Here is a 144179-nt window from a genome sequence, read left to right as displayed (position 1 = left end):
CCCTGCTGGAGGGTCTGCTCCATGGGGCTGGGCCCTTCTCCACCTTGGTCACCTCGTATCCATGGCCCAGTGCAAAGTAGGTGCTCAGTTAGCAAATACTGCATGAATCAACGGGTGCATGCACGGATATTACCTGTGAGAATCCAATCTGCTTAATTTTCAGACCCTAGCTTTCACAGACAAGGGGCGTGCTTGTACGTGTGTGTGTGTGTGTGTGTGTGTGTGTGTTCCTCATTTCTTCTCTTTCTTTAAAAGGTTAATGCCCAAAATAATTGAAAACAGAAGTTCAAACAAAAACTTGTACATGATTCTCACGGCAGCACTGTTCATGATAACCAAAGGTGGGAAGAACCCAAACGTTCGTGAATGGATGAATGGATAATCAAAATGTGGTCTATCCACACAATGGAATACTATTCAGCCATAAAAATGATACATACTACAATGTGGGTGAACCTCAACAACACCACTTTAAGTGAAAGAAGCCAGTCAAAAAAGACCACATATTGTATGATTCCACTTGTATGAAAGGGCCAGAATAGGCAAATCTATAGAGACAGACAGTAAATTAGTGTTGGAGGGTATGGGAGGATAGGGGGGTGATAGCTAAAGATACAGAATTTCTCTTTGTAATGATGAAAATATTCTAAAAGTGGCTATGTTGATGGTTGCACAACTCTATGTATCTAGTAAGAACCATTGAATTGTTCTCCCGTGATGTTCGGCTCTATCTCCTGTTGGAAGAACTTCAAACCAATAAAAACTAAAAAAAAAGGTAAGAAACCTTACACAGGCAAGAAGGCTGTGAAACTGGTGCTCTAATACACTGTGGTTAGCGTTACAAATCAGCAAACTATTTCTTCCAGAAAGTAAGGTGGCAACATATCCCAATTCTATGGTCATATCCGCCCATGTCAGCACAGCAACCCTTCGACCTGCAGCCCTGCATCGACCTTATGGAGTGGCCAGTGAGCCTGCAGCTCCTCCCTCCACACCCCTCCACCATCCGCGTGACCCTGGTCAGCTCCTCACCCTGCTGGCCTCAGGCCACTCCATCACTTAAATGGGGAAACTGACCACGCCTGTTTGACAGTTCTGTGACCCGTTAGATGATTCGAACCTGGAACGCGCCTGCCACAGGGCCTGGCTTGAATCAAATTACTAATTATGTCTGTAACTGTAACTGTTATTCTCACATTTGGCGGCATGTCCAAGTGTCACTTACAAGAGCTAAAAGTTAGCAGCAACCTAAGTGTCCAATATTTGAGGATCTGACTTAGTCTCCCCCTCCTGTTGATGGTCAGGCTAACCCCCCTGGACTCCTGGCCCCGCTGGACGAGGAGTGCTGGTTCCCAAAGGCCACAGACAAGTAGCACAGCAACCCTTATCCAAGGGGGTTTATTCTGAGGAGAAAAATATAACAGAAGTCCAAAGCCAGAGCAGTGCTGTCCAAAGGAAATATAATGCCAACCACATGTCCAGTTTTAAAGTTTCTAATAGTTACATTAAAAACAATAAAAATAAACAGGTCAGATTAATTTCAATAATATTTTCTTTAATTAATATTTTCTTTAACCCAATGTCTCCAAAGGGGTATCATTTCAATATGTCATCGTAGGGGAGGGAGACAATTCCCCTACCCTCTGGGTCCTTCTGGCTGGTCTAAGAATTAAATTGACATGAGACGGAATAACAGGAGAAAAATCAAACTTTAGTAACATGTACACATGAGAGAAACCCAGGAAAACTGCATAACTCAGCCAGAATGGCAAAAGCCACCACCTTAAATACCGTTTTCAGCTAAAGACAAAGGAGGATGTTGGGGGAGTGGTTTGGGGCTTCAAAGGGGAGGAAGACAATTGACACGGAGATGGAAAAGTGAATGTTTGGTAGACAGAACTTTGATAAGAATGGGCTTAGCAAGGACTCTCCCAGTCTACCCATACCCAGAGTTATCTACAGTGATGGCCTGTCCTGGGGACAGACCTTCTATCTTAAACTCTTTTAGGCAGTTAGGGGGAAGGTCAAAGTTTTTTTCAGAGTCTCCTATCCTTAACCAAAGAGACACATTTTGGGGTGGCCAATTCTGATCCCCCACATCATCCATATTAAAGATATAACTGGTATATTTTACATTAGTTTTGTCATCATAAATCTTTGAAATCTAGTGTGCACTTTGTACTTAGAGTTGAGCTTATCGATTCTGATAAGCCACATTTCTGGTGCTCAAGAACCACGGGTGACCCATGGCCGCCATATTGGATAGCGCCCATGCAGAGCATTTTTACTGATAGCAATGCACTGGAAATATGTTAAGTGTCCAAAGTCAGAGGAACCTCTACTCTGTAGTGTAGGCGAGGGAAAAATCTCTTCCTCTATCCATCTTAGCTTTTCTAGCTGGGTCCTATAAATGAGACTGACCAAAGGCAGGTTCCCAAGAGAAAAACGAACCAGAGTTTATGAGCTGTGCCTCCTGCATGTACACATGGATGAACCAAGCGATGGATGAGTAACCCAGAGGAATGGTGAGAGCTTGGGTTTAAATACCAACCAAGGGAAAGGGGTTTGGGGCTTCCGGGCAGGGGAAGCAAGTCCTGGGAAAGTGACCCGGAAAAGTCAGGCAAACAAGGGTCATTCAGTAAGATTCGTTATGCAGATTGAGGTCCATGCCTTCTCCATTAATAAGAGTTAGTAAGATATGGGAGAGGAAGACATCTCTACGAATGTAAATTTCCTTTACAAAAGGAGAACTTGTGCCCTGACTCGAGAGTTTTTCCTGCATCTGCTGGTTCTCAGCGACTTGAGCTCAAAACAATCCACAGAGGCATATTTTGGGGTGGCAGATTCTGGCACCTCTCCATAGCCACTCAGCCGTTGTATTGATTATATCCCATACCTACATGGTAGTCCTATAATCAATATTTTTTAAGTGAAGAAATTAATCAAGAATTAAAAAATGGAAACATGTTTATGAGATATTATTAAGCAAAACTAAAATTAAAACAAGCTGAAGCAACCCAGCAAAACACTCAATTTTCTGCCTGCATAATGCAAACCAGAGTCTGCATTATATTTTACCATATTTCAGCTATGTAACCAGGTAAGTCACTTCACGCCTCAGGACCTTACCTTCTTCCTCTCTCAAAGATGATAAAATCTGCCTCTAGTGTTTTCTTGGGAGGGATAAATAAAAGACCGCCTGTTAGCGGTTAGCCCCGGGCCAGGCTGGTGATAATCTTTCAGTAAACCTCAGCAGTTACTGCAACTCTGTAAAGATACAAGTTAAAAACCGGAAGGAAGATTTAAAATGGAAAACTTTTACGCTGAGCTGATAGTGATTAATTTCAAAAAAAAATGCTTATTATTTTTGATTGATAGAAAATTAGGTGTAAGAGATGAAAGCAAAGAGAATAAAATTGACCAGAAAATGAGGCTGTGCGTGATTCTACAGAAAGGGGGAAGAAACGCAAAACATTTTCGTGCTGTTGCATCAGGGGTGGCTGTGGACGAGTCAGGGACACGCCACAGTTTGTAGAGATCTCCATTTCATTGTTCTGTTACAAGAAGCACGCTTTATTGTGAATTTTTAAAAAAAGTTAAGAATACATGTGTTTACACATAGAGCCAACTGGCTTTGAATAAAAAAGACTGAGCTAATTCCTTCTGGTGTTTTCTCCACAAATTCGTTTGGAATTTGTTAGTACAGTTCACAGGGGGCCCCATGGCACTAACAGGGGGCGTCTCAAAATTTCTTCCTGTATTCCTAATACCAAAAAGAGGTCCTGAAATATTCGAATAAAAGCTGAAAACTCACAGGGATCTGCACCGTTAGAGGTCCTCAACACAGAAACACAACTGCAGTTGTCAGGTGGTTTTCTATTTATCAGATTTTTTTTTTTTTAAGATTTTATTTATTTATTTTTCCCCCCAAAGCCCCAGTAGATAGTTGTATGTCACAGCTGCACATCCTTCTAGTTGCTGTACGTGGGACGCGGCCTCAGCATGGCCGGAGAAGCGGCGCATCGGTGCACGCCCGGGATCCGAACCCCGGCCGCCAGCAGGGGAGGGCGCGCACTTAACCGCTAAGCCACGGGGCCGGCCCTATTTATCAGATTTTAAGAATAAATAATCAAATTTTACCGAGTCCAGTGTATTAGCTGTCTTTTCTGTGTTCATCCACCTGAAAAATTGGGGACCAAGACTAAACGTCTCCCTATCAAAGAATAAAATCAAATTCTGTTTAGAAAGTTCTTAACTTTTGTGATCGAAACCAGAAGAAACAAAAGAAGATGCTTTTTGTTTTGTGGAACACACGAAGGTATATAAATTAACTTGAGAACCGCTGAAGTAGCCCATGAGTAAATAAAAACAAATACAGGTTTCTGTTTTTTGTTTTTGTTTTTTTTTGTGAGGAGATCAGCCCTGAGCTAACATCCGCCAATCCTCCTCTTTTTTTTTGCTGAGGAAGACGGCCCTGGGCTAACATCCGTGCCCATCTTCCTCCACTTTATATGGGACGCCGCCACAGCATGGCCCACCAAGCAGTGCGTCGGTGCGCACCCGGGATCCGAACCAGCGAACCCCGGGCCACCGCAGCGGAGCGCGCGCACTTAACCGCTTGCGCCACCGGGCCGGCCCCTACAGGTTTCTGTTTTTTAAAGAAAGAAAAGATATGCTTGTCAGAACATGAAAATTACAAAGAAAAAAATGGAAAAAAAAGTTTCCATGGGTTGGTTGTGCAAATGGCTGGAGTATGTAAGTCTGTTTGGTGCAGGCAGAGGAGGACTGCTGAGTGCTGGGCACGGAGGGCTGTGTATTCAAGAACATCATTCCTTTGCCTGACTTCAGTGGAATGTGTATATTGCTGGAACGGAAGCTTGCTTGTAGCCTGGGGCAAGATTCCATGGCAGAGCTAGTGCTGAGACAGCATCTGGCAACGAGACCTTTTTTTTTTTTTTAATCTAAATACCCTCTTTCCATGCCCATCAGCTTCTTTCCAAACAACTTTAATTCAAATCCCGTTTCCGTTCCTTATAAGCCATGGGAATTTCTTTCCTTACTTTTTTCTTTATTTCACACATAAAGAAGAACGTATAAGAAGAATGTCTGAACGTTTTAAAGACAATTATAAAACCAACACCAAGATACGGGACATGTAGTTTTTAGACATTACCAGCTCTAAGTCAATTCACTGAAAAGCAGTTCTCCAAATGACCATTTTTGCTGCATGGTAAATTCCCTAAATGGCCAAATTTACAGGATTCATCCACTTAAAAACAACAATAAAAAGCGTGTTTCTTCTAATGCTTTCTGACAGTTACAGCAATCCCATTTGGAAGAGAACTTCTGGAGGCATCTGTGAGGTTTGAATGATTCTGTTTGAGGTTTTAGTTTCGTTTTAGTTCAGATTTACGTTGGCTGCAGTTGTTTCGTCATGGCCAAGCTGAAGTTTAGTGTGTTCTGACGATTTTTGTATCTTAAAATGAGAATTTCTGGTTGTTTCAACCAAGAGTATTCTGTGAGTCTGGAATGTCAAGGATGTTATAAACGATCCAACAAGTTTCTATCATCTGATCTATTTTCGTGACTGTCTTTTGCCTTTTGAAATTCTCTTAACATGCACATATATTACCGGGCATGATCACATAACTGTTTTCGTCGTGTCTGAAACATCTGAGAGATGTACCATGCCTAAAATGAGAACTACACCCGAAGCTGATGTGTAATTGAGCTGGATCTGCAAATCAGGCTGCAAAGAAGAGAGAACCCTGCCGATGTGAAACCAAAACTACAGCAAAACCAAAATTAGTTTCACCTGAAACGAAACTGAAACATCAAAGTAAAAAAAATACCCTTGAAGTCCATTAACACCATCCCATGTAGCGTGACTTGGTGTCACGTTCATAAGTATTTAATAGAAATCAGTTTACAATGAATCCATAATTTGCCAAATTGTCCATTTGGCAAATTCACTTTCCAGCTCCTCCCCCGTCACATGAATGTCCCATCTGTCACTTGTCTCCTGCTCAGGGACATTGCTTTGACACTTCTCTCTCCTGAATCAAGCGTCCCGTTCCTTCCTCTGTACTGGCTCCTTCCTGCCAACCTGCAGACTGCAGTGATAGCTCCCACCTGAAAAACAGCGCTTTCTAGCCCTGAGTCCCTCCAGCTGCTGCGCCACCTCTCTGCCCCTTTATAGGCAAAACACACCCAAAGCCTCTTTCCATTCCTACCCCCGGTTTGTCCCATCCATTCTCTCCTGGACCCACTGGTGTTGGGCTTCTGTCCCCAACCCACACCGACCCACTCTTGTCAAGTTCACCAGGACCCTCCATTCTGCCAAAACCAATGTTGGCTCTCAGTCTTCATTTGATCTAATCTCCTGACAGCACGTGAGAGCTTGGACACGTCCTCCTCCCTGAAGCCTTTTCTTCACTTGCTTTATGTGCCCTACGTCTCCAGATTTTTCTCCTGCATCAGTGAGCCCCTCTGCTCCGGCTTCTTTGCCGTATCCATCCTCTTTTCATCACCTCAAGCCATCGGGGGGGCGTGGAACTCACTCTCAGCCCTTTTCTCAGCCTACACTCACTCATTGGGTGGTCTCTCCAGTCCAATCATTTTTAGTATTATGTCTATACCAGTTACTCACTGTACTGGGTTAAATATCGGCCCCTGAAACTCATGTCCACGTAGGACTTCAGAACATGAACTTGTTTGGAAATGAGGTCTCTGCAGATGTAATTTGTTAAGATGAGGTCATACCAGATTAGGGTGGGCCCTAAATCCAATAACGGATGGCCTTATAAAAAAAGGAAAGGACACTCAGAGACACACAGAGACGAATGCCTTGTGATGACCATGGCAGAGATCCGGAGTGATGCAGCCACAAGCCAAGGAATGCCAGGGAACCCGGGAGCCAAGGAACGGGGAGCCGAGGAATGCAAACCCCAGAGGCTAGGAGAGAGGCATGAGGCAGAGCCTCCAGAAGGAACCAACACCTTGATTTTGGACTTCTGACCTCCAGAACTATGAGAAAATTAATTTCTGTTGTTTTAAGCCATCAAGTTTGTGGTAATTTGTCATGGCAGCCCCAGGACACTAACCAGCATCTTTACCCCAACTCTCCGCTGAGCTCCAAACTCACATGACCTACTGATCATACCTGACGATGTCCAGTTGGGCATCTCATAGACACCTCGAAATTGATATAAGCAAAACAGGACTCTTGACTTCCTCCCAGCCCCGTGTTACGGACTGAATATTTGTGTCCCCCTCAAATTCCTATGTTGAAGCCCTAACCCCCAATGTGATGGTATTGGGAGGTGGGACCTTGGGGAGGTGATTAGGTTTGGATGAGGTCGTGAAGGTGGGGCCCCCCGTGATGGGATTAGTGCCCTTAAAAGAAAAAGAAGAAAGCCCAGGGCTCACTCTCTCTCTCTGCTGTGTGAGGACACAGCCAGAGGTGGTCGTCTGCAAGCCAGGAGCTGAATCTGCTGGCACCCTGATATTGGACTTCCAGCCTCTAGAACTGTGAGAAATAATTGTCTGTTGTTTAAGCCCCCCAGTTAATAGTATTTTGTTATAGCAGCCTGAAATGACTGATATACCCTGCTCATCCCCCAATCTTTCCCAATGTAGAAAATAGCAACCCCATTCAGCCAGTTGTTGGGTCTCCTGCTCAGAAGTCATCATTGAGTTCTCTTCTTTCCCTCACACCCTGAAATGCAATCAATAGCCAATTTTTTTGACTTTTCCCTTTAAATATCCAGGTTCCAACCAGTGCTCACCTCCTCCAAAGAGGAGATGCCATCCCAGTCCGAGTGCCACCATCTCTCACCCAGGCCACCACAGAAGCCTCACAACTGCTGTTCCCACTTCCATTCTTCCCCCTGCAAGTGATTCTCCACACTGCAACCAGAGTCACCTCTTCAACACGCAAGTGAGATGTCACCACGCTGAGTAAAACCATTCAAGGGCTTCTCCTTGTGCTCAGAACAAGATCCAAATACGTCAGTCTCAGAATAAAATCCAGACTCCTCACGTGTGCCTACAAGGTCCCATGTATCCATTGCTGCTCTCCCATCTGCTCTGACCTCCCGCATACTGTCTGCTTCACTCCCTCCATTCCCACCACACCAAACTCCCTTCTGTTTCTTGAACATACTATGAGTCTTTACATAGAGACTTTGCACTTGCTGTTCCCTCTGCTCTTCCCCCATATGTTGCCTCAGAAGAACTGATCACACCCTTCGGGTCTCAGCTCAGTTGTCACCTACTAGAGAACACTTCCTGACCGTGGGCAGGAACAGTTCTCCTCCCCTCGCTCTACCCCTCAACCTGCTTTACTCCTCTCACTATCTAACACATGACGTTACATTGTTATATTATTATATACTATGTTATTACACATTACGTTGTATCATATTATATTATTATATTACATAGATCCTATTGTATCATCTTATATACGTTATTATGTGTTATTCTATTACATATAACAGTATATTACATCACATCATATTACTATCTTACATATTATATATTATATTATTATATACTATATTATTACATATTACATTATATTATATTATGTTACATATTATATCATATTACATTATATCTATTATTATATACTATATTATTACATATTACTTTATATTATATTATATTACATATGTTATGTTATGTTATACTATTGATTGTCTGCTTTTTCTCACTACCTCACACTACGTGTTTTTAGGACTACTAATGGAGGACCTACACTACTAATGTGGTATGTGTTTATGTGTGTTTTTCTTGCCTGTCCCTTCCACTTGGCTGGAAGCTCCATAAGGATGAGAACTCACTTACCCACTATTTTAATCTCAATACCAGAACTGCACCTGGTATATAGTAAATGCCCCCAAATATTTTTGAATTAGTGAATTTGATTAATTTCTTCATCACTTAAATAAGTGAAATTGATTCAAATAAATGAAGCGTTTCAAATTGATTTTCTAAGAAAAACCTTCGGATAAAACAGTAAATTGGGAAGTTTTAAACATTCAAATATTTGGAGAATTGGCTTTCAGCAAATAGGCATTCAGTAAGTTCATTTGGGGAGGCACTGGTTCCCCCCAAAGAAATGTTAAATGAAAAGTTTTGGTTGGGGCACTGAGTTAAAATAGACATCAGATGCCAATGTGGCTTGTGATCCAATCCACCCTGTAGAAATTTCCAAGTGGGTGATTGAGGACAGAATTGATTCAGTGGTCAGGACCGACACTCAGGGGATGCAATCTTCCAGAAATTTAGGAAGCACCGGCCTGGAGAGTAGTAGGCATGTAATAAAAATTGACTGATGGCAGAAATGAAGGAGGTTGATTGACATCGGCTCGTGGTGCCCTATGAAACGACACAGGCTGATAAAACCATGTGTGCCCTGACTGCAACCGGGCAGGGATCAGCAAGGAGAGTGCAAGATGAAAAACAGGGAGGTCAGGTAGAGAGGATTAGGAGCAGTTTTAAGTAAATAATTAGAAAAAACACATCAGGGCATGAGGCAGCCCTAGAAGCAGAAAGAAAGGTGTAGAAGAACACCCGACAAGTCTTGTAACATCAATTTGGAACATCAAAGGGAAATTAACTTTCTTTATAAAAAATATCTAATACTTTAATAATCAAAAATAAGAACAATCGGGGCCGGCCCGGTGGCGCAAGCGGTTAAGTGCGCGTGCTCTGCTGCGGCAGCCCAGGGTTCGCCGGTTCAGATCCCAGTCGCACACAGACGCACCGCTTGTCAGGCCGTGCTGTGGCGGCGTCCCATGTAAAGTGGAGGAAGATGGGCATGGATGTTAGCCCAGGGCAAGTCTTGGTCAGCAAAAAGAGGAGGATTGGCAGATGTTAGCACAGGGCTGATCTTCCTCACAAAAAAAATAAATAAATAAGAACAATCAAAGAGAAAGGTTTTTTAAAAATCAACTTTTCAAGTTTTATAACGCTGCTTTGACTGGATCTCAAGACTGAGCCTAATTTGTCTCATCCTCGTTCGGAACCTGTTAGCACACACCCAAGAGTTCACAGCACGAACAAGAAGAGGCTCCCCAAGACCCCCTATTTTCTCCCCTAGAGCGTCAAATGGTGATCAACTACAAACGCCAACAACAGATACTGTAACATACGACTCTCCCATAAGAATTTGCCCAAAGGGATTTTCTGATGTTCTAAGAGGAAACATAAATGGACTTATCCAGAGTTAACAGAATTTTAAGAGTCCATTATCACATCTTACCCACCTCCTGCATATCAAGTTCATTTTCCATGTCTATCTATCCAAAAAACAAAAGGTGACCCTCCACCGGTAAAGGACAAAATCAAACACCATTTCATAAGTTCTTATTCATTGTGACTGATGACAAACAACCAGAAAAAAGGTTTGCTTTTTACTCTTATGGAACAAATGAAGGTATATAACCTAACTCAAAATCATCAAACCTGGCACATGAAAAAATAAGAGCAAATACTGGTTTATGTCATTTTAAAAAAAGGAAAGAGAAAGAAAACAAGGTTGTCAGAACCTGAAAATTAGAGAGAGAAACTGACCAAAAATGGGTCCAGGGAGGTAACTACAAAACAGATGGTGTGTTTAAATGTGTTTACCATCGGGAAGTGGATGTCTCCCAAACACTGACCACATGGCGCTGTGGTTCCAAGAACACCATTCCCTTGCTTAATTGCACTGCAATGTATATATTTCTTGGAATCAAATCTGGCTTTTCAGCCTAGAGGAAAATCCCACGGTAGGTTGATGAGCTGAATTTGCCTCTGGAAACGGGGCCATGTGTTAAAAATCAAACTGCTCTGTCTTGATTTGCACCAACTTTCCAATCTGCTCATCCTTAGCTCAAATCCGTGTTCCTCTCCTCAGGAGTCACGTGATATTGAGGTGGCGATGCCTTGTTCTCAGAGCTGTGGTCTCCTCCTTGATGAGATGGGGAAACAGTCCATGCAAGGGCAATGAGAGATGTTTGACATAAACCACCTAATAACCTTGGCCCGGCAGTGCATTCACAATACCAAAGGCTGCCATTTGGGGACCAAGCAAACTGGGCCCCATTTTCAGCACTGCAATTTACCAGCCGTGAGGCTGGTCCCTGCAACCACCCAGCTCTGAGCCAGGCGCTGTTCTAGATGCTGGGGTACCACAGGGAGTAGAGCCAGGCACAGCCCATGTCCTCCTAGAGTCTCCATTCAAACGGAGGGATGTATAATGAACAGCTGATCACTCAAGCAAATTTAAATACCAACAGTCCCCAGAAAAGAAACACGAATGGCTCTTATGCCCAAGAAATGATGGTCAACCCCAGCCGTGGTAAAAGAAACCCAAAGTAAACCCAAAGTAAACCCTCAGCATACCACTTCCCGCCCCACAGTCAGGCAAAGAAAAAAACTTGGTCCTGCGAAAGTGTGGGGAGTCAGCCGCTCTCGCACGTGGTTGCGTTGGGGAGGGGCGCCTGTAATTGGTTCAAGCTGGGAAGAGCAATTTGGTGATACCTATTAAAATTACAAATTCATATAGGCTTTGACGCGATGATTCCTCTGAGTTTTTATGTTGCAGACACACTCTGGCAAAAGGACTCACGTACATGGTTTTTCACCACAGCGTTGTTTGTAATAGCAAGAGATTGGAAAGTCCCCAGTGCCCACTAATTGGGACTGGTCCAGTCAACTTTTGTAAATCCACTCAGCGGAATCTTTTCTAGTCATTAAAAAAATGAGGCAGCACTACAGGTAGCAGCAGAGGATGTGGCAGCGGTCGTGATCACGCACTTCTCAGATCCCCCACTACGGGGAGCACCACTGTCAACTGCCCCAGTTGGTGCACTCTGAAATCCATGCCACAATGGCGCCGAGGCCATATTCCCCCCAGGCTGCGCCCAGCCAATGAGTACAGAGAGGACACTAATGCAGATCCGTTCCTGGGAGACTCAGGGCTCCTCTGGAGGTGACTTGAGCTGGAGGACTCCCCAACGGCCTTGCTGAACCTTCTTACAACTGCACTGCGGGCTGGGACATTTCCACCCAAACTTCCTTAATCCACTCTCTTCTTTACTGAGGGTAAGACATCAGAATTCAACGGCTCTCCGACTCCCCAAGCTCCTTTCTCAATTTCCCTTCACTGGTCTTTGCCCTAATAAATCTCTTGTATATCTAATACTGTTTTGGCGTCTACTTCTTGGAGGACCCAAACTAACAGAGGACAGTCACCAAGATATATTATTGGGTTTAAAAATCAACATGCAGGGGTCAGCCCGGTGGTGCGTAGTGGTTAAGTGTGCGCGCTCCGCTGCTGGCGGCCTGGGTTCGGATCCCAGCACGCACCGAGGCACCACTTGTCAGGCCATGCTGTGGCCACGTCCCAAGTAAAGTGGAGGAAGATGGGCACAGATGTTAGCCCAGGGCCAGTCTTCCTCAGCAAAAAGAGGAGGATTGGCATGGATGTCAGCTCAGGGCTGATCTTCCTCACAAAAACAAAAAACAAAAAAACATGCAGAATAGTGTCTATAATGGGGATACATGTATGTGGTGGGAGGGGGAAGGAATAAATATTTAGAAAGAGATAGATAAGCTGGTACATGCTCAGAACATCTCTGGAGACAGAATCAAATACAGTGGATTCTCCTCATTGGTGGTAGTTATGTTCTATAAAGTCACTGTGGAGAGAAGGGAACTCTCATACATTGCTGGTGGGAGTGCAAACTGGTGCAGCCACTATGGAAAACAGTATGGAGATTCCTCAAAAAATCAAGGATAGAGCTACCATATGATCCAGCTATTCCACTGTTGGGTATTTATCCAAAGAACTTGAAAACACCAATTTGTAAAGGTACATGCACCCCTGTGTTCATTGCAGTGTTATTCACAATAGCCAAGACTTGGAAGCAACCTAAGTGCCCATCAAGGGACGAATGCATAAAGAAGCTGTGGTATATATACACAATGGAATACTACTCAGCCATAAGAAACGACGAAATCCAGCCATTTGTGACAACATGGATGGACATTGAGGGTATAATGCAAAGTGAAATAAGTCAGAGGGAGAAGGTCAAATACCGTATGATTTCCTTCATTAAGTAGTAGATAATAACAACAATAAACAAACACATAGGGACAGAGATTGGATTGGTGGTTACCAGAGGGGAAGGGGAGAGGGAGGAGGGTGAAAGGGATAATTCGGTACATGTGTGTGGTGATGGGTTGTAATTAGTATTTTGGTGGTGAACATGATGTAATCTATGCAGAAATAGAAGTACAATGATGTACACCTGAAACTTCTACAATGTCATAAACCAATGTTACTGCAATAAACAAAAAATCAAAAAAATAAATAAATAAAAAAATAAAGTCACTGTGAACAGTGAATTACCCAACACCGAACCACAACATTTTCATCAACCGATTCACACATAAGCTTGTTTTAAGTCCATTTCTGTTTAAAAGCAGCTTATTTAATATATATAATTGATTCGTAAACATTGACCTCACAGCCAACAGCGCTACAACTCGTGCCGGAATGAAGCTCATCTAAAACACATATTTTTTCCATAAGGCACATCACAGCCCTCTCGTGCTTGAGAGCACTAGCCGGCGCTTCTCCAACATGCTTGGAGGCCATTTTAAACAAGCAAATGACCAACAAAAATGAGAAAAAATGTGGCGCTAAATAGACTACTAAAAGGATAATTTTTTACGGCATGAGAGCTGAAACAGGAAGGCAGAGCGTCGTCATCTTGTTCCACCTCAGCTGGGAACGTCCAAATTTTTCACCACTCTACATATGTCCATGAATGACAGTGAAAACTCAGTGAGTATTGATGTGGGGGTTCAAAATACATTTTTGTGAGTAGGCAAACTCACAAATATGGCATCTGCCAACCATGAAGATGGACTGTACTTGTTAATGGTGATTGTCTCTGGGGAGATGAACTAGGTAGGTGAGACACAGGGACGGGAATGGAAATTCACTCTTCAATGGACATTAGTTTCTACTTTTTTGATCTTTGTAGCAAGTATGTTTACTATATATTCAAAGAAATAAATGAAAGATTTCCAGAAATTGCAACAGTGACAAGAGTTAGTTAACTCCTGTAAGATGTCATTCTGCCATCTGTAACAAGAGGATGATAATGTCGTTATCAGTGGATGGTGGTGAGGGTTCCAGGAGACCAGTCAGGAGAAAGGCTGGGCACAGTGTCTGGCCCATAATAGGCATTTGATAAAGAAGAGAGGTGTTTAAATTCCCTTCTCCCCTGTCTTCCAGACCTTGACTCCTACGGTGAAAGCGTCTTCAGCTCTCCTTCTAGAGACCCTCCTGGCTTCTGTGACCCTTTTCATAACCCATTCTTTCCTAAATTCTCCTGCCACTTCATCACTGACTGTGCCAGGCACTCTTGTTGGCTACTCAATATCCATTCTACTTCCTTTTAAAAAAGTAATAACAAACTCTGATATTGGTCAGTGTGGCAATGTGCTCAATTAAAAATATCCATCTCCCCAGAAATCCTTTGCAGCCACATGAGTGGGGCAGGTGAGCCAGTTCTGGCCAATGAGACATGGGCAAAAATTGTTTTGGCATCCATTCTTGAATAAAAAGCAAAGCTTCACGAGGAGAAGGCATTTGGCCTTTCCCTCTTCTTTCTGCCTAGAATGTGGATGTGGTGCCTGGGAGTGCAGCAGCCATCTTGTGACCATGAGGAAGAGAGCCTTACACTATGAAAAGTGAGGAAGAAAGAGAAAGGGAGCCTGGGTCTTTGATCAAGTCACTGAGCCATAACAATCCACCCTCAGTTATGGAAGAAAAATAAAGCCCTTACTCATTTAGGTCACCATTATAGGTTTTTCTCATGTGCACAGTTGAGATCAGCCTGAACTGGTATTGCTTCCAGTAGAACCCAGGCATTCCACAAAGGGCGTGGAGGGTCCTCATCCATCTTCCTCACTAACCTTTCCTCAGAGATAACTCAGCTAAGGCCACAGCCCAGCCACCACCAGTGTGTTCCAACTCTAGCCCAGCTCTCTCTCCTCAAACCCAGTCCCCAAATACCCCTGACTGAGGCTCTCAGATCTCTTCCACTCAGGTCACTGCCTCCATCCCTCCACCCACAAATGGGCTTCTCCTCTTGTTTCCTATTTTGGGTCCTGGTTACCGTCCACTCCGTAAAACAAAGCCAACATCATGTCCAACCTTGTTCTGTCCTGAACGGCTCTGTGCTTCAAGTCCTTCATCTGTAAACTGAAATGATTAGGGAACTTGTTTCACATGGGGTGTGGTGAGGATTTCATAACATCATTAGGCTTCTAGCTGCTTTCCTGGGAAGAGAATGTGCTGACCAAGTAATGCATAGATCCAGGGGGCTTAGCAGTTAATCATGTCCTTGGATGCAGCTGCCTGGATACGCATGTGCGCACATGATCTTGGCAGCCGTTGGTTGTTCTTAGTGCAAAACTGCCAGCAGGGGCTATGGGCTGTGGTGTAGCAAGAGGAAGCTGGGGTTTAGATTTATTCTATTACATACTATTTGAATGCCTGCTACGTGCCAGGCACTGTTCTAAGTATTGGGGATAAAACAGCGAACAAGCAGTCAAAATCCCTACCTTGTGTTGCTGATAATTTAGTTGGGGAAATAGGAAATGAATGAACAAGTTGATATCCAGTGTCAGGTGGTGAGAAGTGGCATGAAGCAGATGAGGCTGGATAATGTGCTAGAGAATGTGTAGGGGCTGCTATTTAAGCGCAGGGTGGGGGTGGAGTCAGTGAAGAACTCTCTGGGGAGATGACATTTGAGCAGAGACCTCAAAGAAGTGAGAGAGGGACAGAATTGCCAGATTTAGCAAATAAAAATACAGGACACCCAGTCAAATTTGAATTTCAGATAAACAATAAATGCATGTACTCTTTGGGATACATTTATACTAAAAAATTATTTGGTACATTGCCACCCAAGCTAAATCAGGGTCCCATGAACCATAATGAAGGACATAAAGATACACATACTGTATGAGCCAGCCATTCCATTTGCAGGTATCTACCCAAGAGAAAAGGCAACCTATGTCCACACAAAGACTTGTACACAAATCCTCATAGCAGCTTTATTTGTAATAGCCAGAAACTAGCAACAACCCATATGTCCATCAACAGCAGAATGGATAAACAAATTGTGGTGTGTGCAACGGAATACTATACAGCAACAAAAATGAACAAATGATTGATACTTGCAGCGACATTTCATTATCTCAAAATAATTAAACTGAGTTTAAAAAGCCAGACAATAAATGAGTACATACTATATGCTTTTGTGTATATAAAACTCTGAAAAAGCAAACTAAACATACTGGCACAAAGCAGACTGGTGGTTTCTTGGAGAGGAGGGGTGGGGAGGCACAAGGGGAGATTGCAAAGGGGCAAAAAGAAACTTTGAGGGTGATAGGTGTGTTTACTATCTTGATTTTAGTGAAGGTTTTGTTGAAGGTTTTGTTATGGGAGACAATCAAATAACTCCCAACATCCACTCATGGCCAGACCTCCTTCCTCAACTTTATTTTTTAATTTTAATTGTGGGAAAATACACATAACACAAAATTTACTGTCTTGACCATGTTTAAGTGTACAGTTCAGTGGCATTAAGTACATTGACATCGGTCTGCAACCATCACCACCATCCATCCAAGGAACTCTTTTCATCTTGCAAAACTGAAACTCCATACCCATTAAACAATAATGGCCCATCCCGCTCCTTCCAGCCCCTAGGAACCACCATTCTCCTTTTCTGTCTCTGAGAATTTGACTACTTTAGACCTCTCATATAAAAGGAATCCTCTGGTATTAGTTTTATGTGACAGGCCGACTTCATTAGCGTAACATCCTCAAGGTTCATCCATGTTGTAACGTGTGTCAGACTTCCTTTCTTTTTCAGGCTGAATAATATTCCACTGTGTGGATGGGCCACGCTTTGTTTATCTATTCCCCTGACAATAGATATTTGGGTGCCTTCCACCTTTTGCCTATTGCAAATAATGCTGCCATAAACATGGGTGCACTTCGTCTCTCTTTCCTTCTTTCCATTATTTTGGGTATAGACCCAGAAGTGGAATTTTTGGATCACATGGTAATTCTATGTTTGACTTTTTGAGGAAGCACCATACTGTTTCTTTCACAACTCTCAGCCTAGTTGCCCTTGCACTCCACAAACTCCAGACCAACCTCAGCCCTCCCTCCCTTCACCCCAACCCACAGCAGCCTCTCGGATGTTTCTATCTGCATCGCCTCAATCACAGGCTCATCCTTGGTCCCTTCCTCTCCTCCTCCTCCCTCATCCAGGGGGCAGCCAAATCCCCTTGCTTCTGGCTTGAAATGTCTCTCACTGCTGCCCCCTTCATCTCCTCCTGTTCAGAGCTGTGCCCTCACTCGGAGTCTGAATCTCTCTCAGATCTACCCATGTGTCCCCATCCCCATCTCCCCCTCCTCACTGCTCTCAGTTCAGGCTGAACCACAGCCCCTGACATGTGGGTAACTGTAGCAGCCAGTAGCCTCCCAAAGCCTTCCCGAACCTCCAGTGACCCCCATCACCAACCCACTCTCCTCTCTGGTACCCAAGGAGGCCCATTACACAGTGTCTGGACACAATGAGCCTTCAAAAATATGAACATGTTTAACATTTTATATATTTATATCTATAGCTAGTTATATCTACCTACCTGTCTATTTATCTATCTATAAAATATTATACATGTATGTGTATATATACCTGTCTTATATATATAAATATATGTAACATAGGTGTATAAAACCTAAGGGAGTGTGTGTGTGTGTATATATATATTCATATATATCCATTCACTCATCATGAAGAGAGAGATACATATATATGAAGAGAGAGAATCATAGAAAATTGCTAAAAATACTTTGTTAGAGTGGTATGATTATGATAGTTTCTTAAAGGTTTTTGTAAAATTGAAAAAATAGTATGAAATCTTTGAGAAACTCCAAATTATAAGAAATGTAGAAAGTAGAAAAGGGGAAATCCTTCCCAGTTCCACAGAGCCAATCACTATTAATGTTTTCTTGTTTTTTACTTCTCAAAATTTTTTGTATAAAAGAAGTATGTATGCGTGTTCACGTTGTAGGGGAGGAAGACTATCCTCTACCCTTTCTGGGTCCATCTGGCTGTGCTATGAATTAAAATGACATGAGACAGAATAACAGCAGAAAATCAAACAAAGCTTGATAATGTGTATACATCGGAGAAACCCAGGGAAAACTGGGCAACTTAGCCAGGGTGGCCGAGGTGCCAGGTTAAGTAGCACCTTCAGCTAAAGACAAAGGAGGGTGTTGGGGGTAGTGGTTTGGGATTTCAAAGGGGAGGAAGGCAATTCACTTGGAGATGGAAAAGCAAATATTTGTTAGACAACTGTTTAGTGGGCCACCTATAGAGAATGTGCCCCGAGAGACAGAATTTCAATAAAATGGGCTTGTTGCTGCCTTTCTTATCATCCTTATTTTACATTCTACTACAGTTATCTCGTGGTATTACTCCTTCCTGGAACAGGCCTTCTGTCTTAAATTCTTTTAGGCAGTTAGGGGGAAGGCCAAAGTTTCTTTCAGAGTCTTTTGTTCTTTTTCATTTTATTTAGTTATTTATTTTTTCCCCCAAAGCCCCAGTAGATAGTTGTATGTCATAGCTGCACATCCTTCTAGTTGCTGTATGTGGGATGTGGCCTCAGCATGGCCGGAGAAGCGGTGCGTTGGTGCGCGCCCGGGATCTGAACCCGGGCCGCCAGCAGCGGAGCGCGCGCACTTAACTGCTAAGCCACGGGGCCGGCCCCCAGAGTCTTTTGTTCTTAAAAATAATTAAGCCAACGCCAAGAACCACATTTTGGGGTGGCCAACTCTGATCTCCCATAGCGTGTGTGTGGGTGTGTGCGTGTGCGTGCCCACATACACACACAGTTTCTTTCTTATAGGAATTAAATATTCTGCACATCATATGACAACTTGCCCTTTTCTGTTTTTTGAACCAACAGTCTATCCTGCACAACTTTTATCCCACAGTGCTAACTACTATTAATATTTTATTTTTCCTTCTAGAAATTTTCTTTGTGTGTACAAAAACATAAGTAAATAGAGAGAAATAAACACATACACATATTTTTTAAGAAATCAAGTTCGTACTCTACATGTTGTTCACCAACCTGACTTTTTTCTCTCTTTATGACCCAACAGCATGTCCAGGCACCTTTCTACGCCCAAATGCACAACTCTGCATCAAACTTTTGGGCAGCCGCTTAGGATCCCACAGGATGGATGCAACATCCTTTGTTTTACCATTCCTACATCGATGGACAGACAGGGTATCTCCAATATTTTGCAATTCCTGACTAAAATGTGCGCTTCTGTGAGTACTTCTGTAGGATTAGTTACTGGAAATACGTCTTCTGGGTCAAGGTTGTGCATCTTCAAAATATTGATTAAGTCCTACAGAATCACCCTCCAAGAGGTCATGCCCTTAAAACCCTCGCTCACCTCACCGTGTGAGAGTGCGCACTTACTCCGCCCTGGCCAGCCCTGGCCTTTATGGATATTTTAATTTTTTCACTAGTCTGAAAGTTAAGTCTGGCATCGTGTTATCTGGATTTGCATTCCCTTGTCACCCAAGAAGTTAAACCTCTATTCCCAAGTTTCCTGGCCTTTTCTCCTTCTTCTCTCATTTGCCCATTTATCATTTTGCTCCCATGTCTTCTTCATCCTAACACTCAGGTGCTGTCCCTACTGTGTCTCAATTTCCCTCCAGTCTTCTCTGCAATTTCCCACTCCACACAAACCAACCTGTAAAGGATACAAATTTATATCGGAAACATCAGAAACAGAAAGTGACAAAATGGCCGCACTGGAGAATCAGTGCGGGCTGAAGCTGGATCTCAGGAGCGAAATGTGCCAAACAGACGCGAAGCTGGGGATTAAAGTCTTTCTTCCATCTGGAACCTGGCGTCCATGAAACAGTGACCGCATTGTGAGCCTTCCCAGAAAAAGCACCGTGTTGCCTGGCTACCAGGCAATGTATATATGACTTGGCAGCTGGCCTGGCTTTGTAGCTCAGAGGAAAATTCCAGGGTGGGATGTAAGCTGAGGTCCCAAAGACAAATGGGCTGAAAGGTTTAACCCTTTCTCCTCAGGGAGCTTCAGCTGAGGGGTATTCCCTCTCAGGTAACCCCGGCCAGGTGACTGGACTTCCAGGGGTTTGGTTTTCTTCTTTGCAAAATGGGCTCAGCAGGACCCCACTTGGCGGTAGGCTGTGTAGAATCCATGAGATTCATACCCCAGAGCTGGCGCTTCTGAGACCCAGCATTGGGAAGAGGGTCTTCCTATTCACACATACCCTGGCTCAGATGCTCATTCTTTTGTGGCTTTGGGATGCTGGTTTAACTCCTCTGGGCGCAGATTTTTTGTCACTAAACTGAGAGCAACAATACAAGTCCTGGTTGGGTTGCCTTGAACATTCAACTTATGGAAACGGCCTCAACAGAGTGGGACCGTCAGGCAGAAATGTTCTGCCTCTCTTCCCTCCTTCCCTTCTCTTCAGCACACTTACAACTGGTCTGCCCTCCTTCTGGTCATCTCAGAGCTTCCATGACACCATACCCTACCAGTGCTGCTTACGACTTTGCTGTGGCTTCCTGTGCTAGCATTCAGTGAGGAATTCACCAGCCCACAGGGTCCTGCCTCCCAGCTCCCTGTCTCTCACCACACTCTGGCCTCATTGGTTTTCATTTTGTTCTTTGATCATACCAAGGTAGTTCCCACCTCCACGCCAGCTTCCCCTCAGATCAGGGCTGGCTCATTCTCATCCTGTGGGGCTCAGGTTAAATATCATCTCCTCAAAGAGGCTTTCTCCCTGCTCCACCTAAAATAGCAGCGAAATACAGCCTCCAGACCCTGCTCCCAACCCCAGACCCTCAATGTCATGGGGCTCCCTGAAGATGCACACCCCCAACACACACACATTCTGTAGATCCCAAAATAAATCCCCCTTAACCCCTGTTACTCAGAAAATTATCTCATACTCATTAAGGTGGATACCTGTTGGCTTGCCCACCCACCATCCATTCCCCTTTATTCTGGTCATGTGTTTTCTATTTCATGTGGGCAGCCAGGCCAGCCCCTCTCTCAGCCCTTGCAGTGTGAGAGAAGGTGACATCACCTCCAGATCCAGAAAGGACACATGTCCTAGGTCTGGTCAATCAGCATGTCAAGGATTAACTCATGGATGGGCCTGGAGCTTTAGTGGAACTTTTGGGATAGAGGCACTGTTTCCACTGAGGTTGGAAGCTGGTGGTGCCCATGCCTGGTGCTGTCTATACTACCTTGAGGGGAGAGTTTATGGCACAATGAAGCCAGATCAGAGGAAAGTGGGTCCCAGAGGCTGAGATAAAGATCACATCTTGAGGACATCATTTGAAATGCTAGATCCAACCGTACCTGAAGCACTTTGAAGTTTACAGTTGTTGAGCCAATACATTTCCGCTCATTGTGTTTTAGCCAATTTGGGTTTATTTTTCTGTCACTTACATGTGAAATATGTGTGACAAATAACACCATTCTCCTAAGCCCTGGTCACCTCTCAGTTTCAAAACATGAAAGTCATCACTGCTTCTTCTCTCTTCTCCATTCCCATATCCAAAGAGTTGCCACGTCTTGTGGAGTCTACCCCATAAATGTGTCTCCCATCTCTCTCATATTTTCCATACTTATGCACACATTTACCATCTCTCACGCTATCACATCTCCCAGGGAACAGAACTCTAGACTGCCCCACCATTAATTCTCCACACTTGCTCTCTCCATACTATTTTCCAATCTCAGGAAGGAGATCCTTTGGAAACACATGTCTAACTCTGTCCTTCTCCTGCTTAGAAACATTCCTTCAGTGACAAGAGACAGAAATACTAATTGATAAAGCAAAAACAAACAAACAAAGAAAAATAAAAGTTGTTTACTGAATTAGATCACTGAAAAGCCCAGGGGTAGTTGGCTTCAGGCATAGATGGATCCACGTCCTCAAAAGCTTTCATCAGAGATCCCTCTCTCTCCATGTCTAGGTTCTGATTTCTCTAGCAGAAATAATCCCCAATGCTTCCAGTAAAACTCCTAGAGCTGTCCCTCAATGGCCCAGGTTGAGTCATCTGTCCCTCCTGGAGCCAATTACGGTGGCTTCTATTAACCAAGTAGAGGTCACAGGAGCAGAGGAGAGAGGCCAGCCCCACATAAGCCCCATACACTGAGAGGGTTGGAGAGGGGATTCTCCAAAAGGAAAAGGGGGTTTTGTAACAGAATGAGTACTGGTTATGTCCACTACACCCATCCAAAACATAACAGTGTCTTTGAGATCAAGTTCAGGCTCTGTGAGGCTCCCTGTGGTCTTCTCTGCAGCCACTCTTCACTTTCTGCCACCAGAACTGCCTCTACGTACTAGTGAGAATAAAACACTTCTGGTTGCCTCAACTCTCTCACCCCTAGACTTTTGCACATGCCCACCCTCAACCCAAATGCTCCTTCCTCCCATTCTCTTCTTTGCAACAAGTTCCTGCTCAGTTTTGAAGCCGCATCACACAGATTACTTCCACCAGGAAGGAGGTCCTGAGACCCCACAAACGAGATTCGGTGCCCAAGGTGGATATTCATGGTTTGATCTATGTTTCTTTGGGGATACTAACCTTGCCCCTTATTTTGGGGGCTGCTTCTCTTCTTCCCATATTCCACCAAAGGTGGCCTATCATAGTATTCTGTGTGCCCTGACCACGGGGTGAGCATATGGGCCAAGCCAGGGCAGTTAAGAATCTTCTTCTAAGGACTAGGGAAGCAAGACTCCTCCTCGCAGATGGATAATCTAGGAATAGCAGCATTCTGACCTCATGGGGAAGCCTTGCGTGACAGCACACTGCCAGCATGCAGACTCAAGTGGTAGAAAGACAGCTGCTGGCTGCAGTCCAGCACCCTGGGGACAGCTACACCCCTTCCCTCTCTGTGATGTTGTTACCGGAGCCAAGAATTCCCCCTCTTTGCCTGAACTAGTCTGAGTTGTTTCTGTCATTCGCAAACTTCAGACCAGCTGCGCCCCTGTCATTCTACTGAGTGGCCACGTGTGCCAATTGAAAACCCAAATTCGTGGTGGGAGAGCTTAAGGTGAACTAAATTGGGCTCCCTTCCCTTGCACCAGGAGAGTCCTAGAGGACCCCCAGAAGGAACCACCCTCCAGTGATGCACCTCCATACATACTTGACAAATTGATCTTAATGGATGAACTGCTGCTCTTTGAGGGAACTATCTGTAAAGGGACACTTCTGCCCAGTATGCCATGCTGGGTGAAAATTCTGTTCAAAATGAATGGAATTCCAGAGACACAGCTTAACATACGGTGGTTAAGGGATGGGATCTGGAGTTACACCACCTCAACTCCAATTCTGGCCCTGTAAATTACTTGCTGTGTGCCTGTAAACAAGTTACTTAACTTCTCTGTACTTTAGATTCTTCATCTGTGAAGCAGAAGTGAGGGTAAAAAAAAAAAAAAAAAAAGTATGACCTCATAGGATTGCTCAGAGGATGCAGTAAGAAACTCTATGCAAAATACACAAAACCGTGCCCCACGTCTAGTCAGCCCCAGATGAGTGTAAACTATGAAGAGCCTCCGCTTGCTGAATGACGAATAGAAAGAAGCGAGAGAAACATTTGCTCTTCCACTAGAAATGTATGAGTGAAGAGGGAAAACACGAATGTGGATCGGAATTAGGCTGACGTGTATTTCACCATCTGAACACACTGCGATCTTTGCTTTTCTCATAAAAGCCACCATGTCTCCAGCCCCTTATGTTGTCTTTGCCTGCCAAGCATTCACAACAACTCTTCTGGGCCAACCCTTTCTCTCACTCTTGTTTCCTATGGTTCAGGGGGTACTGATCCCCACCCCTCAGACTCCAGGGGTGGGCACAGGACCCAGGTCTGGCCAAGGAGAGCAGCATATCCTCTTGGCTTCGGTGATTGGTTCAGGGATGGGCACATCATCCAAGTAAGGCCACAAGGGAATGAATTCCAGGCAGTGAGGATGATTGGGGGCCATCCTGGAAGCTGGCTACTACGGTGTGGTCACCGAGGTGGAGGAAAGTCAGAAGAGAGCACTGTCACGGAGGTCTGGTGAAGCCAATTCAGTGTTGCATCTTGACTCAACTAAGGAGGGGTTGATAAACTGTCAAGTACTTCTGAGACCTGAAACTCAACTATTGGATTTGTCAACGTGGAGGTTATTGGGGGCCTTTCAGTAGGGCAGTGTGGATGGAAGCTTGATTGGAATGGGGTTTAGAGAGAAAGAGTGACATGGAAGTAGAGAGAGGGACTGTAGGGTTAGCTCTAAGGGCGAGAAGACAGATGGCGCAGTACCAAATAGAGATAAGGGGCTGAGGTGTACTTTTTAGGATGGGATGTATTACGGCATGCCTGTGGACTGACTGGAATATTCCAGTGGAGGAGGAAATTCTGGTGATGCAAGAGAAGGGGAGGATGTGAGAATGATGCTCTTGAACAGGAGGAGAATAGGATCCAAGTGGAGAGGGTGTCCTTAGAGAGGAGCAGAGCAGTTTACACACAGCAACAGGAGAAGGAAGGCTGCCAGGGCCCAGGTGCGGGATGAAGGCAGTGTCAGAAGAATGTGGCAGCTCATTTTTGACTTAAACAGTATGTGGCACCAAGTGGAGCCCCAAATTGCCCTACCTTGAACACTGATCTTCAACTGGCGCAACTCTTCAGCATGGAGGCCATGCTGTGCTGTGGTTGAGAACCAGGACTATCCCTCCCAAACCACCTGGCTTCAAATCTTTGCTCTGCTGTGTGCCAGCTATTGCACAAATTACCTCGCCCCTTCGTGACTCAGTTTCCCTACATGAAAAAAAAGGACCTCTGAAAGTATCTGACCAAAGGGTTATTGTGAGAACACACTGAGAGAACACTTAGCTCACCTACTTATCCTTGATGCACGTTACTTATTGCTAGACTGAGACAGTCTTCAATTGTTACTTATTGCTAGAACAAGACAGTATTTAATTGTTACTTATTGCTAGAATGAGACAGTATTCAATTGTTACTTATTGCTAGAATGAGTCAATATTCCACGAAATTCAGAAGAAAGTTATCAGGAAAGTGCAGGGTTTACAAAAGGAACATGTCCCTCACTTATTGTAGATTATTATTACATTATAATAATTTATGTAAAACATATATAATAACCTTATACATAATTATATATGAATATAATAATCTTATATAAAATTATATAATAATAAATACTAATAATATATAATAATCTGTGTGTGTGTGTGTGTGTGTGTGTGTGTGTGTGGGATTAGCCCTGAGCTAACATCTGTCGCCAATCCTCCTCTTTTTTGCTGAGGAAGACTGGCCCTGGGCTAACATCTGTGCCCATCTTCCTCTACTTTATATGGGACACCACCACAGCATGGCTTGACAAGCGCTGCGTCAGTGCATGCCCAGGATCCGAACCCTGGGCTGCCGCAGTGGAGCACGCGCACTTAACCGCTATGCCGCCGGGCCAGCTCCATAATATATAATAATCTTATGGTAGATTTTCCATCACTTATTGTAGGATCTACAACATGGTCCCCATTTCAGTTGACTCTATGAACTAATACTTTGTAGGAATAAACTGACAGAGACACGATCAACAGTGAATTGAATATTTATTGAATATCGAAGATGGAGCTACAATACGCAATCATCCTTCAGCAAAAGCTAATGAAAGCCTTTCTCCTACATGTCCAGATGAATGTCCTGGAAAACAGAAGACACTGCATTATTTTCGATATATTCCTTTTACTTGACGCATTAACCTTGATCTGTCGGAAGCAAATTCCAGCATTTGCGCTCCCTTCTGCTTTAAACAGTATTTCTAATTGTCTCTAGGTTTGGGATCCTGAGGGTTTTCTTGAGCCCCAGGACAATGCCCCGTAAGATTAGGGGCTGGGGGAGAGGCATGCTCTTCATTTGTGAAGTCTCCCGTGAAAGGAGACCCCAGGGCGCCTCTCTGGGAAATTGCTTCTCTCAAACAATCTGCCTTTCTTCCCGCCTTGAAGGGCCTGCATGCCTCCAAGGTTCCAAGTAAGCTCATTTGAAGGCCGCAGCTCTAATGACCTTCAGGCCTCCAACTGATCTGGGAGCCTCCAGGCCTCCAGCCCACTCAGTCTCTCCTGGGACTCTCCCCGGCAGCCACACCAGACTGAGGGGCGCCAGGAGCCTCCTCTCCTTAATCCCTCCAGCTGGGGCTGGAGGCCCTTGCAAGAGCCGGGAAGAAACCTTGTCACCCAGACCCCTGGTCTCCCGCCTCAGCAAAGGGGGCTGTCTGAGCCCCCTGCCCAACACCCAAGTGACAGAATTTCTGCGCCAGTGAGGTCTAGGGAATGCAGCCTGGCTAGGAAGGGAAAGAAAGTGTTACTGTTTCCATATCCAGGAAGGGGGGAGGCCTTGACCCTATTAATGTTTTCATATTCAAGAAGTGGGTGGGCACAGACCTTGTAGATATTTCCATACCCAGGAATGGGGTACACAGAGACTCTGCCTCCACTTCCATCTCCTTCTAGGGGAGGAGACCCAATGAGGCTTGTCTCCAGCTTCAGTGAGGATTCCGGCTAGACCCGGGACTTGCTGCATCCTCCCCACCAGCCTCACTCAGCCTCAGCCTTCCCTAAGCCCCCAGAAGGCCTCAGCTTCCTGCATTCCAGAGGAGGGGAGCCAGGAGAGAGGCGCAGAAGGCTCGCACCCCGTTCGCCCTGCATATCAACGAGCAAGATGGCTCCCAGGTCCCAGCCTGGTGCAGAGCCCTCTGGGGCACCAGGAGCTATAGATTGTCCCTTAGATGCCATACTACAGGACAGTGACGGGGGGACCTATCTGGAAGCCCCTATTCTCCCTCTGTTGTGCTGATCAGAGGAATTCAGAGACCCTGCCTGGGACAGTCAGGTGCACACTATAAATAAAGTTCTATCAGACACCAACAATGGAGCATTCACTCATTTAACAAGTGTTTTCCGTGCCTGTGTCACAGGCACCACGCTAAATTCTGGGGAGTCAGGGGAGCTCATGATGATACCTTCTTTTGCTCCTGGAGGGGGTGAGGTAGGGAGTGGGGACTCTGGCAAATAAAGTCAAGATAATTTTTCGAATGAATGGAGACAGGCAGTGATTTCTTGGATGTGACACCAAACATTCAGGCAACAGGGGCAAAAAGAGACAAGTGGGACTCCAACTTCCTTAAAAATGTTTGTGCATCAAAGGAAACCACCAACAATGTGAAAGGGTGACCTACGGAATGAGAGAAAGTACTTGCAAATGATATCACTGATAAGTGGTTAATATCCACCATGTGTAAAGGACTCCTAAACTCAACAAAAAGTAAATAAATAAATCCAATTAAAAAATGGGCAAAGGGGGCAGGGCTGGTGGCGTGAGCGGTTAAGTGTGTGCTCTCCGCTGTGGCGGCCCGGGGTTCGCTGGTTCGGATCCCGGGCACGCACCCACGCACTGCTTGGCAAGCCATGCTGTGGTGGTGTCCCATATAAAGTGGAGGAAGATGGGCATGGATGTCAGCCCAGGGCCAGTCTTCCTTGGCAAAAAAAGAGGAGGACTGACAGATGCTAGCACAGGGCTGAGCTCCTCACAAAAAAAAAAAAAAAAAAAGGGCAAAGGACTTCAATAGACATTTCTCCAAAGATGATGGACAACAAGTACATGAAAAGATGTTCAACATTATAATCATCAGAGAATGCAAATCAAAACTACAATGAGATATCACTTCATCCATTAGGATGGTTATTATTGAAAAAAGAAAGAAAGGGGCCTGCCTGGTGGTGTAGTGGTTAAGTTTGCGTGCTCTGCTTCGGCGGCCCAGGGTTCGCAGGTTCAGATCCTGGGCGTGGACATATGCATCACTTATCAAGCCATGCTGTGGCAGCATCCCACATATACAGTAGAGGAGGGTGGGCATGGATGCTAGCCCAGGGCCAATCTTCCCTTGCAAAAAGAGGAGGATTGGCAACAGATGTTAGCTCAGGGTTAATCCTCCTCACCAAAAAAAAAAAAAAAAAAAAGAAAGAAAGAAAATAACAAATGTTGCCAAGGATGTGGAGAAATTGGAACCCTTGTGCACCACTGGTGGGATTATAAAACGATGCAGCTGCTATGGAAAACAGTAGGGAGACTCCTCAAAAAAATAAAAATAGAACTACCTTATGACCAAGCAATCCCACTCCTGGGTGTATATCCAAAAGAAATGAAAGCAGGGTCTCAAAGAGATATTTGCACATCTGTTGCCACACAAAGGGCATGATCTGTTTGCCATAAGACAAAAGCCAGTCCGTCAAGAGGCAAGACGGTGGTAGAGAAAGGACTTCTATTACATGAAAAGCCGGCTAATCGGAAGACGGTGGACTCGTGTCCTAAAGAACTGTCTTAAAGAGAATACAGAATCTTGAAGCAGTTGTATAGGGCTAGTGGGCTATAGAGGAGGCATCCAGAATGTTGACCATCTGGCGCTGCAGACTGGGGGTCACCACACCATCTGGCACTGTACACTGGGGGGGTGCCACACCAGACCTTTCAGCTGTCATTGATGATATATGCCAGCACAGAATCTCTCTCCAGGGGTCATTGGAGGAGAGAGTCAAGAAGGTTGTCCATCTGGCTCCATAGACTGGGGGTCGTTACATTTTTAAGAAACTCAAAAGAACAAAGTTACTGTTTTATAGCAGCTGGGAGGTATAAAGCTAAGTAGGGGGTCATAAGTCAAAATGCATGCAGTTTTCTTTATGTTTCCGTTATTTATTACCTAGCCTACACGCAAGCCAGAGTATGTCCACCTGGGTTAATTATTTAGAGGTTATACGTAGTTACAATATGGCCCCCTTTCTGCAAAAATGGCTTTTTTATGTCAAGTTCGTGTTGAGCCGGTATCACATCCATGTTCACAGCAGCACTATTCACAGTAACTAAGAGGCGGAAGCAACTCAAGTGTCTATTAATGGACACAGGGATAAGCAAACGTGGTCTGTCCATACAATGGAATATTATTCAGCCTTGAAAGGGAAGGAAGTCTTGTCTCATGCTACAACATGGATGAACCTTAAGGACATTACGCTAAGTGAAAGAAGCCAGTCACTAAAAGACAAATATTGTATGACTCCACTTCTATGAGACACCTAGAGTATTCAAATTAATAGAAATAGAAAGTAGAATGGTGGCTACCAGGAGCTGGAGGGAGGGGAGAAATGGAGAGTTGTTTTTTTTTTTTTTGTGAGGAAGATCAGCACTGAGCTAACATCCAATGCCAATCCTCCTCTTTTTACTGAGGAAGACTGGCCCTGGGCTAACATCCGTGCCCATCTTCCTCCACTTTATATGGGATGCCGCCACAGCATGGCTCTACAAGCAGTGCGTCGGTGCACACCCGGGATCCGAACCAGTGAACCCTGGGCCGCCGCAGCAGAGGGCGCGCACCTAACCACTTGCGCCACCGGGCCAGTCCCAGGAGTTGTTTTTAAATGGTACAGCATTTCAGATTTGTAAGATGAAAAACGTCTGGAGATCTGTTTCCCAACAGTGTGAATATACACACTACTACTGAATTGGATACTTAAAAATGGTTAAGATGGTAAATTTTATGTTTTTTACTACAATTAAAAATCTTAATAAAGATAATAAAACAGGTAACCTGCCGATTCCTCTGAAATTTCTACACAGGAGAGGCTTCAGAAGGATGGGGAGGAGGGATCTTGAAGCTGGTTTGTATATCACTTTACACATAACCTAGAGAAGATGTCAGTTATCCACATAAAAGAATGGTTGTTAGTTATGGAGATGGGGCCACTGATGGAGTGACAGACATTGTTGGAGGGTGTAAGGGGCTATTCTAGCTACAGTTCTCAGAAAAGGACCCTCTAAAGAGGTGACATTTAAGCCAAAGCCTAGATGAGAAGCCAGGTGAAGGTCTGGGAAGAACATACCACGAAGAGGGAGAGTGAGTGTGAAGACCCTGGAGAGAACAACATTGGATGGAAAGGAACCCAGTGTGGCTGGAGCATTGCACGTGAAGTGGAAGGTGGGAGAAGGTTACCCTGGGTGGGGTAAGTGTTCTGTAAGAGCAAAAGGCTAAAGGAATATTGCAATCCACAATAGCAGCTATAACCATTATTTCCACCGTTATTATCATGTTGTCAATTTCCAGAAAGGCAGACTGAAGTTATGGTAGCCATCAACAGGATGAATTGTTTAACCAGAAAATATCCCCTAGGAAGCAGGGTAAAGCAGGTCCCTTCACGCCCTGGTTCCACCACTCACCAGCTGCATCCCTCGCCTCTGTCTTAGCGAAGTTTATAGTCTAACAGGGATGAGAGACATTGCAACAGCATATGAATGAGCTAGTGGTTATCATCAGAGGAGGATATGATGCTTGAGCAGCAGAGGAAACCACACAGTGGTGGGCTGGGAAATGCTTAACAACTGGCTCTCCAGGGAAACAAAACCATAATTTGCAGTGTTTGCCAATTTCCATGGTGTAAATACTCCCGCTGTGGCTGATTTCAAGCTCACAATGTGATGTTACCGAATGTGGAGTTGGGAAGAGATGAACACAAGTGGCTCTTGTGAGCCTGTGAAAGCCAGCACAAGCCCACCACTTCCCTTATTCTGGGAAGGGTCAGAAAAGGCTTCCTGGAGGAAGTGTCCTGAAAAGGTAGAAGAATAAGGAAGGAGGGGCAATGGGAAGGGAGGTCTTTCAGGCCAAGGGATCCACAGCTCCAAGACTGGCCCTTGAGAGTGTGGCCTCCAAGAAGTGCGTGTGACAAGTATGGAAAGCAGAGACTCTGTCTGTTTTGTTTTGTTTATTGTGGTGAAATGCACGTAATATAAAATTTGCCTTCTTAGGGCCGGCCCCGTGGCTTAGTGGTTAAGTGCGCGCACTCCGCTGCTGGCGGCCCGGGTTCGGATCCGGGCGTGCACCGATGCACCACTTCTCCGGCCATGCTGAGGCCGCGTCCCACATACAGCAACTAGAAGGATGTGCAACTATGACATACAACTATCTACTGGGGCTTTGGGGAAAAAAAAAAAAAAAGGAGGAGGGTTGGCAATGGATGTTAGTTCAGAGCTGGTCTTCCTCAGTAAAAAGAGGAGGATTACCATGGATGTTAGCTCAGGGCTGATCTTCCTCACAAAAAAAAAAAAAATTTGCCTTCTTAATCACTTTTAAGTGTACAGTTCAGTAGTGTTAAGTATATTCACATTGTTGTGCAAACAGGACCACCATTCATCTCCAGAAGCCTTTTCACCTCACAAAACTGAAACTCTATACCCATTAAAAAACAATTCCCCATTCTGCCCTACCCCAGCCTCTGGCAACCCCCATTCTACTTTCTCTCTACGAATTTGACTACTCTGGGGACCTCACAGAAGTGGAATCATACAATATTTGTCTTTTTATGACTGGCTTATTTCACTTAGCATAATGTCTTCAAAGTCCATTCATATTGTAGCATGTGTCAGAATTTCCTTCCTTTTGAAGGCTGAATAATGTTTCATTGTATGGATATACCACACGTTGTTTATTCATTCATTCATCAATGGATACTCGAGTTGCTTCTGCCTCTTGGCTACTGTGAATAACGTTGCTAAGAACATGGGTGTACAAATATCTCTTTGAGAGCCTGCTTTCAATTCTCTTGGGTATACACCCAGAAGTGGAATTGCTGGATAGAGACCCAGTCTACTTTGCACATTACTGTTGCCCCAGCATAGTGTCTGGCACTCAGGAGGGTCCTGGGAGATACTGAACTGTGCCTAGAAAATGGTCTTGGGAAGAATCCTACTTTCTTGGGACCCACTATGTACCGAGCATCTGCTAAGAACTCTATATGTGTTATCTCATTTAAGGTAGAAACTATAATGATATCCATTCATAAGGGCTCAGAGAGGCTCATATCATAAGATACCCACTCCACAAGGGCTCAGAGAGGTGAAACTCCTTGAGTAGGAGGAGCTACAAGAGAGCAAGATTGGTGGGCAGAGGCTGGGTTGATTGGAACCTCCAATAAATGCCAAGGAGAGTGGTCTTCACCCTAAGGGGCATTGACTGGTGTGTAGCAGAGAGAGTGATGTGGTGAGATTTTTCTCTTAAGAAGATCCCTCTGGCTGCAAGCACAGAGTGCATCAGAAGCCAGAATGGGACGGGGGAAGACAGGTTAGGAGATCATTGCAAAATCCAGGGAGACAAGGAGTGACCTGGACCAAAGGTATGTCATGGAGACAGGGAGAAGAGAAATGGTTTAAAAGACATCTAGAGGGACAGTTGGGCATGACTTAATGTGCAAGATGTGGGGCTGGTGAAGTCATGGAGTGCTCCCAGGTTCCCGCCTTGTAAGCATGTGGCTGAAGAAGAGCTCCCTTCCCCCAAAGTGGGACTGCATTTGAATAGAGATGGCTAGAGTTGCTAGGCAGGGATCTCCTCGAGGGTTGGCCAGCCACATGTTTCTCCATTTGCTGAGCCTGCAGATGTGTCCTTGGATCAGATGACGGCTGTGGGGGTGGAGAGGGCTAGAGGCAGGAAGAACTGAGATAACAGAGCCCAGACTCAATCTGCCACAGTTGTTCTGGCTCTGAAAGGAATACGTCATCCCAGCTGGCCTATCCTCTAGTTCACTCTTTTAAACAAGATTTTTTTATTCTTCTTAGGCTAAAAGAAGTATATGCTCATTGTGGCTACTTTAGAAATTAAAGAGGGGAGAAGTCAAGATGGCGGCATAAGCAGACTCTGAACTCACCTCTTCCCGCAGACACAGCCAATTTACAACTACTCGTGGAAAAATTACCCCTGAGACAGAACTGAAAACTGGATAAGAGGAACTCCTGCAACAAAGGACAATCCTAATTGAAGTGGAAGAGGCAGAAACTCCCTTCTGGAGGGAGAAAAAATGCCGCCTTCACAAGCCGCCAGCTTCACGGCCGCCCGGGAGCAGCCCAAATGTACACAGCCCTCCCTGGAGGAGCGGGACCCTGAGCCGGGAGTGCCCCCACTGTAGGCATTTTGTGGACCCAGCACAATCGAGACGAGTGGCATAATATCTGACTTTTCCTGCTACTAAAACATTGGGGAGTAGCCCCAGAAAACCTGGCTCACAAAGAAATTAAAACCGGCTCTTAAAGTGCCCACATGCAAACTCACCCGTTTCAGAAAGCATCCTAAAATCACCAGAAAGAAAGGTGCACAGTGCTTTGGTGAAAAGAGACTCACCTGATAGGCCCTGAGTGCATCTCGGTGAGAGGCGAGACCTCTCCAGGGACTGGGACATTGGCGGCGGCCATTTTTGTGGCCTGGTGTGGGCGTGCTGACACAGATACCATTGGAGTTCTCCCTGGGGCCTGCTAGCCCAGAGTGTGCCCCACCCGCTAGAGCACCGATTTAATCCAGCTCAGCCAGGGCAGGCAGCCCACCCTAGAGACTGGCCCCACCCAACAACAAGCCCTCAGGCAACTTGTGGGCCTGCATAGATTGGTGACTGGATTCTCTGCAGCCTGGCAACTGAGCCAACTTCAGCAGGGCAGGGTGTGCACAAGGAGCGGGTGGAGAGTGTGGGGCGGTGGTGGAGTGTGTGGGGCTCCTACCGTGGAGAGACTGGGTCCACTTCGGGAGTTCGCGGCGCGCGCACGGGGCAGGACTGTGTTGACTGTGTGTGTGGACCTGTGGGTGGCAGGGCTTGTCAGCTGCAGAAGACTTGTGCTTCTCAAAGACCCACATAGGGGGTTTGCCCCACCTTCCAAAGTCTGAAACAATTGGGTGCTCCTGTGCCTGAGGCCAGCCCCACACAGCTGCAATCCTCAGAGAGCTGACAAGAGACCTAAAGGCTGGAGGCTTATAGCAATTGTAAGGCCCTGAGCCTAACAACCTGCCACGCTGGGGGCCTACTCACTTAAAAGAAATACTGCAACACAAATGTGGTATTAGAACTTGCAGCCAACTGTGCTAGGGCTCCCCACACCTGATAAAGAGACTGAAGGGCCCACAACAACTACAAGCAGCTGAGCATTTCAACAGCTGGCCAGGAGCATAACTCAGCCTACCTGGGCACATACAGGGAGAGCAAACAGGCTACAACAGAAGGACACACGTAGCCAACATAGGGGTCACCCCTGGAACACTGAGAACTGAGGGAAGTGTACTGCAGGCCTCCTAAGGCATCACTTGTATAAGGTCACCTATCCAAGAGCAGGAGACATAGCTGACCTACCTCATACGTAGACACAAGCACAGGGAAAGAGGCAAAATGAGGAGGCAAAGGAATACATTCCAAGTAAGGAAACAGGACAAAACCCCAGAAAAGGAACTAAGTGAAACAGAAATGAGCAACCTACCTGACAGAGAGTTCAAACTAAGAGTGTTAAGGATGCTCACTGATGTGGGGAGAAGAATAGATGAACTCAGTGAGAATGTCAACAAAGAAATGGAAGATATAAAAAAGAACCAATCAGAAATGAAGAATACGATACTGGAAATGAAAAATTCGCTAGAGGGACTCAAAAGCAGAGTAGAAGATACAGAAGAACGGATCTGCGAGCTAGACGAAAGACTAGAAGAAATTACCCAAGCTGAACAGGTAAAAGAGAAAAGAATTAAAAAGAGTGAGGACAGTCTAAAGGACCTCTGGGACAACATCAAGCACACTAACATCCATGTTATAGGTGTCCCAGAAGGAGAAGAGTGAGATAAAGGGGCAGAGAATCTATTTCAAGAAATAATAGTTGAAAACTTCCCTAACCTAAGGAAGGAAGCAGACATCCAGGTACAGGAAGCACAGAAAGCCCCAAACAAGATAAATCCAAAGAGGCCCACACCAAGACACATCATAATCAAAATGTCTAGAATTAAAGATAAAGAGAGAATCCTAAAAGCCGCCAGAGAAAGACAAGTTACGTACAAAGGAAACCCCATAAGGCTATCAGCTGACTTCTCAGCAGAAACCTTACAGGCTAAAAGAGAGTGGCAGGATATATTTAAAGTGCTAAAAGGAAAAAACTTACATCCAAGAATACTCTACCCAGCAAGAATTTCATTCAAAATGGAAGGAGACATCAAAAATTTCCCAGACAAGCAAAAATTAAAGGAGTTTGTCACCAAGAAACCAGTGCGACAAGAAATGTTAAAGGGACTGATTTAAGGGGAAAAGAGAAGATCACAAATAGGAAAAATTATCTATTTCCATGATAAGAGGGCAATGGATACAAATGCACAAAAATGAGGTTAGATATGATATCAAAAACATAAAATGAGGGAGGAGGGGAGTTAAAGAGTAGAGCTTTCAGACAGAGGTCAAACTAAAGAGACCATCAATTCTGTATAGAAGAAGAAGGAACAGAGAAGGACTACTAAAAAATTGAGGAAAAAAAGTTAAAAAATGGCAGTAATTACATACTTATCAATAGCTGCTTTAAACGTCAATGGACTAAATGCTGCAATTAAAAGGCATAGGGTGGCTGATTGGATAAAACACCAAGACCCATATATATGCTGCATACAAGAGACACACTTCAGACCTAAAGACACTCACAAACTGAAAGTGAAGGGATGGAAAAAGATACTCCACGCAAATGGCAACGAAAAGAAAGCTGGGGTAGCAGTACTCATATCAGACAAAATAGACTTTAAAACAAAAACTGTAAAAAGAGACAAAGAAGGGCATTACATAATGATCAAGGGAACAATCCAACAAGAGGATATAACACTTGTAAATATCTACGCACCCAGTGTAGGTGCACCTAAATATATAAAGCAATTATTAACAGACATAAAAACAGAAATAGACAGTAACACAATAATAGTAGGGGACTTTAACACTCACTTACACCAACGGATAGATCATCCAAACAGAAGATCAATAAGAAACATTGGCCTTAAACGACACACTAGAACAGATGGACCTAGTAGATATATACAGAGCATTCCATCCAAAAACCGAAGAATACACGTTCTTTTCAAATGCACATGGAACATTCTCCAGGATTGATCACATATTAGGCCTCAAAACAAGTCTCCATAAATTTAAGAAGATTGATATAATACCAAGCACCTTTTCTGACCACAACGGTATGAAACTGGAAATCAACTATAGGAAGAAAATCAGAAAAGCCACAAATATGTGGAGATTAAACAAAATGCTACTGAACAACGACTGGGTCAATGAGGAAATCAAAGAAGAAATCAAAAAATACCTGGAGACAAATGAAAATGAAAATATGACATGCCAGAATTTATGGGATACAGCAAAAGCAGTTCTAAGAGGGAAGTTTATAGCAATACAGGCCTATCTCAACAAACAAGAAAAAGCTCAAATAAACAATCTAACAATGCACCTAAAGGAACTGGAAAAAGAAGAACAAACAAAGCCCAAAATCAGTAGAAGAAGGGAAATAATAAAAATCAGGGCAGAAATAAATGAAATAGAGACTAAAAAAAAATAGAAAAAATTAATAAAACCAAGAGCTGATTCTTTGAAAAGATCAACAAAATTGACAAACCTTTAGCTAGACTCATCAAGAAAAAAAGAGAGAAGGTACATATAAGTAAAATCAGAAATGAAAGAGGAGAAATTACAACAGATACCTCAGAAATACAAAAGATTATAAGAGAATACTATGAAAAGCTATATGCCAACCAATTCGACAATCTGGAAGAAACGGATAAATTCTTAGAATCATACAACCTTCCAAAACTGGATCAAGAAGAAGTAGAGAATTTGAATAGACCAATCACCAGTAAGGAGATCAAAACAGTAATCACAAAACTCCCCAAAAATAAAAGTCCAGGACCAGAAGGCTTCCATGGTGAATTCTACCAAACATTCAAAGAAGACTTAATACCTATCCTTCTCAAACTCTTCCAAATTTGAGGAGAGGGGGAAGCTCCCTAACTCATTCTACGAAGCCGACATTACCCTGATACCAAAACCAAACAAGGACAACACACAAAAAAAAGAAAATTACAGGCCAATATCACTGATGAACATCGATGCAAAAATCCTCAACAAAATACTAGCAAATCGCATACAACAATACGTTAAAAAGATTATACACCATGATCAAGTGGGATTTATTCCAGGTATGCAGGGATGGTTCAACATTTGCAAATCAATCAACGTAATACACCACATTAATAAAATGAAGAATGAAAATCACATGATTATCTCAGTAGATGCAGAGAAAGCATTTGACAAGATACAGCATCCATTTATGCTAAAAATTCTGAATAAAATGGGGATAGAAGGAAAGTACCTCAACATAATAAAGGCCATATATGACAAACCCACAGCTAATATCATCCTCAATGGTGAAAAACTGAAAGCTATCCCTCTAAGAACAGGAACCAGACAAGGATGCCCACTGACACCAGTCCTATTTAACATAGTACTGGAAGTCCTAGCCAGAGCAATCAGGCAAGAAAAAAAAATAAAAGGGATCCAAATTGGAAAGGAAAAGTGAAACTGTCACTATTTGCACATGACATGATTTTATATATAGAAAACCCTAAAGAATCCACCAGAAAACTTTTAGAAGTAATAAACGAATATGGTAAAGTTGCAGGATACAAAATCAACATACAAAAATCAGTTGCATTTCTGTACACTAACAACGAAGTAGCAGAAAGAGAAATTAAGAATATAATCCCATTTACAATTGCAACAAAAAGAATAAAATACCTAGGAATAAACTTAACCAAAGAGGTGAAAGATCTGTACACCGAAAACTATAAAACATTTCTGAAAGAAATTGAAGAAGACACAAAGAAATGGAAAGATATTCCGTGCTCTCAGTTTGGAAGAATTAACATAGTTAAGATGTCCGTACTTCCTAAAGCCATCTATAGATTCGATGCAATCCCTATCAAAATTCCAACAACATTTTTTACAGAAATAGAACAAAGAATCCTAAAATTTATATGGAACAACAAAACACCCCGAATAGCTAAAGGAATCCTGAGAAAAAAGAACAAAAGCTGGAGGTATCACACTCCCTGATTTCAAAATATACTACAAAGCTATAGTAACCAAAACAGCATGGTACTGGCACAAAAACACACACAGATCAATGGAATAGAATCGAAAGCCCAGAAATAAACCCACACGTCTATGGACAGCTAATCTTTGACAAAGAAGCCAAGAACATACAATGGAGAAAAGAAAGTCTCTTCAACAAATGGTGTTGGGAAAACTGGATAGCCATATGCAAAAAAATGATAGTAGACCCTTACCTTACACCATACACAAAAATTAACTCAAAATAGATTAAAGACTTGAATGTAAGTCCTGAAACTATGAAACTTCTAGAAGAAAACACAGGCAGTATGCTCTTCGACATTGGTCTTAGCAACATATTTTCAAGCATCATGTCTGACTGGGCAAGAGAAACAATAGAAAAAATAAATGGGACTACATCAAACTAAAAAGCTTCTGCACAGCAAAGGAATCCATCAACAAAACAAAAAGACAACCTAACTATTGGGAGAAGATATTTGCAAACCATACATCTGATACGGGGTTAATCTCCAAAATATGTAAAGAACTCATGCATCTCAACAACAAAAAAACTAACAACCCAATTAAAAAATGGGCAAAAGACCTGAACAGAAATGTCAAAACTACAGTGTGATATCACCTCACACCCGTCAGAATGGCTATAATTAACAGGACAAGAAACAACATGTGTTGGAAAGGATGTGGGGAGAAGGGAACTCTCATACACTGCTGGTGGGAGTGCAAACTGGTGCAGCCACTATGGAAAACAGTATGGAGATTCCTCAAACAATTAAGGATAGAACTACCATATGATCTAGCTATTCCACTGTTGGCTATTTATCCAAAGAACTTGAAAACACCAATGTGTAAAGACACATGCACCCCTGCATTCATTGCAGCGTTATTCACAATAGCTAAGACTTGGAAGCAACCTAAGTGCCCATCAAGGAACGAATGGATAAAGAAGATGTGGTATATATACACAATGGAATACTACTCAGCCATAAGAAACGACGAAATCCAGCCATTTGTGACAACGTGGATGGACCTTGAGGGTATTATGCAAAGTGAAATAACTCAGAGGGAGAAGGTCAAATATCGTATGATTTCCTTCATTAAATAGTAGATAATAACAACAATAAACAAACACATAGAGACAGAGATTGGATTGGTGGTTACCAGAGGGGAAGGGGGGAGAGAGGAGGGCGAAAGGGATACTTTGGCACATGTGTGTGGTGATGGGTTGTAATTAGTATTTGGGTGGTGAACATGATGTAATCTATGCAGAAATAGAAGTATAATGATGTACACCTGAAATTTATACAATGTTATAAACCAGTGTTACTGCAATAAACAAAAAATTAAAAAAAAAAAAAGAGACAAGAGATAACAAGTGTTGGTGAGTACGTGAAGAAATGAGAACACTGTGCACTGTTGGTGAGAATGTAAATTGGTATAGCCACTGTGGAAAACAGTATGGAGGTTCCTCAAAAAATTAAAAATAGAACAACCATATGATCAAGCAATCTCACTTCTGGATATATATCCAAAGGAAATGAAATCACGATATTGAAGAGATGTCTGCACTCCCATGTTTATTGCAGTGTTATTCACAATAGGCAAGAGGCGGAAACAACCTAAAAGTTCACTGGTGGATGAATGAATGAAGAAGATGTGGTATATGTGACCAATGGAATATTATTCAGCCATGAGAAAGAAGGAATTCCTGCCATTTGCAACAACATGGATGGACCTTGACGGCATTATGCTAAGTGAAATTAGTCAGACAAAGAAAGACAAATATTATATCATGTCACTTTTAGGTGGAATCTAAAAAAGCTGAACTTGTAGAAACAGACAGTAGATTGGTGGTTGCCAGAGGCTGGGGGGTGGGGTAAATTTGGAGATGTTGGTCAAAGAGCACAAACTTCTAATTAGAAGATGAATACGTTCTGGAAATCTAATGAATATCATTGTAATTATAGTTAACAATACTGTATTATATACTTGAATGTCACTAAGAGGGTAAATCTTAAATGTTTTCACCATAAAAAAGAAACGATAATTATGTGACTTGGTGGAGGTGATAGCTATCACTACGACGGTAATCATATTGCAATATATGGGTGTCTAATCAACACATTGTACACCTTAAACTTACACGATGTTATATGTCAATAAAGCTGGAAAAAAAACTGTCAAGGTCATCAAAACAAGGGAAGTGTGAGAAACTGTCACAGCCAAGAGGAGCCTACGGAGACATAGCAACTAAATGTAATGCTGCATCCTTGTTGGCATCCTGGAAGAGAAAAAGGGCATTAGGTAAAAACTAAGGAAACCTTAATAAAGTACGGACTTTAGTCAATAAGAATGTATCAGTACTAGCTCATTAACTGTGACAAATATACTAATATTAAGATGTTAATAATAGGGGAAACTGGGTGTGGAGCATATGGGACCTCTCCATATCAACTTCACAAGTTTTCTGTAAATCTAAAAGTATTCTAAAATAAAAATTTTATTTTAAAAAAGTAAAAAAAAAAAAAAAGAAATTAAAGAAAAAATATTAAAGGGAAAAAAATTAAAATCACCTACAAGCAGACCAACCAGAGATGAATTCTGGAAACATTATAGGGTGTTTTCATCCATTTTTTTCAAGAAACCCACTTTTAATGAAATTGTGAGTGTACTATTCATTCACTCATTCATTCAACAATTTTTAACTGAGTGCCTATTATGTGCAAAGCATTGCTTTAGGTGCCACGGACACAGCGGCAAACAAAACAGACAAAATGCCTTGCCTTTATGGAGTTTACATTCTGCATTATATGCATTTCCCTTTTTTCATTTAACATTATCTCATCATTACTTCCTCTACTCCCATTAAACATTTTTTAGAGACATGGCTTGTAACGACAGCTTAAATTTTCAATGTATGGATAAACCAAAAAGTATTTGCCATTCAGAAATTATTGGACTTGCAGGTCATTTCCATTTTTTCATAAATGTGAAAAGAGCTGGAAAATCCTTGAACACACACTGTTTTGTGCCTTACTGCTTCTTTCCTTGTGGAGAATTCCCAGGAGTAGAAAATATTTGGTCAATAGGAAGAAATAGTTGAAGATTATTGACAGAAGTTAAAAAATTCTTCTCTATAATCAGACAATATAGGGGTAACTACTCTTAAGGTTTAGAGATATTTATTCCATTCTTTTTTTTCTATGCATATCTATCTATCTATTTATCTATCTATCTACCTACCTACCTACCTACCTACCTATCCATCCATCCATCCATCCATCCATCCATCCATCCATCCATCCATCCATCCATCCATTCTGTCTATCTACCTATCTAGACTTTGTCATCACCAGAAACTGCAATGTGTCTAAAATCTTGGTATCAAATAGTCTTTGTTCTCATCACTATCCCCTGTCCTTTCAGATCCTTCCCTCTCCCCTCAACTACACACACAATTCACACATATAATTCTGTGACCTTACTGGCACATTCAGTCTATTACCCTGACTTCATGCCCCTCTTTGATCAATTTAGAGTCCATGGTACATTCTGACAATAACTCTGTATTAGTGTCCTATTGCTGAGTAACAAAGTATCACAAACTTTGTGGCTTAAAGCAATGCCCATTTATCATCTCACAATTCTATAGGTCAGAAGTCCAGGCAGGTTCAACCGCATTCTTTGCTTAGGGTGTCACAAGGCTGAAATCAAGGTGTGGGCTTTGGGAAGGAATCTACTTCCAAGAATCCACTTCCATACCCCTCTTTCACCATCACTGATTGTAGTAGCCAGCCTCCAAAATGGTGCTCAACGATCTTTACCTCCTTGTGAAGTGCTCTCCTACACTGCGCAGGGATGACCTGTGTAACCAATAGCACATTGCAGAAATGACAGTGTGTGACTTCTGAAGCCAAGTCATAAAAGACATTGCAACTTCTGGCTAGTTGTTTCCTGGATCAGACACTCTGGAGGAAGCCGGTCACCATGTTGTAAGGACACTCAAGCAGTCCTATGGAGCTGTCACGTGGGGGAAGAACTGAGGCTTCCTGACAACAGCCAACACCCACTTGCTAGGCACTTGAGTGAGCCATCCTGGATGTAGATCTTCCCACTCTAGTCAAGTCTTCAGATGACTGAACCCTACATCTTTTTTTTCAATTTTTAAAAATTGTGGTAAAATACTCATAACATAAAATTAACCATCTTAACCATTTTAAGTGTACAGTTCAGTAGTATTAAATACACTCAAAATGTGGTGCAACCATCACCATCGTTCATCTCCAGAACTCTTTTCATCTTGCAAAACTGAAACTCTGTCCCCGTTAAACAATAACTCCCCATTCTCCCACCCTCCCCCAGTCCCTGGCACCCACCATTCTACTTTCTGTCTTTATAAATTTGACTGCTCTAGAGACCTCATCTAAGTGGATTCATACAGTATTTGTCTTTTTGAGACTGGTTGTGCAAGGGTTCCAATTTCTCCACATCTTTGTCAACTCTTGTTATTGTCTCTTTTTGTTTTGTTTTGTTTGTTTGTTTTGATTTGATTTGATGATGGTGTAAGGTGGTTGGGGCAGTAGATGGTTGATGATGGTGAGTGGAAGGGTTTTAAGCTGGGAGAGACACAATCTGTGTGTTCACTTCTGTCTGATGGCTGATTGGAGAATAGCTGTGAGGGGCTAAGAGAGGATACTGCCATAGGAATCTACTGTGGCCTTCGCTGGAGAGAAGATGGCAGCTGGTTCTAAATTAGGATGGTGGGGATGGAGAGAAGTTAGGGGACGTGAGAGCGATTTTGATGGGAGGGATAGAAAAAAGGTGGCAGTTAGGAGACAAGTTTATGTCTGGAAACCTCACTAGAACATTAACACAAGACCCAGTGTCCAGATGAAAATTTCAGGTCAACAACCTTCCATGGAATTTCCCCTGATTCATGAGCTGAACGCCAGCTGGATTCCAAGCTATGTATACATCAATGTCTAATAATTAACTTTCATAGACAGGCACAGTGTGCCCAGTATTCTGGAGAATGCCCATTTCTATAATGTAAAAAGGTGCAAGGACAAGCCATCTGTTTTGCAAATAATCCCTGGTTCCTAGTTTTAATGTTTTCCCTTAAATTCAGAGTACTGATTGTCTTATACCCACATTTTCTAATGTGCTGAGTGTATTTCCTATCACCTAGCACACAGTAGGTCTATAAAGGATGCTTCCTGAGCTGAAGAAAAACCAAGTTTAACTACAAAGCAATGAACAGAATTTCACTATTATTACTTTATCACTTCACTCTATCGCAGTGGCTCTCAAAGGAGGGGGGCGCAATTTGGCAATGTCTAGAGACAATTTTGGTGGCACAACTTGGGGTAGGTAGTGGTCCTGGCATCTAGTGGGTGGAGACCAGGGATGCTGTTCAACATCCTACAACCACAGGACAGCCCCCACGGCAAAGAATGATCTGGTCCCAAATGTCAGTGGTGCTGTGGTTGAGAAACCCAGCTCTGTGGATACGTAAACACACATACACACACACACACACACACACGCACACACACAGCAATACTCACAGCCATCATCTGTTTTTGTAATGAGTTATATTGTGTCATAGTTAGAAAAACTGTAGAGACACAGCTTCAAGGAAAGTCCAATAGCCTCTCCCCACCCCACGCCATGTAATGAAATTGTTTCCCTAAGCCCTCTGTGGTGGAAATTCTAGAGCTCCTGCTGCTTATAAGCCTAATGGCTTTTGATAAAGGAGCTTAGATTTTTTTCTAATAGCAATGGGAAGGCATTGGTTGGTTTGAAGCAAGGGAGTGGTAAAACCTTATTTGTGTGGGGGATCGATTGGAGGGTGGCAGGAATGGAAGCAGGGATACAACCAGCAGACCAATGGAGTAATCCAGGAGAAAGATGAGAGTGGGACAGACCTGGGGGGCCAGCAAAGGAGGTAAAGAGAACTGGTCTGAAGAAGGAGGTGCTTTTGAGGCATAATCAACAGCACTTTGTGGCTTGTGGTCTATGGAGACAGGACAGGAGAGGATTGTGTTGACATCCATGCTTCTGCCTTACAACTTTGATAGACATTTCCCTTCCCCAAGAGATATGTAGGTGCGACTTTGATGCCCAGAGAATTTAGAGGTTAATGACCAGCCCAGGTTTTACTCCCTGAGAACAAGAAATCAATTCCTTACAGCGATTCCCCAAGTTGATATTGTCCAAGAAGGGGGCGCCAGGCAAGCAATGCTTGGGCACTCCAGAATATAGAGAATTTATGTGAAATGAATTTGGCTCATATGGAGAACTCACTGGCATGTGTCCAAAAACCAGGGATCATAAGGACTTTGTATTTCCCGTTGGAGGAAAGAAACAGGTTCCCCGGAAAGCACAGAGAGCTTAGAAGTGCATAAATAATCTGTAACCTTTTACATAGTTGTGCATTTACTCTGTCAAAACATGAGACTGCTACCCTGTTATGGGCTGGATTACAACTACCCAAAATTCATATATTGAACTCCTCAGCCCCAGTTCCTCAGAATGTGACTGATTTTGGAGACAGGGCCTTTAAAGAGGTAGATAAGGTAAAATGAGGTCCTTAGGGTGGGCCCTAATACAATGACTGGTGTCCTCATAAGAAGAAGAAATTTGGACACACACAGGTACCGAGGAAAGACCATGTGAGGACACAGGGAGAAGGCGGCCGTCTACAAGCCGAGGCGAGAAGCTTCAGAAGGAACCAACACCTTGATCTCAGACTTTTAGTTTCCAGAATTGTGAGACAATAAATTTCTGTGGTTTAAGCTGCGCAGTCTGTGGTACTTCATTACGGCAGCCCTTGTAGACTAATACAACTCAATATCTGAGATAAAAGGACAGTGCTGAATTTATTTTTTACTGTAAGAAGGGAGAGCTATGCTAGTCAGGGAGTCTCTCTGTGCAGAATGGATCGATTTTATACAGGGTTTGTAGTTCGGGGGTTGGCAGGCCTTCAGAGACATAAACAGGTCGACATCATCTGTAGAACTGTGTTCTCTCAAGTGAGGCCTTTGTGGATTGGCTGGCACTCAGAGGCGTGTTTATCAGAGTGAGTCCATCCCCGATGGGCTCTTTCACCAGCTGAGTTTCCAAAGCAAAGTGCTGACACTGATTGTTTGGCTTGCAAAAGCGCGTTCACTGAGGCGAGCTGTCATTGATCTGTTGAACGGGTTTAAAACTGACTCTGATGGCTGCTTGTTTCCCTGGCTGTGGACCAGTCCGTCTTTTCCTAAGCTTGTGGGAACTTATTCTCAACTCATGTTATGATTGCAGCCCCACAAGACTGTCGGCTCCATGAAAAAAGGAATGTGATCTGAATTGCCCATCTAAATGCATCCCAGTACCTAGAAGATGATGGGCATAGAGTAGCCACTCAATCACTGTTGGAAATTATTGTCATTCCTTGCTCATTGTGCATTCCTGGGAGTAGTCATCTAGGCTCCTTGAATGAGAATGGCTGGTCAAAGGATGTGCACATCTTCAGCTTTGATACCTAAATGCAGAAGAGGAGGAGCTGGAATGAGAAGGTGGGGTCAGGAAACCAGCTGCCTGGAGGGTCAAAGAAGGCACTAGAAGAAAAGGTTTCAAGGAGGAAGAGGTCAACTGTGTTGATTGCCATGGTGAAGCCATGTAACCTGAGGACAGAGAAGTGACCATTGGATCTGAGAACATGGATTTTGAGCAGAGCAGTTTCAGGGGTGTGGAGTAGACGGAAGCCTGTTTAGGAGGAACTGGTGACAGAATGTGTTCTAAAATATAGTGTATTAATAGAAAATTTGAGGTGTAGCAAAGCCAACAGATCAGAAGATGACTGTCATTAAAAACATAGTTGGTTACTCACAATTCCCAAGAGGAGGGAGCACACCAGGCCATGCAGGGCCACATGGGGAAGCACCAGGGTTGGTCAGGAGGGAGAAGGAGCTAGGGGAAAACATGGGCAAGGTCCTTGATTGTGGTTTCTGCAAGAAGGAATAGGCAAGGCAGAGTAAGCAGGCTTAGGATTGTCTAGTTTGAATGATTTCATGGGCTCTGGAGCATAGGAGCTGTCTCTGGTCATCTGGTACCTGGCTTTGAGGGATGAGGGCAGAGGAATGATGGCCCAGAGTGTGAAAGGCTAATAAGGCAGTGGTTAGGGATGTGTGGACTCTGGATGGATCCGTTTGTATTTGAAGAGCATGCCCCAAGGAAGAGGACTCCTCCCGAGGAGGAGGGGGTCTGCAATGAGGGATGCAGGAGGCCAAGGCAAGGTGACGCAGACACGTTATAGGGTTGTCCCCAAAAATGTGTGTCCAGCGTATACATGCAGGGCAGAGTTAAAGCATGAAGTTTACAGAATCTAGAAACGTGGTTAATACAAAATGGAAGATGAAAAACAGGCATGGGATCCACAAAGAACGGAAAGGAAAGACGTTAACGGCTAAAGTGTGGAGAGCTGGGAGGTGAGTACGAAGATGGAGTGGCAGTCTGGGACCAAGAGCCAGGTCATAAATATTCATGTGGCCCGGGTGGAGGGACTTGGAATTTGTGATAAGGGCAATGGGAAGCCGCTATGGCTGCTGTGTGGAATGGGTGGAAGGTGACTGGATAGAGGAGGGAGGAGATTTAGGAGATGGTGGCAGGTGCCCAGAGAGCCATGGTAGCAACACAGACGTGGTCAAGGGACATGCACAACTGGACCCAGATGAGACGTTTTAAGATGGTGAGAGAGGTCCAACCTTTGAACAGGTATAGAAATTTGGAGATAAGCGGGAGGGAACTCTGGCTGAAGCTTGTGCCCCCTGAAGAAAGTGAGCTTCAGAAAGTTCACACAGGCCTGGTGTCCACAGGGTCCCGGTCAATGCCCCACCTCAGAATGTTCCCTTGATTCCTGAGCCAAATGCCAGATGGGGCCCAAGCAATGTATGCACTGCAGTTGATGGTGTGTGTGGGTGTGGATGGGAGGGAATGAAAGCTTTTCTTAGAAGGGGCACACCACATCCCATGCTCGTCCACATTTCTAAACCAGAAAAAGATGTCGCTGATAATAGTCCATCTCACCAATTACCTGGTTTTCACCAGTTTTATTCCCATTTTCAGAGGCTGATAATCTTCTCCCCTCATGTTCTGATAAAACAGTTGTGTCCTGATTCCCTTTCACGGTGACTGGCACAGAGAAAGGGCCTGATTATTGCCCATTGAACTAAATTCTAAAATATATCCTGAATGTAACCATAAGAAAATGGGAATATTTTCACTGGTATTATTTGTCATCTCGCTGTGTCTGTATCAAGGTATACACACCCTCACACACACACACACACACATCAAAACATAAGTACATATTGATGAACATTCCCTGTTTTTTGGAATTGTAATATGTAGTCATTCACAAGGTGATGCGAATGTAGCTTCCAGACACACTCAGGCATGCCCCATGCTCACCCATTTTTTAAACCAATTGCCACTCCATGGACCTTCCAAACAACTTGGAGTCTCCGCTCCATACAAGCCTTGGTAAGGGGTTGGGTCTTCTGCTAAAGAACTGCAGGAATCTTTTGGAGGATTTTGCATAGAGGAATGACACGGTCAGATTTTCATCTTTAAAAGGCCATGGAGAATAGATTTGAGGGGGAAAAACTCAAGGGAGATAGGACATGATTGCAGGGATCCAAGCTTAGGGAGTGATCTTCACCATCTTGGAAACAATGAGATCAGGTCTGAGGAAAGAGCTATTTCTGGAGGCAGAATTGGCAAGGCTGGCAATTTTCAGAATATGTCAGGTGTGGAGAGGGGACCGACAAGGACAATACCCAGGTCTCTGCGCTGGCCCCTGAGAGGAACTGCGGTTCAGGACATGTGGATGGCGAGTCCTCTGCAAAACCAGGATCATGTTTAAATGTACATTTCTGGGCAGAGGAGTTCTAGAAGGAGGTAGAGCCAAGTGTGTCCACCCTCTGGGTGGAAAGAGATTAATTCTTGAAAGCAGATCTGGCTACATAGTTTTTGGGACCTGGTGCAAAACGAAAATTGTTCAAAAAACAGCAAAAAATGTGCACTGAAGGTGCTAAAATATGGTGCTTCTTCCTTCCTTCTGTGGTCTCTCTCATGACCTATTCTGGTGTTTTTTCTTTGTGATGACAGCTGTGCTCCCTTTGGCACAGGGATAGTTGTGGGGTGAGTGCAGAGCCTTCTGGGCAATTGGGAGCCCTCTCCATGATTCAGACATGTGTACGGAGCCCACTAGCTGCTAGACTCCTCCTCCTGTCTGAGCCAGAGTGCCCTGGTCAGTGCAGGGAAGTGACCCAGGTGTTTCCCCTTCCCATCCCAACACTGGACAGATGAGTGAATTCCAAAGGTCTGAATCAGGGAGAGGGTTGAGAGTCCCGGGGTGGGTGAGAGTCTGGCCCTTGTCACATTGCCCACTCAATGCACCCTGCCTCCACCTCCACATCGCCTCCTCTTCTGTCTATTTAATCTCTCTCTGCCTCCCTCTTATAAAGACACTTGTCATTGGATTTAGGGCCCACTCAGGTAATCCAGGATGACCTCATGTCAAGATTCTTAACTTAATCACACCAGCAAAGATCTTTTGCCCAAATAAGGTCACATCCACAGGTTCTATAGATTTAGAAGAGGATGTATCTTTTTGGGGGCCACCACTGGACCCACTACAGTGGCCTTGCTTGAAAGAGAAAAAGGCCAACCCAGTCAGACAGTGTCGGGAGTACTTAGGGGCCATCTCCTCCCCTCTTCCTCTGTGCTCCCCTCTCAAGGAAGAACTGGGTCCTCGAGAAGGAAGAGCTGGGGGAGGAGAAAGGAGACATATGAGAACAGACATTGACCACAGCATCCAGACTCACCTATCTGGCTTCATCCTTCTCAAGGCGTCCATCTTTACCACCAGAAGGAGGGCACAGGAAGTCTGAGGTGGCTCTGCGTTTTTCCTGGAATACAGGAAAAAACAGGCCCAGATGAGCCCTCAAACTCACAGCAGGCTCCTGGTCCTATCTGCAGTTTAGAAAGTTCACCCTTGCCCAGGTTGGGGAATGAATGGAAGGAAGGAAAAGTTGGTGCAGGGAGACCAGCAAAGAGGCTGGTACCCTTGCTGCTGTTGTGGGTTGAATTGTACACACCCCCTCACCACCACCCCCATTCATATGTTGAAGTCCTAACTGCCAGCACCTCAGAATGTGATCTTATTTGAAAATAGGGTCCTTGCAGATGTAATTAGTTAAGATGAGTCATACTGCAGAAGGGTGGGCCCTAATCCATGACTGGTGTCCTTATAAAAAGGAGAAATTTGGACACAGAGACATATGCAACAGACCAAGGTGATACATCTACAAGCCTGCATTGATTGGCGTTCTACAACGAATGCCAAAGATTGCCAGCAAACAACCAGAAGTTAGGAGAGAGACGTGAAACAGATTCTCCTTCACAGCCCTCAGGAGAAATCCATTTTGCCAACACCTTGGTCTCAGACATCCAGCTTCCAGATGAGAGAGAAATTATTCTCTCCTGTGAGAGAATAAATTTTTGTTGTTGAAGCCACTCAGTTTGTGATACTTCGTTATGGCAGCCCTAGGAAACTAATATACTTCCCTATGTAAGAGAATTGAGGCGTTGACCAGGGAGGTAGGACTGAGTCAAAGAGAAGAGGGAATCAAGAGGGATTCAGGAAGGAGGAAGGTAAGCTAAAGGTATATTTTGGAGATAGGACTGATGGATTTGATGCTGGAGCTGAGGAAAAGAGAAGAATCAAAGATACCATCCAAATTCCTGGTCTATATAGTTGGTGGCACCGTGTTGTGTGTTCGAGAAAATGGGAAAAAGTGTATTTGGGGATTGGAGGTGGAGAATGGGCTTGAGGAGGTCAGTTTTGAATTTTCTTGAATTTGAGATGGCAGATCCACCTAGGCGGAATGTCCAGGTCATAAGTGGATATACTGTTTAGGAGCCCAGAAAAGAGTTTGTGGTTGAGGATAGAGATGTGAAAGGCAGATGGTCCCCGAAGCCATGCGGGTAGCTAAGATTTCCCAGGGACCTAGCGTAGATGGAGAAGAACCAGTCCAGGACGGAGCCCTGATGGACTCAACCTTAAGGTTTTTACCATCTACTTGAAAGGACAAATCTCAATGCACAAGACATTATAAAACCAACAGAGGTTATCTAACATCCTGAGACAGACGTTCGGCCTTGAATCATTCATTTGTTCATTATTTTCTCCTCTTTTCCTGCCCAGTAATAGTCAGTTCTCAAGGTCATGAATTTCCCAGGCTGGTGAGTAGATATCCAGGGAGGGGGCACATCGAGAAGGCAGAAATTGATCCAGCAAGATATGAGACTGTGTGTGCTCAAACCACAGTGTTCGTAACATTGTGACCACAATATCTGTCTATCTGTCCATTCCTTTCTCCAGCCAGGAAAGACTAGACACTTCATAAAAGGAGTGGTGAACCTGGTAAGGCAAGAGCAATTTGCAACAATGCAATTAATTGATTGTTTATTTGTCTATTAACTGTTTCCCAAGAGGCCAAGAGTTGGCAAACTATGGCCCATGGGTCAAATCCAGCCTACTGCCTGTTTTTGTATGGCCCATGAGCTAAGAATGGTTTTAATATTTTTAAACGATTGAAAACAAATCAAAAGAAGAAGAATATTTTGTGACATGGGAAAATCATATGAAATTCAAATTTCAGTGTCCCTAATAAAATGGAATACAGCCACGTTCATTCATGTACATATTGTCTATGGTGGATTTTGCATAAGATGGCAGAGTTGCATAGCTACAACAGAGATTGTATGGCCCACAAAGCCTAAAATATTTACTATCTGGTTTTTCACTAAAAGTTTGCTGACCACTGCACTAGATCATAAATTTCAAAAAAAAAAAGACATCAAGTTAGTCCAATATAATATCTCTAGCACTTAGCAGCATGCCTGGTATTTTATATACGGTCAGAAATATTTCTTATGTAAATGAATGTGCAGATGAGGCTTGCCCCACCTTCTTCCAGCCTTTTGTATGGAGGATGTCATAGAAGTTCAGAGGACTTGTGCTGTCACTGGTTCTTGCCTTCTCTGTTACCATAGTTGAACATGAAGTCCTTAATGGCTGGGATCATATCTCATGCATCTTCTCTTCTGTAGAATCTTATCCAGGGAAGATGTCTGCTATAGACCGAATGTTTGTGTCCCCCCCAAATTCATATGTTGAAATCCTAACCCCCAAGGTGATGGTATTAGGAGAAGGGGCCTTTGGGAGGCAATTAGGTCATGAGGGTTGGAACCCTCAGGAATGGGATTAGTGCCCTTATAAAAGAGGCCCCAGAGCGATCCCTCGCCCTTTCACCCATGTGAAGAAACAGTTAAAAGATGACTGCCTATGAACCAGGAAGTGGGCCCTCCCTAGACACCAAATCTACCAGCACCATGATCTTGAACTTCCCAGCCTCCAAACTTGAGAAATAGACGTTGGTTGTTTGTAAGCCATCTAGTTTACAGTATTTTTTTTATAGCAGCCCAGCAGACTAAGACAATGTCAATCAAAGTTTGAATAGGTTGGTTCAAGCATTCTGAATCCAGAGAATTCTGTTCTGCAGTGAATCCTGGATAGCTCACAAAACTTCGCTATGGCCTGAAGGAAATATTCCCCCGCATTGTGTATCTCCATTTGTTTTCATTCCATGCTCTCCAAGAAACCTCTCGCTTTACCTTTGTTTTGAAGTGGTCAACAAAACCACAGTCTTCCGGTCCCTACAAAGAATTTCTTCTCACTGCTCCCTTTGTAAATCACTAACAACACTGGCCAACATTCCTTGAGAGCTTACTTTGTGCTAAGCACGTTACGTACATCATCTAATACAAGCATCAGAAGAGACAGTGGGGGGCTCTAACTCTCTTGCTTTATTCCGTGATAGGCAGACAACATGGCTGTAGGCCCTGCACACTTCCCACCAGTTTAGCATCCCAGTCAAAAATAGAATGTCACTCCTCATAGATCCCAGGGGAAGTCCCAGGTAAGTTTCTGAATGGCCCAGGGGGAGTCATGTGCTCATCCCTAAACCAATCACTGTGGGCACAGCAATGGAATAGAGTAACTGATCAGGCCTGGGTCAGATACTAAGCAGTTCCCCACAGAAAAGAGTGCTTCCATGGCAAGAAGCAGGGAGAAGGAGTACTGGGCAAAAAAACTATAGAGGTCTGCAATAATATAAATTGGGTTTATAAATATTGATGAGATGAACTCTACCTCTGGCATTTTCAATTACTTAGGCCAATAAATTCTTAGTTTAATAATTTTTATTTAAGTCAATTTGAATTGAATATCCTATTTGTTGTAACTGAAAGGACACTAACAGATTCATTTACATATTTTCCCCCTCTTTCCCCCAGAAGGTAAGCTTCTTGAGAACAGATACCAAGTCTGTTTTGTTCACCACTATAGGCCCTTTGCCTAAAAGAGTGCCTGGCACCATAGGTGCTACTCAGTAAACATCTGCTGTGTTTGTGATTATCTGGTTAACATCTGACCTCAATCCCACCAGGGTCATTTCCATGCAGCACAGTGTTTTTTGTTTTTTCAAATTCACCTCTGTATCCCAGACTCTAACATATGCCTCATACATGATGAGTCCTCAGAGTATACTGAAGAATAAACAAATAAATAAATGTTTCTCCTGCTGGACTCTAAGGAACAGAAGGTAGAGACCATGAATGTTTTGATAGCAATTATATCTTCAGGATATAGCACTGTCTGATACATAAAAGGCCACCTCCCCTCCAACCATTATTGGTTGAAGGATAGACTAAATGAAATAATAAATGTTAAAGATGCATAATATTAATGCCACTGGTGCTTGCAGCAGCTTCTGAACTGAAAACCTATGACTTCGCAGAGTCTGCAGAGGTTCACATAGCCTCAGTGTGAAGCCTTTGTTCTTCCGCAGAGACCACATCCAAGGACAGATTTTAACACCTACAGAAGTCTTGCATAAACCACTGATAGAGGAGGCTTTAGGGCTTCAGGCAGTCCTCCCCATCCCCCAGCCAGGCTAGGTTGAGGACAATGGTTCTGGTTTGTCAGGAGCTCTTAGCTCCTGTTAGTTATAGAGGCAGGTTATGTCTGTTACCACGGAAACTGCAGCTGGAGTGGGGAAGAGGAGCAAGGATGAGGAATAGCGGGCAGAGGCTGGAATTTTCCAGCTCAGGAGGCAGACTGTGTGTGGAATCAAAAGACCAGACCAGCACACAGTCAGTTCTCAATAAATATTCTTGGAGTGACTGAATGAAAATGTGGGAACTTGGACAAGTGACTCCTATCTCTGAGCCTCTTTCCTCATTTGTAAAATAAAAATAATAATTATCCTACTGCATAGGAGGTCTCCATTAAGATAATGTAAACGCAATCCTTAGCACAGGGCCAGGCACTTTATAAATCAAAATTTCTCAAGTGTGGTCTTCAGATCTGCTTCATAATTGTTTGGAGGTACTTATTTATAAATTCCAGATACCATATTTTTTCCCCTTCTCTAAGAGGAGTGAAATCATCTTCCCTCCCCACCTTTTTGCCTTCTCACTAGGGTGCCAGATAAAACATAGGAAACCCTGTATGCCCAAATGGGACAACATAATGCTAAAAAATTATTTTTCTGAAATTCAAATTTATCTGAGTTATCTTGTATTTTTATTTGCTAAATCTGGCAACCTTGCTTCTCACACTAGGCTACGTTGTGACAAATGAAAAGTTGGTCTTATCAGCTGCTGTAGCAGATGATTCACTTAACAGTAATTCTAACTCCGGACACAGCATCCCCTTTTAAAGACTTCAGTCGGTCATTTGACACATACTCATTGAGCATCCATTCTGCGCCAGGCACCTTTAAGGCGCAGTGGATCCTTGCACTGACAAGTGCCTGCCGTCTCAGACCTTTCATTCTAGTCACAGAATCATATAATATATCTTTTCCCCAGAACACAATGAAATCTATTCAAAATATGATCGAATAGAATTCTGAAACTGAAATTTACTCTTAAAGGATTAGTTCATGGTCTAGGTCATGAAATAAAAGTAATGTATCCGAATACACGTTTCACCAAGCTCTATAACGGACAGGGACATAGAGCTAAAGGAAGTGCTACGTGGGGCCCGTGGTTTCACCCAGTCACGTAGCGGCTGAAAGCTCGCTGATGGCAGGACTTGCCTCATTTTACGGACGGTTTCCCAGACGCCCTTGCGCAGGGGCCCTCACGGCGCGCGTGCGCACTAAGAACGTACTCGCTGACCCGGACATGCCTTGCGTGGGCACCACCCATGTCCTCCTCCGTGAGCAGGGCACTACTTAGAGACTTGCGGCTCTAAGACCGTCGTCAATGGAGGCTGTGGTCCTGCTGACTATTCTCTACTGAGGGACCTGGCGACTAGTCCACAGCCGTGGGCTAATACCGAGAACTCCAACGCCCGGCTTGGGCCTAGACCGGAAGGCCGGGCCCGGGGCGCACGCGCAGAAGGCCTCGGGCCCCCGCGTCATCTTGGGTCGTTGCGGGAGGCGCTCCGCCGTCAGTCTCGGCGTCTCTTTTCTGCCTGTGAGGTTGGTGGGCTCCCGGCTCGAGGCCCCTTCGGGACGTGGGCTTCCCCTCCCTGGCGGCAGCTCTCCAGGCGTTCTCCGGACAGACAGCAGTCCTGCCGTGCCCGTTAGGCCTGGCGCTGGACCCAGCCCGTCGGAAGGCAGGCGTTCCCCGCTGACCGCGCAACCTCGCTCCCCTCACCGTCTCTGTTGCGGGGCTGCTGCCAGGCCCGGCCCATCAGAGACCCCAGCGTCGCCGCCGGGCTGTGAGAAGGCGTGAAGCCTTCCAGAGCAGCTGCTGAAGACCGCGCCGCCCCACGCCCGTTCCGCGCGGGCATTTTCTCAGAACTCGGGGTTTCTGTGGACTGGCGCCGACTGGAGTGGGAGAAGGCCTGTGAGAGGCGAGGCACCGAGTCTAGGAAATGGCCGCTCTCTTGGTGGACTATCCAGCCTCTTTTGAGGTATAAATTTACATACGTTGAAACTTACACATCGTAAGTGTACAACTCGATGTGTTTTAGCACGTTTATGAGTTGTGCCACCCGCATCACAGTCCAGCTGTAGAACGTTTCCACCATTCCCTCCCCCGCTGAAATCCCCTCCAGCCGGTTTGCAGTCGGTCTGGCTGCAGCCCCGAGCAACCACTAATCTACGTGATGTCTCCTTAGAGTTCCCTTTTCTGGACGTTTCATGGAAATGGAATCGGACGATATGTGATCTTTTGCGCCTGGCTTTTTATACGCAGCATAAGTTTTTGAGGTTCATCCGCGTTGTGGCATTTGTCAGGAGTTCGGAAGATAGCTTTGGTTCAGAACTGCTCTGCTGGGCGTTCCGAGGAATTGTGAAGACCGTTGACTACATTCGGGCAACTGTAGGAATGCCGCTGCCCGTTTACCTTTCTCCTTAAGTTTGGCTCCGTTTTGCCAATTTCTGTTTTCCCTGGGTTGAGCATGTTTTATCAGGATTTTCAGATTTGTTTCCATAGAATCATAGGGAGTCTGTTAAGGAAGGATGCTGACTTTGTTACTGCCTGGTTTGGTTTCAGATTCAGGCCCTGTCACTTGCTAGCTGTGAGACTTCGGACAACCGTTCAGCCTCTCTGTGTCTCAGTGTGCGATTATCCAATTGTTCCTAGGTTAGATGAATTATTGCATGGAAAGTCTTAGGATAGTGCCTGGCACACGGTCCGGCTAAAAATGTTAGCTGTCATCATCTTGCAGGGGTTCTTTTGGGGGAGAGAGGGTGATGGGTCAAAAGATGGATGCTACTGCAACCCACTGGCCTAGGGTATAAAATTTGTTGAGAAGCCTCTATTTTATGACTCAGATCAATTTGTGGCACGTAATTATTTGCTCCCTGGGAGGTTTATATCCCCCCAAAGGTTGATAGTTTTGGTACTTTCTATTTTCTCAGGAGATTATGCATTTCCATAATATTTGCAGACTTATTAGGTTAAAATTAAATGGCTGTGGTGTTAAAGGTTAGAGGCCTGAGCTCTTACCAACTTTGGTGCCTTGGGCAATGTGCTGAACCTCCAAAGGCCCCAGTTACATCCGCAGAATTGGATAATAATGGCACCCTACCTTTCCTGGTTGTCTGGAGGATTAAATGGAAATCTTTTACTTAGCACAGCACCTGGCAACATAGGGAAAGTTCCATAATTGTCAGCTGTTGTTATTTTTATTATGCAGAGTTCTTTCCAGTTAAAACAGCTTAGGGACTGTAAACCTCTGTGAACCAGTGAATTAAAAGGAACTGGGAAGCCCTCCACAGTTTTCTAGGTCTTGGAACACATTGTGGAACAAAGAAATTATTTGTTCCTTGAAAGTTGCAAGGAAACTTCATTTCTACTCCAGTCACTCTTTAAAGCCATGCTTTTTCTTCCTTTTGGGGGGTACTTTTTATATACTCTCCCTCAATTTCACTAAGTTTTAAGTTTAATACTAAAGAATATGGGAGTGAGTAAACCTTTTATGTAAAGGGCCAAATACTAATCTGAAATAGTAACTATTTCAGGATTTGTGGGCTATATGGTGTCTGTCAAAATTAATCAAATCAGCAGTTGTTGTGTGAAAGCAGCCATAGTATGTAAACTTGGGTGTGGCTGTGTTCAGTAAGACTTTATGGACATCGAAATTTGGATTTCATATAATTTTCATTCATCACAAAATATTCTTTTGATTTTTTTTTTAACCATTTAACTACTTTTTAATTCAGCCATTTTGTATGTGGACTGTACAAAAGCAGACGGCAGGCTGGATTTGGCCTGCAGGCTGTAGTTTGCTGACCCCTGCCATATTATTTCCTGACATAGTGACTAGTGGTGTGATCTGGAGTCAGAAAGACGTGGTTTTGATCTGTATTAATTGGATGTATTTGGGCAAGTTACCCAGCGCTCTCTCCTGTTCTTCATCTTGCAAACAGGCATTATACTAACATACCTACCTCCTTGGGTTGTTTGGTTAAGATAATGTGTATGTGAAAGGTCTTGCACAGTGTTGGAAGTCACATAATTTTGAGAGTCAAATAGAATAAATGCTAGAGGGTGGAGCTAGATGACCTGGGTTTAAATCTTGGCCACTTATTAGCCACGTGACTTTGGGCTGGTCACCCAACATCTCTATGCCTCCCTTTCCTCATGCCTAAAATAGGGATATAGTAGTACCTACTTCAAACAGTTGTCTTGAGATTAAATAAGCTAACGCTTTATAAAGTGCTTAAAAAAAAGCCCTGGCAATTATAAATTCTCAGTTAATATTAGCTGTTATCATTTCACAAAAAAATATATTTGGGGTTGAAGAGCCTTGTGCTGTGTTGTTATAATGAAAGACTTTTGTCTCTCTTCACTGAAGTGGTACAATTTATAAAGCATAGGAATTATTTGTTCCTTGGACGTGTGAAAAATGTTGCCCTTAAATAGCAAGGGCTTAGAGCACTTTTTGAAGAAAGCACTCTCTTGACATTTGCCAAGTTTTTATTATCTGCCTTGCTTTCAAGAATGATCCATTTCATTATGGCTTTCAAATTTAATAGCCTAGAAATGTACCCAGTGGTGGTTGAGAGCTCGGGTGTCTGATAGATTTGGGTTTGATTCTTGACTCTGCCACCTACTAGCTTGTAATCTGGGACAAGATAGTAACCCCTCAAGGCTTGCCTCTCATCTCTAAAGCTTGGATAATAATAGTATCTACCTCATAGAGTTGTTATGAAGATTAAACATAATAATGCACATAAAGTGCTTGGTGCCAGGTCTTGCCTATTGTAAAAGTTCAGTAAATGACAGCTATTACTTTTGTTATCCTCCAGGGCACTCTTAAAGTAAGACCCATTTGAGATTGAAAACCATTTGCTAGGTTCTTAAATGGGCAGCCTTCCCTCTTATTCTAGGTTTGGAATGCTTAACAGTATTATAAGAATTATTTGTTCTTAGGAGATTGCCCTCGTGTACTCATTAGTCATAAGTTTTTCTGAAAGGGGGCCATCTTTTGAAGATTTTCACTGTATTTGCATACGATTATGTTGGGAAGTAGTAAGCAGTGTAGACAGAAAGGCCTAGGTTTGAATCCTGCCTCTCTCAACTAATCAGATTATGACCTTGAGTAGATGATGTCTTCTCTGAGCTGTAGATTTCTCATCTATAAAACAAGTATATTAGTTCTAATTTTCATTAAGATTATTGGGAAAATTCACCCAGATAAATATTTTTTAATAACAACTTTATCCAGATAGAATTCAAATAACATACAGTTCACCCATGTAAAGTGTACAATTCAGTGGTGTTTAGTATATTCACAGAGTTGTGTGACCATCACCACAATCAATTTAGAACATTTTCATTACCCTAGAAAGAAACCCTCACTCTCCATTGCCCTCTCCCAGCCCTAGACAACCATTCGCTTACTTTCTGTCTCTACACATTTGCCTATTCTGGACATTTCATATAAGTGGAATCATATAATATGTGGGCTTTTATGACTGGCTCCTTTCACTTAGCATATGTTTTCAAAGTTCATCTATGCTGTAGCATGGATTAGTACTTCATTCTTTTTTATTGCCAAATATTCTGTTGTATGGATACACCACATTTTATTTATCCATTCATCAGCTAATGGGCATTTGAGTTTCCACTTTTTTGCTATTATGATAACGCTGCTGTATTATGTATATGAACATTCATGTACGAGTTTTTATGTGAACATATGTTTTCATTCATTTAGAAATGGAATTGCTGGGTCCTGGGGTACCTTTCTGACCTTTTAAGGAACTGCCAGACTCTTTTCCAAGTGGCGCCCAGATCGTTTGTAAAGCACTTAACCCAGTGCCTCACACAGAGCAGGTGTCTCATACAAGGTAGCTATTCTGGTAGCACATTTTCATGGTAAGAAATATGTTCTTGAAAGCTAGTATTCTAATTTAGTTAAATGAATTGGCAAGCCTTCTGTCTTTTTTAATGCCCTGGAACAATTTGTGCAGCCTAAGAATAATTTGTTCCTTGGGCATTTGAAGCACACTTTCAGTCAAACTGAGATTTCAAGGAAATTCTGCTCCCCTAGAAAATGATGCATTTCTAAAGTTTTCCATTTTGTTAGCATGGAATTATATAGCACAGTGGTTGAAGAGTCTGACCTCTGGAGTCATTTACTAGATATGCAAGCTAACCCTAACCCTAACCCTAACCCTTATATGTCCAACAGGTGATGAGGACACCTTTCTCAGAGGTATTGTAAGGATGAGCTGCAAATACATGTAATGCTTGATGCAGTATCTAGCACACAGGAAGTGCTCAATAAACATTCATTTTTACTCTCATGGAGCTTGTGGGGTTGAAAATCCCTGTGCTAGGTTATTAAAATATACTGGAGACTCTAACATAGGAACTCTGTGTAAGAAGATGTTTGCTAATTTTATTTTCCTATTCCTCTGGTAGTCGGTTTTGGAAATTTGTATTTTCCTTGAAAATGTTCCTTTTCATTAAAATTTTCATATGTATTCATCTAAATCTTATTTAATATTAACACGTTTGCTTTAACTTTTAATAGGTAACATATTTGTGTGGTTAAAAATTCAAAACGAAGAAGTGAAAATATCCTTCCCACATCTCATCTCCCAGCCACCAAGTTTCCTTCCCTATAGATAACCAGTGTCACTGGTTTTGTGAATAAGCTTTCCAAAGTTATTCCATGCATGTAGAAGCAAATGTGTATATATGTATGTTTCCCTTTTTATTTAACAAATGAAGCATACTGTGTTCAGTGTTCAGCACCTTGGCTTTTCACTTGACAGTGTGTCTTGGAGATCATGAGATATTTCTCATTCTTTTTTATGGCTATAAAATTTTCTATTATATGTAATAGATGGAATTTATAAAATCTGTATTTCTTATCTCCAGCTGTTTTTCTGCTTTCTCATTCATGTTTTACTTCTATCTCAGTGATTGTCTTTTTCCTGTTTTCTTTAGATTTATCTTGTGGTGGGCCTTTGGCAAAACCAACCAGACAAGAATGCATGATCTTTCTTGGCCTGACGATCTGCATTGTGGAAGCCAAATCACCTCCATATTGTTCTAGTCACGTCCTGAGGTGTCAACATGTGAGTATGTGTGGAAATCATGCCATTTTTCAGGAGACTTGGGGGAGATTTGAGCGCTGGTCACCCCTAAGAGGAATTCTTGTAGCGTGCTAGAGGTTGTGATTGTGAGGGATCTCTAGTCTTTAAATAGCCTACAGAGCCCTGCAAGGTCTGACTTCTCTCTCCAGGCTTTGTCGTATGCTAGTCTGTATTCCAGCTCCACAGCTCTCCATATTCCTTTCTGCCGCCTAACCTTTGTACACACTGCTAATAAGGCATAGAATGTCCTTCTTCAGCCCCTGGCCCAGGTCAGACTCTCTCACTGTATATGTGTATGGTCGAGGGTATCTTCATCACATTTACTGCTTGTCACTCAGAGTACTTGTGTGGTTATTTGTTTGGCTTCATCCTCGGACTATATGCCCCATGAAGGCAGAGACTGCATCTCCTTTCTTTTTCATTGTATCCCTAGTGTGTGGATCTAGTTAATCCTCAATACCTGTTTATTGAATGATTGAATAAATGAGCATCTACCATTTTGCCAGTTCAGGATTAGAGCTTTCTGGCTGGTAAACTTTTGCAGTTTGAGAAAGATGTATGGGAATAACCCTGCATTTTCTAAATGAGTATTTTGATTAGCATGTGATAACTTCTGGATGTTTTTGCTTCCTGTGAGAGAAGGTGCCCAGTGCCCTCTTGGGCAGGGACATGTGAGCAGAACATTGGGTAGGTGAGCCTTCCTGGCATACAGGAACTCTTATAGTTCTGAACCTTAACACGGTCTGCCAGACTTGACATATTTTCCTTTTATAACATCTGATTTGTGATAGGGTTGTCCTTTGCCCATCTTTAATCTTATATGTAATTAATTGCTTTGGGGAGCTGTTCTTTTAGTATTTGAATTTTGGAGAAGTTTTTGTGAAAGAGTTGGTTGCCTTTAATATGAGTGTTTGATTTTCTGTTTTCCTGAAGTTCCTTGAGATGGTTAAAAAATTAAAGGTTAAGTTTACCCTTAAGAAAAATTGGTTAGATTTGCATTATTGAGGAACTATATACAAATTTGTATACTAAGATATTTACCTATCCAGCACTGAATGTATACACAAGAGTCCTAAACACTGAAGAACTGGTTTCTTTTTTTTTTTTTTTTTTTGTAAAGTAGTGTTTATTTTAACCTGACTGTTCATGCAACAAACCGGCTCTGTGCGGAGGCCTTCTAGAGTGAGAGCTCTAGCAGAGACCTCTGCAGAATCCCTCCCCAGCGTCTCCACTTGCCTGAGTATAAGCATTTCAGATGTGGCCTATCCACAAGAGAGCTCGTGGTGTTGTGTTCTTCCCCTGCGCAAACCTGTGACTCGAAGACTCACCTGATAACGCTTCCATCTACCCAGTTGCCCAAACTAGAAATGGAGGCATCATTTCTGATACCTATTCTTTACCACAGATAGACAAATTATCAGCAAGATTTGTCTATTTTGTCTTCAAAATACATCTTGTATTTGTTCACTTCCCCTGTCCCCACTGCCACGGTGCTACTTCAGAGCACTGTTGTCCTTTGCCTTGATGGCTGCCTCCTAAGTGGTCTTCCTGCTGCCTCTCTTACCTATCTCTAGACCCCCCAGTTCTCCACTCAGCAGCATGTGTCATCTTATGATGGATTATGTCAGACCTTAATTAAAAGTCCTTAATGGCTCCCCATCACACTGAGGACAAAATTCAAGATCTTTATCTTGGCTTACAGTTCCTGAAGTGCTGGCTCTTGCATACCTGTACAACCTCATTTTATGCCCCTTGACCCCATTCTTGCTATGCTCCAGCCATTCTAGTATCTTTTCCATTTTTTTCCTTTATGGTCTTTGTATCTTGCTATTTTGTCTGTCTAGAATGTTCTTCCCCTTGCTCTTCCCAGGGCTGGCTCTTTCGCACAATTCAGTCTTAGCTTCTCTTCCTCAGAGAAGCCTTCTCTGACTATTCTATGTGACCACCACACACACCCCCTCCTCACTTCAGCATCCTGGTTTGTTTCTTCAGAGCCCTCACCACAGTTTTTAAAGGTTTGTTTTGTTAACTTACTTATTGTATGTATCATCCCAGCTAGACTGGAGCTCGAAGACATATTTATCAAATAAATTAATTAGGGCTGGGGCCATTTCAATTCCATTCGCAATGAACCATGAACCTGGCCTAGCAGTGGGTCTTCTGTATAGCAGGCACTCAACTATTTGTTGAAAGAATGGATGAATAGGCATTTACTTAGAGACTTCTATGTATGAAGCTCTGTGCTAATTCGTGGGGTAATAATACCCAGATAGCCCAATCTATGACAGATTTATTGTAGATCAGAGGTTCTCAAACTTGTTGGTCTCAGGACTTATTTACACTCTTGAAAATGGTTGGGGAGTCCAAAGAAATTGTGTATGTGAATTATACCTATCAATACAGTTTTAGAAATTACAACGAAGTTTTAAATGTGTATTAATTCATTTTAAAGTAACAGTAGTAAATCTATTACATGTTAATGTAAGCAACATTTTTTTAATGAAAAATGACTTAATTCCAAAACAAAGGATTACTGAGAAGAGTGGTGTTGTTTACATCTTTGCAAATCACTCTAACATCTAGCTCAAATGAAAACATCTAGATTCTCATCTGCTTTAGCATTCAGTCTGTCATGATATCACATGTCATAGAGCCTCAGGAGAACTCCATTGTACACTTGGGAAAGAAGTGAGAACTGCTGTAGATGATTTAGAAGATTATATATATCTATATGTATATATTTTTTTTGTGTGAGGAAGATTAGCCCTGAGCTAACATCTGTTGCCAATCCTCCTCCTTTTGCTGAGGAAGATTGGCCCTGGGCTAACATCTGTGCCCATCTTCCTCCACTTTATATGTGGGATGCCTGCCACAGCATGGCTTGATACCCAGTGTGTAGGTCCGTGCCTGGGACCCGAACCGGTGAACCCCGGGCTGCTGAAGCAGAGCAGGCGAACTTGACCACTACGCCACCGGACGGGCCCCTAGAAGATAATATTTTTGATTGAGATGGTGCTGTGAGTTTTTGCATTTATACTTCACCCTCTTTTTAATATAAACTTCTAATGATACAGATATTTATGTCATCTTTGTGGATCAAAAACTGAACAGAAAAACACGAGGATATGTGGGGTTGAAGACATGAACCAGCTGGACTTCTTATCTTGAAATCAGCAGAGGTAGTTAACAGTTTGACTGCTGTGGAGTAACGAAGTCCAGAAGCATCCCATGCATAGTGAGGCCCCAGGCCCACTGTGTCAAACAGAGGGAGGGTGGGATTCTCCTGACATGAAATGAGACTGAAAAAACCAGTGATGGTTACTCAGGGCTCCAGCTTATATTATGAGCGGTGGCAGGAGGTAAAAACATTGCCATGCAGAGAGGACCCAATCTAAGCTTAAATCTTGCTCAGTGACTAATACACCCCTTTATCACATGGCACGGAGCCCCCAGTTGACAATATAAGACTTGTTTCAGGACTGAATTTCTCAGGGGCAAGGCAGAGACAACCAAAAAAAAAAAAAAAATGCTAGATGTGGAGGGAAGAGAAGTTCAGAGAGGAGGGGAAAAAGATATCCCATAGGAGAAACACTTAGAAACTAAAATTGCAGAGCACTGAGTTAAACTTAGGAAAACTTATGGTAAGCAAGACAGCAAAATCAACAGTCAGGACATGAATTCACTCCTGACAAAAAGCAATTTAAATCAGACAGTTGTAATGTAACTTTTTAAGATTCTTGGAATATAAGAGTATTCATAAAGTGTTCATCCATTTGAGAAAGGTGGATATAAAAAAGTACCAATTAAAAATCTTAGACATGAAAAAAATATAGCCATTGTAAAACACATCAAAGGAAACACTATATAGGATGCAGTTAAGAATTACTCTGGGGCTGGCCCAGTGGTGCAAGCGGTTAAGTGCATGTGCTCCGCTGCGGCAGCCCAGGGTTCACCAGTTTGGATCCCGGGCGCACACCAATGCACTGCTTGTCAAGCCATGCTGTGGCGGCGTCCCATATAAAGTGGAGGAAGATGGGCATGGATGTTAGCCCAGGGCCAGTCTTCCTCAGCAAAAAGAGGAGGATTGGCAGATGTTAGCTCAGGGCCGATCTGCCTCACAAAAAAAAAAAAAAAAGAATAATTACTCATAAAGCAACCTAGAAAAGAATGCGAAAAATCAAGAAGTGAAGATAAATTGAGGATAGATTAAGAAGGGTCAGTATACTCTAATAAGTTGAGAAGAAGAGAATAGAGTTGAAATGGCAGAAAAGCTCTATTGGCCAAGACATACTGGCCAAGAATTCTCAGAATGGAAGAAAGACCTTCATCGGTCACACAGTCCTGAGCAGGATAAACAAAAATAAATCTGTACATAACACCTATCCTAAAAGCTACAGAGGGACAAACCAATGTTATTAGGAACATTTAGGTTGACAGCAGACCTTGTCAGCAACGTTAGGTGTTAGACAATAGAATAATATCTTCAAAATAAGGAGAGAAGATAAGGGTCACCTTAGAATTCCATACCTAGAAAAACTGTCATCCAAAAATGTCTTTTAAAGCGATTTTTAGAAATACAAATAGGTAGACTACCTTATACACCAACTAAAAGACTTATTTAAGGAATTATTACAATGAGAGAAAAATAGTGAACCTAGAGGGAAGGAATGAAATTCAAGAAACAAGAATGAGTGAAAAAATTCTGAAAATGTCAGTAAATATAATTAATCATTGATTGTAAAGATGGTTTTTGGTTTGTTTAAAAAAGGTATAGCTAAAATTCTAGACAATAACCAGGAAGGTGGGAATAGCAAATTCAATGAATTGCTAAGGTATGCCAGGATCCTTTATTATTTTATACTCTGTTAAAAAAGTATGTACTGTGTATAAATTAGGAATTTAAAGATAGACAATAAAGTAACTGAAATACAATTCAAAATAGCAAAGGGAAAAAAGAATAAAAAGAACTAACTCAGTAGAAGGCAAGAAAGGAGAAAATATGAAGCAAAGGAAAAGGCATATTCAATAAGCAGATATATCTGAAATTAAAAATGCAAACAGATTAACTCCCTGCTACAAATAGATGACCAGATTAATTTCTTTGATATCCAGCTTAACAGAGGAAATCATGGACTTCTCTTTACCTAAAAACATGGCCTTGAAATATACAAAGCAAAAGCTAAAAGAATGACCAGGAGCAATGGATAAAACCATAGGCATAATGGGAGATTTTATTATAACTATTTAGAACTGATACATCAAGCAGACAGAAAATTAGTAAGGATACTGAAAATGTAACCACACAATTAATAAGCTTGATCTTGTGAACATACATAGCAATTGGTACCTAACAATTAGAAAATGTGCATTCTTTTCTAACACATTAAACAATTAAAAATTGATTATATCCTAAGATCACAAAGGAAGTTTTAACAAATATCAAATAATAGCGTACAGGCCATATCATTTGGCTTTAGTGCAGTTAAATTAGAAGTCTATAATCAAAAGATTTTTAAAGAACCTGAAAACCTAAACACGTTACTTTATGTCACTAAGAGGAAATCTAATGGAAACAATATATACAGTACTGGACAACAATGAAATATATGGAATGAGGTTCAAGTGGTACTTGCAGGGAAAGTTGTAGCCTTAAATGATTCTGTTAAAAATTAAGAAAAATTAAAAGTAAAGGAGTTAAATATGCAAGTCAAGACTCGAGGAAAAGAAACCCAAGTAAGTAGAAGGAAGGAAATGATAAAGAACAGAGATTAATTAAATGGAAAAGAAGAAAAAATATGGTCAAAAAACCAAAAGTCACTTTAAAAGACAAAAAATTGTCAAATCTTCAGCAAAACTGATGAAGAAAACAATAGATGAAATGATAATGGTAATAGAAAAAGGGACGTAATTACCAATGAAGAAGAAATTAAAAATCAAAAGAATACTGTGAATAATTATATGGTAATAAATTTAAGTGAAATGGACAATTTTCTTGGAAAGTATAAATGACCAAAGTTGACTCAAACCTTCAATATAAGTCCAAAACTAAGGAAACTAAGTCTAAAATATTCCATGCAAAAGACATCAGATTTAGATAATTTTACAGTGAGTTATAGTAAACTTTGAAAAAGCAGAGAATCTCTATTTTTATATAAACTGTTGTGGAGAATATAGGCAGCAAGTCATTTTATAAGGCTAGTATAACCTTGATACCAAAACCAGACAAGGATAGTATAATAAAGAGCTTAGATGCAAAAAAAAAAAAAAAAGTAAAATATAACCCAGTTGTATCCAGCTGCGTGTGTGTATAAGTCAGACCCTCGTAATCATGATCCAGGAGAGCTTAGGAATGCCAGCATGTTTCAGCATCAGAAAATTTGCCTTCTCCACGTTAACACATTATACAAAATACTAAAGTATAACCTTCCCAAAAGATGTAGAAAAGTCATTATATAAAATTAGTCTTATTCATGAGAAAATTTTTAGAAAACTAGAACTTAAAGGAATTGCCTTAACCCCTAATAAAGAGGCTCTACAAAAAGCTTGTTGTGAGCATTTTTACTTGATGAGGACAGATAGGAAGTATCCCCTTTTCAGGTCTAGAACAAGACTTATTACATATCAGCCCAAGGTCTTATCCAATGCATTATGATAATGAAATGAGGTATGATTGTCAATCAGTGTAAAAAATTGTCGTTAATCAAGATGTTAACATTAAACAAAAATCCAGGAAAATCTTTTTGTCTAATAGAGAAACTTATTAGAACTAACAAGTGAGGTCAGCAAGTTCACTGGATACAAAATCAACACGCAAAAAGCAATAATAGATAATTCTCAAGAACTCATAACCCAAGATAAATCATGAGAAAATATTAGACAAACTCAAATTGAGAGACATTCTACAAAATACCTGACTGGTACTCCTCAAAACTGCTCAAGTTACGAAAAGCAAGGAATACTGAGAAGCTGTCACAGCCCTGAGTTGCCTCAGGAGACGTAACAACTGAATGTAATGTGGTGTCCTGGATGGGATCCTGGGACAGAAAGGAAGACATTTATGGAAAAACAGGTGAAATCCAAATAAAGTCTGTAGTTTAATAGTTTTGTATTAACGTTAATTTCTTATTCTGACAATGTACTAAGGTTATGTTAGATGTTAACTAACGTCAGGGGAAACTGGGTAAGGAATCTTTCGCTATCTTTGCAACTTTTCTGTAAATCTGAAGTTATTAAAAAAAAAAAAAAAAAGCTGTACCACTGTTGTAACCCAAGAATAACTACCTAGATACGTAATAGGAAAAAAGACCCCCTAAAGTCAAATAGGATCTTTATAGGAAAAAAAAATTACAATATACATATGATGGCTGTAGAAGGCATGAATAAATGGGTGGCATAGACCATTGTCAAAGATGGGAGGCCTTGAAACAATGTTTTCAGTTTTCTCTAAATTGCTCTATGAATTTGTAAAATGTCAGTCAAAATCCCTGTAGGATATTTCATCAAACTTGACAAGCTAATTCTAAAAGTCTTTTGAAGATAGAGGGCTAAGAATAGCCAAAGACACTTTTGAAAAACAAGGCAGGGCAGCTGCCCTTTCAGATATCAAGCTGTTGTAAAGCTGTAATAGTTACTATGCTATGTTAACACACAGAGACAGACACATGGGCCAGTGGGACAGACTAGAGAATTGAGGAACAGGCCCACTCATATATAGAAACATATGTCAAGAGAAAAATGAGATCCCTCCCACAGAACATATACGAACGTAAACATAAAGGAAATAAAATTTAAGGCTATTAGAATATCTTTGTGACTTCAGCGTGGGGAGGGATTTCTTAAGGTATAAAAAGCATAAATCTGAAGGAAGAGATTGTTAAATTTTACAGCACCAGTATTTAACACACTTCTATGACAAAAGCTATTGATGGCTTTTCTTTTAACCTTGTTTATGGTACGGATTTTAGACTTATATTTAAGCATAACTGGGTAGAGGACGGGTAATTCAAGCTGCAACATTTGCCTTTAAAGAAGATCACTCTGGGTGCTGTGTAGAGAGTGTTGGAGGGAGGAGTTTGGAGTGGAAACAGGTGGCCAAGTAAGTAGGCTAATATCTAGGGGCAGTGGTAGTGACTAGAATACCCTGCAGAGGGAACTTAAGGGACAAATTTGGGATGTGTCTTGGATGTAGAATCAGCAGGACTTGCTAGTGAATTGGATATTGGTGGTAAGGAAAAGAGGAATCGAGAAAAATTGTGAGATTTTTGGCTACTGCAACTGCTGCTGTTTATAGAAATGGGGAAAAGGGAAATTAATACTTGTAAATGCTTTGAGTTGCCTATTAAACATCCAGGTGCAGCACTTAGCTGCTAAGCAGACAGTTGGCTATATGAGACTGGGCTTCTGTGGCAAGTTCTGTGACAGAGGATTTAAATTTGGGAGCCATTGGTGTGTAGGTGGTATTCAAACCATGCTACTAGGTGAGACCGCCACCGAGGGAGTGGATGCTGATGGAGAAGTTTAGTGACTGAGTTCTGAGCATTTAGAGGTTGAACAGAGCAGAACCCACCTAAGATGAAGGAGAAGAGGCCATTGACGTGGGGGGAAAACCAGGGCAGTGTAGTGTTCCCAGAAATGAGATAGCGTGAGTTTTTGTTATCATTGTTTGTTTGTTTGTTTTAATGAAGATGTTGAATGTTACTGAAAGATCAAGTGAGATTCAGAACAGGTTCCCTAGCTGCAGAGGGCATTGCTTAAATTTCCAAGCAGTTTTAGGGGCGTGGAAGGGATGGAAGCCTGTATGGCATAGTAGAGGGAGAGAATGTGTGGTAGGTCATTGAGTCAGTGACAGAAGACCACTCAGTCAAGAGGGTTTTTTTTTTTTGGTGGGGGGAGGGAGTGCTGAGAAAAGGAGTACTAGCTGGAGGAGCTCTGAGAGCATGTGGTATCTGATGGGAATGAATGATCCAGGATCCAGAGAGACACTTAAGTATTGCAGATAGAGAATTGAGAAGGAGAGCAGGGATGGGGTCCATAGAATGTGTTCAAATCACCTCCAAAACCATAACGAGACATTAAGATCACCTGAGGAGCTCCAAAATAAACACAGGTCTGTGGGACCCTGGGCATCTAGTGTTGAACCCTCCCCAGCTGATCGGAACCCATAGCCAGGTTTGAAAACCTCTGACCTAGGGGTGGTACCACATTCACTTTAACTGGTACCCCTAGAATTTCTATAGAGGCTGCTGGAGAATATGTTCTGAAGATGCATAGCAAACACAATGTTTTCGTTCAGATACTATGTTTACGTGGCCCTGCTGGGTGAGAAGTGGGTGTTGAAGACTTGGGGAGTTTAGACATCTCCCACCCCAAGCAGGTAGCTTCTTAATGTAGCAAGCAACCACTGATTTATACTTACTAAGTATAAATATAAAATTTAATTTTGGGTATCATATTTTATGTGCTTTTAGGTAACCTGATTTTTGTAATTGACTTTATGTATCTTATGAATTTTTTCCTTTAAAGTTAAAAATCATACATTTTCATTGGCCACATAAAATTGCAATGTATGGATTTACCAGAATACAATTTAATTCTTCTGCGGAGTACATTTTTCTAATAAAAATGAAGCTCCATGAATATGCTTGCATGTAATCTCTTGTACATCTCTGCTTATTTCCTTTGCTTTAGTTCCTTGAGAGTGGAATAGTTGGATCAAAGGGGAGGGTACATTAATGAGCTTTTTATAATTCATTGATTTTACTACTAGAAAAGAAATACATATTTCTATCAAGGAGATTAAAACAGTATGGATTGGAGAAGGGAAAAATCCTTCCTTTATCCTCCTTCCCCTCATTCGTTTTCCATAGAGGTAGCCAGTTAACAATTTCTTGTATACTTTTCCAGAAGTTTTACCTGCAAATGTGTTCATCCTTAACAAGCAAACGAAAACACTTACCAGTTCATTTCTACCCCTTCAGCACCTCGTGCATTTCGCTAACTCTGTTACCGAGTCGTGGTCTGTCTTAGCCCCAGACGGCGCTAGCCCGTGAGTTAGTCACCCCCGTCCGCTCCTGTCGCTCGCGGTCCCGCTCTGTGCCACCGCCTGCAGCGCGCTTGCATGGGTCTGCTGGACGGCGACCCCACTCGTGCAGAACGTCCATCCCGCGCTTGCCCGGGCTCCCCGTCTTGCGCTCCGTTGAGTCAGGTCGTGATTTTTCTCCGTAGGTCTCAGCCATTTGTATTTTCCTGTGAATCGCCCGTTTCCTTCCCTTCCGCCCCTTTTTTCTGGCTTGGTTTGGTCTTTAAGAGCTCTTCGTTTATTAAGGAAGTTAGCCCCGTGCCTTTCATGTGTCCCAGGCAGAAAGTCTCGTCTCCCACTTTCTCGTTTGTCTTTAGACTTCGACATATGTTTTTGCCCGCCGGATTTGCATTTTTTTAGACAAATGTATGTTTTCTTCTTCGGCGGTTTTGCGTTTCGGTGTCATTAGTGGGCCTTTCTCCGCGTCACCCCCCTTTCTTTGTTTGGGGGTCGCACACACCCACTCACCCCCCCCCCCTTTTTCCAGACCCCTCTTCGGGGCCCCTCGCCTCGGCTCAGTTGACGTCAACCTTCTGCTTTCGCGCCAAGCCGTGGCCACGGCAACCGTGGCCTGATTGGCAGGGCCTGGGGGCGTGGCGAGGGGCCCGGGGCGGTCAGAACGCCCGCTGATTGGTCCGCGCCGGAGCCCCGCCTCTGCGGAGAGGCTGACAAGGAGTCGCGGGCAGAGGCTCGGCGCAGAAGCCCGGGAGCTGCGGGAGGACGAGGTCGGAGAGGGGCGGAGGGCATGTCCGCCCTTGGCTGGTGGCGCCGCTGGGCGCCTGGGGCCGTGTGGGCGCGCTAGACGGCGCGCAGGCAGCGCTGGGCGGAGCCGTCGGGCGCCGTCGGGCGGTGCGGTGAGGTGAGTGCGACCGCCCCGGCCTCGCACCTCCGCACCTCGACGGTGTGCCGGACTGTGTGTCCGGCGGCACGGCGGTCACATGCCGCAGGTCCGGCCCTCGGGCGGCCGAGCGGGGGTCCCCAGAGGGCCGACGGGGGCTGCCGCGCTTGCCGCAGCGGCGCCATCTTGCGCGGCTGGCCGGGGTCTCGGGGGCGGGCCGCCCCGCTGAGGGGCCGTGGGTCTGGGGGCTCCCGCGCCCTCTGTCCTGGGTGGAGGTGGGGAACAGGGATGGACGGCCGCGGCGGCAGCCCTGGGCCGAGGGCGGCACTGCCGCGGACTCCTGTCACGGTGGGCCCGCTCGGGTGGGCGGCGGCGAAGTGGTGGGAGGAGTGGCCTGTCCCTAACGCGCGGGCCAGCGTAGTCGCGGGCGCCCCCGCTTTCCTCGCCTGGGTCTGGGGGCTGCAGAGCTCTGGCTCCATCCCTCGGGGTCTCCGATTGGCCGGGTCCAGGGCCGCCCCCCGCATCCACGCGCTTCCTTGGGGGCGGGGCTTGTTTGCCGCAGGGGCGGTGGGAGGGGCCAGGGGCTGCAGGGGGCGGGGCTGAGGCCTGTCATGCCTGCGGGCATTTTCTCTGGGCGGTGACGGACTGGGAGCCCCGCCCACCCCAGCGCCATCTTTGGTGTGGGTGCTAAGGGCTGCTGTGCAGGCGCTGTCCTGATTGGTTGGCTGTGTGTTGGGGCGGGGCCAAGGTCTGTCGGATCTGCGGGTCACTTTGGGCGCTGACCGTCGGGTCGAGTCCCACCTACCTCCGCGCCACCTTAGATTGGGGTGGCCCAGGTTTGCCGCGCAGGCGTGGTCTTGGCTGGTTGGCCGAACGGGCGGCGCCGAGGGCTGCAGTGGCCCTTGAAGCCTGCGGGTCCTGCCTACCGCCCACCTTCTTTCCTGGTCGCAGAGCTTGCCGTGATGGTGCCACCGTGAACTCTGATTTCTGAGATTGGGCCTCGGCTAGTGACAGCGCGCCGTTTTATCAGCCTGGATAAAACAGGATAATATTTTATCTCCTGGAGAATCTTTTGTCTGGTGAAGCAGGCGCTGTGCCCCTGTTTGCCGTGGCGCCCAGATTTGCCGCGGCTGCTGCCGTCATGGAGCTGGTTGTACTGAGGGACAGGGCTGCAGGCCGTCAGTGTGCCCAGTTTCTTCTTGGCTGGGTCCGAGGGCTGAGATCCTCACCTCTTCCACTGTCGTCGTCTTCCTGAGGCTGTTTTCACCCTGGCATGTGTCTGGCTTCACCTTTTGGCTGGGGGTGCTGGGGGCGGGGAGCAGCCGAGGTGAGTTGCGCAGGCGCCCTGTCAGCAGGGCTGAGAGGGTGGGGCCACGGGCTATCCTGGGGACAGAAGTGCTGCAGAGCCCCGCCCCCCCGACGCTGTATATGTTGGCCAGTAGGTGGCATCCGCGGCTTACTGCGCAGGCGCCATCATGAATGACAGGGGAGCTGCAGGGGGCGGGCCGGAGGGAGGGCTGTCGTGTTTTGAATGACGGAAGAGGGGGCTGCAGAGCTCCGCCCACTCTGGCGGTGTAGTCGCCGATGGGTAGCAGCCAAGCTTACTGCGCAGGCGCCATCAGGAATGACAGTGGAGCTGCAGGGGGCGGGCCCAAAGGAGGAGCTTTCTGTTTTGAATGACAAACGGAGGACTGCATACCCCTTGCCTATCTAGCGCTCTTGGTCTAGGGGGTGGCCCCTGAAGCTTACTGCGCAGGCATCCTCTTGAATGATGGTGGTGCTGGAGGGGGCTGGTCCGAGGGAGGGGCTGTCATGCCCTGAGTGACTGACGAGGGGGTGCAGAGCCCCGCCCACTCTAGTGTTGTGTCGGCCGATAGGTGGCAGCCGAGGCTTCCTGCGCAGGCGCCGTCTTGACTGACGGTGAACTGCAGGGGGCGGGCCCAAGGGCGGGGCTGCAGAGCCCTGCCTACTTTAGCATGGGGTTTGTTGGCCGACAGGTGGCAGCCGGAGCCTATTGCGTGCGCGCTATCTTGAATGACTGGAGCTACAGAGGCCCGTGGGAGGGGCTGCTTTGTCTCGAGTGACTGATGGGACTGTAGACGCCTGCCCTTGCTAGTGCTATGTTTGTTGGTCAGTAGATGGCCACTGAGGCTTCCTGCGCAGGCGCCATCCGGAATGACGGAGCTGCAGGGGGCGGGCCTGAGGGAGGGGCTGGTGTGTTCTGAGTGACTGACGGGGGCTGCAGAGTCCAGCCCACCTGTCCTGGCCAAGGAAAGGCGACTGAGACTGAGGCTTGCTGCGCATGCCCCAAGTTGAGTGACAGTGGGACTGTGTGGTGCGGGCTGAGGGGCTTTGGGGTCCTGGGAGACTGTGAGCCTGGCCCAGCCAGCTCTGCTGGCGTGCTACGCAGGCGCCCATTTCGCCGGCCTCGCGCGCTTGCCGCAGCGGCGCCATCTTGGCGGCCGCGCCGTGTGTCGACTGGTGCCCTGATTCCTCCAAGGGGCGCGAAAGCCAAGTCTTCGGGGAATGTGGGGACACGGTTCAACTGTGCAGTTCTGGGGGTCTGCAGAAAAAGTGGGGTTTGTAATTCAAGAATTTTAATAGACTTGGGGAAAGGGGGGATCTTAAGTGAGAAACGGAGGAGGCAGGCTGTGGCTATCAGATCTGGGGTTTGGAGGCCCTGAGGTTGGTGGGGAGTTTATGCAAAGTAAAAGGCCTGAAGCCTGTGGAATAGAGAATTCAGAGCTGTAGATGGTTGTGAGGGGGTGCGGCGTGGGAAATGATGGAGGGGAGGAGGATCTCTAGGCAAGTAGAGGCGGGGCTTAGAGGGGCGGGGCTGCCCTGCTCTTGGGCGGGGCTTCCTACTCCTTGGGGAGGGTGAGGGCTGCGCCTGCGCAGAGCCGCCTGTGGCGCTGTCCGCTAGGGGATCGTCAAGTTTCCGAGTTTGAACTCGGTCTCACCGTATTTGTTTACATTCACCCTGGAGCCCAGAGGGGCCACTTCTACGTAGTTCCACCCAAGGAGCTTTTAAGTCCCTACCTCTCTGTCTCTTTTTTTTTTTTTTTGGAAGTAGGGAAAGTGACGCCCTGGATTCCTCCTTCCCAGCTGGGTGGTGGGACAGATGTAGTGAAGTGTACATTCGCCAGTGAGTGATAGTATTAACATAAACCAGAGCCATAATCATGACGGTACTTCCCCCAGGGGCCTCCACTTGATTGAATGCATGCTCTGAGGCGCAGCGGGACTTGAAGTACGTAGTGTCGTCCGCTTGCAGCATGTTGATAATCTCTAAAATGTTACATAAGATTAAGTAATGATACTATTATCTGATGATAACGGCACTAAGGTCCTAATATAAGCTAATCCCTTCATGTTACTTAAAAACTTACAGCAGAGTTAAATTTCTGGCCCTGCATCAGTGGCCGTTAAATGGCAGAACCGGAGTTTCAGCTCACTTTTTTAAGGGGTACCTATATCATTACTCCAAGTGGTCTCTGGAAAACGTCAGTAGATGTAGTACTGTTTCTCAAAGTGAGGTTAGGTTGATCTTTAATAGTTTGCCATGAGGTCTGAGATTGAGTTCTCTGAGCCTCTGCTGCTTTTCTGTGAAATGAGAACAAGAAAATTAATAGTGTGGTGAGGAGTAACACAGACAATAAAAGTAAGGTGCTCAGAACTGTATGTGGCACATAGATAGCAGTAAATAATAGTACCTTCTTAGTCATTTTTTTCTCCAGTTTTTACTTGCAACACGTGTCTCTTAGCTTTAGGGGGATGGCCAGTGCTGCATAGCTGGTAAGTAGGAAATGGGGTTCTTGAATTGGTTTCTTAATTCAAAGCCCCACGTCTTTACTATTTTGCTCTGCTTGTTAGAGAAGGTTTTAAGACACCAGAGATTGACTTGCACACCCATTGACAGAACCTCATTGGGAAAAAGGCTGTGATTACTGCCCAGGGTACAACATGTGCCTCAGGGGGCAGTGCCCATGGCCCTTTCATCCTGGGAGCGAAAGCTGTTCTTCGTGGTCTCATTTGACCTCTGCTGCTGTAGGAGACAAAGATGCAGCTGTTTTGGGGTCATTTCCAGCCTGAAAAATCCAGTCATTGCAAAGTAAATTTGATGTCTCGTGTTTTCTTTTCCTTCCCCAGCTCTGCCTTCTTGAGCTTCCACTCTTCTTGGAGACGACTGGCAAGAGGAAGAGGGACTAGGTCCAAACGCTAGGTGGCTGGGTCCAGGTGAGCTGAATTCCCTTTTCACAGTGCCACACCCATCCTTGGAGTGAGCACATCCTTCCTCATCCTGACGCTTTCCTATTGTACACGTGTTCCATACCTCCACACAAGCACCGTTTTTGCTCTCTGAGAACGTACGACTTTTCTGGTGGATTGATTGTTTGCCAGAAATTCTCCTTGGTCTCAAGACACCTTTTTCAGCATCCTAACTCTTTTCTCAATACTCAGCTAATCCTTCAGGCCTGCTCTTTCTCTCTTATTGGGTGATTAAAGAAGCATGAGTAATTCATCAGTTCATCTAGTGAACAGCAACCCAAGTGGGAGAGGAAGTGTTTTCCTGGAGCTCATAGTCTATTGGGTAATGAAAGACATTGAAAAAATTAATGTGTGATTCATGTGCTGGAAAGAGAACATTCACTATAGACAGCTAAGTTACTCTGGGAGAGATTACATGGGGCCTGCCTGAGAAAGTCAGGGACATTGAGGCTGAGCCATGAAGGATGGCGGATGATAATGTGTCATGGAAGTGTAGTCTTAAGCAGAGGGGACAGGGCCGTTCCTGAGGGATCCAGAGAGAGGAGCTGGAAGTCCAGGATGCTTAGAGCAAAAGAAAGAATGGAGTAGCATTTGATTGAGGTGGGAAAAGGGTAAATCAGGGCTGCAGTGTGAAAGGCCTTGCAATCAATGGTAAGTATTTGGGCTTGATCTGAAGTACGTTGGGAAGCCATTGAGGTATTTTAACCATGGAAGTAACTTGATAATCACATTTGTGTTTTAAAAGTTTCATCTTGTTTCAGGGTTCAGAAGGGGAGAGTAGAAACAGTGGGTGTGGGAGAGATAGTGGCTTGGATTAGGGTTACGGCAGGGGGATAAGTGAAGTGGATGGATTTGAGAGAAGTACTGAGGAGAGAGACTCAGTAGGGCTTGTACTCTTTGTTCATGGCTTGCTGGCTGATTCAGACCAGACTCAGTGAATCACGTTATGTGGGGAAGTGAGCAGAACAGCCAAAGGTTGTTCATTCTGTCAGCAAGCATTGATACTATGCCTGATCTGGGACCGGATTATGTTAGAATTTGGGTCTAGAAGTGAGTGACATAATCCCTGACCTCAGCGTCTACTGAATGAGAGCTCTAATTAAATGGAGAGTGAGGAAACGTGCTCACCAAGATAGGTGACTATGCTCATGGTGTATTACCACCTGGAGAAAGGCTGACATGCTGTGCCGAGTGGGCCCTTGGGGATAAGTTGGTTTGTTCCTGGCCTCAGTGAATCCTCCAAGTATCTAGTGTCTAGTACTCAAGCCTTTGGAGACGCAGAAACCTTACTTCACCTAAGGACTCATCTTATGTTGGTAGATACACATTAATGAAGCTCAGGAGATTTATATGAGGCATACTGACTTATCAGTTTATGTTGGAAAATAGTGTGACTGAAATAGGATGCTCTTGTTCTTTCAATTTTGGTTGATGCATTTATGGTGGGAGATCACTACAGCAGGGACCCAAATACTCAAAAGTGTGTATGATCAGCATGTTCTCTCCCTGTAGGCAGACCTACATGGGAAAGGAAACCATAATGAGAAGGTTGCTTGGTGAGTATGGAATCAGCACAAGAGGACGCGGACGAGCTTTAACAGCACTGGCCTGTAAGGTCGCCTGGTGCCACCATCTGGTTGCTGTGCAGCTCTTGCTAGGGTTACCAGGAGACCAGAAGCACCCTATCTGCAGCCCCTCGTCTGCCCCAATCTCCATTTAAATTAGGTCTGAGCAGAGTAGCTCGCTCTCTCTCCTCTTGATGGTTAGATGGAATCATGCTTTGTGGCCTGCCTTTTCATGCCCTCCCCACTTTAAAAAAAATCTGATCAGCCAATGATTGACATCAAAATATGGTCATATAAGTCATACTGGTTCAGAAGACATTTTGTCTCTTCGTAGTAGCTTTATTGTCTTGAACTATTTGAGGACTGATCATATAAGCTCTTAGAGACTGTTTCCTCTCGTTTGAAATTTTTGAGGAGACCCCTCAAGAATGACAACAATAAGGAAATGTTGCTGAGTGTGGTAAGTGCTAGGCTTAAGTGATAGAGGTAAGCCCAGGGTGATGTGGAGATGATCTGAGAGGAGCCACCTAACAGATCAGAGGGTGGAGGTTGTGGCTGGTGTGGTAGGGGTAGTGGTCATTTACTCCTTCCTGTATGAAATTGTTAGGCCAACACCCCCTATTGTCCGTATGTTCCTGTACATAGTTAATTGGACCCGGTTGGACACCTAAGTCTAGAGGAGTGGTTCTCAAAGTACAGTTCCTGGGCTGCTTGTTGGGATGCCTCTTTTCTAGAGAACCACAAACCTCCTAAGCTGTCACACCTGGAAAGGCAGGTGCATTTTTCATAAGTGCCTCCAGTGACTGGTACCCCCAAGTTTGAGGACCACTGCCCTAGAAGGAATTGAGCTGTAGTGTGCATTTGTACACTTGGTGAGTTTGGGTGAACCAGAGGCACAGAGTGATGGGTCTGTCGGTGCTGGGTGCTTAACCTGGGAGGTGAGGTAGGACTGGGGCTGGGACAGCATTTTACTCCATGTGCATGCTGAAGTAGAGAATGTCGGTCTGCAGAAAGAGACAGGAGAATGGAGCAAACGAGAAGAGAGAAGAGACCGCACACCATGCTGTCCCTGAGGAATGAAGAAAGTAACTTCCTCGGCTCCTGACTTTAAAGTTCCCAATTCCAGCCCCCTTTGATGAGGTAGGTAGAACGAGTGAGGGGGCTGAATCGAGGTGTATCGTGTTGAGGAACCAAAGTAAGTAAGTAGTGGGGTTGAAGCAGATGTTACGGAGCTTCTCTGGCAGCTGATGGGATATGGGGAGCCTGAGGTCAAACAGCGGGGTCACGGAATTTCTTTCTCTCCTTACACGGCCCAGCCACGTTTCTTCTTTCTGATATGTGTTCTTTGAGTTCTTCCCAGTTCAGTTGAACACTCAACTCACTGATCCTTTGATTGAGGCCAAAGACCCGCCACTTGAGACAGGAATGCTTGATGAATCTATCTTTGTTTCAGTTACATTAATTGTGAGACTTGTGCTTTTGTTTTCTGCTGATTTTAATGAAATAGAAGTAAAGTGCTATTGTATATTCAGAGAATGGCATAAATACTGCCACGTAGACCTCAGTGGCAGCACTGTTGTCCATCAGGCAGCCCCACTGTCCTGTGGTTTTTGACAGTCGAGCTCATGCATGAAACTCACTCTGCATACAATGCTTATAGTGCACGCAGTGTTTCGTGCTTAGATGTGTAGTGTGTTTAAGAACAGATCTTTGGAGGTTGAAGAACAGCTAGAAACCCGTAAGCCCCTTTGCCCAATGTGGAGAATGAGACTTACTCCTAGTTCCCATCATTTCTCTCCTCTCCTTCACTCCCCTTGGAATTGGTGGCCTCCCTTAGCCCCTAGGACCCGAGTCAGGCCTGGTCCCTGTGTGTCCCTCCCTTCGTCCCTGTCCTCCTAACGTGGTCAAACCTTTTAAAGTCCTGCCCGGGGCTGCTACTTGACTCACGCTAGGATTCCTGCTTCAGAGAGAGCAGAGGAAGATGTTGAAGCGTTAGTAATGAGGGGTGTGTGAGAGCCTGCCTCCAAGGCGGGAAACAAAAGTGATGGGTTTGCCATGTGGCCAGAATTCAGTTTGAACTGTGAGACAGAGGGGACAGGTGTCAGTGAGGGCAGGGTCTGGGTGTGGAGCCCCGTCGGGTGCATTGGCTTGAGAGGAGTGTGCAGATAGTGAGGGGAGGACTCCACAGGAGCACTGCAGGGTGGCCTGAGAGTGAGCGGGGCCCCTGTCCTGGGGCCGAGTGCTGATGAGCACTAACAAGCAGAGAGGAAAAGGAAAGATATACAGCAGTTGAATGTACTTCCAAATTTTATGTTTGTTTTTTTCTGATTGTGAAAATAACATTCTAAATTAAAACGCAAAAAGAAATGGAGGGATCTTTTGTTAATCATTTATTTTTTCTGATTTTCCTTATTTATAGTCTTGATAGAAATTAATATAGATTTTTCTCATTTTATGAATAGTCTTTATACAAGTTTATGTGGAAGTTTTCTTATAGTTTAGTTTGTACATACTTCTTTACGTTTAAGTACCTATGCAGTTTTTTTTTTTTTTTTAACATAAATGAGATCAAGTCCAATTCATTAACATTTCAAACTCATGCTACAAGAGTGAAGTGTGTAGGGTGTTAGACAGTGGTTGGGGGTAGGGTGTGATGTGTCCATCACATTTTCAGTCTCCGTTTCTATGGGTGTGTTTCTATGTGTGTATACATACTGCTTTGCAGCTATTTAATAATATCGAGAAGAATTGCCATATAATTACATCTCCAGCTATAGCTTTGCTTTCTAGAAATTGCCTTATCTTCCATTCCATTGTGTGGATAGTCTCATTGTTTTCTATGGACATAGAAGTGGGTATGTTTGCAGTAAGAATGCCACGTGTGCTGTATAATTTTATACTCTAGTATTTTAATTTAATGCTTTAAATATTTTTTTTCCATTAGTCATTTCCATCAAGTTTAAATAAACTGGTGTATCCGTAGAATGGAATACTATGTGACCTTTAGAAAGAAGGATGTAAATCTGTATGTACTAGTATGGAAAGATATCCATCATAAATTACTAGGTTTAAAACTGCACGTATACAACACAAAACTCCTGGTGTGGTATCATTTTGGTAAAAAGGTGATGTTACTATATATATATAGATTTAAAAAGATTTAGTATGCCAACACATTTGACCAACTGGATGTGGCTTGCAGTTTCGACATTAAGTATTCTGTAATGATTGAATATTGTACTTTTATGTTTGTAATCAGAAAATAAAGCTATAAAATTTCTTGAAAGTGTGACTTAATGTTACATAACATTCTATTAAAGATTTTATCTGTTTTCATTCCTTCTTGTTTGATGAAATTTTTGGAGGAATGCTATTTTTTGAGTACAGTGATTTATTTTAGTGAGAACTAAGTATGTTTGTCATTGGCCTTAGCTTTCCAGCAATGTGTGGTTGAAATACAGAATTTCTTGGGGGGAGGCCAGATGCCTGCACTGGGTTTTATTGGTCTTTCCTAGTGTCAAAGCTCCTACTCCAGCATTTCTTGGAAATGCGTACCTGAATAACTGGTTAGAAATTGAAATGTTGGCTGTCCCTTCTTGTCACTTTTGTTAAAATCACTCTTTATCATTTAGTCCTAAGAAAGTTCCTAGTTTGTATTTAAATAGTTAATGCTTTTCTTGATTTGAAAGCCTTCCTTTATTATAAGCTAAATTCCCCCATATGTATAGACTTTCACACAAGTCAGTTTCTGGACTGTATTCTGTTCCATTAGTGTATCTGTCCTCGCACTTATATCATTGTGTTCGAAAGGATACTTGGTGTGTTCATATGTTTAGGTCATTTTACAGACAGCGCCCTGCCCCCACCACTTGCATACCTTCTTATTCAGAATTGTCTTGATATTCCTATACATTTATTCTTCCAGAGGAACTCAAAGCTCCCACCTTTTTATTGGATTTTAATTTATGTTTAAGGGAGGACTGGCAACAATTTCCATGCTTCCGTCCAAAAACATATGTTTTTATTTATTTAGGACTTGTTTTATGTTCTTCTGTGCATTTTAAAAATTTTGTTTAGAGTTGCAGATACTTTGTTGAATTTATTTATTTATTTTGCTATCAATTGGATTTTTTTCTTGCTGTATTTACTGACAAGATTTTTCAGTTCGAAATACTGCTTTTTCCACATCTGTGCCTTTCATTTCTTTTCCCTCAGTTACGTTAGCTAGGACTTCCAGAATAGTGTTGAGGGTCTCCCTCCATTGTCTCCACCTTTAGTTGGAACACCTTCAGTGTTTTGTTTTGCTTTGTTTTGTTTTAATTTACTCAGTTGAATTCTGGTTTTTTATTTATTTATTTATTTTTTCCCCCAAAGTCCCAGTAGATAGTTGTATGTCATAGCTGCACATCCTTCTAGTTGCTGTATGTGGGACGCGGCCTCAGCATGGCCGGAGAAGCAGTGCGTCGGTGCGCGCCCGGGATCCGAACCCGGGCCGCCAGCAGCGGAGCGCGCGCACTTAACCGCTAAGCCACGGGGCTGGCCCGCCTTCAGTGTTTAATATGCTTGCTTGCATTTATTTGAGATAAATCTTCATTGTATTTAGATGGTCTCCTAGTCTTACACTTTGCTAAGAATGTATAAAGAAATGCTGTTGAAGTTTGCAAATACTTTTTTTTAGCATGTAACGATGCTCATGGGATCCTCTTCTCCTTTTAATCCATTATCTGTAACAGTCTACCCTAGTGGGATATCATCCCTGTATTCCTAAAACAGCCTTTTATGGTCATGGGCTATTAAAACTTTTCTGGATTGGATTTTTTTAAATGCTTTTGCATCTAAGTGCAAAACAGTGTTTATTGAACACCTTCTATGTGCCGGTCCTGTCTGTGAAGATAAAAATACAATGATAAAAGAGGCGACAGAGTCTTTTTCCTCAGGGACTTTGTGGTAGGGTCTGAGTATAGCACTCTCATTTTCTGTTGGGTTCATACATCTTCAAGCATGTATCTGATTATTAAATTGTTATTGGTGGACTTTCTGGGACATCCTTGGACAGACTTCCCCCTCAGCCTTGGCATTTCATTTGATTGTATCAGGTAAATCTTTAGACGACTCCTCTTTTTGCTGCTTCCCTCCTCGCAGCCACCTCCGAACACATATCTTGTGTTTTCTTCAATGGTAGGCATGGCTGTTGTTGCCAAGGAGGCAGAAGCTGGACTGGGGAAGTGAGGGTCAAGTGGGTAGAGCAGTTAATGCTTTTGATTGGCCAGAGGCACGGTCACGGGAAGAATTCACCTGGGATCTGGGTCTGCCCAAGGGTAAGGTGAGTATGGGGCCCTGGCAGGTACTCACTCAGTGTCCGGCCCCTCTGAGTTGCCTTTTGGGCTGCAAATGGGGGCCAGGGTGAGTCAGGGGTCAAAGAGTTGGGTCACTTGGCGTGGAGGGCACCTAACCTCCTCTCATAGGGCCCACCTTGTGTCGGGTAGCCTTGGAGGAGAGCATTGACCAGTGTTTCCTTTCTCTGAGGTTCACTCTTGGTCGCTCTGACAGGTTCTGTGCCATATAACAACGCGTTAACAGAACATGCACTTCCTGACATGTGCTCATCTCTTCCCATGGCTCCCCATGTAAAAAGGTGTCACTTGCCATCACTTTCTGCAGCAGCTTTTTAGTGCTAAAGGTTTTACCTTTACAAACTGGCAACGAGATGTTTGTACAAGGACTTAATTATAGTGAGCAGCTGACTTTTTAGCTTTTTTTTGTTTCTTACTGCCGTTTTATCTACTTGATTATCTTTGTCCTTAAATGGAGACTTGCTGGTTCAGTGAGCATTTTAACTGTTTTTGAAACGCGTGCCAAAATGACATCTTGAAATATGGTTCACACCTGTACCACCTGTACCAGCCAGCTTCTCAGCAACATCGATTTTTGGTTTTGAAATATTTGCCCATTTGATAGGCCAAGAAAGTGTTCATTGAAATATTTTGCGTTTTTTTGATTTCTGATGTAAATATTGGCTCTTATCACTAATTCTATGAACTGTATTAATGTTCTTTATTTCCATGTTGGGCCATTTGTCTTTTTCTTACTGCTTTCTAAGAGCGTTTTAAATTTCAAATATAGCTATCTTCTCTGTTGCAAAATGTTTTTTCCTTTCTTGTTTGTTTTTATTTTGGTTTTTATAGTGTAGAAACTTCGTACCATCTTGACTTTGCTGTCTGCTGCGTAGTGGTGCTTCAGTGCTCTCTGGCACTGGAATTATGCTGGAGCGTTTTCCTGCCTGTCCCTGTTCTTTGCTGTTGTAAACGGTGCTTCTGTAAACACATTTGTGAACTGTGTCTGTCTGCATGTGGGCGGATAGGTCTGTCAGGTTTCAGAAGTGGAATTGCTAGGATATGGGATGGCGTAGCATTTATGTACTAATAGTTGCTGGAGATCTGTGGATTATATTCAGCTTGTAGCTGCAATTTCCATAAGCCTTTTTTGGGTCTGAGAAGTTTCAAAGTTGATTCTTTGGGGTTTTTGAAATTATCTGTCTTGTCTGCAAGTGGCCAGTTTAGAGTGTGACCTTGGACTCAAGCTGGGGTGGGATGTGCAGGGGAGGGGAGGAGAACCCCTCCGTTTTAAGATGTTAGTAGTGCTGCCTGCACCCACTCAGTGGGCAGCACATTCTCTAAAGGCCTCTACTAGTGCTTTTGTTGATTGTTTTGTTTTAACTTTGGATTTATTTTTTTGACTAGGTCATACATGCTCATGGTAAAAAAAATAAAAACAAAAAACAAAAGGAGAATATACAATGAAAAAGTAAGTTGCTCTTCTTTCCCTGGCCCCCAGTTCCCTTCCCCAGAGGCGATCTTATATATCCTTCCAGAAATCGTCTGTTTAAGGAAACACATCTGTTTTTATAGTCACTTAGGATACTGTACACGTTGTCGTGTCCCATTTTGCACTTAACTACCTTAAGAGATCGTGTCATATTCATTTATTTACAGTTGGCTCATTATTGTAAAAGGTTTCATAATCATTATATGAATATACCATATTTTGTCCATTATTCAACAGTACTTCAATGAATATATTCTTGCATATATGTCGTTGCATATCTCTGGGATAAATTCATAAAAGTGGAATTGATAGAATAGGATATGTACATTTTTCATTTTGATAAGTAGCCAAATTGCTTTCCATAAAATTTCCATTGCCACAAGCAGTAGAGGAGTGGGCTGATTTCTTCTTCACACAGACACACATATTGTCCATCTTGATGCTGATTCTTTTCCCAAGGCCCTTTTTTACCCTCAAATGAATTTCCTCTCCCATTGTGGGAAAGAGTAGTTAGAGTCTAATTTTTTTTTTTTAAGATTTTCCTGTTAAAAATCTTTCATCTTTCAGTGTTCTTACTGACCAAGGGCTGTTTTGTTGGCCTGGCTGGAAAATCTTGGGCTCCTTTAATGAAGATCATATTTGTTTACTCCTACGTTTTTTGAGAAAAAGAATGAGTGAATTTTTGGCATAGAAATTGGTATCTACCTTGTGAACAGGCTAATTATGGGTGTTTAAATGGTCATATTACTTAAAGAGTAGGAGATCTTCCATCTCTTACTGGTGCCTTGGGAGGGTTTCTTATAAAATACTTCGCTCATCAAAATTTTATGGGAAGTTGCTCCTTAAATCATTTTGTCTGTGTAAATTTCTTCCCTGGATTTTCCACTGCTTCCCGAGTCAGGTTTGCCTATTCATATTTTCTTAGAAAAATTGTTGATTCCCTATCAAACTTTTTAAGCCTGCAGTTGATATAGTTTTACACCTATTGGTGCTTTATGCTTCAAATAATGTGCCTATTGGGAAGAAAAATTAACATAATAGAGAAAAAAATATATATATATGTAAAGTCAAAGTTGCCCTTAACATCTCCTGATTTTATTGTTGGATGAGAACAACTTTTCCCTGCTCCAGCATTATAAAATGTAATATTTTTATTGTATTTTGATTTTAATTATAGCATTTTTATATATGCTGTGACCTTTTCCCCCAAGTGAGTGAGTGACTAGTTTTCCTATTACTACTGATTGCGATAATCCATATATTCCTTACTATTTTTAAGTGGCACTTTCATGGACTATTGAATACTCAGCTCTGTATGATAAACTCATGTATGGTTCTTAAATGAATCAAACTTTTTGTCGTAAATTGCAAGTGTTTTGTTGTTTTCTTTCTTTGGCTTTGATGGTAGAGACAAGACCATCATTTGTTATTTTTATGTTACCTTTCTGCCTTTAGGCATGATACTATAGATTCTGAGGTTCTATTAAAATATTTCTTAAATTTTGTGTATGCTTTGGCCTTTTGATTATGAATTTTCAAAATATTGATCCAAATGGAATTCTTCCAGGTCACCTTTAGAACCATTGTCAAGTTCCCCAACATTAATATTCTTTGAAATTCCATTAGATAATGTAGATTAATTTGGGGGAGGATTTCAGGCTTTAATATGCCAGATCCATACATCTTGCATGATTATTCTGTGTGTCTCTAGTTATCGCCTTTTATATTGCAATATAATTTGTAATTTTATTCATATAGGTGCTATTTTATTTCACTAAAGCTTTTTTTTTTAATAATGGAGCTCCTCCATTTTTAAAATTTGTTATTGTTGATACATATTTAGGGAGTCTGTGATAAGTGGTTTCTTTATTAAGTTATAAGGTCTGTTTCCGTTGATTTGCAATATCTGAGTGGACAGTCTTACATAAGAGAGTGATAGTTTTATATCTGTCTTTCTTTTTGCCTCAGATTTGTTTTTCTTGTCTTGTGATTTGCTAGATCTCTGTAGAATAATAGTAATAGTGTTGAGACTTTGGTGTCTGCTTTCATGAGTGGTTTTGGGCTGCAGTTTTTTAGTTCTGTATCTTTGTCTTGGGGTTTTTAATTATTCTGGTTTCATAAAGAAAATTTGAAAGCTTTCTATTTCTCATCTCTGGTTGGTTTATATGATATGGGAGTTGGCCTTTTCTTGAAGGTGATATATAAGGTCTCACTCCTAAAGCTATGAGTCCACTGCCATTTGGAGAATTAATTCTCTGATACTGTTTTTACATTTCTTCCATGTTTATTTGTCCATGTATTTCTTTTTTTAAAATGTCTGCAGGTCCTTGGCATTTTGACTCTGTTCCTGTGGATAGCTGCCTGTTCTGAAGTTACAGAAAGGATCCTATTCCCAAACAGGTGATTTACATACCTGAGAGTATCTTGTTGCCTCTGAGAGGTTGGGCTAGCGTCATCTCAGGGACCGGAGTTTTCTCTGTCTTTTTCTTTTTAGTTGTTTTACTGAGGTCACGTTGGCTTATAACATTGTGTAAATTTCAGGTGTACATTATTATATATCAGTTTTTATATAGAGACTGCATCATGTTCACCACTGGTAGTCTGGTTTCCATCCATCACCATACATATGTGCCCCTTTACCCCTTTCGCCCTCCCTGCCCCTTCCCCTCTGGTCACCAGCAATCTGTTCTCCTTATCTATGTGTTATTTTGTTTATCTTCCACATATAAGTGAAATCATACAGTATTTGTCTTTCTCTGTCTGACTTATTTTGCTTAACATAATATCCTCAAGGTCCATCCATGTTGTTGCAAATGGCATGCTTTTGTCTTTTTTATGGCTGAGTAGTGTTTCATTGTATATATATACCACATCTTCTTTACCCATTCATCTGTTGATAGGCACTTGGGTTGCTTCCACCTCTTGGCTATAGTGAGTAATGCTGCAGGGAACGTAGGGGTACATATATCTTTTTGAATTGCTGATTTCAGGTTCGTAGGATAAATACCCAGTAGTGGGATAGCAGGATCACATGGTATTTCTATTTTTAATTTTTTGAGAAATCTCCATACTGTTTTCCATAGTGGCTGCACAGTTTGCATTCCCACCAACAGTGTATGAGGGTTCCCTTTTCTCTACATCCTCTCCAACACTTATTTCTTGTCTTGTTAATTGTAGCCATTCTGACGGGTGTGAGGCGATATCTCATTGTAATTTTGATTTGCATTTCCCTAATAAGTAGGGATGTTGAACATCTTTTCATGTGCCTGTTGGCCATGTATATATCTTCTTTGGAAAAATGTCTGTTCATATCCCCTGCCTGTGTCTAAAACCAGTTTTACCTTGGGTTTGTGTATGTTATTTTCAACATGCTGTGTCAGTATTGAGACCTGAGTTGGTGTCAGGCACTAGAGGATGGAAAAGTTCGTCTCTGATCTCTCTACTAGAGTTTACTGTGAGGGGTTTGGCAAGTTACCGCAGGTATTCAGAAATAAATGTGGTAAGTGCTTGGAACACCTCCTAGATGAAGTGAGTCTCAGGAATGATGCCTGAGGAAGTGGTGTCAGCATGAGCCCGAGGCTGGGTTTTGGGTCTGATGCTCTTTGGAAGGTCATGCACTACTGAGAGAGGGTCCTGAGCATCCCACAAACTCAGACACTGCACAGCATCTCTGGCCAGTGGAACTTCCCACCACAGCGGAGATGCGCTTCTGTCCAGTAGGGGGCCACTGGCACTGGAAATGCGGCTAGTATGACTGAGGAGCTGAATTTGTGATTGTATTGAATTTTTATTTAAATAGCCACATTTTATACAGCAGTGCAGGTGCAGAGAAATTAACTGGTGAGGAGAAAAGAGCACTTGCGATCACATTACCCAGAGCTGAGCACCTTTAGCGTTTTTATGTGGTTTTCTATCTTGTATGTGTTGTGTAATGTTGTAACAATTGTGTTAAGGGAAGAAGTGTGCAGAAATGCCAGGATTGGCCCCCATTCCCCCATTCCATTTTTGCTAAGGAAAACAGTGACATCCGAGCACCGTGAGTACTTCCTACCTGCTGGGCATTGGGTAGTTAGGACTTTTAGGTACATTAGCTTATTTAAGCTTCACAGTTCTAAAAGGGACGAGGGTCCATTGTTCTCCTTTTGCAGATAAGGGGACAGACTCCAGGACATTGAGTAAGTTTGACATCGAATAAGTTGCCCGGGGTCGCAGAACCAGTTAGTAGCAGAGCTAACGCTTCAAGCAGGTCAGTGTGGTGCCCAGAGGTCATGCTTGTAACTCCTGTGCCGAGGCCAACTTTGTGTCTTGTGTATGTGTCTGTGTTCGGGGGGATTTACGCATCTCTTCCCCCCTTGGCCTGTTCACAAAGCATTGTTGATGCCCCTTGCAGGGCAGCCCCACACTGCTGCCTGGTCCTCAACTTTTGGGACATGTGTATATCTCCTTACGATCTACAGGTCCCTGAGTACTGACTGTCACAGGCTGCTGCGTCTCTCCTGTTGACTCATGTTTGGTTCCTCCAGTGAAAATTTTACTTAGAGAAATGCTGCCTCCAAAGTACTTGTCTGCCACCAAACCCAAGAAGTCTTGGGCCCCCCATCTGTATGAGCTAGACAGTGACTTGACTAAGGAGCCGGATGCCATCATAGGAGAAGGCACAACTGACTCTGAATTCTTTCATCAGAGGTTTCGGAATTTCTTCTACGTGGAATTTGTTGGGCCTCGGAAGACCCTGATCAAACTCCGAAACCTCTGCCTCGATTGGTTGCAGCCGGAGACTCGCACCAAGGAGGAGATTGTCGAGCTCTTGGTCCTTGAGCAGTACCTGACCATCCTTCCAGAAAAGATCAAGCCTTGGGTGCGAGCAAAAAAGCCAGAGAACTGCGAGAAGCTAGTTACGCTGCTGGAAAATTACACGGAGATGTATGAACCAGAAGGTGAGACTTTGTAAGAGGAAGATGGATGTCGTCGGGGAGGCTGTGCGCTCCGTAGGGTTCTCAGCCTCAGCACTGCTAATGTGCTAGGCTGGATTATTCTCTTTGTGGGGGGGGCTATCTTGTCTTAGGACGTTCGTTGGGACCCCTGGCCTCTCTCTGCCTGCAAGATGCCAGTTGCACCCCCCTTCCCAGCTGTGGCAGCCAAATATGTGGCATTACCAAGTGTCCCCTGGGGAGAAAAATCACCCCTGGTTAAGAACTGCCACCCTGAGGTGTGAGAGGGAAAGACGACACTTCAGTAAAAGGGTTCCGATAGGAAGAGAACCTCCAAGTGTCTTGCGCCCCTGGCCCAGACTTCTTTCTGTGAAACCTAAGGGTGTGGTGCCCCAGAGAGTTGGACTTGGTGCTGTTCGGAGGTGAGGTAGGAGTGGTCGCAGCCACGTTCCTCGCCCAGGAATGGTGGGAAGCTGAGGAGTGAAAGGATCCGGTCCCGCCAGCTTCTCTCAGGGGAGGGTTTGTGGGTGGGGGGCGGGGATGGACACCGCTGTGTCATGAGAACACAGGCCAGAGATGATAAAGCATTAAGTTGCCATCTGGTGTCCTCTCAGACGACAGCAACAGTGACGTCCACAGTGAAGACAGCATGAGCCGAAGGGCAGCAGAGTCCCCGCCCCCACGCTCTGTCTACTCCTACTGCAGTGAGTAACCGCCAGCCATGCCACCCTCGGGGCGCGTTTCCCCTAAGAGTTTGCCGTGTGCATAGAGGTGAAGGTGGGCATGGAGACCTCAGTGAAGACAGCATCCCTTCCCCGGGGCGGCTGCTGCTACTCAGAGATCTGAGCGGGGAAGTTAGTTAGTTGATGATGTAGTGAGACATCTTTACATCAAAGCAGACCAGGGCATTGCAGTGAAATACGATTTTTTTTTAAACGATGAGAGAAAGTATTTAAAGCTGTTTGAAATTTGTCACAGGCTGTTTTAGGCTGTACCCACAGCCTTCCAGGAGAGGCAAAGTTCATCACCCCTTTGCCTCTAAAGCTATTTTATTAGTTAAAGGTTCTTCAGTGAACTTTCTTAGGGCATTGCCTTTGGGGAGGGCGTGTGTTCTGTTTCTTTGGAGTAAGGTAATGTGCCCACGAAGATTGGCTGGGGCAGGCCAGACAGTAGAGGGTCTGAAGTCCATTTTCCTGAATGTGGACGTGACCATGTAGAAACTGGGAAACCAGCAGAAGTGTCTGAAGGGGCTTCTAAACGAAAGCTTTGGAACTTGGTTTGAAGCAAGCCTCACTTAGGCAAAGCCTGTGGAAACGATGTTCCAGGTCTAGGGTGGTGGGGGGAGTCCAGCTCACACTTGGGAGTCTGGAGACCATGGTTTGGGATCCGTTTATTTCCTCAAAGGAGGAGCAAGGATAATGCTCCTCTCCAAAGGAGTGTGTGTGCACGTGGAGGGAGAACACGTGGGTCAGAGCACTTTGGTAACACCTCGAATGTCTGGATTTCTCAGGTGACCGGGACCGGGACTGGGACCACGATTGGGACCGTGGCCGAGATCGGAACTGGGACCGGAACCGAGACTGGGAGCGAGACGCCCTGGAGCGGGGCCGGGGGCGGAGGGCCAGAAGCAGAGACCTGGAGTCCCGAGAACGCTGGCCGTACACCAGGAACCCCAGAAGCAGTAAGTTGTCCACTCTGACCTGCTCCCTGATGCGTGTGCGACGTCGCACTGGGCCTTGTTCCTTCATGATGCCTTTTCTCCTCCCAGGACATCCTCAGCGGGATCTTTCCCTTCCTGTGATGGAGAAAACAACTTTTGTTATGGAGAGAGAGCACAGACGCAGGGACTCGGTGATGGACTATGAGTCCAGATCCCAGGTATGCTTCGGTTTCTTCTCTTTCTGGAAGGGCCATCTTCATTTCAGGGCAGAGATGCCTTTCTTTCCTGAGAGGCTGTGTTCATCTGCCCCCTAGAATCCCAGCTGGGTTGGGAGAAGAGTCCCCGGGCCTGTCCCCAGAGGTGACAAGTGGCCAGAGTGACTGCTGCCTACTGTTTGATTCATCCACACTGTCAGAGGAACTCTTTCTCGCTCAGCATTTGTGTCACTTGGTAGGTGGTCACGTTCGCTACTGGCCCAGGGAAGCAGAAAGATTCTGGAGCTCTTTCTGGCCCTCAGTAGAGAGCTGAGAAAGTTGCAAATCCACGGAGCAGACTGGCAAGAGAGAGCAAGGGCTCTGGAGCTGACAGGAGCTGGGTCTGAAGCCCAGCTCTGCCACCTGCTAGCTGTGCGGCCTCGGACCATTTACTTAACTAAGCTGAACCTCAGTTTCCTCATCTCTAAAAAGGGTGGGGTTATTGCCTCACCAGGGCTGCTGTGAGGAGTGAGTGGGATTTAAATGTATATATGAAATGCTTAACACGATGCCCGGCACATGATAGATACACCCTAAATGCCAACAGTTAACAGCCATCATTTTAAGAGGCAATGTGTGCTAGGGAAATTGGTGAAGGGAGAAAGGGTGTGGGATTTGAGCTGACCCTTAAGGAGGAGGGTCAGTTGTGACATGGCAGTGTGGAGGAGGGCCACAGCATGGACAGGGCTTCGGAAGGAAGGAGGAGCCCAGTGTGCTGAGCTGGCAGCTCCTTTTATAATAAAGCACCTGTCCTGGAAGGTTTCAACCTTGTAACAGAGAAGGGCATTCAACAATCGCAGAAATCCGTCTGTATATAGGTATTGTATATGACTGCTGATTGTTCAGAGCACTCTTAAGGAAAGAGTTAACAAGAAATTGTCACAGAGGTCTTTATTGGGATTTGCAGGGAAATGTCTTGCAGGTAGTCTAACACCTGACACCTGAAAGGCAGGAGCACTGGCCAGGTAAAGGTTGGGATGAGGGGATCCTAGGCATTTGGGAGAGCCCAGGTAAAGGCTCTGGAGCAGGAGCCGAAGCCAGGCCAGACTAGCCACAACACAAAGGGCAGGAGGTTGGAAGCCTGGCTGGGCCTGGCTGGGCCTGGGCACAGTGTCCTGCAGCTGAACAGAGAGCTTGAGTCTGTTCCCCACGCACTGAGATGTGTTAATAATGGTTCTTGCAGTGGGATTTATAAGGTGGGGTCAGATGATGGAGGGACTGAGAACTCTGTCATTTGTCCTCTGTCTTGGAGGGAAGCAAGGACTCGCAGGTGTGTATGAGAAGGAGAGATGGGTGGTGTCCAGATGTTGAAAGCAGAGCTTCTGCAGCAGCAATAACTGGCGGGGGAGAGGATGTGGAATAAGTTGGGCGGGGCCGAAAGTGACCCAGGTCCTCTAGCCCGAATGGGGGTTATGTCCTTGTTGTCCCAGGGGAATACCCTAAGTTTGTGACACACTTAGTTTGTCACTAATTTTGATTTCTTATTTGGTGAAACCAAATTGGCCAAAATTTTGGGAATCCAGATAAAAATACAAATCGTAGAAACTTCTTAAACTTGATTTTGGAAAAGAATCCTCTTTGACATGCATTTGCCACCCGTGAAGGCGGTCAGCGATATCAGTGCTTTCTGAACACTGCTCTGTGAGTTGGTGACTGAGTTTTTACTGACCTGCGGGGAAATGAGAAATGCTAGTGTCCTTACTTTTGAGGTATTAAAATACTCTTTTATGAAATGAAGACAATAGGAGATTAGTAGTTGGATTTCATCTAGTTTTGCTTTTTAAATGCCCTTCCTTGGCACTGTTAAGAGTCCCCATGTCTGTGTGTCCAAAAGCCTGGAAGTCACTGATTCCTACTAACTCAGTATGGTAGAAATAGCAGCAGCAGAAGGTATAACTTACATTTTAGGGGGTACAAAACAGAAAGTTCTCATCTTCTTTTAGCATAATTGTTCATGTGTATAGGTCATGTTGTGAAAATGAAATTGTGCCAGCTCTGTTCTCCGACCTGCCGTCCATTCAAGTGGAACTTGGTTGCAGCTGGTGCAAATTTAGATACCATTGTTGATGACAAATATCAAGTCAACAACTGCTTTAGAGCTACCCACTTGCGTAGATTAACTGAATCTTAAAGCATCATTTTTTTTCCATAGGAACAACATAGTTCAAAATTTAATGTACATTTATTTTACTCAGATTAGGCAAATAGAAAGATATGAAAAACGCTCCTTCCCTTTTCCCATTGTCCTTGCGGGTCTCTCAACACCAGGGATGGTGACCCTTCTGACTCCCTCAGCCCCCCGAGTTCTTGACCTCTTTTGCGCTCTGCCAGCCCCCAAGGTAGGAGCTCTGGTTTCCTCCCCGTCTCAGCCCACACGACGGCTGTGCTTCCCGCCATCTTCCATTCATTATGGTCCACCAGAGCTGCGGCCTCAGGAAGCACCGGCGCACCCCTGAGCACAGCGGAGCTCCTGCTTTCAAGGAGAGAGGCGCCCGAGGAAAAGGGTGCGGTTTAGCTTTATGGGGCAGTAGGTGTACCGATTTTGCAGTATCGGGACAGCTGAGCTTTTATGCCTTGTTTGTTGTCCTAGAAATTCTCAGCCCTGACCCAGAAAGAGTTTCAATTTTGAAGCTCTGCTTAGTTTTGGTTATTGTTTTTGCTTTTTAATCGCTGGACATCGGCAGGTGCATAAATGAGGCTTTCCTCTTAAATCCCGATTCCTGTGCCTGTTTATCTCGCTCATCAGGAGATACGCCTCATTGTGCAAGCACTGTCTTTTTTTGCTGCATTTCCACATGGCTATAATGTCCATGCCATTTCCCAGCAATGGAACTTAAGTAAATTTAATACCAAAATATCTTTGATAGTTTAGTAATAATAATAATTTACATTTTCTTTACGTAATTTTTCTTCATATTTACACAACGCGCATCACATTGCAGAAAATCCTCACCCACAATATTGCAAGGCAGGCTGATGCCGTTCTCTCCATTTTACAGATGAAGAACTTGAGGGTCACAAAGGTTTCTGTTCCCGAGGTTGCATGGCTCACAAATGGTGCTGTTGTCTAGAGTTTTCTCTGGCTCCAAAGCCTGTGGGCTTCCCACAGTGCCATCTCCCTCCTCATGTCTGTCTCCAGGTCTTGGTGCTGTAGTCCCTGGGACCACGACTCCCTGAAACCAGGAATGTTATTGTGCAGCAATAAGAAGAGGTCCTGTAAGATGCTGCATAGAAGCCTCTCCTGCATAATGCAGGGAGTTTTAAATTATTTTTAGGGAAGTATCCAGTAAAACAGAAAAGGCAGCTATAAAAATGAAGACACTCAGTGCTTAAAGTTACACCTGGGTTATTTGGAACTTCCACCCACCTAAAAGAGCCCATGACGTAGCTGTGCTGTACAGTGGAGGTGTGCACAGGGCACAGCGGGACCGGGGAGGGAGGCTTCAGTCCCACTTCCTGACCAGATGTCTGTGAAACGCATTTCCTTTCTGTTCCCAGCTAAGCCATGTGTAGTTGATATTTAGCCTGTTGAAGTTTTCGCACCGTCCCCCTCTCTCCCTGTCAAAGGCTTACCCACCACTACAGGCCCCCCTGCAAGGCCCTCCACAAAACCTGCTTACTAGTCCAGCTCATCCTGAACCGTCCTTCAACTAAACCTGCCTAGCACTGATTATCTGTACCCCGCTTTATTGTTTATTGTTCTCTAATTGTTTCATGAGTCTTTTCTCTCCAACCAAATTATAAGCTGCATGAGGGCAAGGAATGTGTGTCATACGTCTTTTGGATCTTCCTCAGAGTATAGCGCCAAGGTAGGTACAAAGTAGGTCCCTAGTAAAACTTGACTTGGATCACTCCGAACCCCAAACGCTGTGAGCACTTTCTACATACCTTTGTATGTGTAGCTCCCTTGTCGCCAGCGTTCTTCTCTCTTTGGATGCCAGTGGGAACAGACTGCATTGAGAGGTCTGTGCTTGCTGTTTTAGGATGCAGTGTCCTACCAGGACGTTGTGGACCTTACCGAGGACAGGAAGCCTCAGAACCCAATTCAGGACAACATGGAGAACTACAGGAAGCTGCTCTCGCTGGGTAAGCAGCTGCTTCTCAGTCACTCCAAATCCAGTCATTAGAATATTTTATCACCTTATTCTTTTCAAGGATATTAGAGTCCATGTTAATATGTTTGGGCTTTAAGGGTAATAAGAAGCCTTTGAAAGATTTAAGCAGAGGAGTAAATGATGAGATCTGGGTTTTTAAGAAATCACTGGCATTGGGTAAAGAATATACTGTATGGTATGAGGGAGAACAGGGAGACAGCGCTTGCCGCAATACTTGATACTTTTTCAAGAGTGTTGACAGCAGAGGTTTTTATGTACGCATTTAGGCTGGGATCCTGAGATGTCTTTCCTAGAAGACATCTAGCTCAAGTCATAGTAGGAAGTTGGCTATGTAGGTCTGGCACTGGGCAGAGAGAGCTGTACAAGAGTGTTGTATAAGGCAGTGGAGCCTTGAGGAGCTTTGGTGTTTAGAGAACAGGTGGAGAAAGCAGTCAAGACGTAGGAGGAGAACCATGAAGGCCAGTGAAAAAGAGGACGTCAAGATTTAAGAGGTGGTTATGAGAAGGTGAAGACCAAATAGGATGTACTGAATTTAGGGACACATGGGGGTCTTCATATAAATTTCTAAGTGCAGTCAGGAGAATTAATTAAAATTCAGATTAGAATGGACTAAGGAATGAATAGTGACGAAATAAGACTGCAAATAGAAGACATCCAAAGAATTAGATGTGGGTTTCTTCATAGTTAGTGGCTGAGAGAAAGATAGACATCAATTTATGGTGATGAGTCCTGGTCCTCAACTGGAGTGTGAGCTGAGCTGTGGTATTGTTCTTGTGAACAGGGGTTCAGCTTGCTGAAGATGATGGCCACTCCCACATGACACAAGGGCATTCATCAAGGTCAAAGAGAAGTGCCTACCCAAGCACCAGTCGAGGTAAGCACTGGGCAAATCGTATGTAGTGGCCACGTCAATCAGTAGATTGGGAGCTATGTATACATATTGACAAACCTTTTATTTACATTTTACATTCACACCACCATCACAGAAGTCCACTATTATTTTGCACAGGTACAGGGACTAGGGAGTGTTTACATTTGGGGTTTTCTTTTCAGGTCTGAAAACTATGCCTGAAACCAGAAAGTCAAGTCGGCGGGGAATTTGTGAAGATGAATCTTCCCATGGGGTGATAATGGAAAAGTTCATCAGGGACGTGTCGCGCAACTCCAAATCAGGAAGGGCGAGGGCATCTAATGATCGATCGCAGAGATTCCCCAGAAGGCCAGACAGTGATTGGAAAGAAGTTTCATTCAACAAGAGGGAGTCAGTGATTCAGGAGAGGGGCTATGAAGGGAATGCTTTTGGCGGAGGCTTTAATTTTAACTCACACCTAGTTTCCAGAAAGAGAGTTCTTGAAAGAAAAAGGCGCTATCATTTTGACACAGATGGGAAGGGCTCAATTCATGATCAGAAGGGCTATGCAAGGAAGAGACCCTTTGAATGTAGTGATATGAGAAAAGCCATGAGCATGAGCAGCCTTAGCTCGCCCTCCTTCACTGAATCACAGCCACTTGATTTTGGGGCAATGCCCTATGTGTGTGATGAGTGTGGGAGGCCTTTCAGTGTGATTTCAGAATTTGTCGAACATCAGATCATGCATACTAGAGAGAATCTTTATGAATATGGTGAATCCTTTATTCATAGTGTGGCCGTCAGTGAAGTTCAGAAAAGTCAGGCTGGAGGGAAACGCTTTGAATGTAAGGAGTGTGGGGAAACCTTCAATAAGAGTGCTGCTCTTGCCGAACATCGGAAAATTCACGCTAGAGAGTATTTCGCAGAATGTAAGGATGAGGAGTATGAGGAACCCTTCATGCCTAGCCCGACCTTTAGTGAGCTTCAGAAAATATATGGAAAAGATAAATTCTATGAATGTAAGGTGTGTAAGGAAACCTTCCTTCATAGTTCTGCCCTGATTGACCACCAGAAAATCCATGGTAGAGACGACAAAGATAATGATCGTGGGGAGGCCTTTAAACCCAGCCCAACCCTTAGTGAGCGTCAGAAAATGTATGGTAAAGAGAAAATGTATGAATGTAAGGTGTGTGGGGAGACCTTCCATCACAGCTCATCCCTGAAAGAACATCAGAAGATCCATACTAGAGGAAACCTATTTGAAAATAAGGGTAAAGTGTGTGAGGAAACATTCATTCCTGGTCAGTCCCTGAAAAGGCGTCAGAAAACTTACTCAAAAGAGAAGCTCTATGATTTTAAAGATGGTGGGGATGCCTTTAGGCAAAGCTCAGACCTCAGTGAGCATCAGAAAATTCATTCTCGAAAGAACCTCTATGAAGGCAGGGGGTATGAGAAGTCTGTCATTCATAGTGTGTCCTTCACTGAATCTCAGAAGAGTCATACTATAACAAGACCACCTGAAAACGAGGAGGACGAGAAGGCATTCACTGTTAGCTCTAACCCTGATGACAACCAGAAATTTCCCACTACAGAAAATGTCTATGAGAGGAAACCATATGCGAGGTCTGTTATCCATAGCTTAGCCTCTGCTGAAGCTCAGAAAAGTCACAGTGCTGTGGAGCCCAATAAACTGAAAGTGATTACAGAGTCTGCTATTCAGAGCTCAAATGTTACCAAACATCAGAAAGTCCAAGCTGGAGAGAATACCTCTGAAGGAAAGAAATATGAGACATCTGTTATCCATAGCTTAGCTGCTTTCAGACCTCCCAAAAGTCACAGTGGAAATGAAGTTGTTGAATGTAATGAGAAGGGAGAATCCTCCATTTATGTCTCAGACTCTCACGATAAGCAACAAAAAGCTCCTGCCAGAGAGAACCCTTATGAAGGGAGTAAGAAAAACACCTACAAAGACTCTGTCATACACAGTATATCCCATACCGAACCTCAGAAGAGTCTTACTGGAGAGGAATCCAATGAATTTAAGAAGGATGGCGAATCATCTGTTCCCAACTCAAATGTCCGCGAACATCAGAAGGCTCGTGCTAAGAAGAAAAACATTGAGTGTACGAACTATGAGACCTCTGTAATTCACTCCCTACATTTTGGTGAACCTCAAACTTTTCGCCCTAGACAGAAATTCTATGAATGTCTAGTGTGTGGAGAGTCCTTTGCTCGTAACTCTGACCTCACTGAGCATCAGAAGATTCATGATAGAAAGAAGCCCTCTGGAAGTAAAAACTATGAACGATCTGTTATTCGTAGCTTAGTCTCTACTGACCCTCAGACGAGTTACGCTGAACAGCAAGTGCAAATGAGTTACGCCGAACACCCGGTGCAGACGAGTTATGCTGAACAGCCGGTGCAGATCACTTATGCTGAACAGCCAGCCCAGATGAGTTACGCTGAACAGCCAGCACAGGTGAGTTACATTGAACAGCCAGCGCAGACGAGTTATGCAGAACAGCAAGTGCACAACAAATGTAAGGAGTGTGGGGAATGCTTTGCTACCCCTGAAGACCTCGGTGCACATCAGAAAATCTATGCCCGAGAGGAGTTCCATGGGGGGAAGCTGTTTGGAGGCTCTGTCATTCAGGGTGTAGGCCTTGCTGGGCCTCAGCAGGGAGAGCCTCAGCAGGATGAGCCAGATGAGCAGGATGAGCAGGACGAGCAAGATGAGCCTGAAGACACAATCTATGGATGTAAGGACTGTGGGCTGGGCTTCGCGGATCGGGCAGACCTTAAGGACCATCAGAAAGTTCATGGCAGAGAGTATCTCATCGACAGTCGTGAGTACACGCATTCTGTAATTCACACCCATTCTATCAGCGAATATCAGAAAGATTACATTGGAGAGCAGCTCTTTGAATGCCCGGCATGTGGGGAATCTTTTGTTCATAGTTCATTCCTTTTCGAGCATCAGAAAATCCATGAGCAAGATCAATTTTATGGATATAGGAGGTATGATGAGCCATTTATGCAACCCTTGGTCATTAACCCACGGAGGCCTCGTGCCCCATCGAAGAATCCTCCTACAGGAACGTCCCTTCAGTGCCACGTGTGTGGACGAGACTTCATTCATGGCTCTGTCCTTAATGAACATATGAGAATTCATACTGGAGAGAATTTACCAGAGCAGGGTCAGAGAAGTGAAGATGCTGTCAGTCCAGGCTTAGCCCTCACTGAGTTTCAGAGAAGTCAAACCGAAGAGAAGCACTATGAATGTAAAACATGTGGAGAATCCTTCCTCAGTCAGTCAGACCTTAGGGATCACATGAGAATTCATGAGAAAGATGAGCCCTATGATTATGGGGCCACCTTTGTTCACACCTCATTTCTTACTGAGCCCCCCAAAAGAGATTCACCGTTCTATGAATGCAAGGATTGTGGGAAGTCTTTTATTCATAACACAGTCCTCACTAAACATCAGAAGCTTCATCTTGAAGAAGAAGAAGCTGCAGCCCAGGAAGTTGAAGCCAACGTCCTCGTTCCAAGAGAAGTTCTGCGGATCCAGGGGTCAAATGTAGAAGCAGCTGAGCCAGAGGTGGAGGCCGCCGAGCCGGAAGTGGAGGCCGCTGAGCCCAATGTGGAGGCCGCCGAGCCCAATGGAGAGGCTGAAGGGCCAGATGGGGAGGCCGCAGAGCCAAATGGGGAGGCTGAACAGCCCAACGGAGAGGCCGAACAGCCCAACGGGGATGCCGATGAACCGGATGGTGCAGGGATCGAAGACCCAGAAGAAAGAGCTGAAGAGCCAGAGGGAGACGCCGATGAGCCAGATGGTGCAGGGATCGAAGACCCAGAAGAAGAAGGTGAAGATCAGGAGATTCAGGTTGAAGAGCCATACTATGACTGCAGGGAATGTGGAGAAATCTTCACTTCCAGTTCAGCCTACGGCGAGCACCTGAAAACCCATGCCAGGGTGATAATATTTGAGCCTGGAAGTGTCTACGGGGAAAGCTCACGCTATACTGAACATGCCAGCACCAGCACTAGTGACAACGACAGGGCTGATGACAAGTACTTCAAATGTGACGTCTGTGGGCAGCTCTTCAATGATCGCCTGTCCCTCGCTAGACACCAGAATACCCATACCGGCTGAGAACACAAGTGTAAAGGTTGGAGAACCTTCACTTAGAACTTGACTTTACTAAACCACAGAGAATTCGAACCAACCCATAATAATGTCGAAAGGAAACTTACCTTGACGTGTATACACCTGACTTTTAACATTAGACAACTCAAACTGGAAGGAAACTGAAGGTGGTGATTCCTTTGGTCTTAGCTCTCCCCCATCAGACATTGAGTATGCATGTGGGAAAGCCATAGCACATATCTTACCTTCCATCCCAGTAATCACACTGAGGGAAAACCCTCGGGGTTTTCGAGACTACAGAAATTGCCCCAATCAGCTGTAAAGGACACTCCTGTAACCTATATATAATGTTTCCTGAGATGTATATAAAACAGCAAATCATAGCAGTACAGTAATCACGTATATTTGGATTTAATTACAGTTTACTGTGCAGAAGTACCTTACCCTGGTACTCTTTGGTTTTTTTTTTTTTTTTTGGAGGAGGAAGAGAGCAACAAATTAGAGTATATTTGTAAGCATCTTAGATCCTGAGAAAGATTTATTGTGCATTATTTGAACTCCATCCGTATCTTTTTGAGTAATTGTGTGGTGTTCCTTCCTCTTAAATATTCCTGTACAGGTGTAGGCATGAAAGATAAAATGTCGATTACTCTTTGTTGTTTGAAAAGAGAAGTACTTTGAGCTTCCTTTTCAGCCCTTTCGTCTACACCAACGCTTTGGAACCTAATGCTGTATAAGCCTTTACAACATGTGGATTGGCCTTCTGTGACCCAAATTATCAGTTGCCACATTGTACCTTGCAGTGATTCTCATGCAAAAATATTAGAAGTTTTGTTGTTTTTTTAACCAACTTGCTGTGTTCGATAGTGAATGCACAAAAGCCGAAGCTTTTCTCTGTAAATTTTATGTCTTTGCCTTTAAAGAGTGAGCTGCAACCATCGCTAGATCACAGTAGTGCCTCATGAAGGTTGAGAACCATGGGGAGAGGCTCTCGGGTTGTAAATACAGCTGTAGGCTGACGACTTTCATCACTTGCTTTGTGTGCTTCCTGCCTTAAGTGATAAGTAGAACGTGGCTTCAATAGTGTGTACTGCCACAAGTCAGTTTGCACCCTGGGTGCCCAGGAGCTAGTTTTCTTAGAGCTTTCTGTTGCTCAGCTGAATTCTCGTCTTCACCTCTCTGACCGTCAACCCTATGTCTAACTTGCATTTAAAAAATTTTTTAAAAATAAACAAGCTTTCTTTACAGTCAACCCAAGCTTAACATGGACTCAGGTTCCCCAGCAGCCTTAATTTGTTTTGTTACCGTCTGTTCCTGCCCTGCTCAGCTCTCCTGCGTGCTTCTGAGCTATCCATTAGTGTTGTGTCTGTCTGGTCTCTTCGGGTTTCCACTTGACCACCAAGTGACCTCCTAGCTTGAGGTTTCCGGTGTCCTGTTCTGTGCCCCACCTGTGCTCCTTTTGCTTCCCCTCCCATCACATAATGACTATTAAGAAATTTTTTGGCTTTGAGTTGGCTGGAAAAAAAAATTTTTTAATAAAAAAATTTTTTTAAAAATGGATCTGTAGATTGAATGAAGATAAGAGCAGATAATTTGAACAAGCAAAATTAAAATCCCTGCTAGAGAATGTGTCTAAATCTCAGTCTCCTAGATCCGCACGGTTAGGGCTCGGGGAGTGTGTGTCAGGGCTGCAGGGAATGCCCAAGTTGAGGGAGGTTGGAGGGCTGAGAGAGAGGCAGAATGAGTAAGCCAAAGAAGGGAGTCCTAACGTGTCACCAGCCCTAGGAGGGTGAGGAAGCAGACGGAAGGCAACATCAGAAGAGGGATTGGAAAGTTAGGCTGGTGAGAAGGAATCGATTGAGCAGGATGTCTTGGGCAGTTTAGAAGAAGGGGCCTTTTTGATGGCATGGTGTAGGTGAGGGCCAGCTGCACAGAAAGACCAAGGTTGGAATGGACATCTGGGAAAACGGGAGCAGTGAGGCCCCACATCAGAGCAGGGCTCTTGAGACGGGAGCCAGTGTTGACGTCATCGGGGCGAACTTGGGTTCGTCACTGTTGGTAGTAGGTTGGTAGAACCTTTTCAGAAAGTAGCTTGCCAAGTGTCAGGTTGTCCATTCCAACCTTAGGTTAGTGAAAAATCAGGAACAACTGAAATGCCAAACAATAGGAGAAAGATAAGTGAACGTATCGTGGACTCACGCAGCTGTTTAAAAATGATAATCATGAAGAGTTATGTAGCAACGTGAAAATATATTTACGGAATATTAGGTGGAAAAAGCAGGACACAGAATTATATTTATACTACAATTATAATTGTTTAAAAATGTATGCTTATAGTCAAAAGCTGTTGTGTTGTTGTTGTAGGCTTATAGTTGAGCATTATTTTCTTAAATTCCTTGAATGTTCTTTATGGTAGTGTTATTAAAAAGTTTATAATCACATTTCCATTGTGAACATAATTCGAACTCATCAGCAGACAACTTGGAAAATACAGAAAAGTGGAAGAAAAAAATCCATATTCCCACCATCCAAAGACAGATAATACTGTTCAATATATTGTTTATTCTTGTTTCTGTGCACAGGTTTATGATTATAACCGTGTCAAAATGTGTATTCAGAGTAGCTGTTATGTTACCTTTGTGGAATTATGGTTAAACACTTTCATCTTAATGTTTTCAAATGTTCCTTATAATAGTGTTCTGGTAACAAAGTTTATTGTGTTTGTTTCCATGATAAGCATAATATGTACCCAGAAGAAAAATTGGAAAATACAGTAAATTAGAAAAGAAAAAAAGGTTACCCATATTCCCAACACCCAACAACTGCTGTTAACATCTTGATCTGTTTCCTCCATCTTGTTTAAGTGCACAAGCTTGTGATTATAACAGTGTTAAATACGTATGCATAAAGTCTAAAATGAAAAAAATATGGAACTAATTAAAATAGTGTTGTTATTGTGGGATTATGGTTAAATATTTTGTCTCAAATTCCCTGAATGATCTTTGGTGTTTTGGTATTAAATCTTATGTATGTATGTATTTTTCCATTACAAGTATAATACATACTCATAGCAAACTTCAGGAAATTCAGTAAAGTAGAAGAAAAGAAATTCACCCATATTCCCAACACCCAACAACAACTGCTGTTAACATCTCAATCTGTGCACCAGTCTGTGTTATTAGGGTGTTAATAAGTATGCGTAGAGTCAAAGATGGGAAGAAATATGGAAAACAATTAAGAAATAGTTGTGTGGTCGTTGTGGGATTATGGTTCAATATTTAGTCTCGGTTTCCTCGAATGGTCTTCATCCATAGTGTTTTGGTAATCCACCTTTATTACATATATTTCCATTATAAACACAGTATGTGTTCGTTATAGAAACTTTGAAGTTGCAGAAGCATAGAAGAGAAACTCACCCATATTTCCATCATCCAAAGACTCTGGTTAACATCTTGATGTATTTTCTTCATCTTGTTTCTGTGCACAGGTTTTTGGTTTGTTAATATGGTTGTGGTCGTTCTATCTATCTGTAATAGTGTCAACAATAAAAATAAAGTTAAAAATAAGATATTTCTCCATTTCTTTTTTTGTCCATTTTAAGTGTTTGGGGTTGTTAAATATAGTTTTTTGTTAAAATTATAAATCCCCAAACTTAAGCCTTTAAGTTTGCCTTATTCTGTTTTTATGTATTGCATATTTTAAGTTACCTTTAAGGGATTTTTTAATACTACATGGTTCCACATTTTTTTTTTTTTCTTTTTTGTGAGGAGATCAGCCCTGTGCTAACATCCGCCAATCCTCCTCTTTTTTTTTTTTTTTTTTTTTTTTGCTGAGGAAGACAGCCCTGGGCTAACATCTGTGCCCATCTTCCTCCACTTTATATGGGACGCCGCCACAGCATGGCTTGCCAAGCAGTGCGTCGGTGCGCGCCCGGGATCCGAACCAGCGAACCCCGGGCCGCCGCAGCAGAGCGCGCGCACTTAACCGCTTGCGCCAGCGGGCCAGCCCCATGGTTCCACATTTTTAACTGCACTTAGGAAATTAAAACATATATTCCAATGGTGTTTTTTTTTTTTAATTTAATTTAATTTAATTTTTTCCCCCAAAGCCCCAATAGATAGTTGTATGTCATAGTTGCACAGCCTTCTAGTTGCTGTATGTGGGACGCGGCCTCAGCATGGCCAGAGAAGCGGTGCATCGGTGCGCACCCGGGATCCGAACCCTGGGCTGCCAGCAGCGGAGCATGCGCACCCAACCACTAAGCCATGGGGCCGGCCCTCCAATGGTGTTTTTAAACTTGATAATAACCACAAGTATATTTCAGTTACGTGAGTTGGCATTTTTAATTTTAATCTCATTTAAATATGAGATTCTCCCAAACAAAAAAACACAAACAAGCATGATCCCTTAACATAAGAATGTTAATATGGTTTAGAATCTCTCTCAAGTGTCTGTTCTTAACTCTGCCCTGAGGTTCAAAGGTGCTTCTCCTCATGAGAGTCATTTCCCTTGTTTTAACCTGAGTTCACCCCCAAGAACATCCCAGGCAATTTGGCAGATTGTCATCCCAGATCACTTGGGAGGTAATTTTGTAAACATGCTTGTAATTCCATCGTGACCAGAGATTTCGGCCAGGTTGCTGACTGCATCACTCTTGGCTACTGTTGTAGGTTGCAGATACCCAATTTGGGATTGCTGTGTCCCTGACTCCATGACGCAGAGGAGATGGTCACATACTTGACACCCTTCTAATCCCCTGCACATCAAGTGATTGGATTCTACTCTTAAGATATAAAAGTGTACTCTTCATTTAATTCTAACTACTCTGGAATTTGACAGAGTGGCAGAGTCCTGCGTTCTTTCAAATTCTTAGAACTTTCATTTATATTAAAATGAAAGCCCATTGAATTATGGTTATCTCTTGTGGCCTCTCTGTGGTCACAGCTTTAATGATTTTTCTGTGATAAGGGGCATGAGTAGGTCAGTTCTCTTTTAAGATTGATTTCTTGAAGAGTATATTGTGAAAGGAAGTAGAGGAAGGGAATGAAGTGAGGGTCATTTGAGGTTGCCTGACCAGCACTTAGACTCTTGGAGAATTCCTTCCTCCACCCACACCTAAGTTGTAGGGGTGACTATTCCCCTACCGCCATGTTTAGACCATGAGATTTGACCCCTCCCCAGCCTCAGCTGATGTGCGCGTGGGTTCCCAGGGTTCAGTCAGACTCAGGCTAAGGGCGACCTGGATGGTTGTATTGGTTGGGGCTGGGTGTGCTTTCACATGGCCACAGGGAAGCTTGGTTCCTGGTGCCTCACCCACCCCAGTGCCTGTGCATCCTGGCTGAACTGCCTACCCTTGGGGCCCTAAGAACTCTTGTACCTTTAAAATAATCCCCCTTCCACATGAGCTGGCTTTGTTAATGGTGTGGTTTTTGCTGTTTTCACCAGCCCCAAATCCCGTCCCCCTTTTGGGGACCACTTAGTCTTGGGGGAGTGCCACAGTGCCCTGCTTTTCTCTGACCAAAGGCTGAGCCTCCTGCCAGTCAGTCTCCCTGAACAGAAGGACACACAGAAGTCATTCCAGTTGCAGTGCCGACCTTCATTCCTGCTACAGAGGTAGCCAGAGCTGTTCAGGTAACTGGGCTTCTGGAGGCCTCATTGTTGAGTTCTTCCTTGGATTCTCTGAACTACCTAGTGTCCTTCCAGTCTGTTCCTTATTTGCTTTGCTGGGTCAGAGTTAGTTATTTGCAACCCCAAAGAGCCATAACTGATACAGAAATTGATACCAGGGAATGAGTTGGAGATAATAAATCCTGAGGGAAATGTGGGATACTTTGAAATCAATATTGGGCCTTGGGATGGGAAACTAGAAGACAAGGCATCTAGCAATAAAATACCTAATTATTGCCTGTGGTCAGTCACCCGAAGTCGTGTTTCCTGAGGCAAAGGGCTTGACAGCTGCTGTCATGGACAAATCCAAAGACTAAACAATGTCAAGATTGGAGGTCCAGGAGGGTTTTCACAAACACTTTGATCCTGAGGGTCACTGACTTAGCTAAATCCATAGTCTTGCTCTCTTTCTAATACAAAAAGTTTGGGCATCCTTGGGGAAACAGGAACCTGGCAATTGGAACAGTCGTATCTAGGAGGCTTGGGAAGATTGAGACGACTGAAGCTCCAGACTCTTTGAAATCCTCATTTTACCACTTCATTCCCACACAAGGGAAAGTTGAAGGGGCTGCCTGGGGGGAGGCGGGCAGTGGTTAAAAGGCTCTCTGATCTCCATGGCGATGGGAAGAACCTGGGTATTGAAAAGGGGGCCACTTCTCCTAGGAAGCATGGCTGGTGTAATCAAATCCTGAGGGGAGTTCTGACACAGATTCTTGGATGTGATGTCCCCAAAATGATTTCTATAACAAAATAAGCCAAAGTCTCGGTCTGAAATAGTTGGACTAGGGCCACCATTCTAGAGTCACAACCTCCTGAATCAGTTTATAGAGAGAGGCCACTTAAAGGAGAGTCCAGGGACCCTTGAGGAAGGACTATGCTATATATAACACTTCTGCCTTCCACCTAGCCTGCTGAAAAGGGACCTGCAGCCTTTTTTTTGTGTGTGTGTGAGGAAGATCAGCCCTGAGCTAACATCTGTGCTAATCCTCCTCTTTTTTTTTTTTCTGCTGAGGAAGACTGGCTCTGAGCTAACATCTATTGCCAGTCCTCCTCCTTTTTTTCCCCAAAGCCCCAGTAGATAGCCATATGTCATAGTTGCACATCCCTCCAGTTGCTGTATGTGGGACGCGGCCTCAGCATGGCCGGAGAAGTGGTGCGTTGGTACGCGCCCGGGATCCGAACCCAGGCCACCAGTAGCGGAGCGCACGCACTTAACCGCTAAGCCACAGGGCCGGCCGACCTGCAGCCTTTTACATAGATAATCCATTTGTGGACAAAGAAACAAACCTTCCAAGGACTAGTGGATGTTGCATGTAAAATACACTAATTCTTGGGGACCATAACATTGCAAAGTAAAGAGCAATTATGATGTAACATGCTGTCTGCAGGAAAGCCAACTCCTGAGAACTGGGCTATGCATCTCCTAGTTACACCTTTCAAATTCTTCACTTGGTTTAAGTCATTCCTCCCCTGGGAAGGCATGGGTGAGAGAGAAGCCAGGACTGGTACTATATCCACCCCCCAAAGCCCCCAACAGCGAGACATTTGAGGCAAGTGGATGATACCAAGCCCCTTGCCTCACAGAGAGGGCAATGTTTTATCACCAATGGAACAGAGACTTGCTCTGGTTTTAGATTTTTCTTTCCCTGCCCATCAGTCTCTTCTCAACATCTATAGGCTTACTGCATGCTTCATACAGCACTTATGTACCATATGCAGCAGTTAGTTATCAATCACAATAATGCTGCATAACAAGCAAACACAAACCCTCAATGACACACAATGTGTGTTTATTTCTCACATATCTAGGAGCAGCTCAGGATTAGCTAGGTGGCTCTGCTTATCTTTACTGGGCTCATTCATGCCTGGGGATTGCCTGGCTGTTAGCTAATGTTGGCTAGTTATAGCTAGGGGTGGGAGGCTCTTATCTACGTGTCTCTCATCCTCCTGAGACTAGTGGACCTCCTCCTTATGGTGATGGCAGAAGTGCAAGAGAACAAGTGAAAATACACAAGGCCTCTTGAGGCCTAGACTTGGAACTGGTATACTGTCGCTTGCACCTCATTCTGTTGGCCAAAGCAAGTCACCTGGGATGGGGACTATACTCCACCTTTAGGAGAGGAATTCTAAAGCCACATGACAAAGGGGATAGATACAGGGAGGAGTGAAGACTTAGGGGCATTAATGCAATCACTATACCACAGTATACCACAATACATAACTGGTAACCAAGGAATTCTCTTCCCACTGACATATATCCCACACATCCCCATAATCGCTATAAAACAGTGGTATATCCTAAGGAAAACTAAGCTGTGGTCTTTGATGAGAGGTACCACCTTCTGGCATTGGAAAGCTGTTTTGCCAGATGTGATATATGCCCCAAACATACAATGTATCCATGGTTGGAACACAAAACGCCAGGAACAAAGAATTGAAACAGATGTGTACTTCTTTCCATTATATTGAATTACCCACTCTGAAAATTCTAGCTTTCTATTCCTGCCACGGGGAACTGTTGATTTATACTACCCAAGGGAATTTTTCCAGCAGGAAATACAGTAGTTCTGTAGAACTGGAGGCTGAAACTGTCCTCTAGCTTTCTGGGGTTCCTCTTACCACTAGACAAAGGCAAAAAGAGGGTTATGGTGATAACTGAGGTTGGCTCTAACCATCAAGTAGAAATATGGTTGGTTACTGCTTATTTGGTTATGCCTTGTCATGTAACAATTCCAAAACTTAGTGACTTAAAATAACAACCAACAATTATGTATTTGCTCACAGTTCTGCAGTCTGGGTTGGGCCCAGCTTGGATGTTCTGCTGTCTTGCCTAGAGTCACTCATGCAGTTACAGTTGTGTATCTGGAGGCTCAACTGGGGCTCCTTGAGAAGTTGGTCTCTATCTTGTGTCAAATCGAGACTTGCTGACCAGTGAGGATTTTTCACAGTCAAAACCAGCCCATAAAGACTGGGAAAGGTAGCTGCTTCCTCAAATGCACAGACAACAAAGCAAACCTACAGGGGAACATGAATAATCAAGAAAACACAACACAATCAAAGGAAGAAAACAAATCTCCAGTAACCAACCTGAAAGAAATGGAAATCTATGTATTACCTAAAAAGGAATTCAAAATAATCATCTTTAAAAATCTCAGTGAGTTACAAGAGAACATGGATAGACAACTAAATGAAATTAGGAAAATGATAGATGAACAAAATGAGAATATCAAAAAAGAGATAGGAACAATTAAAAAAGAAGAAGAAGAGGAAGAAAAGGAGAGAGAGGAGGAGGAAGAGGAAGAAGAAGAAGCACCAAACAGAAATACTGGAGCTGAAGAATACAATAACTGAACTGAAAAATTCATTAGTGGAGTTCAAAAGCAGACTTGATCAGGCAGAAGAAAGAATCAGTGAACTTGAAGACAAGTCATGTGACATTCTCCAGTCAGAGGAGCAGTAAGAATGAAAAAGAGTAAAGAAAGCCTAAAAGACATATATGACTTCATAAAATCAACAAATATACACATTTTGGGAGTACCAGGAGGAGAGAGAGAGGTGAAAGCCTATTTAAAGAAATAATGACTGGGAGCCAGCCTGCTGGAGTGGTGGTGAAGTTCACACGCTCTGCTTTGGTGGCCTGGGGTTTGCAGGTTCAGATCCCGGGTGCGGACGTACACACTGTTCATCCAGCCATGCTGTGGTAGTGTCCCACATACAAAATAGAGGAAGATTGGCACAGATGTTAGCTCAGGGACAATCTTTCTCACTAATAATAATAATAATAATAATGACTGAAAATTTCTCAATTCTGGGGAAGCAAATGAACGTCCAGATTCATGAAGCCCAAAGAACCCCAAATAAGTTGAATTTTAAGATCTACACCAAGACACAAAATAATCAAATTCTCAAAAGTCAAAGAAAAAGAGAATTTTGAAAGCAGCAGGACTTGTCACAAACAAGATAGCCCTGATAAGACTGTCAGCAGATTTCTCCACAGAACGTTTGCAGGCCAGGAGAGAATGGGATGATATATTCAAAGTGCTGAAAGAGAAAAACTGCCAACCAAGAATACTATACCTGGCAAAGCTGTCCTTCATAAATGAAGGAAGATAAAATCTTTCCCAGACAAACAAAAGCTGAGAGAGTTCATCATCACTAGAGCTACCTTACAAGAAATGCCAGAGAGTTCTTCAGGCTGAAGTGAAGATGCTGATTAGTGGTGTGAAAACATGTGAATACGAAACTCACTGGTAAAGGTAAGTGTATAGTTAAATACAGAATACTCTAATACTGTTACAGTGGTGCATAAGTCACTTTAAATTTTTGTATAAACGTTAAAAGACAATAGCATTAAAAATAACTATAATTACAATAACTTATTAATGGATATATAATATAAAAAGATGTAAATGGTGAAATCAATTACAAAGTATGTGGGGAGGGTGGAGAAGTAACAGTATAGAGTTTTTATGTGCAATCGAAGTTAAATTATCAGCTTAAAATAGACTTAAAACTATAAGATGTAAGCCTCAGGGTAAACAGAAATTAAAAAAAAAATTAGTAGATACACAAATTATAAAGAAAAAAGGAATAAAGCATACTACTACATAAAATCATCAAATCACAAAGGAAGACAGCAAGAGACAAAGAAAGGAACAAAGGAACTATAAAAAAAGTCAGAAAATTAACAAAATGACAATATGTCCTAACCTATCAGTAATTACTCTAAATGCAAATGGATTAAATTCGCCAATCAAGAGACATAGAATGGCTGAATGGGTTAAAAAAAAACAATCCAAATATATGCTACCTACAAGAGACTCATTTTAGCTTTAAGGACATACTTAGGCTGAAAGTGAATATTTGAAAAAGATGTTTCATGTAAATGAAATAGTAACCAAAAGAGAACAGCAGTGGCTATTCCTATATCAGACAAAATCGACTTTAACTCAAGAACTGTCACAGGGACAAAGAATCATTATATAATGATAAAGGCGTCAATTCATCAAAAGGATATAACAAGTATATGTGCACCTATCATCAGATCCCCTAAATATACAAAGCAAATATTAACAGAACTGAAGGGAGAAATAGACAACAATACAATAATAGCAGGTGACTTCAATACCCCACTTTCAGCAATGGATAGATCATCCAGACAGAAAATAAAGAAACAGCAGACTGGATCAACACCATCAAAATGGACCTACAGACATATATAGAACATTCCATCCAACAGTAGCAGAATACACCTTTTTCTCAAGTGCACACAAAACATTCTCCAGAATAGATCATATGCTAGGCCACAAAACAAGGCTCAACAAATTTAGGAAGATGGAAACCTTCACTATCTTTTATAGAACACAATATAATACAATAGAAAAGATTAATGAAACTAAGAGCTAGTTTTTAAAAAGATGAACAAAATAGACAAACTTTTAGCTAGACTAAGAAAAAAAAGATTCAAATAAAATTATAAGTGAAAGAGGAGACATTACAACTAATACCACAGAAACAGAAAAAAAATTACAAGACCCCCACTATGAACAATTATATGATAACAAATTGGACAACCTAGAAGAAACAGATACATTCTTAGAGACATACAACCTACCAAGACTGAATCACGAAGAAATAGAAAACCTGAACAGGACAACAATGAATAAGGAGATTGAATCAGTGATCTAAAACTTCCCAACAAAGAAAAGCCCAGGACCATATGGCTTCACTGGTGAATTCTCCCAACCGTTTAAAGAACAACCACAAATCTTTCTCAAAATTGCTCAAAAAAAGGAACTGGAAAGAACACTTCCAAACTCATTTTATGAGGCCAGCATTACCCCCAATACCAAAGCCAGACAAGGACACTACCAGAAAAGAAAACTACAGGCCAATATCCCTGATGAATATAAACGGGAAAATTCTCAAAAAAACACTAGCAAACTGAATTCAACAGCACATTAAAAGGATCATACACCATGATCAAATGGGATTTGTCCCTGGGTTGCAAGCATAGTTCAACCTCAACAAAATAAAGGCCATATAAGATAAGTCCCCAGCTCGCAACGTACTCAACAGTGAAAATCTGACAGCTTTCCCTCTAAGGTCAGGAGCAAGACAAGGTTGCCCACTCTCACTACTTTTGTTCAACATTTTGGAAGTCCTAGATAGAGAAATCAGAGGGAAGGAGGGAGGGAGAGAGGGAGGGAAGAAGGAAGGGAGGGAGGGAGGGAGGGATGACAGAAGGAAGGAAGACAGGAAGGAAGGAAGGGAGAGAGGGAGAGAAAAGGAAGGGAGGAAGGGAGAAAGGGAGGGAGGGAGGAGGGAGGAAGAAAAGGAGTCCAAATGGGAAAGAAAGAAGTAAAAGTCCTTTATGTCATGGAAGGTAACATATTCATAGGTTCTGGGGATTACGGTGTGGAAATCTTTGGGGAGCCATTATTCTACACCCACCCTCTTAATTTGGAAAAGAGAGAAGGGAAGGGATGTTGCCTGCTTTGTTTTTTGGAGTGAGAAAGGGAAGAGCTGTCCTTCTGGATGGGTCTCCTAAGGCCAAATCTTGCCTAGACCAGTGGTTAACAGCACCCACCTTCAAATCAAGCTGAGTCTGGGCTCCAATCCCAGCTTCCCATTTCCTAGCTGCTCCTAACAGCTCTGTGCTGTCATTTCCTGTGAACAGAGGTAATGATAATATCTATCTAGGACCAACTGCGTAGTTTTGGTGGCCCAGTGTAAAATTAAAACGTGAGATCCCATGTTCAGAAATTATTAAGCATTTCAGAGATGCACAGCCGAGCATTAAACCTACCTAGGGACACAGCCCCACTCCCAGATGGAAGTGTTCTGGGTCTTGGACGTGGTGGGGGATGGGGCTGGTGACACAGCGAGTCCAGAGCTCAAGTTCTCCTCTCTCCCGGCCCTGTGGGGAGTCCCGGTGGTCTGCAACTACCCTCCAATCGACCTGTGAGAGAGGGAGTAGGGGTACCTCCCCACCCCTACTCTGGGCAGAGTCCTCATGGGTGACAGGCACAGATCTCTCTAGGCAGTGACCTGGCCTGGACCTGAAGGGAAGCCCACCTCCACCCAGCACCCTGGATCCGGGGCAGGGGCCCTCCCGGACTGAACCCCCAGAAGGCCTCCTAGGCTCTCTGTTTTCTGCCCTGGGCTCCAGCCACTGCCTGCCTTGCTGTTCTTCAGACACATCACACATGCCCCCATCTCTGGGCCTTTGCACTGCCTGTTCCCTCTGCCCAGAACACATCTCTTCCACGTATCAATGTCTTGTTTCTTGGGATCCTTCAGAGCTTTGCTCAAATGTCATCTTTTTAGGGATACTTTCCTTGGCCGTCCTGAAATTGCAGCCTTTCCCAAACGCACACCCACCCCCCACATGCCCCCTGTTTAATTTTTCTCCTTGGTACTACTTTTCACCACCTGATTCACTATTTACTGTACTTATTGTTTATTGTCTCTCTTTTGCATTATCAAGGAAATGCCACAAGGTCAGGGATTTATGTCTCTTTGGCTCCCGACTATATCCTCAGCACCTACATGGGCGCCTCATGTACGTAGTAGGTACTCACTAAATGTTAGTTAAATGAGCAGTCAGCTACTTGCGCTCCGGATCCATACTTCCTGGAATCGGATCCCAGATTTGCCACTGGCCACCTATATTGCCTTGGACACATATTTTACAACTCCTGGCCTCAGTTTCCTTGTTTGTAGAATGGGTTGTTTTCCTGGTTCAAGGAAGGAATTCGTGTAGCCTGGCTCCTCTTCCGTAAATGGCAGTTATTTTTGCTGTTGTTACCACAGCTACACCCCAGACACCTGCTGTGTTAGTTTCCTTTTTGTTTGTTTGTTTCCAGCTTTACAGAGAGATAATTGACAAATAAAAATTGTATATATTTAAGGTGTACAACGTGATGTTTTGATATATGTATACATTGTGAAATGATTACCACATCAAGATAATAACATATCCATCATTTTTGTGTGTGCTGAGAATGCTTAAGATCTACTCTCTTAGCAAATTTCAAGCATACAATACAGTATTATTAACTATAGACACCAGGCTGTGCATTAGAACTCCAGAATTTATTCATCCTGCGTAACTGAAAATTTGTACCCTTTGGCCAACATCCCCTCATTTCCCACACCTCCCAGCCACTGGCAACCACTATTCTGCTTTCTACTTCTGAGTTCATCTTTCTTAGATTCCACATCTAAGTGAGATCATGAAGTATTTACCTCCATACTGTTTTCCATAGGGGCTGTATCAATTTACATTCCCACCAACAGTGTCAAAGGGTTCCCTTTTCTCTACATCCTCGCCAACACTTATCCTTTTTCTTTTTGATAATAGCCATCCTAACAGGTATGAAGTGATATCTCATGGTGGTTTTGATTTGCATTTCCCGAGTAATGAGTGATGTTGAACATCTTTTCATGTACCTGTTGGCCATTTGTATGTCTTCTTTGGAGAAATGTCTATTCAGATCCTCTGCCCACTTTTTAATTGGGTTATTTTTTTTTTTGCCATTGAGTTCTATAGGTTCCTTTTATATTTTGGATATTAACCCCTTATCAGATGTACAGTTTGTAAATATTTTCTCCCATTCCATAGGTTCTCTTCACTCTGCCACTTGTTTCCTTTGCTGTGCAGCTTTTTAATGTGATGCAATCCCACTTGTTCACTTTTGCTTCTGTTGCCTGTGTTTTTGGTGTCATATCCAAAAAACCATTGCAAAGACCAATGTCAGGGAGCTCTCCCCCTATGTTTTCCTCTGGTAATTTTATGGTTTCAGATCTTATGTTTAAGTCTTTAATCCATTTTGAATTGATTTTTGTATATGGTGTGAGATAAAGGTCCAATTTTATTCTTTTGCATTTGAACATCCAGTTATCCCAGAATCATTTTTTAAAAGTTTTTTTTAATTTATTTAATTTTTAAAATTATTTTATCAAGATCATAACGGTTTTTAACATTGTGTAATTTCAGGCGTACATTATTATTTACCAGTTTCTGTATAGACTGCATCGTACTCACCACCATAGTCTAATTTTTATCCATCACCATATATATGTGCCCCTTTACCTTTTTCACCCATGCCCCAACCCACATGCCTTCTGCTAACCACTGATCTGTTCTCTTTATCCATGTGTTTGTTTATCTTCCACGTGTGAGTGAAATCATGTGGTGTTTGTCTTTCTCTGTCTGTCTTATTTCGCTTAACATAATACCCTCAAGGTCCGTCCATGTTGTTGCTAATGGGACAATTTTGTCTTTTGTATGGCCGAGTAGTATTCCATTGTATACTTTTACTACATCTTCTTTATCCATTCTTCAGTTGATGGGCACTTGGGTTGCTTCCATGTCTTGGCTATTGTGAATAATGCTGCAATAGGGGTACACAAATCTCTCTGAATTGTTGATTTCAAGTTCTTTGGATAAATACTCAGTAGTGGGATAGCTGGATCATATGGTATTTCTATTTTTAATTTTTTGAGAAATCTCCAGACTGTTTCCCACAGTGGCTGTACCAGTTTGCATTCCCACCAGCAGTGTATGAGGGTTCTCTTTTCTCCACATCCTCTCCAACATTTGTTATTTTTTGTCTTGGTAAGTATAGCCATTCTGACAGGTATAAGGTGATATCTCATTGTAGTTTTGATTTGCATTTCCCTGATGATTAGTGATGTTGAACATCTTTTCATGTGCCTGTTGGCCATCTGTGTATCTTCTTTGGAAAAATGTCTGTTCATATCCTCTGCCCATTTTTTGATCGGGTTGTTTGTGTTTTTTTTGTTGCTGAGTTCTTTATATATTTTGGAAATTAACCTATTGTGGGATATATGATTTGCAAATATTTTCTCCCAGTTGGTGGGTTGTCTTTTGTTTTGTTCATGGTTTCCTTTGCCTTGCAGAAGCTCTTTGGTCTGATGTAGTCCCATTTGTTTATTTTTTCTTTTGTTTCGCATGCCTGAGTAGACATGGTATTCAAAAAAATGCTACTAAGACCAATGTCAAAGATCGTACTGCCTATATTTTCTTCCAGGAGTTTTATGGTTTCAGGTCTCACATTCAAGTCTTTAATCCATTTTGAGTTAATTTTTGTGTATGGTGTAATTTAGTGGTCTACTTTCATTCTTTTGCATGTGGCTGTCCTATTTTCCCAACACCATTTATTGAAGAGACTATCCTTTCTCCATTGTTTGTTCTTGGCTCCTTTGTCGAAGATTAGCTGTCTGTAGATGTGTGGTTTTATTTCTGGGCTTTCAATTCTGTTCCCTTGATCTGTGTGTCTGTTTTTGCGCCAGTACCATGCTGTTTTGATTGCTATAACTTTGTAGTATATTTTGAAGTCAGGGATTGTGATGCCTCCAGCTTTGTTCTTTTTTCTCAAGATTCCTTTGGCTATTCAGGGTCTTTTGTTGTTCCATATAAATTTTAGGATTCTTTGTTCTATTTCTGTGAAGAATGTCGTTGGAATTCTGTTTGGGATTGCATTGAATCTGTAGGTTGCTTTAGGTAATATGGACATTTTAACTATATTTATTCTTCCAATCCATGAGCATAGAATATCTTTCCATTTCTCTATGTCATCTTTGATTTCTTTCAATAATGTCTTACAGTTTTCAGTGTATAAGTCTTTCACCTCCTTTGTTAAATTTATTCCTAGATATTTTATTATTTTTGTTGCAATTGTAAATGGGGTTGTATTCGTGAGTTCTTCTTCTGCTAGTTCATTATATAGTGTATAGAAATGCAACTGATTATTGTAAGTTGATTTTTGTACCCTGAGACTTTGCTATAGTTGTTGATTCTTTCTAATAGTTTTCTGGTGGATTCTTCAGGATTTTCTATATATAGGACATGTCATCCTCAAACAGTGAGAGTTTCACTTCTTCCTTTCCAATTTGGATACCTTTTATTTCTTTTTCTTGCCTAATAGCTCTGGCGAAAACCTCCAGTACTATGTTGAATAACAGTGGTGAGACTGGGCAGCCTTGTCTCGTTCCTGTTCTCAGAGGGATGGCTTTCAGTTTGTCACCATTGAGTATGATGTTGGCTCTGGGTTTGTCATATATGGCCTTTATTATGTTGAGTTACTTTCCTTCTATACCCATTTTATTGAGAGTTTTTATCATAATTGGATGTTGGATCTTGTCAAATGCTTTCTCTGCCTTTATTGAGAGGATCATGTGATTTTTATTCCTCATTTTCTTAATGTGATGTATCACATTGATTGATTTGTGGATGTTGAACCATCCCTGCGTCCCTGGTAGAAATCCCACTTGATCGTGGTGTATGATCCTTTTAATGTACTGCTGTATTTGGTTTGCCGATATTTTGTTCAGCATTTTTGCCTCTATGTTCATCAGTGATATTGGCCTGTAATTTTTCTTTTTTGTGTTGTCCTTGTCTGGTTTTGGTATTGGGGTTATGTTGGCCTCATAGAATGAGTTAGGAAGCATTCCATCTTCTTCAATTTTTTGGAATAGTTTGAGAAGGATAGATATTAAATCTTCTTTGAATGTTTGGTAGAATTCTCCAGAAGCCAATTGGTCCTGGGCTTTTGTTTTTTGGGAGGTTTTTGATTACTGTTTTGATCTCTTTACTTGTGATTGGTCTATTCAGATTTTCTATTTCTTCTTGATTCAGTTTTGGGAGATAGTATGAGTCTAAGAATTTATCCATTTCTTCTAGGTTATCCAATTTGTTGGTGTACAGTTTTCATAGTATTCTCTTAGGATCCTTTGTATTTCTGTGTTATCCATTGTAATTTCTCCTCTTTCATTTCTAATTTTATTTATTTGAGCCTTGTCTCTCTCTCTCTCTCTCTCTTTTTTTTTTGTGAAGAAGACCACCCCAGAGCTAACATCTGCCAATCCTCCTCTTTTTGCTGAGGAAGACTGGCCCTGGGCTAACATCCATGCCCATCTTCTTCCACTTTATATGGGATGCCACCAAAGCATGGCTTGACAAGTGGTGCATCGGACTATGCCACCGGGCCAGCCCCTCTCTTTTTTTCTTAGTGAGTCTGGCTAAAGGTTTGTCAATTTTGTTTAGCTTCTCAAAGAACCAGTTCTTAGTTTCATTGATCCTGCCTACTGTTTTTTTTTTTTTTTTTTTTTGGTCTTTGTTTCATTTATTTCTTCTCTAATTTTTATTATTTCCCTCCTTCTGCTGAATTTGGGCTTTGTTTGTTCTTCTTTCTCTGGTTCTGTTAGGTGTAGTTTAAGATTACTTATTTGAGGGGGCTGGCCTGGTAGCATAATGGTTAAGTTCCTGTGCTCAGCTTCAGTGGTCCGGGGTTCGCGGGTTTGGATCCTGGGGGCGGACCTATGCACTGCGCATCAAGCCATGCTGTGGCAGGCATCCCACATATAAAATAGAGGAAGATGGGCACAGACGTTAGTTCAGGGCCAGTCTTCCTCAGCAAAAAGAGGGGGATTGACAATGAATGTTAGCTCAGGGCTAATCTTCCTCACACACACAAAAAAAGATTACTTATTTGAGATTTTTCTTTTTTGTTCAGGTGGGCCTGTATTGCCATGAATTTCCTGGTTAGAACCACTTTTACTGTATCCCATAAGAGTTGGTATGATGTATTTTCATTTTAATTTGTCTCCAGGTATTTTTAAATTTCTCCTTTTATTTCTTCATTGATCCGATGGTTGTTCAGTAACATGTTGTTTAGTCTCCACGTATTTGTGACTTTCGCAGCTTTTTTCTTTTAGTTGACTTTTAGTTTCATAGCATTGTGGTCAGAAAAGATGCTTGATGTGATTTCAATCTTCTTAAATTTGTTGGGGCTTACCTTGTTTCCCAACATATGGTCTATCTTTGAGAATGTTCCATGTGCACTTGAGAAGAATGTGTATTCTGCTGTGTTTGGAGGGAATGTTCTATATATATCTATTAAGTCCAATTGGTCTAGGTTTTCATTTAAGGACACTGTTTCCTTGTTGACTTTCTGTCTGGATGATCTATCCATTGATGTAAGTGGGGTGTTGACGTCCACTACCATTATTGTGTTGCTGTTAATTTCTCCGTTTAGGTCTGTTAATAGTTGCTTCGTATACTTTGGTGCTCCTGTGTTACGTGCATACATATTCATAAGTGTTATGTTCTCTTGGTGGAATGTCCCTTTTATCATTATATACTGCCCCTCTTTGTCTCTCACTGCCTTTTTTATCTTGAAGTCTGCTTTGTCTGATATAAGTATGGCAACACCTCTTTCTTTTGTGTGCCATTTTCTTGGAGTATCATCTTCCATCCCTTCACTTGTGTTTGTCTTTAGAGCTGAGATGTGTATCTTTGAAGCAGCATGTTGTTGGGTCTTGTTTTTTAATCCATCCTGCCACTCTGTGTCTTTTGATTGGAATCCATTTACATTTAGAGTGATTATTGGGATATATGAGGGCTTAATACTGCCATTTTTTCTCTTGTTTTCCGGTTGTTCTGTATTTCCCTCCCCTTGTATTTCTGACTGCCATTTTGGTTTGATGGTTTTCTGTGATGGTTTTCTCAGTTTTCTTTTTATTTATGATTTGTGTCTCTGCTCTGATTTTTTGTTTAGTGGTTACCATGAGTTTTGTAGAAAAGATCTTGTAGATGAGGTAGTTCATTTTCTGATAGCCTTTTGTCACCATTAGCCTGAGCAGGTTCCATCCCTTTCCTCTTCCTCTTCTAAGTTATTGTTGTTACAACTTATTCTGTTTTGTGTTGTGAGTTTGTGAGTAAATTGAAGAGTCTATAGTTATTTTTGTTGCTGTCCTTCCCTTTATCTTTTATGTTATAATTAAGTATTTGATAACTTTTTATGATAGAGAGCTGCAATTTTCTGATTTTGTCTGTCTATTTATCTCCTTGCTTAAGGCTTTGTAAACCTTTGCCTTTTTGTTTCAGGTGTGAGGGCATCCTTGATCATTTCTTGTAAGGGAAGTCTAGTGGCGATGAACTCCCTCTGCTTTTATTTATCTGGGAAAGCTTTTATTTCTCCATCATATCTGAAAGATAGTTTCACTGGATAGAGTATTCTTGGCTGAAAGTTTTTGTCCGTGCTTTGAATATATCATTCCACTCTCTTCTAGCTTGTAAGGTTTCTGCTGAGAAATCTGCAGAAAGCCTGATAGGGGTTCCTTTGTAGAGTATTCTCTTCTGCCTTGCTGCCCTTAATATGTTTTCTTTGTCATTGACTTATGCCAGTTTTACTATTATCTGCCTTGAGAATGTCTTTTTGCATTGATGTAATTAGGAGCTCTATTGGCTTCATTTACTTGTAAGTCCAGTTCCTTCCTTGGGTTTGGGAAGTTCTCAGCTATTATTTCTTTGAACAAGCTCTCTGCTCCTTTCTTCCACTCTTCTCCTTCTGGAATACTTTTAATCTTTATGTTGCATTTCCTAATTGAGTCAGATATTTCTCAAAGAATTTCTTCATTTTTTTTTTAAGCTTAGTTCTCTCTCCTTCTCCACCTGAAGCATTTCTATATTTCTGTCCTCTAAAGCACGAATTCTGTCCTCCATAACATCAACTCTGTTTTTCAAGGTTTCTAGATTTTTTAAATCTCATTCATTGTTATTCATCTCCAGAATTTCTGTTTGTTTTTTTTTTTTTTTTTTGGAGTTTCAGTCTCTTTGGTGAAGTATACCTTCTGATCATTAATTTTACTCCTGAGTTCATTGAACTATCTTTCTGAGTTTTCTTGTAACTCATTGAGTTTCTTTATGACAACTATTTTGAATTCTCTGTCATTTAGTTTGTAAATTTCTGTGACTTCAGGATTGGTTTCTGGAGACAACCTTTTCCTTCTGCTCTGAAGTGTTACTGTAGTTTTTCATGGTGTTTGATGAACTGATCCTTTGCTGAGGCATTTGTAGTAGTATCAGGTTGCAGATTCCACCTGCCACCTCTGGGGGTGTGCAGGAGCTGTGTTTTCTGAACCCACGGTGTCTGCTGGAAGTTGTGCCAATAGGGCTCATCTTCATTTTCCTCTGGCCGCAGCCACTTGGCAAGTCACCCACGCACACACAGGCACTCTGGTGTGGAACCGCTGCCTTGGCTGGGGACTGGCAGAGTTGGTGCGCTAGGAGGGGAGGGGCACTTTCTTTCATGCATGCAGGCCCACTCTGCTCTCTCTGGTGGTTCAGCTGGGCTGTGGTGCTTGGTGGGGGCACCCACGCCACTCAGTGTGGAGCATTCCCACAGGCCAGGCTGCAACTCCAAAAGCAAAAGAGTTTGCTCACAGGCCAGCCTGCCCCACCCCCCCACCTTACAGTTGTGCACAGTTGCTGTGTGAGGACCCGCAACCTAGATTGCTGCCACTGGGGAGGGGGAGGGGATCTGCTCACCTCCTTCCACTGCTTCTTGGGGATCCAGTACCCCTACCTTCAGATGTAGGGCTGTGTGGATCTCTCAAATGTCCTATTGTGTTTTGTAGGGAATCCTCTGCTGGTTAATGAATGTCCGTTTGGTTGTAACTTAGGGAGGAGAGACTAAAGGAACAACTCACTCTGCCATGATGCTGATGTCACCTCCAGCATCATTTATTGAAGAGAGTATCCATACGTCATTGTGTGTTCTTGGCAGCTTTGTTGAAGATCAGTTGGCCGAAGATGCATGCATTTATTTCTGGCTCCCTATTCTGTTTCATTGGTCTATATGTCTATTTTTATGCCAGTATCATACTGTTTTTATTACTGTAGATTTGTAATATATTTTTAAATGAGGTAGTGTGATGCTTCTAGCATTGTTTTTCTTGCTCAAGATTACATTGGCTATTCAGGGCTTTTGTTTTGTAGTTCCATATGAATTTTAGGATTGTTTTTTTCTATTACTGTTAAAATACCTTTGGAATTTTGATAGGGACTGCATTGAGTCTGAAGAGTGCTTTGGGTAGAATGGACATTTAAATAATATAAATTCTTCCAATCCGTGAACATGGGATATCTTTCCATTTGTTTGACTTCAATTCCTTTCATCAATGTTTTACAGTTTTCAGTGTACAGCTCTTTTACTTTTTTTGTTAAATTTATTCCTAAGTGTTTTATTCTTTTTGATGGTACTGTAAATGCAATTGTTTCTTAATTTCTTTGTCAGATAACTTGTTATTAGTATATGGAAATGCTACTGATTTTTGTGTGTTGATTTTGTATCCAGCAACTTTACTGAACTCATGTATTAGTTCTAACAGTTTTTTGGTGGAGTCTTCAGGATTTTTGTTTGCATATCATCTGCAAACAGACAATTTTACTTCTCCCTTTGATTTGGATGCCTATGATGAAAATAATAATAAGTTGTCACATATTGAGGTATATGGGGAAGCTATTCTGGTTTAAATCTGATTCAGCTTCAAACTTGTTTTTCCCAGAGCAGCCTGACTTATGACCCACCAAACATGCATTGTACATTTGCTTCAAACATTTTCCCAAGTAAAGAATGCACTCTTTAAAGATAGGGATGAGTGTCTCCCTTTCTCTGATGCTGATACCAATACTTCTTTGAAGATTAGCTTTTCTTCCCAGAGAACCAAGGTCAAGTTGACCTGCTGTGTATGTGCTAAACTTCCACAAAACATCTCCTTGTGACTTTGGAAACAAAAATGTATTCCTGTCATGCTTGATGTATGTTCTTTGTTCTGAAATGGTATATAACCAGGCTGTAAACCATGCTTCTCCGGAGTGCTTGCTACCCTGGGAAAGAGAGCACTTCTGGACTAGTCCTCACATTAGCTCATTAAATATCTTTCTCATCTATAGATTGGTTATTGATTATTTGCATCGACACCTGTTACTTCTTTTTCTTGCCTAATTACTCTGGCTAGGACTACCAGTACTATGCTGAATAGAATTGGTGAGAGTGGGCATCCATGTCTTGTTCCTGATCTTAGAGGAAAAGCTTTTAACCTTTCACTGTTGAGTATGATGTTAGCTGCAGGATTGTCATATATGGCCTTTATTATGTTGAGGTACGTTCCTTCTATACCCAATTTGTTGAGAGTTTTTTTTTCTGTGTGTGAGGAAGATCAGCCCTAAGCTAACATCCATGCTAATCCTCCTCTTTTTGCTGAGGAAGACCGGCTCAGAGCTAACATCTATTGCCAATCCTCCTCCTTTTTTTCCCCCCAAAGCCCCAATAGATAGTTGTATGTCATAGTTGCACATCACCCCAGTTGCTGTATGTGGGATGCGGCCTCAGCATGGCTGGAGAAGCAGTGCATCAGTGCGCGCCCGGGCTCCGAACCCAGGCCGCCAATAGTGGAGCGTGCGCACTCAACCGCTAAGCAACGGGGCTGGCCCTATTGAGAGTTTTTATCATGAAAAGATGTTGAATCTTGTCAAATGCTTTTTCTGCATCTATTGAGATGATGATGTGGTTTTTGTTTTTCAGTCTATTAATACGTTGTATCACATTTATGGATTTGCATATGTTAAGCCATCCTTGAATTCCAGTATGTATCTGCCAAAGGTAAAGACTCTCTAAAAAATAATAATAAATATTCCCAACACCACTATTACACTTAAAATAACTTCTTAATATTGCCAAATACCCCGTGTTCAAATTTCTCCAATAGAAATGACAAACTATTTTAAAAGTATTTCTTCCTCTGATATAAAAGCAGCATAAACTTGTGTTTGTGTTGAATGCAATTTTTCTTTTTTCTTTTTCATCAGGTCTACCTTGCTCTTGGCTGTGAAGGGCTGCCTGAGGGACGCTAGAAGTTGTGGGATGGGGTCACTAGGGACTTCTCTATGCCTCATCCACCTGGTAAGAGGTCTGGGTGCAGAGCATAAACGCCTTGCCAAACACTCCCTTCCCTCTGCGGGAACCCAGTCCTGGGGTGGGAGAAATGGGGCCTCCCACCCCTACCCCACACCTCCCATGGAGCATAGAGTGCACAGCACTGCCCACACTGGTCTCAGGACTACATTACCCAGTGGTCCCTGTGCACCATCAGGGCCAACTCCTTAGCAGACACAGCAGGGCGAGGCACAGGTCCTTCTGGAACTCGTAGTTCAGCGGACAGTGCTCAGCACTCAGGCGCACTTGGGTCTGGGTTTGAATTCCACCCACCATCATTCAGCTCCGGGAGAAGGTGGGCTGTGAGCTGAGCAGTGAGTTTTTGGCAGGAGAGGATGGGCAGCGGGCTGGGGGGTCAGGGGGGAGGGAGAGGGTGTGTGTGGGAGGGTCTGTATCTGCCAGTGGGGGCTGGGTGGAGGGTTGGAGGAAGTGGGGTGCTCAGCTATGTGCCTATGAGGGTGAGAGTGGCAGGGTCCCCGGCTGCCCTTGCCTGCCATGATGTGTCTGGGAGGGTGGCGGGTCTGGGGGTGGGTATGAGTGATTTGCTGGCCTGCAGGTGAGTATGTGAGGGAGGGAGTGTGGCCATGGAGGGGCCTGGGGTGAGTGGGACCTACTTGGAGTGTGTGGCCATGTCTGTTCCAGAGCAGGTGATTTTGTGGGATCCCACCTACCCTGTGAGTTCTGACTTTGTGAGGCTGGGATTGACTGCATGTGTGTGAGTCTGCATCTCTGACTGTGGGGTTTTGTAGTTTTGTCAGACTGCCCAAGTGTTGCTGGGTCTGTGGAGTTTGTGGGTATCTAAGTGTGTCTGTGTGGTTGCAGCTGAGTTGGGGATTGTGTGTCTGAATTTGGGTAGCTGGCATTTTATCCAAGTGAGGGTGTGAGTTTGTGTCAGATTCTGTGAGTGTGCCTGAGTCTGTCAGTGTGTGTAGCTGAATGTGTGTGGTTGTGTGTCTGTGAGTCTTTGTGGGTCCTGAGTTCTTGCCCAGCTGTGTGAGTGTGGCCAGGTGTGATTATGTGAGATTCTGTGTATCTGACTGTATGTCTGTGTGTGTGTGTTTGACTGTGTGGGTGTGGCTCAGTCTGGTTGTGTGTCTGATTCTGCGTATATTGTACATGTGGGGCTGTGAGTTTGTAGTGTGACTGTGCCTGCCAGTGTGAGTTTGCGTTATCTTAAGATGTATCTGCATCTGTGTGATTGTGTGAGTTTGTGTGGTTGGAGGCTGTGTCTGTGTGGTTGTGTCAGTTGGGGTCCAAGTGTAGGAGTTTGTGTGGATCTGAGAGTGTGTCTGTATGAGTTTGTATGCCTCTGAGTCTGTGTGATGGGGTGAGTGTGTATTTGAGTGTGTCTTAGCGTTCGTTTACATGTGGATATATGTGTTTGTCTCTAGCTGTGTGACTGTGTGTGTGTCGGTGTGAATTTGCAAGTTTGTGCCCCAAAGTGTGAGTTTGCGTGTATCTGGGCCTACCTGTTTGATTGTGTAAGGTTGGTCATTCCTGCGCTCTTTGGCCGGGTGGTTCCTGGGCATCCCCTGAGCGCAGCCCTCGTGGACTCCAGGGAGACACGCTGAGCAAGCCCGCCTCGCCCCTGCCCAGCGGGCTAGCAGCCAACCAGGAGGCCCTCGCTGATTATGACCCCAGGCCTGGAGGACAATCCCACCACTGCAGCTCCGACACAGCCGCCCGCGCTCAGGCCTGGGGTGCTGATGGTGGGCCCCGCGGGCCTGGGAGGAGGCTCCCAGCAGGGTGCGCACGCGTGTGCTCGAGCCGGTCCGGGATGCGCAGGGGCCTGATGTCCAGCACCGGAGACCCGCGTGGCGGGCGCGCCGCGGAGCCGAGCTGAACCAGGGACTGGCCCCGGAGAGAGAGTGGCAGTTCTAAGCCACTGGGTCTCGAGGATTTCTCCTGCCACCGTTAGAGAGAAAACTGGAGGGAATGGAGAGGCTGGGGCCACCTCGATGGGACTCTCTCCAGGATGCACCTAGGGCCCAGGTCCGGGTCAGAGGGCTTTAGGGGCAGGAGAGTCAAGCCTTGGGGTGTGGTAGTCTGATGGGGGAGGCAGAGTGCACCAGGTGGGCTCCAGGACCCTGGAGAGGTTAGATGGAGATCGGCCAAACTTGGCCGTTTGGGGCACAGGAGAATAAATTTGGGGGGTGTGGAGCTGAGGGGAGCTCCTGAGCAGGGGTTCGGGGGTCCGTGGACGACGCAAATGAAGATTCGCGCATGAGAAGGGCACTTGGAAACAGGCTTTCGAGCCTCCAGTGAGCCTGCGTGTGCATGCCCGGCTGTGTGTGTTGGTGGGGGGCTGGGAGATGCTGGGGGCGCACATATCGGGGGGGCAGCCTGTGGCACATGGGCCGTGGATGAGAATGGGTGTGAGACCTGGAGTGTCAGCGAGGGAGGATCTCGTGTCTGGGACAGGGACTTGGAGTTTCGGGGCATGCGTCTGCAGATGTGTGTGTCCTGAGTGTGTGTGTGCGTGTCCACGCCTGCATGTGTGAGGAGGTCTCAGTATTGACAAATACGCCTGCCTGCCTGAGTGGGTGGGTGTCTCTGAGTTTCCCTGGAGTTTGTGTCTGCAAATGTGTTTGTCTTGTGTGTTTGTGCGGACTTAGTGTCCTCAGTGTGTATCTGGAAATGTGGGGTTTCTAACAAAATTGTGTGTGTGTTCCTGGGTGTGCTGCTCGTTTTGAGCTGTGCATCTGCATGTTTGTGTGTTCTGGGTCTGCTACTGCATCTTATGTTTCTAAAAAGGCCTGCGAGGCCTACGGGATGTCTCTGAGTTTTTGAAAGTATGCCAGGTGAGTAGGAGTGTGTGTGTGAGTCCACGGTGGTGGTGGGGGGCGGCTCATGGCGTGCTAGGTGTCGTTGTGTGTCTGATGATCCTGCACACCCAGCCCCCTTCCCACAACCACCCCTAATCCGGGCATCCAGGCCCTTGTGCCTCTGCTGCTCTGAAGCGTGGAGCTCCGTGACCTGCGGATCTTCTTCAGCCGCGATTTTGCCTTTCTCTGGAAGGCCTGGCCCAGAACCAGCGACTGGGCAGTGGGGGAGGGGCTCTGAGGTAGAGGACTAATTCTGAAGGCCACTAGGAAGACCCCAGTGGTGCAGGGATGCTGGGGGCTGAACAGAAGGTGAAAGACACCCCCAGGCCCCCACCCTCTAATAACAATAAAATTGTAGCCAGCACATAACTGCCTGTACTCCTCAAGAACTGTTGTAATCACCTGACCTGTGCGTCTGTGTGGAGGGGGTGTGGGGGTGGCCATGAGCTGCTCTGAGCGCCAGTTCCTTCGCGCATTCTGTCCAGCGCGGTCCTGGGCGTGGGGTGAGACCGCCCCAGGCCGGCGCCCGGGAGACGCACTGAGCAAGCCCGCCGCGCCCCCGCCCAGCCAATGAGCTGCCCGCGGGGAAGCCCGCGCCCGCCCGGCACTGGCGGGGAGGACAGTCCGGTCGCTGTAGCTGGGATGAGACCACCCGCATTCAGGGCCGGGGCGCAGAACGCGCCCCAGGAGGCCGCTGGAGGCGCAGGGAGCGAGCGCGGAGCAGGGGGCGCTGCTGCGGCCCTCGAGACCGGTGGCGTTTGCCCCGGGCCGCGCAGCCGAGCTGACCGTTCGGGGCGGCACCCGAGGGCGCCCAGCGGTCATCAGGCAGTTTCTGAGATGTTAGTCCAGGCAGATCGCGTGGAATTCTCTGGCTGGCGGGAGAGAAGACGAGAGGGGAGAGAGGCGGCGCGGGCCGGCCCTGAGGAGCGGAGGGGTCTTGTCCAGGCCCGCACAGCTTAAAGGGGCGGGAGGGTCAGGCCTTGGGGCTCGCTAGTCCGAAGGGGGAGGCAGGGGCTATAGGGGAGGGCTCCAGGACGCTGGGGGGTCCTTTGGGGAATCAGAGGGGCCGCCTACTCCTGACCAAGTTGTTTACCGCTCGGCTGGCTGCGGCATAGGACAGTGATTTTTTGAGGGGAGCCCTGAAGCCAGTTTGGGTGGCTTGGGGCCAGGGGAGCCCCTCAGAAGGCGTTTGGGGGTCGGTAGAGGACGCATACGAAGATCGTGGATGAGAAGGGCTTTTGGAAACAGGCTTTTGAGTCTGCGAGCACGTGCCGGCTGTGGGTGGGGGCTGTGACATTCCGTGTGGGCACTGAAGAGGGGGCAGCCTCTAGGGGAAGGGTCCCCCGGGGGAGAATGAGGGTGGGAGCGGGGCGTCTGCAAGAGGGGGTCTGCATGTCTGGGAAGGACTGGGAGCTTCTGGGTGTGTGTCTGCAGAGGTGGGTGTGTGTGCATGGCCACGCCTGTGTGTGCGAGGAGGGGGTCTCAGTATTGACAAACAGGCCTGCCGGCCTGAGTGGGTGGGTGTACAGATGTGTTTGTGTCTGTATGTCCCTGTGTCCTCAGAGTTTATGAAATGTGTTTCTAACAAGGTTGCGTATTTTGGGGTGTGTTTGTGTGTGTGTGTGTCTGTGTGCATGAGTGGTGGGTGTGCCTGTTTTTTGAAGCTGTGTGCATCTGCACATTTTTGTGTGAGGGTGAGGGTCTCTGTTTCAAAAAAGGCCCGCAAAGTTGAGGAGGTGTCTCTGAATTCCAGGAGTGTGTGCATCTGCAGGTGTGTGTGTGTCTGTATGCCTAGATGTTGCTGAGTGTGTGGATGTGTTTTTGAACATTTGTGTGTTAGTAGATCTGCAAGTGGTTCTCAATTTTTAAGTGGGCCTGGAATGGCCTGGGGGTGTCTCGGAGCTTTTGCAAGTATGCCATTGTGAGTAGCAGTGAGGGTGTGTGGGAGCCAGTGAAGGGGCTCACTGCATGCCTGGGGGTCATTGTGTCTTTTTTTTCCCGGAAGAGCAAATTTTATTGATTTTAAATTTCCAGACTTTGAAGTATAATTGACCAATAAAAATTGTATATATTTAAAGTCTACAATGTGGTGTTTCATATAAGTATATACTGTGAAGTGATTACCACCATCCAGCTAATTAACATTTCCTTCACCTCACATAGTTATTTTATTTTATTTTATGGGTGAGAATACTTAACATTGTGAGGGGTGTTGCTGACTGCATGCCTGGGGGTCATTGTGTGTGTGTGACTATCCTGCAGGACCCAGCCCCGCCACCAGCCACCCCTGACCAGGAAAGCAGGCCCTTGTGCCTCTGCTGCTCTGAAGCGTGAAGCTCTGTGACCTGGGGATGTGTCTTTCCCTGGAAGGCCTGGCCCACAACCAGGAGCTGGGCTTGTCGGGGAGGGGCACTGGGGGGAGTGGCCTGATATCTGAGGCCAGCTTGAAGACCCAGTGACAGGGACAGTGATGTGGAGAAGCTGGGGTCCAGGAGAGGAGGCGGAGGAAGAGGCCTCCCAACCCTCATCCCCTAATAGCAATAAAACTGTAGCCAGCACATAAACTGCCTGTACTGGTCTCAGACACTTTTTATCACTTGACATGAGGTGGGGTTCAGGATACCATACGCCAATATATGGCACCTGGTGTATTGAAGCTGAAAGAGTTTGAGGAAACACCAGAAGCAGGAAGGTTACTCTGACCTTCCCACCTTCTTCCCTGAAACAGGTCATGAAACCCTCATGTGAGAGGTGCCCTCCTTATGTTACCCTGCCCACCAACCCCATGAGACTTGAACTGCAGCCCTGCTCAGAACGAGCCTAACACGTTCTCTTTAGCTGACAGGAAACCACAGAGAGAGGAGGGCGGAGATGGCTGAGACATATGGTCGAAACCAGTTAAAACCGGTTGAAGGCAACATGGCAGCCTGACTTGACCTGACATAGACCCCGCAGCTCGTTATACGCTCATCATAACATAGCACCATATTATGGAACGCACCCACCACGCCATGACAGTTTACAAGGGCCATGACAATGGCAGGATATAACCAAATAAGGAAAGAAAAGAGGTGGCACCCTTGTTCCCTGGAAAAGCCTACCCAGTTCCCCAAATAACTATGAATATTCCTCCCCTTCATTACCTTGACCCCTTATAGCAGCTGCTTAAGTGCCCCAAGAGCTGAGAAGTTGATTTGTGAACTCAGTTCCCATGTCTCCATTCTTTGGCCATTGAATAAAGCTTATGCTATTGAACTCTCAGCTTCAGTCTCACTTCCAAGTTGCAACACCGAACAGAGGAAGAACCCCAAAAGGAAGAGACCCTTCTTCGGGTCTCTCTCCAGTTGGGGAGAGAGTTCAGTTGGTAACACTTTCCCCCCGCCCCAAAGCCCCAGTGGATAGTTGTATGTCATAGCTGCACATCCTTCTAGTTGCTGTATGTGGGACGCGGCCTCAGCACGGCCGGAAAAGCGGTGCGCCGGTGCACGCCCGGGATCCGAACCCGGGCTGCCAGCAGCAGAGTGCACGCACTTAACCACTAAGCCACGGGGCCGGCCCAGTTGGTAACACTTATACTAGGAGGAAAGGAGCATCCTTGTCTCTGAAGACAAAGGGATGCCACCAAGAAGAATCCTGACAAACAAGCCTTGCTAAGTTTCCCCCAGTTTTCTGCAATGACCTCATACTCTGTGACCTATCATATTCCTCCACGACTGTCCACTCTTCATCAAACCTAGCAGAGAACACTCAGGTCTAACTGTATTTTTGGGTCTTCATTTCCTTATGAAGACTCCTGTGTCATGTAAAACTTATATTAAATAAACTTGTAAGCTTTTCTCCTGTTAATCTGTCTTTGTCAGCTTAATTTTCAGACCCAGCCAAGGACCATAAGAGAGTGGAGGAAAACTTTTTCCTCCCCGCACATGTATTTAATCCTTTATGTGATACGTTACTGCCCTTTTTTTTCTGGAAGGGCAAACTGAGAGTCAGAGAGTTTAAATGACCCCTGAATCTTGAGTTTCCAGATAAAGTACACCCGGGGGTGGGCAACTTGGAGGGATGGGTTTGACTCTGCTAGGGTGTGGTGTGTGTATCTAAAAAGCCAAACCCTAGGTCATCTAAGTTTTCTCTCATGTTTTCTTCTAGGAGTTTTATAATTTTGGTTTTACATTTAGGTTTGTGATCTATTTTGAGTTAATTTTTGTGAAGGGTGTGTGAAAATTAGTAAAAAGAAACCTCATTTAAAGGCCAGAAGAGGGAGCCCCCACGCGGTACCACTTGAGGTCAATTACAGGAAAGATAGTCAATTAGACCCCAACAGAAGTCTTCAACAGGAAAGAATCATTAATTAGAGGAAGAAATGCACATTGCATCCCAAACAGAAATCGACTTCCCCAGCAACTCCGCCAATGAGAGACCATCACCACCCTGAACTCTTGCTTTTCTCCAATGGACTTGCATTCAAAACAACCCCTCCCAATTTCCTCCTTTTTCTCTTTAAAATAACGTTCCTCTCCCTTGTTTGTTGAATTTGCCTATGGTCTGCCGTAGCATGCACATCCCAAATTGCAATGCTTTGGTTATTCCTGAATATACTCATTTTGCTGGTAAAATAACTGGCTGCTTTATTTTTATTTATTTTTCCCCAAAGCCCCAGTAGATAGTTATATGTCATAGCTGCACATCCTTCTAGTTGCTGTATGTGGGACGCGGCCTCAGCATGGCCGGAGAAGCGGTGCGTCGGTGCGCGCCTGGGGTCTGAACCCGGCCGCCAGCAGCAGAGCGCGCACACTTAACCGCTAAGCCACGGGGCCGGCCCTTGGATGCTTTATTTTTAAGGTTAACAGGTGTAAGGTCTGTCTAGATTAACTTTTTTGCCTGCCAATGTCCAGTTGTTCCAGCACCATTTGTTGAAAGGACTGTCTTTTCTCCATTGTATTGCCTTTGCTCCTTTGTCAAAGATCAGTCGACTGTATTTGTGTGAGTCTATTTCTGGGCTCTGTTCTGTTCCATTGATCTGTTTGTTTATTCCCTCACCAATACCACACTGTCTTGATTACTGTAGCTTTATAGTAAGTCTTGAAGCCAGGTAGCATCAGTCCTCCAACTTTGCTCTTCTCCGTCAATATTGTTGGCTACTCTGGGTCTTTTGCCTCTACATAGAAACTTGAGAATCAGTTTGTTGATATCCACAAAATCAATTAGGTTTTCAAAATAATCCCAGACTCCTCAGTTCAGGGGTCCTTGGCTCCTCTAGGCCTGCACTTCCATGTCTGCAAATTGCAGCCTGGCCATGACTCGTTCTTGGCCTTTTGGGGAGGGCGGGTCTCTGTCTCAGCCCTGGTTTATCCAGGGCTTCCCTCTCTCTCCTGGGGTGAGGCCCTGGAAGACTCAAATCTGAGTTTGAGTCTTCTTCCAGCCTGGTCTGCCTGTGGCTTTGGGCCATTTCTCTGAGCCTGAGTTTCCTCGTCCAGGAAGCGGGCTGATTGTGAGGATAGGATCCACCCAACAAACTTGGATTCCGCATCCCCACCAACCTCTACTACCCAGTACCACCTCTGTGATTCCTGGGGCAAATCAGTTAACCTTTCAGAGCCTCCATTTACTTGGTTACTTAATCCTTTCATGCCTCAGTTTTGTCATCTGTAAAATGGTGATGATAATACTACCTACCTAATAGGGCTTTGGGGAGAGGTGATTACATTTTTGTGAAAGCTTAGAAGAGGAACTGGCATACAGCGAGTGTTCAAGAAATCTTAAGTACCATGTCATCATCATCGTTATCATGCATAAAATATTTATTGCACATTTTTCAGTACACTATGCCCACACATGCTGAGCCCTTGATAAATGTGCTTTAGTTAAATACAAATGGCTCCTAAACACAGGAAAACATGTTCTATCTTGCTCATGAAAAGAGAAATGTAAACTAGAACTACCCTGAGTTACTGTCCCTCAACCCTCATTTTGGAAAATTCGAAAAAGCATAACAGTGGGAATGTAGGTACACTCACACAGGCTTGTGGGGCTCTCAACTTAAAGGCAAATTCGCCTGTTATTTTACCCTCAAAATGAGTTTATTCAGGAACAGCCAATAGAATTGCAATTCAGGATGTGCATGCTATGGGGAACCATAAGCAAATCCAGAAAACAAAGGAGGGGAGCTGCTTTGATAGAGAGAAATGGGAAGTAGGAAGGGGCTGTTCTAAAGGAAAGTCCATTGGGGGAAAGTAACACTTCAGAGCAGCAACGGCTTCTCATTGGCTGAGCTGCAGCATTTCTCATTGGCTGGGCTGTTGCCTGGTGGGGAGAGAAATCTTCCTTCAATAGTAAAGTAGTTGTACTTCCTGCCATAGATGCAAGCCATCAGTCTCTTCCTGTTTGGTGTAATTGACCATATGTGATAGGACATGAGAGCACCCCATACAGGCCATCTGGTCTCCAATTTAGTTAAGATTTCTTTTATCAATTTCCACAGGGTCTAAGATGCAACAGTGTCTGTGGAAGGCCATTCAGAAATCCGTATCAAAATGACACATACATGTGCACTTTGCCTCAGCAATTCTGCTTGAGGGGATTTATCTTACCAGTAGATTTACATAGGAGCAGAATTGCTGAAGGTCAAGGTTATGCACTCAAGACTGATTGCAGAGGCAAAGGACTGAAAACAACTCAACCGTCCAGCAGTCAGGAAATAGTTAAATAAATTAGGTCACAACAGTGTAAAAGAATCCAAACAGCTGTTCAAAAACAGTGAGCAAACTCTGTGTAACTGAGCAAGGGCTCATTCTGCTTGCCAAAACGTGATGCCAATCAATTGCAAGATAAGTAGATGGTCGAGAAAGGGGTTTATTTGATTAGCTAGCAAAACCAGAAGACGGTGGACTCATGTCCCAAAGACCATCTTAAGCCAACATAAAATCTTGAGGCAGCTATATGGGGACAAGGGAAGAATAGGGAGGGGGGTCAGGTTATTTCTGGCATCCATTCTCCAGATTTCTCCTCTTCTGTTCTGCTGGCAGGGTTCGACACTATTTCCTTCTCTAACAATGAGGTTCAGTCTCAGGTGGCCTCATTATCCCTTTTGGTTCCTGAAAAATAACTCATTCCAATGTCAGCAAAGTTTCATGTCAGATTTGAGAACCTGCTGAAACATGTTAAAACATGTCCCTGTGGCCTTTGTACAATAGCCTGGTTACATTATAGGTTAACGATCAGCAATAGGTGATTAGCAGCTACATTTGTATTGATATGAAAAGCTCTCCAAGATATACTGGTATGTAAAAAGAAATTAAGGCACAGAACAATGTGTAAAGTGTGCTACCTTTTGTATAAAAAAGGTAAGAAATGAGAATGTGAGTATTTATGCAAACATAAAAATGTCATATTTATTCAAACATATAATTATATATAATAGTGAACCTATGTATTGTAACAATACATGTTATATTATATAATTATGTATTTTATGTTAGATTATATATCATATTGTATACATAGATATACATATCACAGATTGATACATTAAAAATTTTAAACATATTTATAAAAATATATTTTAAAATATACTCATTTATAATACAGATATACATATGTACAGAGTATATATTATAGTATATATATAATATATGTTATGCATATAATATATATCAATGTATATAATATCAGGAATATATAACGAGTATATACGAGTATATAATATATATCAATGATAATCACACACATATTATGTGCATGTGTGTATAATATGCATCTGTATATACACATATATATACATATAGATTTATATATACCTATATATACAGAAAGAAACTGTGGAAGGACACAAAATAATTACAGTGGTTATCTGCATGTATGTGGTTTATGGCATAAAAATTTGGTGGGTGGCACACACATGGTGAGAGGAAGACTTTTCAGTGCATATCGTTTGTTTGTTTAAAAAAATTTAAACCATGTATTAACTATTCAAAAAGTTAATTAAAGCATTTTAAGGAGAAGCGACCTCCCACCTGCCCGGAGCGCCCAGTTCCTCCGGCCCCTCCCCTCCCCATCCAGTCGCGTCCTCGCGCGCCCCCCAGTGTAACTCGCCTGGAGCGGCCTGGATTTCGAGGCTCGGCGCTCTGGCCACCCTGCAGAGCGCACGCGCAGAACCGGCACGGCGCATGCGCCGCGGGATTGGGCGGGAAGTCGAAGACAGAGCCGTTTCATTCAAGGCCAGGGCGTCGGACCCGCGAGGTGAGCGCGCGCGGGAGAGCGTGTGTGCGGCGCGCGGGCAGCCCGGGGCCGGACGTGGCCGGAGGGGCGCGTGGGCGAGGGGCCGCGCACGCGGGCAGCCGGGCAGGGGTCAGTGCGCGAGGAGCCGGGCCGGCGACGCGGTGCGGGGCTGCCTGAGGCCACGGCCTGGCGCGAGGCCCGGCTGCAGCGCCGCGTGGGAGCCTGGGCGCTGAGAAAGGGGCCGGGGGCGCAAGTGGCGGCACTTGTGGGGAGGGGCAGGGGGCTGCCCGCCGAGGTCGGGCTCGGGTCTGAGGAGACGCGGGAGCGCAGAGGGCGGGGCGGCCTCCCCTGCCCTCGGCCGCGCTGCCCCTCAGGCCGGTCTCTGGGCCTCGCGTCCTCGGCCTCTGCCCGCGGGCTCCCCGCTCTTTCTCCCCACGCCCGCCTTCCCCTCAGGACGCTCTGCCCCACCCTGAAAGCCGGGAGCCCACCACCACTCATGCGTTTTTTAGGGACTCTTGGTTTTTGCTTTTGCTTTTTAAAGTATTTACCATGTTAGCTGCTTTTGTCAGTATTTTTTTTTGTGTGTGAGGAAAATCAGCCCTGAGCTAACATGGGATGCCAATCCTCCTCTTTTTTTCCTGCTGAGGAAGATCGGCCCTGAGCTAACATCTGTACCCGTCTTCTGCTGGTTTATATGGGACGCTGCCACAGCGTGGCTTGATAACGGGGTCCGTCCACAGGCCAGGATCCGAACCTGCCAACTCGGAGCCTGAGAACTTAACCGCTATGCCACTGGGCTGGCCCCTGTCACTACTTTTTTGTTGGTTTGTTTGTGAGGAAGATCAGCCCTGTGCTAACATCTGCCAATCCTCCTCTTTTTTGCTGAGGAAGACTGGCCCTGGGCTAACATCTGTGCTGATCCTCCTCCACTGTATGTGGGACACCTGCCACAGCATGGCCTGACAAGCGGTGCCTTGGTGTGCGCTGGGGATCCGAACCCGGCCGCCAGCAGTGGAGCGTGCACACTTAACGGCTGTGCCACAGGGCTGCCCCCCCCACTACTTTTTGTAACTTGCCCCGTGTTTCCCAGGACAACCTGTGGGGGGTGAGGGGATGGAAGGGGCTGTTTGAGTAGAAAGTGCAAATACTACCTTTCACCTTTCAGGAAATTTTCTTGCTGTGTTTTGTTTCAAGATTCATACGATTTTTGTATTAAATTACATAATACATGTTTTTGTGTTACTACAAAGCATTTTTCTTAATAGTAGATTTAAAAACCATTTCTTCAGGTGGTATGCTTCATGGTTTTCAGCTGCCACCTTGTTTAAACCTTACAGCAGCACAGGAAAGAAGGTTTTCCTTCTTTTCCCTCATTTTTACAAATGAGAAAAGCTAAGTTCAGGGAGGTGCTGCTAATTGCCCAGGTTTTCACATCATTTGGTGGAGTTGGCCAATGTTCCAGAATACAGAAACTGTTTTCTTCCCATATGTCACATAAGTGTTTAATAATCAGTGTTTAAAGTGAAGATGAAATTATATTCTTCTAAGGAACTTTTTGGTCAATGGAGAAATCAGAGGTATGATTATGAATTATTAGGAAAACAATGAAAATAAAAGTGGTGACATCCTCTAAATTTTTTTGTTTTGTGTGTGAGGAAGATTCGCCCTGAGCTAACATCTGTTGCCTATCTTCTTCTTTTTTTGCTTGAGGAAGATTAGCCCTGAGCTAACATCTGTGCCAGTCTTCCTCTATTTTGTATGTGAGTCACTGCCTCAGCATGGCTGATGAGTGCTGTAGGTCCGCATCGGGGATCAGAACCAGCGAACCCAGGTGTCAAAGCAGAGCACGTGGACCCTAACCACTATGCCTCAGGGCCAGCCCCCTAAATTTTGATATATACCCAAAATTAACAGCTTTCAATAGTCAAGAAAGAATGAAAATAAATTATGCATTTGTTTCAGGAGGTTCCCAAAGTTCTCCAAACAAAAAAACTGATAAAATTCTGAAGAAACCAGGAGTAAGAAAATAATAAAGATAAATGAAATTAATACATGAGAAAACAAAAATAATATTATTGGAACTAGCAGCTAGTACTTGGGATGAGAGGGAGAAAGTGGCAGTAAAGAAAAAAACAATAGAAATAATTTAAAGAGCATTATTAGAACTAAGAATAAAGCAACATCATCGATAAGAAAGGATAAAGTTGCATACTTAGGAGATTTAGTGTTCTAAGAATACTATGCTCAATCATGTTAATATATTTCAGTTTCAAGCAAATGGATGATTTTTCTGGAAAAGTTTTTTTTTTTTGTGAGGAAGATTGGCCCTGAGCTAACATCTGCCAATCCTCCTCTTTTTTTTTTGCTGAGGAAGACTGGCCCTGAGCTAACATCCTTGCCCATCTTCCTCTACTTTATATGGGGTGCCGCCACAGCATGGCTTGACAAGCGTGCGTCGGTGTGCACCTGGGATCCGAACCGGTGCACCCCGGGCTGCCGCAGCGGAGCGCATGCACTTAACCGCTTGCGCCGCCAGGCGGGCCCCTGGAAAAGTATTTTTAAAAAATTGGATTAAAAAAGTAGAAAACCTGAATAGACCAATGGCCATTGAAAAGAACTGAAAAAAAGTCATTAAACAATTTGTTGACATTAGAGAGTCTTCTGCCCAGACTGTTTTAGTGGTATTGAGAGTTAAAAAATAAAGATTGAGTGAAGAAAATGTTTGGAAGAAAATAAAAAGGTGCCTAGAACCACTGAGGTTAAGTGGTTAAAATTTGGATGATGAGGGATGTAGGATTAACATAAGGCTGAGATCCAAGAGGTAAAAATTTAAGGGAAGCAGAGTTAAGAATTTATGAAAAAGAGAGAAAGGGAGGGATGCTGAGGGTGCCCTCTGAGGAGGCAGGGCCATGAGCTTCCTTTCACTACTTGTGGCCTGGAGGGCCTTGATCATTCACGACCATACTTTCCCTTTCTGGGCCAGGAGAAAGGATTGTGACTCCCTACTCTTGTCTTGCACCTGGCTAGTCTAGGGAGGCAGGCTGGCAGGATTTCACAGTCATTTCCACTACCACTTTCTGAGGATCCTTTCCTGGACGCTGCAAACCTAGAAATTCAATTCATGGGGGCATCACACATCCCCAGAAGGAAGAGATAACAAATTTAATAATTGGTAGTGGCGGGAAAGTTTTTAGAAAAAAATTACAGTCTTCTCACACCATATCCCAGACTAGATTCCAGCTAAAGAATTAAAGTGAAATGTTTAACTACAATTGAATTATTTAACTGATCTCTGAATGGATAGTGATAAATTGGACTTTAAAATATTAAAATTCTACAAAGGCTAAAGAGAAGGTGTGGCATGGCTGGAATTTTTTTTTTTAAGCAAATAGGACAAGGAATATTCTTTATACAGAGACTTTGCCAAACAGCAACAGAAACACCCTCGTGGAAAAAGGGCAAAGGATAGGAACAATTTTAATGAATTGATAAAAATAATAAAATCTGAAAAAAATAGTAAGCTTATTATTAACCAAAAGAAATGCAAAATTAAAGAATAAAAAGATATTTTTCATCTGTTTAATTGGCAACAGATTTTTGAGGAATGGTAATGTTCTTGGCTGGTAGAACTAGTTATATAACTTGCAGGGCCTAGTGCAAAGTGAAACTATGGAGCCCCTTGTTTAAAATATGGAAAATCTCAAGACAGCAACAGCAGAGCGTTACACTAATCTTGAGGCCTGTCTGAGCGTGGGGCCCTATGTGACTGCTCTGGTTGCATTCCCATGAAGTTGACCCTATTGTCTTGCAAGGTGGGTATCTAATCTTATATATTGAGATTGGAAGAGGAAATTGGCGGAAGCCTTTGGGAGGAAAATTGCGCAGATTGTTTGAAGAACTTTTTAAAAAGTTCATACCCTTTGTCCAGATAATTTTATTTTGAGGAATCTATCCTTGAGGTGAAGTATTAGGGATGTGGACAGATACTTAGTGTCAGTGATGTTCACTGCATTATGATTTAGAATAATGAAAACCCAAAATGCTTTCAAACTGAAAAATGGTTAAATTATGTCGTAGAAATAACAGGTGTATTTTAGTGGGGAGGAGAAAAGAAAAAAATGTTTCCCCCAAGTGGCAGTTTTGTTTGTGGTTTCGTAGAGTGAATGTAGCTTTTATAGAAGAAAAGTATTTTTTATTTTCCTGATTATAGAAGAAATGAAGGTTCATTGTAGAACATTTTGAAATTAGAAAATAGTTTTGAGGGAGAAAGTACAAAATCACTTATACTCTCCCTGCTCATAGATACCTCCCTGGTGCGGTATTTTGGTTTACTTTCCGGTGTTTTTTTCTGTGCTTTATATGGTTAAGCATATATTCTATGTACAGGTTTGTTTCCTGAATTTTTCACTTAACGTTATAACGTAGATGTTTCCCCACAACTATAACACAGGTAAAAATTTTTTTAGTGAAATGCAGAAAAAGTCACAAATCGTAAGTGTAGAGCTCAGTTTTCACCAAGTGAACACACTGTGTCCACGTCATGCGCTCCTAGATTAAGAAATAGAATATTACCAGCTTTCCAGAAGCCCCTTATGCTGTCCCCTCACAGTCATTATCACTGCCCCACCCAGTCCCAACGGTAACCACTATTCTGACTTCTAACACCTTAGATTTGTTTTGCCTGTTTTTGACCTTTATATAAATGGGATCATATAATGCGGACTTTTTTTTTGAGCCTGGTTTCTTTCACTCAACAGCAAGACACATGCATATTCTCGTATGAATATTTGAGAATATTCCAGTGTATGAATATACCATTCTATGGTGGCTCTGTCTCCTCTCGAACACTTACTATTGTCTGATTTTTTCATTCTGAACATTCTGGAGAGTGTGTAGTGATATCTCATTGTGGTTTTAGTTCATCTTTCTCTGATAACTAATGAAGTTGAGCCCCCTTTCATATGTTTATTGGCCATTTAGCTTTCTTGTTTTGTGCAATACCTGCTCAGATCTTTTAACCTTTTTGCTCTTGTTTTGTCGGCCTTTTTCTTTCTGATTTGTATGAGTTCTTTATATATTTTGCATATGAGTCCAGTCTTTTGTAGGATGTATGTATTGTAAAGATCTTTCCTCCTTCTGTATAATACACAGTCTTTTTAACGAATTTATTTTTTGAAATGAAATTCTTTCTTCTGTGGTTCATCAAATTAGTTCAGTTCATTGTGGTTTGGAGTTCAAGTCTCTTTTTCCTTCAGTGCCATTTCTGAAATATTTCCAGCCTGTGCCTGTGGACTTTCCAGACCTGGGAATGGGACTGAGGCAGCATCATGTCTGTAGATGTGAAGATTTCTGTAAACTTGTATTTAGGCATTTGGGTGAAATAAGCTAACCCCCTTTGCTTCAAATCACCTCCACCCCACTGTCCAGTCCTAATTGTATAGGCCACTTGGTAAGTCTCTATGTAATTTCTGCAGGTCCTGAGGTTTCTGTATCCTTTCGTCATCTGATACATCTCTGCCCACCATCTTCCACAACAGTGTGGTCTGGAGCAGCCTGCCTTTTAGAGTCTCTCCATCCTCTGAAGGGCCAAGCTGTAACGATGCAGATGACAGAGGTTTTAGATACCTTGAGGAATCCCCAGCTCTTTCGTCTACATGATCAAGAAGAGAATCCAGAAACCATCCCCATAAGAAACCCAGGAGTTCTGAAAGTTTCTCATCAAAAGTTTAGGCATTTTCAGTACCTGTCAATGACCGGGCCTCACCAAGCTGTGAGTCAAATCCAGGAGCTCTGCTGGCAATGGCTGCAGCCAGAGACCCACACCAAGGAGCAGATGATGGAGCAACTGGTGCTGGAGCAGTTTCTGAACACTCTGCCAGAGGAGGTTCAGACATGGGTGAGGTCGAAACAGCCCAAGAACAGCAAGGAGGCAGGAACTCTTGTGGCCAACTTGATCCAAGCGTGTGGGGAGAAAGGTGAGAGAGGAAGGAAGCAACTGACCCTTTCCACTTATTGAACATCTGCTGTATGCCTGGCATGTAAAAGGAGCTGAATAAAACTTTGTCGAATGAATGAAAGAATGAATCTTATAATCCAGTCTAATCTGTCTCGTGTGAGATGAAAGAAATTTGGGGTTTGGCTTTTGCTTTTAATATTTATTATTTCTCTGCAAGTACCCCTTCTCTCCAGCTTTGCCTCCTCCCACATTTCTTATCCAGCTTAAACTTTAGTATCAACACAAAACAACACACACAGATAAAAAAAGAGAGTATAAAATGTGGGAGATAACAATGTCTGGAAGTTTAACCTCTGCCAAAATTTGACTGGTCTCTTGGGAACTCAAGTTACTAGATTGGAACTAAGGGCATTTCATAATGAGAGAAGAAAGCCATTCACTCCTTATAGTCCTTTGAATAAAAATGATATCAACTAAAAACAAAGTATTGTTTGGGTATATATATATAGAGAGAGAGAGAGAGAGAAAAGCAAGGGAACAGTAAATATGACTCCAAGACCGTAGTTATCTCTGGAGAGAAGGCTGGGGTGTGGACAGGAAAAAGCACATGGGTAGATGTCAGTTATTGGGAATATTGTAGTTTTGGGGTTGGGTAGTGAATTCACAGTCCTTAATTATACTTAAAAATATAAACAAATAAATTTAAAATAAATGTGAGGGTCATGCATAGCTCAATGCTAACATCATATCATGAATTAAGGATTATAATTAATCCAGTTCTGTGCACCTGTATTCCTTAAAAGACTTTTGAAGATGCTAATAGTGAACATGTTGAGCATTTACAATATGCTAAATTCTAGGTGTTTTATACATATTATTTACTTCTGTTAATAGCTTTTGAAGTAGGTATTAATCCTTGATCTATAGATGAGGAGACAGAGGCACAAAGAGGTTGAGTAACTTGCCCATGGCCCCACAATTAGTAATTGGCAGAGTCAGGATTCAGACCTGGGTGACTGGTTCCAGTGTCTGTACTCTTAATCACAGTGTTACACTGCCTCAGGTGGACATAGGGGATATTGTCCCAAGTTAAAGACTTGAACAAAGGCACAGAACTATTGACTGAGCTGGAATTGGGGGGAAAGGAAAGAGAGCTCCCTAGGATATGAGAAAGAAAAGACTAATGAAAGGTGCACCTGGAAAGAGACTACAGGCAAGGGAAGCTTTCAAGGTTTAGGTTTTCTTAGGGAACGTGGTGGCTGTCTTCTAGATCAGTGAGTGAAAAAGATGTAGGAAAAGCTTAATAAGAGCTGCCATTTTTTTTTTAATACCTACTGTGTGCTTTACACATGTAATGTTTAATCTTTACAAGAGCCCTTAGAAGTATAGGTATTTTTATTTCCTTTTTACAGTTGAGAAACTGAGGTTCCTTGGTGATGCTGGGAACCACTCATACAGAGAGAACTTCCACTTTATTTGGAAGGCAGTAGGGAGCCACTGAGGGGTTTAGAGCTGGGAAACGACCAGAGCTCTTTTTTGGAACTTGCTATATTGAGCTGAGAAAAGACTTCTATGGTCTTTCTTTTATCACAGAAATCCCAGGACTGCTACTACCTCCCATGGAAGGACGGGGTGGCCTGGGAATGACAGGCCACTCTCTGTGTCTGTAGTTGCTGCCAGACTGGACTCAATTCCCTCCATGACCATTCTTTTCTCCCTTCTAGGTTTCCTCACTCAGGACTCTGTCCTTGCAGAAAAGAACACCAAAGAAGAGCAAAAGGACACAAAGATGTTTGACAATCTGCCGTCTGCTGGATCCCAGGTGAGTTGGGCTTTCTTCTGACTTGGTTCTCCAATATGGGCATCTCACCTTCCTGATTTCCGGACCTTCTCTATCTAATTAAACCATACCCTCATTTTCTTTACGTCTTTATATAAGTATCACCTAACTGAGCCTTTGCTTTCCCTGGCTACCTTATTTAAAATTTTCTTCTGACTCTTTGTATCTCCCTTCCTTGCTTTTTTTTTTTTCTATCACACTTATCACTATCCCACATACTACATCTTTAACATGCTTCCTCTTTTCCTATCTCTTGAATGAATTGGGTTTTTTTGTTTGTTTAGTATTCCATTTTATCTCCACTGTTGGCTTATTCAAAACAACCCTCATGTTGTTTGCACTATTATTATGTGCCTTTTATATATGAAACAAATGGCAGCTATTATAAGGACTTGATACTGTTGTGAGGTTTTCTTTTTTCCAAAATTGTGCTCCTTAATATTCTTGTTAAGTCACATTTTGAAACCTTAAAGACAATTAATGAAATTAATATGCCGTACTTCCTTTAGAAGCAAAAAAAAAAATTCATGGGGGGTGGCGATTAGGAAAAAATTGTCTTAAAAGGCTGCTTAAGGGGGAGATAAGGAACAAAAGATTGAGAAACACTGTTCTAGAAGATCTGCTCCTGAGAGTAGCCCTCTGTCCCTACAGTGTCCATGTCAAGGATCCCAAGTAGAGATGCCCACAGGAACTGCTGAGGTAATATAAACGAGGGATTTATAAATGGGTGGATTATGACAAACCGGAGCTCCTGCCCCATCTAAGGGGCAGCTTTGACTCAGCCTCAGCTGATGGTGCCATGTGAGAATGTGGGCCCAGGTCCCCTGATTGCTTGGTTTTTTTAAAAGAAACCAAAGCTCCAGTTAATAATGTAGAATCTACAATTTTTTTGGTGTTGTCAGCTAATATGAATTTTAAAAAAGAATAAAAAACCCATGTGAGCCAAACAAGCCTCTCTATAGGAGCTGGGCAGCCAGTACATGACTTCTAGTTTAAATCAAATGTACATTGGTCTGCATAATGTTTCCTGAAAACACAAAAGATGTATATTAATAAAATGGGTATCATAGACTTACGTAGTCTTCTAACATCTGCTTTTTAAATTCAACTTTAGGTTACTAAGATTGTTGCATGTAACTGTAGTTATTTAGTTTACATTGCTGGAATATTATTCCATTGTATGACTATACCATAATATATTTTTCTCTTCTACTATAAATGGATGTTTGGGTTGTTTCTAGGTTTTGGATGTGACAAACAGCACTGTTATAAACATATCTGTCTCCAAGTACACACAAGCAAATATACCCAGGAATAGAATTTCTGGGTCCAAAGTGGGTTACCAATTTACATTTCCCTTAGCATCTTATAAGAGGTCCCATGAGTCCATGTTCTGTATAACATTTGGTATTGTCACACTCCTTAATTTTTGTCAGTTGAATGGGTATACAGTGGTACTTTGTCATTTTGATTTGCATTTCCCTGTTTATTAATAATATTGCATATCTCTTTATATTTATGAGCTCTTTGCATTTTATGGATGAGTCACTGAGGGTTAATCTACCCACACTCACAAAGCTTATAAGAAAGAACCAGAGCCAGGACTTAAACCCAACTGTCTCTGATTCCTGAGGCTGAGGTATACTGCTCAGCTTTTAATTATGTGTATTCTTTCTTTCTTTATAAAGTGGCTTAAAAGGATCTTTTTCCTCCAACCCAAATCTGTAGTAATTAGCAGGAAGAACTGTCTCAGAAATGTTCCCCATTCTCTTAGACCACAAGACAAAGAAAGGCACATTGCCAGGTCCCTGTAGCCTCCAGGCTAGAACACTTGGATTAGAAGCTTTCTGCTGGACTGAATGTCGGCTTCATGGTCACTCCTCTCTCACCAGGCTCTTTCCCCTCTCCCTGGGATCATTTCTGGATTTTGATCATTTGGGAGTGTTTCTGGTGTTTTAGGAGTTGGTGACTTTCAAGGATGTGGCTGTGGA

General features: G+C 43.7%; 2 protein-coding genes and 1 long non-coding RNA gene across 18 annotated transcripts in view; 2 read left to right on the top strand and 1 right to left on the bottom strand.

Annotated features, from left to right (window-relative positions):
• Positions 1-25768: 25768 nt before the first annotated feature.
• Positions 25769-70832, bottom strand: LOC131397487 (uncharacterized). Of its 2 annotated transcripts, none has more exons than XR_009216770.1 (3): positions 70300-70832; positions 49032-49115; positions 25769-25867 (listed from the first exon to the last, which is right to left on the bottom strand). It is a non-coding gene; the product is annotated as an uncharacterized LOC131397487 (long non-coding RNA). The 2 variants fall into 2 exon arrangements; XR_009216769.1 differs by lacking the exon at positions 70300-70832 and adding an exon at positions 54940-55024.
• Positions 54772-102839, top strand: PEG3 (paternally expressed 3). 15 transcript variants are annotated; one of them, XM_058530355.1, is made up of 15 exons: positions 54772-55198; positions 60196-60326; positions 75410-75496; positions 77042-77085; positions 78105-78234; positions 82277-82417; positions 83835-83898; positions 86243-86319; positions 88377-88856; positions 89465-89554; positions 90361-90531; positions 90619-90728; positions 94748-94850; positions 95661-95753; positions 95933-102839. In XM_058530355.1, exons 9-15 carry the CDS (start codon positions 88463-88465, stop codon positions 99883-99885), a joined length of 4914 nt encoding a protein of 1637 aa, XP_058386338.1. In that variant the 5' UTR covers positions 54772-55198; positions 60196-60326; positions 75410-75496; positions 77042-77085; positions 78105-78234; positions 82277-82417; positions 83835-83898; positions 86243-86319; positions 88377-88462; the 3' UTR covers positions 99886-102839. The 15 variants fall into 15 exon arrangements, with proteins under 15 accessions (XP_058386338.1, XP_058386335.1, XP_058386333.1 ...); XM_058530352.1 differs by lacking the exons at positions 54772-55198; positions 60196-60326 and adding exons at positions 71146-71281; positions 88068-88165; XM_058530350.1 differs by lacking the exons at positions 54772-55198; positions 60196-60326 and adding an exon at positions 71146-71281.
• Positions 102840-139991: 37152 nt separating this feature from the next.
• ZIM2 (zinc finger imprinted 2) overlaps positions 139992-144179 on the top strand; it is an 11666-nt gene continuing 7478 nt past the window's right edge. Inside the window, exons 1-4 of the mRNA XM_058530800.1 lie at positions 139992-140367; positions 142073-142170; positions 142840-142887; positions 144148-144179. The exon at positions 144148-144179 is cut by the window's right edge and continues 95 nt beyond it. Coding sequence (XP_058386783.1) covers positions 139992-140367; positions 142073-142170; positions 142840-142887; positions 144148-144179 — 554 coding nt within the window. The remainder of the gene's footprint in view (positions 140368-142072; positions 142171-142839; positions 142888-144147) is intronic.

This window comes from Diceros bicornis, chromosome 34 (assembly GCF_020826845.1).
Source record: "Diceros bicornis minor isolate mBicDic1 chromosome 34, mDicBic1.mat.cur, whole genome shotgun sequence".
In the NCBI taxonomy this organism is placed as follows: domain Eukaryota; kingdom Metazoa; phylum Chordata; class Mammalia; order Perissodactyla; family Rhinocerotidae; genus Diceros; species Diceros bicornis.
Note: the sequence above shows the minus strand (reverse complement) of the source record. Positions and strands in the feature narration are given on the sequence as shown.

What these genes read in the sequence shown, in the direction of transcription:
- PEG3 (XM_058530355.1), top strand. Translation starts at nt 88,463, where the DNA reads ATGCTGCCTCCAAAGTACTTGTCTGCCACCAAACCCAAGAAGTCTTGG. An exon ending in CACCAGGAACCCCAGAAGCA is followed by an intron (nt 90,532 to 90,618) that starts GTAAGTTGTCCA and finishes TTCTCCTCCCAG; the next exon opens with GACATCCTCAGCGGGATCTT. An exon ending in CTACCCAAGCACCAGTCGAG is followed by an intron (nt 95,754 to 95,932) that starts GTAAGCACTGGG and finishes TTTTCTTTTCAG; the next exon opens with GTCTGAAAACTATGCCTGAA.